The sequence below is a fragment of the Quercus robur genome, chromosome 2 (assembly GCF_932294415.1).
Source record: "Quercus robur chromosome 2, dhQueRobu3.1, whole genome shotgun sequence".
In the NCBI taxonomy this organism is placed as follows: domain Eukaryota; kingdom Viridiplantae; phylum Streptophyta; class Magnoliopsida; order Fagales; family Fagaceae; genus Quercus; species Quercus robur.
In genome coordinates this window covers 70850845-70995023 of record NC_065535.1, presented here as the reverse complement: position 1 = coordinate 70995023, position 144179 = coordinate 70850845, and the positions used below count along the sequence as shown (strand labels likewise).

General features: G+C 34.5%; 6 protein-coding genes across 9 annotated transcripts; 4 read left to right on the top strand and 2 right to left on the bottom strand.

The window, feature by feature from the left end:
* Positions 1-5504: 5504 nt before the first annotated feature.
* Positions 5505-10068, top strand: LOC126702654 (uncharacterized). Its single transcript, XM_050401430.1, has 4 exons — positions 5505-6087; positions 6356-6843; positions 8444-8994; positions 9963-10068. The coding sequence occupies exons 1-4, from the start codon at positions 5505-5507 to the stop codon at positions 10066-10068; spliced, it is 1728 nt and encodes a 575-aa protein (XP_050257387.1).
* A 41381-nt stretch (positions 10069-51449) lies between these two features.
* LOC126714831 (polyribonucleotide nucleotidyltransferase 2, mitochondrial) lies at positions 51450-64511 on the top strand. The gene is made up of 16 exons (XM_050415209.1): positions 51450-51863; positions 53035-53190; positions 53299-53469; positions 54625-54750; positions 54842-55003; positions 55196-55315; positions 55993-56130; positions 56620-56782; positions 58077-58202; positions 58936-59066; positions 59394-59613; positions 59705-59788; positions 60628-60707; positions 61299-61442; positions 62373-63125; positions 63861-64511. The coding sequence occupies exons 1-16, from the start codon at positions 51531-51533 to the stop codon at positions 63960-63962; spliced, it is 3009 nt and encodes a 1002-aa protein (XP_050271166.1). The 5' UTR covers positions 51450-51530; the 3' UTR covers positions 63963-64511.
* A 126-nt stretch (positions 64512-64637) lies between these two features.
* LOC126714832 (cysteine-rich receptor-like protein kinase 46) lies at positions 64638-72427 on the top strand. Its single transcript, XM_050415211.1, has 8 exons — positions 64638-65936; positions 69410-69731; positions 70223-70348; positions 70501-70637; positions 70717-70927; positions 71318-71552; positions 71678-71828; positions 72041-72427. Exons 1-8 carry the CDS (start codon positions 65523-65525, stop codon positions 72362-72364), a joined length of 1920 nt encoding a protein of 639 aa, XP_050271168.1. The 5' UTR covers positions 64638-65522; the 3' UTR covers positions 72365-72427.
* Positions 72428-88394: 15967 nt separating this feature from the next.
* LOC126714830 (cysteine-rich receptor-like protein kinase 42) lies at positions 88395-93194 on the top strand. The gene is made up of 6 exons (XM_050415208.1): positions 88395-89497; positions 90171-90284; positions 90409-90759; positions 91301-91535; positions 91991-92135; positions 92243-93194. Exons 1-6 carry the CDS (start codon positions 88711-88713, stop codon positions 92615-92617), a joined length of 2007 nt encoding a protein of 668 aa, XP_050271165.1. The 5' UTR covers positions 88395-88710; the 3' UTR covers positions 92618-93194.
* A 1522-nt stretch (positions 93195-94716) lies between these two features.
* LOC126702640 (cytochrome c oxidase subunit 5C-like) lies at positions 94717-95142 on the bottom strand. Its single transcript, XM_050401406.1, has 2 exons — positions 95095-95142; positions 94717-94899 (listed from the first exon to the last, which is right to left on the bottom strand). Exons 1-2 carry the CDS (start codon positions 95140-95142, stop codon positions 94717-94719), a joined length of 231 nt encoding a protein of 76 aa, XP_050257363.1.
* A 3872-nt stretch (positions 95143-99014) lies between these two features.
* LOC126714828 (DExH-box ATP-dependent RNA helicase DExH17) lies at positions 99015-109852 on the bottom strand. 4 transcript variants are annotated; one of them, XM_050415206.1, is made up of 27 exons: positions 109780-109852; positions 109097-109168; positions 108336-108519; positions 107865-108026; positions 107321-107558; positions 107161-107197; positions 107028-107074; positions 106487-106524; positions 106326-106347; positions 105971-106183; positions 105687-105843; positions 105548-105599; positions 103586-103657; positions 103373-103422; positions 103143-103260; positions 102996-103059; positions 102837-102920; positions 102586-102711; positions 102303-102499; positions 102019-102207; positions 101680-101931; positions 101527-101576; positions 101322-101342; positions 100789-100871; positions 100491-100689; positions 100362-100399; positions 99015-100271 (listed from the first exon to the last, which is right to left on the bottom strand). In XM_050415206.1, the coding sequence occupies exons 2-27, from the start codon at positions 109162-109164 to the stop codon at positions 99343-99345; spliced, it is 3690 nt and encodes a 1229-aa protein (XP_050271163.1). In that variant the 5' UTR covers positions 109165-109168; positions 109780-109852; the 3' UTR covers positions 99015-99342. The 4 variants fall into 4 exon arrangements, with proteins under 4 accessions (XP_050271163.1, XP_050271164.1, XP_050271161.1 ...); XM_050415207.1 differs by having other exon boundaries at positions 101322-101339; XM_050415204.1 differs by having other exon boundaries at positions 100491-100871.
* Positions 109853-144179: the final 34327 nt, after the last annotated feature.

Here is a 144179-nt window from a genome sequence, read left to right as displayed (position 1 = left end):
ATAGTAAAATAAAACTTTTTAATTATTATTTTAATAGTTCCGTCTGTTATCTAATCAATTTCCGGTAGTGGGCTAACGAAAAGGACCAAAATAGAATGCGTTAATTGATTTAGGGACTAAAAGTGATAAAATTAAAATGTAGGGATTAAAATGAAAAAAAAAAACCAAAATATAGGACTAAAAGTGCATTTACGCCTTCTAAAAATCCAATTTAGTGGGGTCGAGTTTGATTTGATGGGCAATCCATCCTGTGGACTAGGGGTGTCCATGCAACCTGAGAAACCCGCCCAGACCGACCCGCTCGCCGCCCGACCCAACGACTTTGGCGGTCAGCGGCAGGTCTCAATCCTCCAAACCCGATTTCAACGGGTCGAGTGGCAGGTTTTCTCCTCTAAAACCGCAGCCACCCGACCCGCCCGACCACCACTTCAGATGACAGCCTCCTTCATTTATATCCGGCGACGATTAGCCATCTTTCACTTAGACTGGCGACAATTTTGCTCAGATCTACTTAGATCCGACGATTTTGGCCCAGATCCGGTAATATTTTTCAAAACATCGCTCAAATCAGTGACGTTTAAGCTCAAAAATCACTCAGATCGATGACGTTTAAGCTCGAATCGGTGACATGTAAGCTCAGATCGATAACTTTGGCTTAGATCCGGTGATGCTTAAGCTCAGATCGGTGACATTTCGCTCTCCTCCAACTAGATCCGACGATGGTTCGTTCTCCTCCACTCGTTGCTGCCATTCGTCAGTTTCAACTGAACCGACCAATCGTTTTTTGGAAACCGATCCGACTCGACCCGTGGTGATCAGCGGTCGGTTGCGGGTCTGATTCTCTCCCACCTAACCTAAGCGGATCGAGTCCGGGTTGGACACAAACCCGACCCGGCCCGACCCATGGACACTCCTAATGTGGACATCATAGAGACTTCAGGTGAATTGACGAAGTCAAGCCAAAAAAAAAAAAAAAACAGCAGAAAAAAACTTGGTAAAGCAGCAGTTAAAAGTGTCGGTGGAGCATAAAAAATCGCACATTTGCCAACATGACCGAAATCATAGAGACTACAGGTGAATTGACGAAGTCAAGCAGAAAAAAAGACGGCAGAAAAAAACTTGGTAAGGTAGCAGTTAAAAGTGTCGGTGAAGCATAAAAAATCGCACATTTGCCAACATGACCGAAATCATGGAGACTACAGGTGAATTGACGAAGTCAAGCAGAAAAAAAGACAGCAGAAAAAAACTTGGTAAAGCAGCCGTTAAAAGTGTCGGTGAAGCAAAAAAAATCGCACATTTGCCAACATGACCGAAATACCCTTTTAAAGGTCTTCCCTCTTCCTTTCCTTTTACCAACATTTTCAACTCTGTTTTGTACTCTCTTTTTTTCCCAGATCTACAAAACATCCACTCAAATGCCCCAAATTTCAAACCCAAGCCAAATTGTCAAAGCTTTTTCACAGCCCAAATTGAACCCAGTCACCAAAACAACCTAGATACAACCAAATACAGAGGAAGGAAAAATAGAAATAAAGGCAGAGAGAGGAAGGGGAGGCCGACGGTTACTGGTGGTGGTGGTGGCGCAGGTGAGCGCCACTACCAGAAACGGTGGTGGAGCCCAAGGGTTCGGCCATGGCTGAGACGAGAGAGAGAATCCGAGATAGCAGAGAGAGGGAGTGAGACGGATCTGGTTGTGGAGGGTTACAAATCTGGTGGTGGTGGTGTTTTTGTTTCTTGGATTGAAGCATGAGAAAGACTGAGAGAGAAGGAGTGAGAGTGTGAGACAAGAAGAAGAGAGAGAAGAGAGCAGCTTCAGACGTAGTGGAGACTAGAGAGAGAAAATTGAGAAGAGTTAAAGGATGAAAAAGGGTATTTTTGTCTTATAAATAGCAAATTGAACTTTTCAAAAACGTTTTTCTTTCCTCAGTAAAAATAGCTCCACTCGTAATTTATTTGTTATTAATTTTTTTAGGGGAAAAAATTATTTTGGAGTCACGATTAATTTAACTTCTATATTTTAGTAGCAGTTAATTTATTCTCTGTTATTTTTAAGTTAGACTTAATTCAATCCCTATCATTAACTTATAACGGAAAATGCCTACGTGGCAAATGATTTGTCTTGTTAGTAACACATGGCTAATATAATAATATATATTTAAATATTTAAAAAACCAACTAAGCATTTTAATTTTTAAAAAAATCCATGTCAAAGAAAAAAAAACGAAAAGATTAATTGAAAGAAAAAAATATATTATTTTTTATAGCAATCCTCAATTTCTTTTGTATTCTTAAAAACTTTTCTTAGCTTCCAAACACTATTCCCAGCAACTCAACAATCTAAAACTAAACAATAATCACATAGAATCAATTTTCTTTCATATTCTTCTCTTTTTATCTATTTTCCTAGCAACTTCACACAACTATCAACACCCCAGATTTAAACATTTACAGCCACCATCAATATCCAAACCATTGAAGGTAGAAAAACTCAACCACCCAAGACCGAAACCCCTCGATCACCAGAAATTGGTTTTGCCATTTATAATCAAATAGTGCATTCAAAACCACAAGGCCTAGATCTGTTTGCCAATATCGAATCCTAATTACCCATCCCGAAGTGAGTGGAGGTAGATATGTTCTGGTGAGTTATCAGAATGGATGAGACCCACTTCTCCTCCTCGCGTCGTCCACGACAGCGTACTCCCACGTCCACAGTTCCTCTTGGGCATCTGATGTCGAATCCTCGCATGAAGCCACCGATGTCTCCTCTTGCTCCACCATGCTCAGCCATGGTTATTGGAAGAATAGATTTGGATTTTTGCTTCTATGTGTGAGAGAGAATGAGAGAGAGAGAGGTGAAGAAGAAAGTAAAACAAAGTGTTACAGGAATGCTTGGTTTCAGATTATTGTATTGTTGTATTGCTGGATATTGTGTTTTGTATCTAAGCTAAGAAAGTCCTAGGATGAAAAAGAAAAGAAAATAAATTAAAGATTAAAAAAATTATTTTCTTTATTTTTGTACTTTCCATTTTCCAGTTAATCTTTCAATTTTTTTTTAAATGGTTTTTTTTTTAAATTAAAATGCTTAGATGGCTTTTTAAATATTTAAATATATAATTATATATTATTATATTAGTCACATGTGCGTCTACAAGACAAACCATTTGCCATATAGGCATTTTTTGTTAGTAAGTTAACGATAGAGACCAAATTGACTTAAATTTAAAAATAACAGAGATCAAATTAACTGCTACTAAAATATATGGACCAAATTAATCGTAACCTCAAAATATAATGACCAAAATGATGTTTTTGCCATTTTCTTATCAATAAAAATTGGATTGATAATAGTACCCGTTAACAGTACTTATCAATAAAAATCGGATTTCTGTGGTCTGTGGGTAGTGTGGTACACAAAGGGGTGGGCGCCATTTACTAAGTTAGAAAGTAGATACACTTTACCAAATGGGTGGCTAGACATTAACAAGTGAGAGATCTCAGCAAAAAATCCAAAACAGTGAAAGAAAGAGAGATCCCAGCGCCACTGTCCACTGGTTTTTGGAGAAATTCGATCACCAGTCGTCGACTAGAGGCTGTAGAAGACGACAAGGACTGTGACTAGCATCTGACGAATTGTGGAGACAAACTTTTGAGTTATTACAATGTGGACACTACGGCTGTGTAAGAGAAAATTTATGGATTTCTTCTTTTTCTATTTGGAGGGATCTTATAAAAGGATTTTTTTTTTTTTTTTAGAAAGATTATTGGAGATAAGTTATTCTTATACTGCTACTTCTTTTTGGTTCTTTGTATCAAATGATTCTTCTTTTGGGGTTTTCTTAACAATGGCCACAATAAGTTTCTGTATGGCATACCCAGTCAAATACCACTCAAACGCTTGTTTTTAGTTTTTAAATAATATTACACATATTTTTATACATTTTTTCACTTACACTAATTTTCACACATGTTTTCAAACACACAATTTTAATTTTTTAATACATGTACCAAACACCTCATAAGAAACTCAAATACCAGTTTTCAATGTTTAAACACTGAAAACTATAGATCAAAAAAACAATGCTTTTGATAAGAGATTTTTTTTAAAGGGGTTGGAGTTACGTTTCTATTTTAGAGTGTTTAAATAATAAATTTAGAAAACTTATCTTATTAGTTTTTAGTTTTCAAATAAGGTTACACTTTTGTCAGTAAGTAAAAAACCCTAGACTGATTAGACTACATGTTATTATTTAAAAAAAAAAAAAAAAAAACACACACACACACACACATACTAAACACATAATTATGTTTGGTATGTGTACTTTAAATAAGTGTTTTTACAACACCTTTTAAACTATAGTTTTCACATCATTTTGAATAACAATACTCAAACACCTCTATCAAATAGGCAAGGTGCGGTAAATTACCAAGTCCCCCCCCCCCTTTTTTAACCTCCGACTTGAACCCTCAATCGTGAGAATCATCTATGGTTTTCAAACTCGGGTGGTTCGACCTCAATTCATACGGTTCACTGACTTATTTGTATAGGCTGGCTTTGGAGATTAAAAGAATCGATTTGATGAATGGTTCTCGGTTAACCAGGTTAGACCGTACAATCCGGTCCAAATTTTAAAACCATGGCCCATATTATAAGTGTGAACATGCCACGTTAAATCTCCTTATACAAGTTAAATGATTTGACCAAGACGTAAATCCATATAATATATTATTATTCGTACTGTATATTGATTTGCCGATTGCCATATATGCAAACCAAGGGTGGAGGGAGGGGGTGCCATATATATAGAGCATGGGCGGGGCGGGGCGGGGCGGGGCGGGGCGGGGCGGGGGACTGGGCAAGAGCCCCCGGAATTTTCAAAGATTTCTCTAAAAATGGACAAATAACTTTTCTCTTTTTTTCAATTCCCTTGATAGCTTTTCTTACACGTAAATGGACCTACATTCCAACTCTTATATCAAAATAATGGTAGAAATGAAAAAGAATGTTTTATATTCAATGTTTTACTCGATGGTGACCTTGACATTGATCTTACCAATTGCAATAGCTATTGTTGAAAGAAATTTTTCAGCAATGAACATAATTAATAATTGATTACACAATCGAATGGGAGATCAATGGATAAATAATTGTTTATTCATATATATTGATAAAGACATATTTAAGATTACTAAGAAATCATGTGACTGTTTCAAAACATGAAAAATTGTTAAGAGCAATTTAGTAAATTAAACTAGGTGTGAAAAATAAATTAAAATTTACATTTTATGCTAGATTGTGAATGAGAATTACATTAGCATATAATTGGTTATTTACTTTGTTATTAATATTGATTAATATTTTTTAGATTAATTTTTTTATTTTCAATTTTGTCTTTTAATCTTGTCCCCAACTCAAATTTCTGGCTCCGCCATTGATACAGACTCCAGTGTATATAGCTATCTTTGTGAAACAAAGCCACTGTTTAGATTCAAAGAAACTAGCAATGAATACTGCTAGACTGTTCGATGATGCAATTTCTGGGAATATTGACAGTTTCAATAGAGAAACTAGGGATGGGGCTTTAATAAGTCTTGAGCACGTGACACCGAGTGGCAATTGTATTCTTCACGTGGCAGCAAAATCTGGACAGGCTCAGATTATGAGAGGGGTCCTTGATTCGCTTTATCCACATTCACCTTTGTATGCGACAAATTTCAAAGGCAACACAGCACTTCATATTGCAACAAGCTTAGGGTATCTTGATATGTCGGAGCTTCTAATAACTCATGCAATAGACCAAGAAGCTGAAGTGAAACGGTTGCTACTAAAAGCGCAAAATGTGGAGCAGAGCACTGCACTGCATCTTGCTGTAAAACATGGTCATGATGACATTGTGGATTTGCTAATTAGGAATGAGCCAGGGTTGACTACAATTACAAATAAAGCTGGCGAATCCCCACTCTTCCTGGCAGTGGATCAAGGATTTTTTAAAATTGCCCGTCGTATCCTAGAAACCCGGGAATGCTCCGACAGGGGAAGAAACAACATGAACGTCTTGCATGCTGCAGTCATTCGCGCAGAAATTAGTGAGTATCTTCAAGACTTCAACTATGTCTTCTGGACGTTTTCTTTTCCTTTAGAGTATTCACATACATACACATATATATACATTTAACTTTAATAATCACTCATATTAGTACATGTAAACTAATGTAAAATAAGTGTAATTTGGATTTTAGAGATTTTGGATTTTTTTTTTTTAATTTTATAAATTTCGGGTGTATTATTTTACACTATGAGAGTACGCTTTGGGTATAGCTAATTCTTAACAACATGATTCTCTGTCTTTCGTAGATTTTGTGCACGATATATTGAACAGGTTTCGGAACGCAATTCTGAAAGCTGATGACTTGGGCCGCACTCCTCTTCATTATGCTGCATATTTTGATAGTTTGGAAGTTGTCAACCTATTTTTGGGGAATAATAATATTTCCCTTGCTTACAAGCTGGACAAACAGGGCATGTCTGCTCTTCACATTTCAGCCAAGAAAGGACATTGTGATGTGATGAGCGCAATCCTTCAAAAATTTCCATTTACTTGTGAATTTTTAGACAACAAAGGTAGGACAGCTCTTCATCATGCGGTGGAGAGTGGAAGTACAAATGCGGTTAAAATATTGCTCTCATCTTTAGCTTTTCAGGATCTCATAAATGAGCAAGAAAACGAAGAAGGAAACACGGCTATGCATCTTGCTGCCATCCAAAGGAGATACAATGTATTGAAATTGCTTGCAGGTAATACGGGAGTTGAAAAAAGGGCTACGAACAAGGAAGGGAAGACCGTTGCTGACATTCTTCAATTAAATTAGCCGCTTAGGTGGATTGAAAAAATGGTAAGCCTCGTAAAACTATGTTAAATTACTGATTTTTGCAAAAATTTAAATTATTAAGAAATGAAAAATTTAATCGTTTAGCCATATACTTCTAAATTATTAATTCTCTCAAAAGTTTAAGTTATTGGAAAATAATAAACTTAATCAATTAATTACATAATTTTAAGTTTGAACAAACTATATGTATAGTTACTATAAATGAAACTATTTCAGAAAGATTTGAATGGGTGCAATTGCCACTACTTGAATGTAAAAGTTAAGATGATAAATTATTTTTTAACCTCTTACCTTCTTATTTCTTAGAAAAAAAAAATTCCTTTTTACTTCTTTTTAATTTTTTTTTAATTTTAATTTTTATATTTCACAATAAGTACTAATTGCACAATGATATAAACCCCTTTGGGAAAATGTCACTCTTCTTAATTCCTTTGAAAATATTACAGAGGGGGGAGATATTCATATTCTAAAATTGATGTGAATACAATCCCACTTAAATTAACAAATAATTCTATTACTTACATTTAATGTGAAAGTGTGTTAAAACATACTTGTACTTTAAAAAAGTAATAAATAAATAAAAAGTTGTACATAAAGGTTAAAAAACAAAAATCTAGCTTATAAGCTTGTCCAGTTGAAAACAATTTATTTAATTTTTTACTGAAAATACTGATAAAAGATAAAAGTTAAATAAAATAAGTATGTGAATCATGTGGAACCCATAAATAATATGAAAAGTAAGCAAAAGTTAAATAAAATAAATACGTGACTCAGGTGGAACCCATAACTAGTAGGAAAAATAAGCAATATGTTGACTTATAAGTGCATCCCAAACGAGTGCTTTGTGTCTTTTTAATATTTACAAGATGAAAAAAAAAATTAACCATTTACCAATGGATTTGTTTAAAAAGAAGGCAATTTAATTAAGTAATATGGTTGAATATACAACATATTAGTTTGTATTGATAGCATGTGGAGTAAATGCAATATATATCATGGTGTGTGTGTATACACACACTGATATACTAAAGAGAGGCCATCATCACATATATTCGAAGCTTAGTCTTGTAGACAAATTCAATCATAATAAATATTCTTAAATAATGACCTAAATTATTAGGTTCTAAATTTAGAACAAAGTAAAAGGAAGGGGATATGATATTTTGTTGAAGAAAGATGCTAAAATATTAAAAAATTTACCATATAAAATTTATAATTTGATATGACAATATAAAAGTGAATTGAAAATGAATCATTTTTTTTTTTTTTTGGTGATTTATATATAGCACATCTGTTGGAAATGTTAAGGTTATAGGGTAGTGTTTGTTACACTCACCCTGTTATACATATATTTATTGAACTCATTGTATCAATTAAAAAAAATGTGTGTAATAAGTTTAATTGATATTTATAATATAGCATCTCCATATACATTGATTTGTCAAATGAACTCGTTATAGTAAAAAATTTTGGATTAAAATGTTCCAAATTAAATCTAGCAAATAAATATATCAAGCTGATAAGATAGGCGTGACCGCGTAATCACTTGCAGATTGAACACATCTTAAAGCGGTGGGATAGAAGCAAAGTTTTACTGAGTTTGGAGCAAGAGGTTGAGAGACAGACTACGGAAGAGCAGATTGCTGAGAATGAAGGACATGAACAATTTCAAGAGTCACAGAGGATAGAGCCTGCAAAGGACCGGGGAGGAACGGGTGCAGCCAATGATGTAGATTTTGAGGGATTTCACCAATACAATGGACTGGTAATGACACTCATTACGACTGTCACCTTCGCAGCAGCCTTCCAATTGCCTGGTGGATACAACGACAAGGGCGAGCCAATTTTACTAAATAACGCAAATTTTAAAAGATTTCTGATATTTGATTCGTTTGCTTTTGGTACCTCAGCTGCCTCATTGCTTCTTTACTTTGTTATGCCTCTAATTCAGAACATGACCATTGCTCAGTATATAGGACAGCTAGTAGCAATGATTCTCAGTTCGGTCTCCCTTTCATTGATGTTCATTGCCTTTGGGGAGGGCATAGCAGCAGTCTTGGATGAAAAATCAAGTTTCTATTATATTGTTAGCAGAACTATCAAGTTTGGCTGGACTTTCCCCTTACTCCTGTTGGCGATTATCTTTTTTTTTTTCACAATTCGCCTGACCTGCATTATGATCAAAATACGATCGTTCATATGGTGATCATCATTTCATCGTCTATCTATTTCATGTGGGGCTCGTAGTCTTAGCACCTGAACTCGTCCTGTCATTTCTTCCTCACCACCAAATGATTCCTTTCCGACAACTCTTCCGCAACCCATGTGCTCTGGCCGGCAGTTTGTTTTATAAGTTCTGTTTCTTTGTAATGCGATTTGGTGTATGGACCTTTACAGTCAGTCCTTTTTGTACACGAAAATAAAGGATAGATTGGAACCTATGTATTAGTTTTCATGGATGGAATTAATGAGATTGATTGTTCTTGGTTTGTGAACAACGTACTGATCCATGATCATTTTCCAAGATATATTGCCAAGTCTCTTTGTTCAATATATATAATTGAATTTTTCTTCCTAGTCAGGTGCTATTGCTTGGTTCTGCTCTATCAAAATTGGATGTGGAAGTGAAGGAAGCTTGAGGAAGGCAATTATAACTTATCGTCCTCCTTATGAATTCTTATTCCTTTGAAAAGGATGCTATATATGAAACACGGTCTTATATAATTAACAGGAGTTCAGTTTATTTGAAGCTGAAGGAGAAGTAACCAGATAAATCAATATAATCCTTAATAGGAAGGTCGATTCTATTTAATTAGGCACCCCCATAATATTGTTAATAACAACTTTACATTGCTGGAGCCTTAAAAATAGAGATTAAATTCAAACCTTATGTGGTGCAAAAACCGTTGTTTACATTCTCTAATAAATGATGGGACCTCAGATTTGTACAAATAAAGAATAGATAGCAATACACTGTATCACAACCCTATTAACTCATATTTTCAAAACAAAATAATCAACAGCAAAAAAAACTATTGTCTTGCTCATTTGATATTGGCTGCTGCTGTCAGATTTGCCTTCAAAGACGCAGACCCGAAAATGGGTTCGAAGAAGCATAGCACCGCAATGAAGCGAGTTGTGGAAGAGAAGAGACATGGTTCTAATTCCCTCTATTGAGAACTCCTCCATTGAATAGCTTCGTGCTCGAAGACAAGCTAGGTTTCTCATGGCCATAAACAGTGATGGTTGATAGATTCTCCTTCACAAGTGGTAAGTTAACAAAATTAACAAAAGTGCTTGGGAGAGAAGTTCCACCTATAGTAAGGGCATCCTTACATATATTAGCTAGCTTCTCAAAAGATATACTTAATTTTCATGTTGAGGAATTCATTCAATAGGCTCCTACAATTAGAAAGTAAAGGTTCCAAACTATCATTTGGAGTAAAGTTATTCATGAGCTAGCTCTCAAATCAATAACTTGAATTTTATATTTTTCAACAAACAAATGGTATATTATTAAAAATCCTAACTATTTTTGGCATGACACTGGAGAATCACATTGCTAATACTCAAGCAAGCATGAAAAGTATGTTTGTGTATTCATTCATTGTTCAATCGAATATGTAACTAATGGAAACCTTATGACTTCTAAAAATGAATGAGCTATCAAGAGCTTTGTTTACTCATGAATTACATAGTATCTCTATGAATGGAAAGGACCTCAATTCAATTCCCCTCTCTATTGTTGTAAGCAAGAAAAATTGAAAGGGGTCTAGGTTTGAGGAAGTTTAAATTAATGAACCAAACTTTGTTTCCCAAATGATTTTGTCACAATACTAAAATCCTAAATTTTTTTTTTTTTAATTTTTTGACTCATTAAAACAAAATAGTTTCCAAAAAACATATATCGTTTCCAGCCAATCCAAGAGTACTAATTCTTAGGTTCGGAGTAAAATTATTGCAAAGAGAGATTTGCTAGTTTGTCAAGCCACATGAAGAGTTGGAAATGGGGAATAAATCAACCAAACTGATTTCCTATCACAACTTTGTAATGACCCTCCTAATAAGTTAAAATAACTATAGGGGAGGTGGAAATGAATTCTGAACTTTATGGTAAGGATTCTGTCAAGGATATTAAATTTTTTATAGTATCAAAGGTGTGGGTTCCCGAGGACTGAGAATGAAATTGAAGGGTCGCAGCATTGACCCGAGGACCGAAGATGAAGTTGAAAGGTCGCAACATTGACATGGAACTGCTGCAAGCCATAGGACTGAGGAAGGAAATTGCCTAAGGAGGAGAAGAAATGAATCATGGTACTTTGTGGTATTCTAAATGGGAGCTAGGATCTGAAGAGAGTGGAGGTCAGTAGGTAGTAGGGAAGCTTCTAGCTTGATGTAGCTTGTTGCATCCGCATTAAATAGTAGACAACAGCTTTATCAGCCGCATTGATGATGAAATGACCTGAACAGTGTAAGTCACAGGTAAACAGATTCCTTCCACCATCTTCTTCAGATGTGAAAGGTAACAAGTGTTAGGAAAGAAGGGAGGTTAGGTAGAGATGGATGGTGGAGATGTGATGGATTGAGAAGTATATAACGAAAGGGAAGAGCATTGAAAGAGGGATCGAAGAAAAAGGAGAAGAGAAATGGAAGGAAGAAGATTGAGAGAAAAAAGTGAACAGTATTACTTTTCATACAAACTCAATCTCCTCGGGAGCATTTGTGTAGAGTCTGATACTCATTTGCTTCTAAGTACAAACTTGATTCTTCCTTGTAGCCGTCCTCGGGTAGAGCCCACTTTTGTTGTTCTTTCCCTCCTCTTACAAATTTTAGTGATTTGGGCCAAGTTTGAAAGGCACAACCCACTACTCTAAGTAGGCTTGGGCTGCAGAATTTTAGGTCCTTATAGAAGGTAAATAAAGCCTATGATCAAGTAGTACTATAGGCCTCATTCGATGTCAAGACAAGACTGGTGACCAAGGGATACCAATTATTAAGTGAGGAAAGGAATTGATGAATTAACAAAAATCATAAAATGGATAATTCATGGGGAATAAAATAAAAACTTAATAGATAAATACAATATCAGTTAGCAGATTACATTGTGACTCTTTGTGGCTGTTTTTAGTGACGCTACACATGAAGGATTTGGGCTCTGCTCTGTTCTAAATGTAGATATGATTAACTTGCAACCAACCTTTATGATGCTTACCAATGGATTAATTAAGATTAGAACTAAAAATATTTGGCCTTGAGGTAGTTAAGCAGAATCATAAACCATATATAATTAATCTATATTGAAATACTACAAAATAACTTATTCATGTGAAAAAATTCAAATAGATAAATACATTAGAGTGATTAAAAAAAAAAAAAAAAAGGTTATACTTTCATATTATACAATGCGAGTGGCTTTCTCTGAACTGTGACAGTTTAGAAGGTGGACATGTGGTTAAGCGGGGAAGAACAAGGAAGGTAGTCGAAACGTATTCGATGGGTGTCGAGTTCCCATAGCGCATGGCAGACATGGTGGTTGAAGGAAATCCGAAGCAATTGAATATGTCTGGACTACATACCAAGGGTGGCTTGATGCATTTGGGGCCTAAGAGGAAAGTTGATTATTTTGTTTTAGATACAAAGTTACTACTAATTAACATGAACGATGTAGAAATTAAAAAAAAAAAAAAAAAAAATTATAGACAGAAAAAATTTGACACAATTTTTCATACTTGTTGATGTGACAGATTAATAGTAGTAAAAAAAGAGTGGTGTTAGTGGTAAACTTAGATGAGAACTAGTAAAAGTTTGCTAACTAAACTCTTATTATTATTCTTTTTTTTTTTTAGAAGTGCAATATTCACAATATTTTTTACAACGAAGCCTAGGTTTTAAGTTGCGTTTTGTTTTCTATTTGAAAATATCACTATAATTATTTTTTTTCCACCAATAACAAGTTGTAACAACCTGCTACTTAGCATTAGTTGTAAAAGTATTGTGAAAAATATTGTGGACGTTACATTTTTTTTATATTTTTTATTTGATTTTCATCTGGTAAAAAAATTATTTTATTTTTTGATTATAAATAACCCTATTGGTTAAAATTTGAGGGCCTCTTTTTTTTTTTTTTTTTTACTTGGGGCCTTAGGCGACTGCATCTCTTACTTCACCATTCAGTTGGCCCTGTACATACCTTGACCTTACTAGTACCACCAGAGATGACGACCTTCTTGGCCTTCATGCATGTATGTAATCATTTATAGCGTGTGTTTGCATTGCCTTAAAAAGCTAGTTTTTTTTACTGTTTAATTTATTTTTGCTATTATATATAGGTCTCATTGTATTTTTTGGTACTATTTATGAGTCTCGTTATATTATTTTAAATATATTTTAACTTTATTTATAGTATCTTCAGTAAAAAAATTTCAATTTCCACTAAATAAATTTTCTCAAAAAATCCTACAGTGTCACGACTCACGCAAGTGTGATGTCAAATGGTCTTGGATATTAAGGCTGGGTTTGGGAAGCGCATTTTGCGTTTCCTAGATTTAGTGTTTTTTTTAGTGGGTCTCGTGTACTGTTCACAAGATCTGCAAGTACTTTTTTCAACAAATACAACTTTAAAACTAGGTCTCACAGTACTATTCATATATTTAAAAATTATTTTGCTCCAATATTTTTAGTTTTCAGTAATAAACGGTATCCAAACAGACCCTAAGGTTGGGTTTGGGAAGCGCGTTTTGCGTTTCCCAAACTTAGCTTTTTCTTTAGTGGATCCCGTGTACTATTCACTAAACCCGTAAGTACTTTGTTCTAACAAAAACAACTTTAAAACTGAATCCCACGGTACTATTTATAAATTTAAAAATTATTTTACTATAGTATTTTCAGTTCTTAGTAATAAACGGTATCTAAACATACTCTAAATGTAGTGAATATAATAAAAAATAGTTTTTAATACTATTTTTCACGAGAATTATAAAAAAAGTTTTTTTATTTTTAAAAAGCCAATTTTATTATTATTTTTTTTCGTAAAATCCCAACGTGAACTGTCGTGTCGTTTGATGTTTTCCGTAAAATCCCAACGCGAACTGTCGTGTTGTTTGATGAGAACCATTTTATGATGTTTCTGAGTCTGTCGGGTAGTAGGCCCGTGATTCTAAAAATCCAATTTAGTGGGGTTAAGTTTGATTTGATGGGCAATCCGACCTGTGGACATCAATGATGGGTCGGTTTGGCCGTGACGGGTCGGTTTCAGTCGGTGTGGTCGGTTTGGCCGGCTCTCCAGGTTGCTTGGACAGCCCTAGACATCATAGAGACTGCTGGTCAATGGATGTCAAAAGCGGCTGTGGTACACAAATATCAACAAAATTAAAAAATTAAATACAACAATTATCAATAAAAATCTGATTTCTGTGGTACACATAGGGGCAGGCGTTATCTTCTAAGCTAGAAAGTAGATACTACTTTAGCAAATAGATAGATAGACTTTAACAAATGAGAGATCTCAGCAAAAAAACCATAACATTGAGAGAAAGAGAGATTCCAGCACCACTGCCCACTGGTTTGGAGAAATTCGATCACCGGTACTGCAGGCTGCAGAAGACGACAACGACTGAAGCTGTGACTGGCGTCTGACAAATTGTGGAGGCAAACTTTGAGTTATTACAGCGTGGACATTACGACTGTGTAAGAGAAAATTTATGGTTTTTTGTCTTTTTCTATTTGGGGGGATCGTGTAAGAGGATTTTTTTAAAGAAAGTTTATTGGAGTAATGTTATTCTTAAACATTCACATCAATCATTTTAAAAAATTTAGTATTTATAATTTAAAAAACTAATTTTATAATATATAATACATTATTTTACCATTTTTTTCCATCAAAATTTTTATTTTTTTAATATTTCATTTAAATATTCTTCCTTTATTATTTTTTATTTTTCCTTCTCTCTCCTCTGTCTCTCTTTCTCTACCCAATTATTATCAATACTGCCAACCACCGCATCTACCCACCCATACTACAACCACCACATCCACCCACCATCACCGCTACCAACTACCAGTCAGATCCACCGCAACCACAAACAATAGTAAAAAAAAAAAAAAAAAAAAAAATCCACATCCACCGTCAGAGCAAAAAAAAAAAAATCAATAGCAATTGGACCAAATCACCACCAACCACAACAAGAAAAAAAAGGAAAAAAACCCACAAACCATGACCAAATCAGACCACAACCCACAGCCAAAAAAAACCCACAAACCAAATCGAACCACGACTCCTTCTATCCATGCTTCGACCCGTGCTCCATGGTTGACCACCTAGCTCCATCTAAACATCAATGCCACCAAACCCAGATTGGTTACCCTCTCCATAGTAATCCAACAAAGTCTCACCATCTCCATAGTAATCCAATAAAGAAATAACAAAAAGAAACAAAACCCAGATTGATTATGGGAGTCTTATGAAAGCTGAGTTGGAGCTTAACGAAACCCATTAACGGCCTGGAATGCCGCTTCATCATCTCGGCATGGATGTTCGCCTCCAACATCTTCAACAAATCGGAAGGCCGGAGATCAGAGTCAAATCACAAACCCATATTTGAAGAAATTTCTCACCGAAGTCTCAGGTTCTAGCTCAGTGAGAAGTAGAGAGAAAGAGAGAAAAGATAGAGAGAGTGAGAGTGAGAGTGAGAAAGGAGTCTAAGTCTTAGTTTGAGGAGAGAGAGAATTAAAAGTATTAAAAAATGATAGCATTGTGCTACAAAATTTTTAGCATATGAAATCTTTGATGGAGCAAGATTTTGGGTTATAAATGCTAAAAAAAAGCATCTTTTAGCATATACACTCCTTAATGGGAATGTTCTTATACTGCTATTTCTTTTTGGTTCCCTGTATCAAGTGATTCTTCTTTTGGGGTTTTCTTAACAATAGTGATAATAAAGCTTGTTTGGTAATGGACTTAAATAACAGTTTTCAGTGTTTAAATATTAAAAATTGTGTTCTAAAAAAGTAACTCGTTTGGTAAAAGATTTTTTTTTTAGAAGGGTAGGAGTTATGTTTTTCATTTTAGGGTGTTTAAACAATAAATTTAAAAAACTTCTCTTACTAGTTTTCAAATAATGTTTCCCAGTAAATAAGTAAAAGACTGTAGATCCCACTTATTAGACTACATGTCATCATTTAAAAAAAAAAAAAAAAAAAAAAAAAAAAAAAAAAAAAAACACATAACAAACATGTAATTATATTTGGTATGTGTACTTTAAATACGTATTTTCACAATAATTTTAAACTACAGTTTTCACATAATTTTGAACAACAATATTCAAACATATTTACCAAACAGGCAAGGTGCTGTAAATTACCAAGTTTTTTCATTTTTTATTTTTTATTTTTTAACCTTTGACTTGAACCCTGAACCATGAGAATCATCTATGGTTTTCAAACTCGGGTGGTTCATCCTCAGTTCATACAGTTCATTGACATATTTGTATAGGCCGATTTTGAAGGCTAAAAGAATCGATTTGATGAATGGTTCCCGGTTAATCAGGTCGGACCATACTGTCTTGTCCAAATTTTAAAACCATGGCCCATATTATAAGTGTGAACATGTCACGTTAAATCTCCTTATATAAGTTAAATGATTTGACCAAGACGTAAATTCATATAATATATTATTATTTGTACTATATATTGATTTGTCGAGTGCCATATACACAGACCAAGGGTGGAGGGAGGGGTGCCATACAGACCAAGGGCGGAGGGATGGGGGGTCGAGGGCGGGGACCGGGCAAGTGCCCCCAACTTCCAAATATTTCTCTAATGATACTACTATATTGTACAAAAATGTCTTGTTTGCCCCCTACGCAAAAGGACAAATAACTTTTCTTTCTTTCTTTCTTTTTTTTTTCTCCATTCCCACGACAGCTTCTCTTACACATAAATAGACCTACACTCCAACTCTTATATTAAAATAATGGTAGAAATGAAAAATGATATTTTATATCCAATGTTTTACTCATTAGTGACTTTGGCATTGATCTTACTAGTTGCAACAGCTATTGTTGAAAGAAATTTTTTAGCAATGAATATAATTTATAATTAATTACACAATCGAATGAGAGATCAATGGATAAATAATTGTTTATTCACATATATTTATAAAGATATATTTAAGATTATTGAGTGCAAAAAAATCATGCAACAGTTTCAAAATATGAAAAGTTGTTAAGGGCAATTTAGTAAATTAAGTTAGGTGTGAAAAATAAATTAAAGTTTACATTTTATGTTAGATTGTGTATGAGAATTACATTAGCATATAGTTGGTTATTTACTTTATTATTAATATTGATTAATATTTTTTAGATTAATTTTTTGCTTTCAATTTTGTCTTTTAATCTTGTCCTCAACTCAAATTCATGGCTCTGCCATTGATACAGACTGCAGTGTATAGCTATCTTTGTGAAACAAAGCCACTGTTTAGATTCAAAGAAACTAGCAATGAATACCGCTAGACTGTTCGATGATGCAATTTCTGGGAATATTGACAGTTTCAATAGAGAAATTAGGTATGGGGCTTTAATAAGTCTTGAGCACGTGACACGGAGTGGCAATTGTATTCTTCACGTGGCAGCAATATCTGGACAGGCTCAGATTATGGAAATGGTCCTCGATTCGCTTTATCCACATTCACCTTTGTATGCGATAAATTGCAAAGGCAACACAGCACTACATATTGCAGCAAGCTTAGGAAATTTTCGTATGACACAGCTTCTAATAGATCGTGCAATAGACCAAGAAGCTGAAGTGAAACGGTTGCTACTAAAAGCGCAAAATGTGGAGCAGAACACTGCACTGCATCTTGCTGTAAAACATGGTCATGATGACATTGTGGATTTGCTAATTAGGAAAGAGCCAGGGTTGACTTCAATTACAAATAAAGCTGGCGAATCCCCACTCTTCCAGGCAGTGGATCGAGGATTTTTTGAAATCGCCCTTCGTATCCTAGAAACCTCGGAATGCTCTGACGGGGGAAGAAACAACATGAACGTCTTGCATGCTGCAGTCATTCGCGTAGAAGATAGTGAGTATATATTTTCAACTATCTCCTGGATGTTTTCTTTTGCTATATATATTGGATGATATATACTCTTTTTTTTTTTTTTTGCCAAAATTTAATTTACGTTCTTTTTGTGTATCCACGTGAGCCCATATATAATACCATAAGTGATAAATTTTGGACTTGAAACCTCAAAAATCACTCACAAGTCACAAGTCACATAAGTCCATGTAAACTTTTGTAAAATAAGATGTCATGAATAGTGACGAAGTTAGGATTTCAACCCAGGAGGGAAGATTAAATGACTCCTCGATACTCATTATTATGATCATGTTTATTCAGAAGCTCAATTAACTACGTGTATGTATGTGTGTGTGTATATATATATATTTCATATCATTCAAATAAAGAAAAAAAATCAAATTATAGTAAATAACTAAAAAAAAAATCTAAATACATAATGTTGAAATTAAAATAAATTGAGAAAATAAATTAATATAGGAGTGTTAAGAATATAATAATATACCTATAAAGTTGTATTAATATTTCAGTGCTTTGAATTCTTTTAAAAAAATTTGTAGAATTAAGCATATATTTCTTTATTTGTTTAAGTAGTTAAAATTTAGATTTGTAGAAAGTGTATGAAATTGTGAAAAATTAGAAGAAAATATGAGTCATGTCAAGGACACAATAAAAATTCACAACAATTTCACAATATTCCTCAAATTAGCACATCACCTCATACATGTGGGTCATTAAAAAAATTTAAATCATATATTGTGGTTTACATCCTAAATGGAAAGAACTCAAAGTAGATTTTTTTTTTTTTTTTTTTTTTTTTAAAAGCTCTACACACAAAAAGAAGGTGATTTCAATTTTTTCATCATTGACATTTTTTATGTCTTAAAAATACCAGTCTATAATTTGTAGTTTGTACTATGTACTGTGACCCTATGAGAAGAAAAAAAAAAAAAAAAAAAAAAAAACTATAATAGTGAATTTAACTATTTAAGTGTCCTGCTAGGAAAAGACAAATCTAGTATGGTGATTGTTTTTTTTTCCTCCTAAAGTAACAGGCTTTCTGATATGTGCAGGGGGGAAACTTAGGCTTTCAAACATCAAACTCTAGTATTATACTATTATATACAAATTCTGGGGTAGGTCGCCGGGAGGGGGAGGGGGGTCGGGGGCGGATAGCTCCGCCCCTAGTCATGAACTACAATAGCCTTATTAATATACATAAATACTATTCATATGCAAATCTATTTTTTAATATCTCTTTACTCATATTGAGATCCATTGAAAATGTAATTAAAAATTGATAAAAAAAAATATTTTAATAAAATGTAGTTTAAAATAAATAATTAATTTGATGTAGGTTTGAAAATTGATTATATAAAATAAAAAAAGTAAATTCTTATATTAAAATAGATATTAATTTTTGTACAAGCTAATACGAATACTCTATAGTGTGTTGAGCATTTACATCAGTTCATGCAAAATTTTTATATATTTTAGCATAAGAACTTAGCTACTTTTTCTATTTTACATAATCACTTTTCAAAACACCCCACGTCAAATTATTTATTTTACAATACATTTCATTAAAATATCAATTTTCTTTGATAGGCTAAACACGTATTGACCTCTTGTGATGAATTAATTGATTAATTAGTCAAATTTATTAATTAATCAAATTAACATGCAATGTCCCTGGTAGCACAAACAAATCACCAATTAACTAAAGTATGCAGCGGAAAATAAATTGACATGGTGATTTGTTTACGAATGGAGAAAACCTATACGACAAAACCCCACCGGATGATTTTAAGGTCATCACTCCTGAGAATCCACTATTATCAAAACAAGCGGTTACAAGTAAAGGAATCTCAATACCTTATACCAACCTACAGTTGAACCCTTAACCCAATATCCAATTGGACTTGTTCTGTAGTAATAATCTCTCATTTTCAATGCACGACTCCCAATACGTGACTAATCAATTGCACAGATCCCAGCACGCAATTTGATCACCAACTTGAGAAGGATGTTGGCTGCAAAGTTTTTTAGTTCATCACACGATGAAAATCATGAAGTTGCTTGGTCACAAAACCTTACAGTGTACAAAACACAGCAGCTTCTTCAAGAGAAAGAAGAACTATGGCAAACTAGGTTTCCGGTTACACTCTTCTTCACACTTGTGGAATTGTGCTCTTATGCAACTTTTGTAACCTTTTACGGCCCTAGCTCAAAATAATTTTTATATATGTTTAGGGTTGTGATAAAAGAAAGTTCAAACATATACCCAAAGATTGGATTGAAATCAGTTCTGAAAAACTAAATTTCATAAACCTTAATAGATAGCCATCTATCGAGTTAGCTGTCGAGCCATGAGCTTCAGCAGCTTTTAAATCTCGATAGATGCTAGTTGTTGAACTAGCTGTCGAGTTTTAAAATCCTGCACTTTCTCACTTAATTCTTAGACAGACTTACATGGCTTCAACATTTGAACTTGAAATCTTGTTTCTTGAAGTATTAAACACATCATAGATCTACCAATTACAAGTAAAGTGCGTTTTATCAAAGGATTAGCCAATTACATAAAATGTTGACATATGTTCTTAACATTGAATCACATATGTCCTAACATTCTTGATTTTTTAATTGTTTTTTTCTTGTTGCAAAACAACCATTATTCATTATCTTCTTTCATCCTAGAGATATGTAAAAATAAAAAAATAAAAAAATAAAATGCAAAATGTATATTGCCAATGTAAATTTACACAGTTATTGTAACAACCATGTATTTTTACATAACTTTGTATGAATTGAAGTGAGTTAATTTTGGACTTTGTTAGCTAAAATGTGGTATTTTTTTTATTATATAAGTACTGATGTGAATGCTCCTAACTTGTGTCTTGGAGTAATATTCAAATTCCTAGTTTTGGATATAATATATGCCTTTCAACCATAAATGTCCTTTTATTTGTTATTTTTTTAGGAAAATTACACTTTGTCCTCCTAAACTATTACCTACATAATGTTTGCCCCATAAACTATAAGAATGTATACTTACCCCCTAAACTATTACTCGTATAACACTTTGCACCCCATTTTATAAATAATAGTTTAGAGAAGTAAGTATACATTCTCATAATTTATAGGGTAAATGTAAAATGGATATAGTTTAAGGGAATAAAGTATGCATTCTATAGTTTGGGAAAGCAAGTGTAAAAAATGGTATAGTTTAGGAGAGTAAGTATACATTCTCATAGTTTAGTGGCTAAGTGTAAAATGTGTATAGTTTAAGGGATAAAATGTAATTTCTCTTATTTTTTGTTGACTAAAAAAAAATTAATAGAAATTTGTCTATTCCATTGTAATTACTAATTACCCTCCCGCACCATATAAAAAAGGAAAAAACCACTGGCACACACCAAATTATGAAAATAGGAAGCCAACTCTGTCATTAACAAAATTGATATTTTATGATGGTATGAGAAAACTTGCAATATTTTCTTTTCCTATGTACACTTTAGTGTTAGTTACTTTAATTGTTTTGTTTTCGGGTATCATCAGCTATTCTTGGCTATTTCATACAGAAAGTCGGTTTGAAACCATTCGCAAAGATGAAAGATGGCAGAATATACAAACCTGCTTGAATATTTTTGGATCCCGACGACAGCAAACACGCAAACTCGACATTACCGGAGCAGGTAATCCATCTCCCTTAGGGATATATACTCGCTCTCTCTTTTTGTTCTATCATACTGTTTAGGGTTTTTCTATGTTTCTGTTTCTCCTATAATATAAACAGACTTCAGTCCTGACAAACGGGTCAGTTCAATTGGATTTAGATTTGATCTAGTAGGATTTCGAACTAGATCGAATTTGGGTTAGAAACTAATTAGATTAAAACGAGTTGCTATTCTTATGATCTTTACCTTATCTTTGTGTTAGAAACCCACTAGTTCCTGAAAGGAATGGATGGGGAACTACGGAAATGAATGAAAATTATATTTGAGTAGACTCGAGATTCTCATCCTCTAAAAACATGATATTGTCTATGAGCCTAGGCTTTGGGATGGGTATAGCTAATTCTTAACAACATGATTCTCTGTCCTCTGAAGATTTTGTGCGCAAGATGTTGGACAAATTTCCGAACGCAATTATGAAAGCTGATGACTTTGGCTGGACTCCTCTGCATTATGCTGCATATTTTGGCAATTTCGAAGTTGTCAAACTATTTTTGGAAAATAATAATATTTCCCTTGCTTACGAGCGGGACATTCAGGGCATGTCTGCTCTTCACATTTCAGCCATGGAAGGACATTGTGATGTGATGAGCGCAATCATTGAAAAATTTCCATATACTTGTGAATTGTTAGATAACAGAGGTAGGACAGCTCTTCATCTTGCGGCGGAGAGTGGAAGTACAAAAGCAGTGGAAATATTGCTCTCATCTTTAGCTTTTCGGGATCTCATAAATGAGCAAGAAAACGACGAAGGAAACACAGCTATGCATCTTGCTGCCATCAAAGGGAGATACAATGTATTGGAATTGCTTGCAGGTGATACGAGAGTTGAAAAAATGGCTACGAACAAGGAAGGGAAGACCGCTGCTGACGTTCTTCAATTAGAAAAGCCGTTTGGGTTGATTGAAACCATGGTAAGCCTCATAAAACTACGTTAAATTACCGATTTTTGCAAAAGTTTAAATTATTAAAAAACAGTAAATTTAATCATATACTTCTAAATTATTAATTCTCTTAAAAGTTTAATTTATTGAGAAATGATAAATTTAATCATTTAGTTACATACTTCTAAGTTCAAACAAGTTATATGTATAGTTACTATGAACGAAACTATTTCTAAAAGATTTGAATGGGTGCAATTGTCACTCCTTGAATGTAAAAGTTAAGATGATAAATTATTTTTTAACCTCCTACCTTCTTATTTCTTAATTAGAAAAAAAAAATTCTTTTTACTTCTTTTTAATTATTTTTTTATAATTTTAATTTTTATATTTCACAATAAGAAATAATTACATGGTGATCTAAACCCCTTTACGAAAATGTTACTCTTCTGAATTCCTTTGAATATATTACAGAGGGGGAAATATTCATATTTTAAAATTGATCTGAATACGATCCCACTTAAACTAACAAATAATTCTATTACTTATATTTGATGTGAAAGTGTGCTAAATCATACTTGTACTTTTAAAAAGTAAGAAGAATTAATTTTTAAAAAACTGTACATAAAAGTTAAAAAACAAAAACCTAACTTATAAGCTTATCTGGTGGGAAACAGTTTATCTAGTTTATTTGCCGAAAATACTAATAAAAGATAAAAGTTGAGTAAAAAAGTATGTGAATCACATGGAATCCACAAATAATATGAAAAATAAGCAAAAGTTAAATAAAATAAATATGTGACTCATGTAGGACCCACAACTAGTAGGGAAAATAAGTAATATGTTGACTTATAAGTGCATCCCAAATGAGTGCTTAGTTTTTTTTTTAATATTTACAAGATGAAAAAAAAATTAATCATTTACCAATGAATTTGTTAAAAAAAAGAAGGCAATTTAATTAAGTAAGAGAAATGATATGTCCACAACTTTTTACAACAAATCCTAAGTGGCAGGTTGTTACAGATTGTTATTGTTGAAGCAAAAAAGTAATCTTAATGATAGTTTTAAATTTGAACTAATAATAACTAACCACCTATGATTTGTTGTGAAAATGTTGTAAAAATATTGTGGACATAGCACTTCTTATTAAGTAACATAGTTGAATATATAACATATTAGTTTGTATTGATAGCATGTAGAGTAAATGCAGTATATATTAATGTGTGTGTATATAAATTCAATATACACGTATATTTGAAGCTTAGTCTTGTAGACAAATTCAATCATGATAAAAATTCTTAAATAATGAGAGGCTATCATATTACTAAAGAGAGGCTATCATCACGTATATTTGAAGCTTAGTCTTGTAGAGAAATTCACTCATAATAAATATTCTTAAATAATGACCAAAATTATTAGGTTCTAAATTTAGAACAAAGTAAAAGAAAGAGAATATGATATTTTGTTGAAGAAAGATACTAAAAAATTAAAAATTTTACCACATAAAATTTAAAATTTGATATGACAGTATATAAGTGATTTGAAAAATGAATCATTTTTTTTTTCTGTTTTTTTCTTTTTTAGTGATTCGTATATAACGCAATGGTTGGAAATGTTAAGGTTGTAGGGTAGTGTTTGTAACACTCACCCCGTTATACATATATTTATTGAACTCATAATTTATATTAAAAAAAATGTGTGTAATAATTTTAATTGAAATTTATAATATAGCATCTCCATATGCATTGATTTGTCAAATGAACTCGTTATAGTCAATAGCTAGAGAGAGAAGCTTCTTGGATATGGATTAAAATGTTCGAAGTTAAATCTAGCAAATAAATATATCTAGCTAGTAAGATAGGCGTGACCGCGAAGGAACCCGTGCATGTTCCAACTTCCAAGATATAAATTAATTTACTACTTTAGGTGTCTGTCAGTTACGTTTCCCTTTAATCGCTTGCAGTCAGAAGTAGCACTCATGTTAATGCCGCGGGATGGAAGCAAAGTTTTACGGAGTTTGGAGCAAGAGGTAATTGAGAAACAGACTACGGAAGAGCAGATTGCTAAGAATGAAGGACATGAACAATTTAAAGAGTCACAGAGGATAGAACATGCTGCAAGGGTCCAGGGAGGAAAGGGCGCACCCAATAATACCTTAGATTTTAAGGAATTGAGAGAATACAATGCACTGGTAATGACACTCATTACAACTGTCACCTTCGCAGCAGCCTTCCAAGTGCCTGGTGGATACGACGGCAATGGGAAGGCAAATTTACAAAAAAGCAGAGACTTCAGAATTTTTATTATATTTGATATGTTGTCATTTGCTTTCTCAGCTTCCTCATTGCTTATTTACTTTGGCGTGCCTATAATTCAGATGATCTTTGTTCAGAAATATATAGCAGTACAGGCAGCAGCAATGTGGCTCAGTATGATCTCCCTTATTTTCATGGTCTTTGCCTTTCTGGAGGGCATAAAAGCAGTCTTGGATGAAAAATCAAGTCTCTATCTTATTACTGGTTTCACTATGGTTTTTGGCTGGAGTTTCCCCATAACCCTGTTTGTGATTATCTGCTATAAATTGATTTCCCCGATCCGCAGTAGGAACAAAATACGACCGTTCATATCGTGCTAATAATTTCATCGTCTATCTATTTCAAGGGGGCTCACAGTCTTAGCACCTGAATTCGTCTTGTCATTTCTCCCTCACCACCAATGATTCCTTTCTGGCAACTCTTCCGCAACCCATGTGCTCTGGCCGGCAGTTTGTTTTATAAGTTCTGTTTCTTTGTAATGTGATTTGGTGTGTGGACCTTTACAGTCAGTCCTTTTTGGACACGAAAATAAAGGATAGATTGGAACCTATGTATTAGTTTTCATGGATCGAATTAATGAGATTGATTGTTCTTGGTTTGTGAACAACGTACTGATCATTTTCCAAGAGACTATATATATAATTGAATTTTTCTTCCTAGTCAGGTGCTATTGCTTGGTTCTGCTCTATCAAAATTGCCTGTGGAAGTGAAGGAAGCTTGAGGAAGACAATTATAACTTATCGTCCTCCTCTTTATGAATTCTTATTCCTTTGAAAAGGATGCTATATATGAAACACGGTCTTATCTAATTCACAGGAGTTCAGTTTATTTGAACTTGAAGGAGAAGTATATAACCAGATAAATCAATATAATCCTTAATAGGAAGGCCGATTCTACTTAATTAGGTACCCCATAATATTGTCAATAACAACAACCTAACATTACTGGAGAATAAATTCAAACCGTATGTGGTGCAAACACCCTTGTTTACATCCTCCAATAAATGAATGAAACCTCAGATTTGTACAAATATAAGAATAGATAGCAAAACACCGGATCACAACCCTATTAACTCATATTTTCAAAACAAAATAGTCAAAAAAAAAAAAAAAAAAAAAAAAAAAACCAATTGTCTTGCCCATTTAAAACTGGCTGCTGCTGTCAAATCCGCCATCGAAGCCTGACGACCCAAGAAGATGGGTTTGAAGAAGCATAGCACCGCAGTGAAGCGAGTAGCTTCATGATCGAAGACAAGCTAGCTAGGGTTTCTCACTGCCATAATGATGATGGTTGAGAAATGAGAATGAGGACCATAGGATCAATTAAGGTTATAAAGGCTAGATTCTCCTCTAGAAGTGGTTAGTTAACAAAAGTGCATGGGAGAGAAGTTGCACGTATGGCAAGGGAATTTTTCCATATATTAGCTAGCTTCTCAAAAGATATGTTCATATCAAGGAATTTATTCAATAGGCTCCTAATAATTAGAAAGTAAAGGTTCCAAACTATCATTTGGAGTAGAGTTATTCATGAGCTAGCTCAACTTCAAATAAAGCATTAACTTCAAATCAATAACTTGAATTTTATATTTTTCAACAAACAAGTATATTATTAAAAATCCTAGCTATTCTTGGCATGACATTGGAGAATCACATTGCTAATACTCAAGCAAGCATGAAAAGTATGTTTGTGTATTCATTCATTGTTTAGTTGAATATGTAACCAGTGGAAACCTTATGACTTCTAAAAATGAATGAGCTATCGAGAGTTTTGTTTACTCATGAATAACATTACCTAGTATCTCTATAAATGGAAAGGACCTCAATTCAATTCCCCTCTCTATTGTTGTAAGCAAGAAAAATTGAAGGGGCCGGGGTCTAGGGTTGAGGAAGTTTAAATTAATTAACCAAACTTTGTTTCCCAAATGATTTTGTCACAATGCTAAAATCCAAACTTTTTTATTTTTGACTCGTTAAAGCAAAATAGTTTCCAGAAAACATATATCGTTTCCAGCCAATCCAAGAGTACTAATTCTTAGGTTTGGAGTAAAATTATTATAGAGAGAGATTTGCTAGTTTGTCTACATGAAGAGTTAGAAATGGGGGAATAAATCAACCAAACTGACTTCCTATCACAACTTTGTAATGACCCTACTAATAAGTTAAACTAACTACAGGGGAGATGGAAATGAATTCTGAACTTTATGGTAAGGATTCTGTCAAGGATATTTAATTTTTTCCAGTCTCAAAGGTAAGTGAAGCCTATGATCAAGTAGTATAGCCGTATAGGCCTCATTCGATGTCAAGACAATACTGGTGACCAAGGGATATCAATTATTAAGTGAGGAAAGGAATTGATGAACTAACAAAAATCATAAAATGGATAATTCATTCATGGGGAAAAAAAATAAAAACTTAATAGATAATTAATTAATACAATATAAGAAATATATATTTGAGTAAGCAGATTACATCGTGACTCTTTGTGGCTGTTTTTAGTGAAGCTACGCATGAAGATTTGGGCCCTGCTCTGATTTAAATGCGGATATGATTAATCTGCAACCAACCTTTATGATGTTTACCAACGGATTAATTAAGATTAAAACTAAAAATATTTGGCCTTGAGGCAGTTAAGCAGAATCATATACTATATATAATTATTCTATATTGAAATACTACATAATAACTTATTCATATGAAAAAAGACAAACAGATAAATACAATAGAGTGTGTTGGATATATTACAACAATTTACTTTTTGTGTTGGATATATTACAACAATTTACATTTGTGATAAAGCAAAAGGAACAAAACACAGATTTAACAATAAGCAATAACACAAATAGAATTGATAGGCAAAAGCAATAAACAAATACTGAATATATATAAATAGAAATCTGCAAATAATTAAAGACTCATAGACCAAATGTGTGAAAGGATGAACAATTGAGATCAAGTCTTGTGTTTGACACAATCTCCTTAAACCAGATTTCGCCCCTCACACAATCACTGTGGTGCCTTGAGACTCGTGGACATCTGCCTCCCAAGATAAAATGATCTTCAGCACAAAAACGAAGCACACAAGGTCGTGCTCTGCGAACTACTCAATGCCTCTTTCTCTCTCTTTGACACAAAATGAATGCACAAAGTAATCTCACTAGGAGAGTTTTTTCTGAAAAGTCTTTTTCATGAATGAGGGACAATTAAATTATACGTAACTTAAAACTGAAACACTGTTTCAGAGATAACTGTTGTTTACAGACTTACTGACTCATAAATAAAATAATAAAATATTATTATTAATTGAACAAGTGGGCCTAGTCCATACATGCCTAAAGCCCAACCCAATGTCTAGCCCAAACTCATATTCTCTATCATTTCCAATGTGGGACTCAAGAATTTTCACCACTTATAATAACATCCTCTAGTGAACATAGAAAACATCAATTTCTTATTTACTCCATGCTATTTTTCCAACAGAGTGATTAAAAAAAAAAAAAAAGTAATACTTTCATATTATAGTATCATATGTGTCGTCTCAGATCTCAAGTAAATGGCTCCAAATGCAAGTGGCTTTCTCTGAACTGTGACTGGTTAGAGGATGGGCATGAGGTTGAGCGGTGAAGAACAAGGAAGGTAGTCGAGACGTATTCGATCGGGCGTCGGGTTCCCATAGGCCATAGCGCATGTCAGGCATAGTGGTTGAAGGAAACCCGAAGCAATTGAATAAGTCTGGACTACATGCCTTGACCTTACCACAAGAGACGTTGATCTCTTTGGCCTTTGGCAATGCCATTTCTCTCAAATCTCGAAAACAAGAAAGACAAACAAAAAACAAATGAAAAACTCTTACGGAAGAGTCTCTTGAGTAAAGCGAGCATTAGCTAAAGCTTCAACCTTCATGTATGTATATAATTATAGAGAGATAACACGATTTGCTCATCTTAGTTTGAAGCGTCACGACTCACGCAAGTGTGATGTCAAATGGAATCGATATTAAAGGGAGTGAATAGAATAAGAAATTAAATAGTCTTTAATACTATTTTCTCGAGGAATATTAAAAAGTATTAAAAAAAAAACAGTCAATTGTTTTTTTTGTTTTTTCATAAGCTGATATGTGTCCAAAAATCCCAACGTGAAATGAGAACCATTTTATGATGTTTTTGATTGTGCCATTAGGAGTTGGGTTGGGACTCCCCTCACCTAGACTTCAACCCATGATTCATGCTCATAGTGCTAGACTTTAGATCGGCTTGCTAGCTAGACCGCAAATGGATTAGTAGTTAATAGTTGACTTTTTGATTTTTTATTTTGATATGAGTAATGTTACAGCTACAAACTATTTTACAACATTTTTACAAAATGTTGATGTGGCTAACCTCTTATTGGTTTTCACCTAAGCCGACCATTAATATTACTTTTTTATTTACTAACAATCATTCACCACATTAACAGTTTGTAAAAAATTTTGTAAAATAGTTTGTATTTCTAGCATTATTCTTTTGATATTGTATATCCGCGTTTGAAGGGGCTATCATTATGGGAATTTAACTTTTAAATTAAAAATATTTCTTTTAATACCATTGGAATAAAATAAATATTAATAAAATCCTTAAATGAGTCTTTTTAATTGTTTCTTACGCTTGAAGTATACGAGGATGCATCTATACACTTTTTTAAATAAAATAAAAAAAATCTACCAATATATATATAATTTCAAAAATTTTAGGACCACATAAAAAATCAAAAAATTTTGTTACAATTGTCCACTTAGCATACTATAAGTGGGGTAGACAAAGTGGTTGGTTCATTTAAAAATGACAAATAGTTAATCACACTTTTGCCACATAGGATAATTGTAGCAAAAGCTATAACTTTTTATGTGGTATAAGGATTATTCACACAATTTCTAATTTGGGTAGATATGGAGTTACATGGCTATGATTGTTGCCTCGCCCATGAATTTTTAATTTATTTTTCTATAGTATAACATTTTTATAATAACTATCAAACAGGCTTTGTATATAAACAATTGATATTAAAATATTTAGGATTTAAGAGAACATAAGGTTAAGTTTTAATATATAATAAGATTGAAATGAGTTAAAGAACCTATTATAATAAGATGGTAAAATAATGCTAGTGATAGGCCTAGATGAAAACTAGTAAAAAGTTGGTCCCATTAACTGTTTCTAAAAATATTGCAAAATAGTTTATATCTATAGCATTACCTTAAGATGGTGAGATGTTCTAATGCTGAGCTTGTGTCCCTATTAAGTATTAATTTCTAAGTATTAAAATTTGTTAGTAACCAGTTATTAACCCGTGCTTTGGTTCTTTAATTATAGTTTGTAAATATTATAAGTAAAAAATGTTTTTTTAAAAGTCATATACTATTACATAAAAAAGTTGTTTTTTCCATTAGTATTTTGTGTAGGCCTTTTATTTATTTATTTATTTTGATTGGTAGGCCTCTTTTATTTTGGGGTTGGATTTAGTAGGGAATGAAATTGTACTGACCCTAAAACCGGATTGGGCTCAAACGCTCACGGCCTAAACAATAAATTTGTAGAGCGTGGATAGAAGAACTAGATTTATCCCAGAAGGAAAATGATTAATTTCAATGATTCAAGATGGTTCGACACAAATAAGATTATCCAATTTATCCTCGGAACAAACTAAGTTATTTGTTTCATATGGTTTTCTTTAAGACATAAGTTGTATAAAAGTTCCAATCCCCTTTCTCAGTGCATTCTTCCGGGTTATATATTGCAATCTTGGTATCATCCTTACCACACACGTGTAGATTAGATTTGGGGGACTCCTTCCTGTCTCATCCAACATCTCCTAGAACCATCAATCAATAGCTATAAGGCTGCTTGATCACTGTTCAGGCATCATTTCCACATTAATGTGGCCAGAGAGTTGGTTGAAAGGCATTTAATGTGGAGGTAGCAGCTTTTGAAGATATTTGTTTACCTTTCTTTCCTTATCCCCTGTCTAATTTCCAATCCTTAGTTGTGGTGTAATTCTGAAGTAAGTCTGTGACGGTATGACACTTAAATTTACCTCGGACACACGTTGCCGAGAAAATTTTTGTCCTCGGACGCTTATTGGACCCATCTCACATTGTCTCTATTCCTTTCTTAACTTTATTCCCCCCATAGCCTTATTTGGGCCTCCTCGGATGGTTTAACGTCCTCGAATAGGGCCATAGGCCCAGTTAATACTGTTTCTAACAATACTTCCTAATTAATTGGCCCTCACAATAGCCCCTCAAAATCTTGTTTTTTGACTCCTCGACAGAAAAGGATGATTTTGATGTCCTTATTCCACTTTATCTTTGGCTTTACTCCGTATTCCTGACCTCCTACATGTCTTTTGGTATGCTCTAGATACGCTCCTGACACTTCGGCATCCAGAGCGTGTCAGCATTAAATTTTGGCGACGCCTCTTTCCCCCACGTTTAACGGTAAGATGTAAATCACACGGTGGATGGTTTTTCTTGTTTTTTGAGCGGGAACTTTCTTGCTTGTAACTTCTGTGCCACTATAAATATTTTTTCAAATTAATTCTCTCTCTTACTTTCAGCAATCACACAATCCTAGAGCTCATACACTGAACCTCTCACTTTCTTTCGTTTTCCTGTGCGTCTACAAATACTAGACTCTTGTCCAAGGACCCTCTTTCAAACCTGTAAGTCTTCTTAAAATCTCTTTTTAACTTCCATCTTAAACTTGTTAATTTTTCTTCCAAACCCCTTAGGAAAATGGGTAAATTCAAAGATCTGGTTAAATCCAAGGAGGGTATGAGAAGTTTCCGGGCCAAGTATAGGATTCCACCAACTGTGGGTATAAGGTACGCTGCCCAGGGAGAATGGGTTGGTAATAGGAGAACAGGGGAGGTGGTCATTCCCATGATCGCCTTCATAGAAGGTGTGATGACCATTCCCATGGGCGCTATTACCAGAAGCTACCTTAGGTTTTTTAGGTTATCTCCCACACAATGTGCCCCAAACATGTTTAGGGTCCTGGGAAGTATAGAAGTCTTAAATGAGAGAATGAACTTGAACCTGACCCATCATGATGTAAACTGGGTGTACAATCTACATCATTTGAAGGGGCAGGGATATTACCTCAAATCAAGGTATCCTGCAGTAAAACTAATCCAGTACCTTCCCACTTCAAACAAAAATTTAAAGGAGGACTTCCTTATTTTCTACGGGGAATGGCACGATGACTTATCTTGCCCAACGGAGGAGGGAGAACCAGGTGGGAGTATGGCCGCGGACTCGTAAATTTTGGTTTACACCTTTCTTCGTTTTTTCTGTGTCTCAGTATCCTTGTTTCTCATAAAACTTTCCTTTAATTCAATGATTTTGCAGATAGGCGTTATACCAAACCCAACCTCAACTTAGTCAACAAAGCGAGCTTGGATAGGGTGTTGCGAGCCGAGATATATGTGAACGAAGCTGACGGTCAATTTCGAGCAGCTCATTTGATTCTCGAATACACCCCTCTTTCATTTGCCTTCCAAGCTCCTAAGTACGTAATCCGAGCTCGTGGCCCTCGGCTCCAATGTATCAGCGTTGCCTACCAAGGGTTCGTTGTTCCAGAGGGTATCCCGCTTCCTAGAGATACTCCTTCCACCCAGCCACTTTTTGTTGCCAGTCTTTCAGTAAGGGCATCCGCATCCCAACTCATCCTTAGAGAAGAAGAGGACAAAAGAGAGGAAGAAGAAGAAAGAAATCCGAACGAAGTGGTCGATTTGATAGACTTTTCGGATGAGTTCGAGGTTTTCAATCAGACCATACACTCCGAGGACGATCTCGACGAAATGGGTGTACAAAAGAAACCCTAAAGAAGTCTTATGGAGCTGATAGAGAACCAGCCCGGGAAAAATGCACCAAGGAGTTCTGCACAGTCTCAGATTCCTCCTCCTCCCACCAAGTCTCCTCCTCCCGCTCCTCACCAACCTTCTCACCAACCTCCTCAGCCGGTCAGAGCTGAAGCTGCCGATTTGAAAAGGCGAAGGGAGCAAAAAGGGAAGGATGTTGTAGACACTGGAAAATCTCGTCCAACCCGGGAAAAAGAAGCCCAACGAGCTGCGAAGCAGCAAAAGACCAGCCATACCTTACAGCGAGGCCAGGAGAGGTCGGACACTCAACCTCCTGAGCCACAAGCTTAACTGCCCGCACCTATGCACGGTGGGGAGCCCCTGAGGGATGACGCATCACTTAGGGACTTCAACGGTGGCATTGAGTGTCACGTAGCCTAGGCCATAAAGGAGGCTTTATTGCTTCCAAGGGACATGGCCGAACTGAAAAATGCAAGGAAGAATGATCTCATCCTTAACAATAAAAGATACTTGGGAATGGTATAGTGTCAACTCTCTTCCCTTTTTTTTTTTTTTTTTACTTGCAATTATTATTTACTAATGTATGCTTTTTACTAACTATTGTGTTGATTTTTTCATTTTAGGTTATCCAAAACACTTTTAGACTGGATAAGATGTTCAATAACTGTTATTAACAGTTGGAGGATGAAAGGAAAAAACGGGCGTCTGCCGTACAAACTTTGACCATATCGAAACACAACCTGGCCGAGGCGAGAAAAAAATTAATTATTGAGGAGCAAGCTCACCGCAGCGCTGATTCTGCCTTGGAAGGTGCACAAAGGCAAGCCAAGGATCAGAGGAAGCGCCTACGTGAAGCAAATGAAGAGTTGAAGGCTGCCAGGGAGCAAATGGCAGCCCCTAAAAAGCAGCTGGAGGAAGCCTAAAGATTAAAGGATCAAGCTGAAAAATCCAGGGAGGAGGCCGAGAAGGCAAAGGTTGAGGCCGAGCAGGCAACGAACGTGGCTGAACAGAAAGGTTATGACCTCGGGGTAGCTGAGACCGAGGAAACCCTTAGGGCAGAGGTCCCAGTGGTGTGCCGCATTTACTGCGCCCAAACTTGGGATGAGGCCCTTAACCGAGCTGGGGTTGAGGCTTCATCTGAGTTGAAGAAGGTAGAGAATGTGTTCTACCCTCCTACAATCCAAGTCTCAGCTCCTCCTTCCACTCAAGCCGAAGTGACTTCCATAACTACTGATCCAAATCCAGATGTATTGCTTCAGGATCCTCCTCCTCCTAGCCAATAAGAATCAGCCAAAGAGACTGGTGCTTCCCAAGAAGCATCCTTGGATAAAGCTGTAGCCGTTTCGAAGGCAGAGGTAGCTTCTCAAGGCTTTCAGCAAGATTTGACTTCTACAGTCATGCCAGCTGAGGGAGCTGCTAAGGACAAAAAGGGAACAACTACTTCTGAAGCAGATAAACCGGCCAACCAACCTTCCAAGCTTCAAATTAAGCTGAAAAAATAAGCTTTATTTTGTAAATTAGTTATAACCTTTGTACGGGACTTTGCTTCTCTTTGTTTGTTGTTGTTGTTGTTGTTTTTTTTTTTTTTAGACATATCTTAATGAAGTATGCATTCTTACTTTTTGAAATTTGTTTGAGTTGCTGTTTATCTCATTTTTGTGTTGTTCGTTTACTCATTTTAGTTTGAGTGGTTTCATCCTGATTGTCCTTTGTTTATACAAGAGAAAAAATATAACTTACACATATTAACAGTTGGCAGCCAAAATGGATGATAACCATTAAGATTATGATACCATATAGATACATTTCGGTAACGTATATATCCATTCTAATAAACTGAAACTTAAGGAAGCGTTCATAAGTTGGATAAAGTTAGGTCTAAAGTACTTCAATTATATATTAAATGATGGTCACAGGCCTATTGGGATTTATATCTTCAATAGGTAATTAAGAACCCTGTGATCCGAGGACGGTACTTGAGGGTTTATTATTTTTAAATGCACAAGTTTATGTGGCACTAGCATTTTAACAACAAGAGGCTGTATTATACCTCAATAGATGTCATAGGGTATTAATTTCCACTAAGTTTGTGGCCCGAGGAATCTGACATAACTTAGTTTCTGTTTAATACTTCAATAGATGTCATAGGGTAACAATTTCCACTAAGTTTGTGGTCCGAAGAACTTGACATAACTTAGTTTCTGTTTAATATTTCAATAGATGTCATAGGGTATTAATTTCCACTAAGTTTGTGGTCCGAGGAACCTACACAACTTAGTTTCTGTTTAATACTTCAATAGATATTATAGCGTATTAATTTCCACTAAGTTTATGGTTCGAGGAACTTGACATAACTTAGTTTCTGTTTAATACTTCAATAGATGTTATAGGGTATTAATTTCCACTAAGTTTGTGGTTCGAGGAATCTGACATAACTTAGTTTCTGTTTAATACTTCAATAAATGTCATAGGGTATTAATTTCCACTAAGTTTGTGGTCCGAGGAACCTGACATAACTTAGTTTCTGTTTAATACTTCAATAGATGTCATAAGGTATTAATTTCCACTAAATTTGTGATCCGAGGAACTTGACATAACTTAGTTTTTATTTAATATTTCAATAGATGTCATAGGATATTAATTTCCACTAAGTTTGTGGTCCAAGGAACCTGACATAACTTAGTTTCTGTTTAATACTTCAATAGATATGGAAACACATGATGTATGATTGGCATAAATTAAAAGAAACTCAAACTAAATTACTTTTATTAATAATAACTTAGTTTCTGTTTAATACTTCAATAGATGTTATAGGGTATTAATTTCCACTAAGTTTGTGGTTCGAGGAATCTGACACAACTTAGTTTCTGTTTAATACTTCAATAGATGTCATAGGGTCCACTAAGTTTGTGGTCCGAGGAACCTGACATAACTTAGTTTCTATTTAATACTTCAATAGATGTCATAAGGTATTAATTTCCACTAAGTTTGTGATCCGAGGAACTTGACATAACTTAGTTTTTATTTAATATTTCAATAGATGTCATAGGGTATTAATTTCCACTAAGTTTGTGGTCCAAGGAACCTGACATAACTTAGTTTCTGTTTAATACTTCAATAGATATGGAAACACATGATGTATGATTGGCATAAATTAAAAGAAACTCAAACTAGATTACTTTTATTAATAATAACTTAGTTTCTGTTTAATACTTCAATAGATGTTATAGGGTATTAATTTCCACTAAGTTTGTGGTTCGAGGAATCTGATATAACTTAGTTTCTGTTTAATACTTCAATAGATGTCATAGGATATTAATTTCCACTAAGTTTGTGGTCCGAGGAACCTGACATAACTTAGTTTCTGTTTAATACTTCAATAGATGTCATAAGGTATTAATTTCCACTAAGTTTGTGATCCGAGGAACTTGACATAACTTAGTTTTTATTTAATATTTCAATAGATGTCATAGGGTACTAATTTCCACTAAGTTTGTGGTCCAAGGAACCTGACATAACTTAGTTTCTGTTTAATACTTCAATAGATATGGAAACACATGATGTATGATTGGCATAAATTAAAAGAAACTCAAACTAGATTACTTTTATTAATAATAATACCTCTTGAGATTGTTTACATTCCAAGGATGGAGTATAGTTTTTTCATCTAGGTCTTCCAGATAATAGGCTCCTATTTCGGCTATTGAAGTAATCTGATAAAACCCTTCCCAATTAGGCCCCAATTTTCCCCAAGTTGGATTCTTGCTGGTTCCCAGAACTTTCCTCAGCACCAGATCTCCTACAATTAATGGTCTCAGCTTTACATTAGTATCATAGCCTTACTTGAGTTTATGCTGGTAGTAAGCCAATTGGACCATTGCATTCTTCCTTCGCTCTTCAATCAAGTCCAAACATTTTTCTAACAGCCCATCATTGCCGTCCAAGGTAAATTTACTCGTCCTTAACGTTGGAAAACCAGTTTCCAGAGGGATGACGGCCTCAGCTCCATATGCCATTGAGAAAGGGGTCTATCATGTTGACCGTCGAGGCGTTGTTCGATACGTCTAAAGGACATGTGGCAATTCCTCCACCCATTTTCCTTTCGCATCATCCAACCTCTTTTTAAGTCTATTGACTATAACTTTGTTGACGGTCTCAGCTTGCCCATTCCCTTGAGGGTAGGCTGGAGTGGAATATCTATTATTTATCCCTAAGTCTGAACAGTATTGCCTAAAGGCTTTACTATCAAATTGAAGGCCATTATCCGAGATAAGGGTGTGTGGAGTTCCGAACCGCGTTATGATATTCTTCCAGATAAACCTCTTAACATCTACGTCTCTGACGTTAGCTAAAGGTTCAGCCTCGACCTACTTAGTGAAATAATCTGTGCCGACCAACAAATACTTCTTGTTTCCTAATGCTTTAGGAAGAGGGCCTACGATGTCTAAACCCCATTGAGCAAAAGGCCACGGGCTGGAAAGGGGGTTAAGAATTCCTCTAGGCTGATGGATGTTAGGAGCGAATCTTTGACACGGGTCACACTTTCTAACATACTCCTGCGCTTCCTTCTGCATATTTGGCCACCAATATCCTTGAGTAATGGCCCTGTGAGATAAGGACCTTCCCTTTGTGTGACTTCCACAAATTCCTTCATGCAGTTCCTCTAGAAGTGACTCTGACATCTCGGGGTGTATACAAAGTAGATACGGCCCAGAAAAAGAGCGTTTGTACAATTTTTTGTCCTCGGATAACCAAAACCAAGGAGCTTTCCTCCGTATTTTTTCGGCTTCTATTTTCTCTTCAGGCAAGATGTCACTTTCGAGGAATTTCAGTATGGGGTCCATCCAGCTCGGTACTAGGTTGACTTGATGAACCTTAAACTTGTCCTTCCCTATTGGGTTGGGGTGCATAAATCCTCAACGATTATCACCCGAGGCAAATTCTGTGCTTAAGAGGTGGCAAGGGTTGCCAAAGAATCGGCATGGGTATTTTCACCTCGGGGAATATGTGACAAATCAAAAGATTCAAATCTCATTTGCACACGCCTAACTTGACTCAAATATTCCTGCATTCTTGCATCTCGGGCTTCCAGTTCCCCTTTCACTTGGCCGACTATCAACCTTGAATCTGAGAATACTTCCACTACCTTCCCGCCCATTTTTTGGACCATACTCATTCCCATCAACAAAGTTTTGTACTCTGCTTTGTTGTTCGTGGTTGAGAATCCCAACCTCAAGGACTTCTCAATGATGATGTTTTTAGGGGATACCAGAACTAGCCCCACTCTTGCTCCCTGTTGATTTGCTGCGCTGTCCACATATACTTTCCAGGATGAGATGCCTTGTGTGGAAATCAAGCTAACCGATTTTTCATCCATGTCATGTTGCTTCATCTCAGCTTCTTCTGGGAGCTCGGCGAACTCAGCTACTAAATCGGCGAGGACCTGGCCTTTCACGAAGGTGTGGGGCATATATTTGATGTCGAAAGCCCCTAGAATCGTGCCGCACTTAGCAATCCTCCCCGTATAATATGCGCTTCTAAGTATGGACTTGAGTGGTAGCTGAGTTATGACTACTACGGTGTGCGCCTGAAAGTAATGTGGGAGCTTGCGAGTTGCATGGACTACTGCCAAGATGGCCTTTTCCAGCGAAAAGTATCGCACCTCGGCCTCATAAAGTGACTTACTTACGTAATAAACTGGCCTTTAAATGCCATTGCCCTCTCGTATTAAGACAAAACTAACTGCATGAGAAGCAACCGCCAGGTAAGCAAACAGGACTTCGTCCACCTCAGGGCTGGACATGATAGGCGACCGAGATAAATACTCTTTCAGCTGTTGAAATGCTACAGCGCATTTCTCGATCCACTCAAATCCTTTCCATTTATGCAGTAAACGGAAAAAGGGTCTGCACCTATCAGCTGACCTAGAGATAAATCGGTTCAAAGCAACAGTCATTCCTATCAGTTTCTGCACCTCTTTTGGATTCCGAGGTGCTTGTAAATCATTAATGGCCTTAATCTGGTCTGGGTTCACCTCAATTCCCCTATGAGTCACCATGTACCCCAAGAACTTTCCAGAACCTACACCAAAGGAACACTTTGAGGCATTCAGACGTAGCCTATGCTTTCTCAGGATTCCAAAAATACTCGTAAGATCTTCCACATGCTCGGACACCACCTTACTCTTCACAACCATATCATCGATATAGACTTCAATGTTTCTACCCAGTTGTGGTTCGAACATTTTAGTCATCATCTGTTGATAGGTAGACCCCGCATTTTTCAAACCAAAAGACATCACTTTATAATGATAGTTTCCAATGGGGGTGACAAAAGCTGTCTTCTCTTGATCGTCCAATGCTAGCGGTATTTGTTGATATCCTTGAAAGGCGTCCAAAAAACTCATCTGAGGATGACCAACTGTTGCATCCACCAACCGGTCTATCTTCGGCATAGGAAAAGGATCCTTAGGACAAGCCTTATTGAGGTCCGTGAAGTCCACGCACACTCGCCATTTCCCAGTCTTCTTCTTTACTACCACCGTGTTGGCTAACCATTGACGATAAAATACCTCCTTGATAGCCCCGGCCTGCTTGAGCTTGGCCACCTCACTCCTAACGGCTTCGGCGTGCTCCTTTGATGGTCGCCGAGGTGGCTGTCTCTTTGGAACAATGGAAGGATTCACATTGAGTCGATGACAGATGAAGCTTAGATCTATACCCGGGGCTTCGTATGGACTCCAGGCGAACATATCGATATTTTCCCTGAGGAATTCTACCAACTACTCCTTCTCTCGCAGAGACAGTTTAGCCCAAACTTGGAAGAATTTCTCAGGATCATCAGCAACAATTACCCTCTCTAGATCTTCGTATTTTGCCTAATCGGCCAGTCCATTTAAGGGTAATGCTGGGGCTTTTAATTGTTATAAACCATTATCGGCGGTTGCTGAGGTCTCCGCCTCTAGCCGATGTTGGATTGCCGCTACCAGGCATTGTCGAGCTGCAGCCTAGCTTCCTACTATCTCCAAAACTTGGCCTCTGGATGGGTATTTTACCTTCTGGTGTAGGGTAGAGGAGACTGCCCCCAGGGTATGGAGCCAAGGTCGGCCCATAATAGCCGTGTATGGAGAGAAAACATCTACGACGATGAAGTCCACCTCCACCACATCCTTACCGGCCTGCACAGATAGCCTTATCTAACCTTTTAGGACTACCATTCTTCCCTCAAAACTCACCAGAGGTGAACTGTAAGTTGTCAAGTGCTCAGGCTTCAAACCTAGCCCTTTGTATAAGTCAGGGTACATTATATCAGCTGCGCTGCCCTAGTAAACCATTACCCTTCTCACATCGTACCTGCCGATTCTTAGTGTGACCACCAGAGCATCATCATGTGACTGTATAGTTCCTACTTTGTCTTCATCTGAAAAGCCCAAAACCAATGGGATGTCCATCCTGGCTCTTTTAGACTTTGAGCTACACTCCTTGGCTGGAAATCGAGATACTGACAGTACCCTGGAAGTACAAGAGCCAGTTCTCTCCTGGGCAGCAAAAATAACGTTTATTGCGCCAAGGGAGAGTCTTGAAGAAGCATCTCCCCGCATCTCCGAGCCCGCCTGACCTACCCGACCACTGAAGTGGTGCAAAAGTTGCTTCAACTTCCCTTCTCAGACTAGTTGTTCCAAATGGTCCAATAAATTCCTGCAATCATCAGTCGTGTGTCCATGATCTTAATGATAGTGGCAGTAAAGATTCTGGTTGCGTCTCATAGGCTCTCCTGCCATCTTGGTGGGCCATTTAAAAAATAGTTCATTCTTAATCTTCTCCAGCACCTATTGCACCGGCTCCCGAAACACGGCATTAATCGCCTGGGTGTTGGCAGAACCCGACTGCCCAATATAGTCTTTCCGAGGCCTGTTATTGTTGTACCGGTCCGACCTGAAATCCCTACTCTCCTGAGGGATTACCTTAGCCTTTCCTTTTCCCTACAGTTGGTCTTCTTCTACTCTTCTGTACTTATCAATCCGATCCATCAATTTTTGTACACTAGTGATAGGTTTACCAGTTAAAGATTTCCTCAAATCATGCTCGGCTGGAAGACTAGTCTTGAAAGTACTTATAGCCATATCGTCATGCTCTCCCTCTATCTCATTGAACATTTCCCAGTATCTATCCGAATATGTCTTAAGAGTCTCACCCTCTTGCATGGACATAGACAACAAGGATCCCAAAAGCCCGGGTAAGTTTCTTGAAGGAATCAATAGAATTAGCCCTTAAACCGTTAAACCATCTCATCGCCACCGGGCCCAAACTTGATAGAAAGACCTTACACATCAAAGCTTCATCTCTGGAGTAGATAGCCATCATTTGGCTGAAATGGCTAACGTGTTCTACCGGGTCTATCCGATCATTGTATAAGGTGAATGTAGGCTGATGAAATCGCCGAGGAAGATTCTCATCCTCTATATTCCTTGTGAAAGGTGATTTGGAAACTTGGCTTAATGCTTTCTTCATGGCGTTATTCCCCAAGCCTCTACGAGGCGGACTTTTGTACCTACGTTGATGGTGATACTCCTCTTCATAGGAAAAAGTCTCACTGGGCGGAGTTCTGGATCTTCGTCTATAACTAGCACCATTTGTTTCTTCGGAGGAAGGCTCAGAGCTGGGTGGGGAACATCTTCGTCGTGCGTGACGCAACTCTCTTTTCAATTCGCCAATTTCATGTTGCATGTCTCTGTCATTCTTTGCATGGGAGACATGAATCTTCCCTCGAGACTGGCTTTTGCTAGTATGAGTCATGCGTACACTTCCCTCATAGCCCTCTCTCCGTTCAAGGATCCGGTGCGGATTACCATGCTAGGAACCCCTTGATTCTGCTTGGTGTGGGCTTGCTTCTATCTGGTGCGGCCCCGTTGCTGCCTAGTGTGGACCTGTTTCTATCTGGTGCAGCCCCACTGTTGTCTGGTGTGGACCTGCTTCCTCCATCGTAAACGTTGTAACCGAATTTCCTTTGGCTTAGATCAAGCTCTCCCCACAGACGACGCCAATTGTAGGGACTGAAATTGTACTGACCCTAAAACCGGATTGGGCTCGAACGCTCACAGCCCAAACAATAAATTTGTAGAGCGTGGATAGAAGAACTAGATTTATCCCAGAAGGAAAATGATTAATTTCAACGATTCAAGATGGTTCGACACAAATAAGATTATCCAATTTGTCCTCGGAACAAACTAAGTTATTTCATATGGTTTTCTTCAAGACATAAGTTGTATAAAAGTTCCAATCCCCTTTCTCAGTGCATTCTTCCGAGTTATATATTGCAATCTTGGTTTCATCCTTACCACACACATGTAGGTTAGATTTAGGGGACTCCTTCTTGTCTCATCCAACATCTCCTAGAACTATCGACCAGTAGCTATAAGGCTGCTTGATCACTGTTCAGGCATCATTTCCACATTAATGCGGCCAGAGAGTTGGTTGAAAGGTATTTAATGCGGAGGTAGTAGCTTTTGAAGATATTTATTTACCTTTCTTTCCTTATCCCCTGTCCAATGTCCAATCCTTAGTTGTGGTGTAATTCTAAAGTAAGTCTGTGACAGTATGGCACTCAGATTTACCTCGGACACACGTTGCCGAGAAGATTTTTGTCCTCGGACGCTTATTGGACCCATCTCACATTGTCTATATTCCTCTCTTAACTTTATTCCCCCCATATCCTTATTTGGGCCTCCTCGGATGGTCTAATGTCCTCGGACAGGGCCATAGGCCCAGTTAATACCGCTTTTAACAATACTTCCTAATTAATTGGCCCCCACAGATTTGATTATATATTTTTTAATATATATAAAAGTTCTAAATATCAACATGTATCTTGCATCATGCATGAAATTATTTTAGTGCATTTGAGGACCATGTCATTAATGTGTGGTGATTCTTCCATTGAATAGTATAATGTCATGTGTGCAATTAATTGAGTTAGATTTCAGTCACAATCTAAATTCATCATCATCCCAATCAAATCAGGTACCATTTTCATCAATTTTGGCACTTTTCTTGCTATATTGGGTAGTGACCTTATTAGTCCTTCTTTTCCTCTTTCTAATTTTTAATTTCCGTGATTTCAAGCCATTAGGATCTATTCATCATGTCCATCATGCATGTAGGTAAGGTTTAAGTCCTAAATCTTTTCTTCTAGGATAAGAAATTTTACCAATTGAGTTAAATTAGAACACAAAATGTCTCTAACTTTGAAGTATAAAGAAATTGCTACGAAATTCAATGCAAAATCAATAGTCGATTATTTTTAGGATTTAAGAGACCATCAAGTTATGTTTTCATATATAATAAGGTATAAATGTGCCAAAGAGCCTGTTACAATGTCTTTTCTATTTATGTTTTGTTGTTAAAATTAAAAAACGAGTTTTACTTTTCTTGAGGGTAGGGGGCACTTTTTTTCAAAAAAAAAAAAAAAAAGGGTAGGGGGCACTTAAATGTCAACGTTTGTCAGTCGGGCTCTAATTGGATGCTTTGTGGAGTCTTGTCTCATGCTGTATTCATGCACTTCAATTTATGTTTAGAGGTAGTGTATTTTGATTTGAAATAGAAATTCTATTCTAGTTCAATTAATTTAAGTAGGACAAAATGGGCTTCTGCCCTTTTCCACAAAACTAATTAGCCTTTTGCCCTTCTTCCCAAACTAAATAGGAAAATGCCCCTCTTTTGAAACTCGACTTTTTCAAAATCGAGTTAAACCCTATAGTGACGTTTTTAAGGACCTATAGTGGCGTTTCGTAACTTGATATCCATAAAATCGAGTTATAGGCAATTTTATTGCCTATAACTCGATTTTGTGAATATCAAGTTATAAAACGTCACTATAAGTTCTTAAAACGTCACTATAGGTCCTTAAAAACATCACTATAGGGCTTTAGATTTTTTTTTTTTTTTAACTCGATTTTGAGAAAATCGAGTTTCAAAAGAGGGGCATTTCCCTATTTAGTTTGGAAAGAAGGGCAAAAGGCTAATTAGTTTTGTGGAAAAGGGCAAAAGCCCATTTTGTCCAATTTAAGTATATATGCGTGTAAAGCTTATTTATGAAGACTTGAATATCGATTCTTGCCTTTCACTTCACAAGAACTTGTACTTGTAAAATAACTTATGCCAATGATGCACAATGATAACGGTAGAACATTCTAATGTCAAGCCTTGTGTCCTTATTAAGTTCTTCTAGTAATGTCTATTTAAAGCGAGTCTAAATCTTCTGTCCCACTTTTCCTACTCCACTTTATACTCCATTAATAAAAACATGTCACGTGTTCACCTAATTAATTAACACGTGGCAAGTTTCTATTGGTGGACTATAGAGTGAAGCTGGAAAAGTAGGACAGAAGATTTGGATTCATTTAAAGTCCATATCTCTACTACACATATATGTATTTAAATCCATTCACACGCATGAGGAGGATAAACAATACAAACCTTCAAAATTCAAAATCATTGCCAAGAAAATTTACAACATTTCGAGTAAAATGCTAAAACTCATCTCATTGATGATTCAAAACCAAAAGTCCAGAACCTTTGTCGGAATATACATTGAAAAACAAAATAGAATAGAATAAAACAAAAGAGAACGGAAAAAGGCTATCAATTCCATGTCCTCTAGCGAGTATTTAGGTTGAATCATGAATGGCGAAATGGAAGTAGAGAAGGAAGTTAGCAAATCGGATACGTATCAGCTACCTTAACTTTCCTTCGGACAGGACTGAACGAAAGGATCTCCTTGGCCTTGGATTGTAAATGCCATTTCTCTCAAATCTAAAGAACACTCTGAAAAACACTTGGCCAAGTCAGTTAAGCTTTGAGCATAGATAATGTTTTATGCAATGCACCGATACTTGGTTATTTAATTTGAAAATAATTTGTATTTATTTAAGACTCATATAATTACCCATTTTGCTTGGTAGTTTCATTTAAGAATTTATACTCATATATAAGCTTAATCTTCTTAATTCATATTTTATCATTTTTCTTTATTCTAAAAGTAGTTTCTGACTATTAGTGAGTTTTCTTTATTAATCTATATATACATGAGATTGTAACTGAATAGTTATTAGACATTATCTTTGTTAATTAGTCCTTATCTTTAATGTGACACTTGAGTAAAAAATTTATGTGAAAAAATTTATTGTCAAATAGAGCGTCATATGGCAAAACTTCAATAGTTACCTTTTAGCTAATATTTGAACATTTTTATTATCTTTTGAATCAATGATAATGAATCAAAATATAATATATGTTCAAAATTTATCTATTAATATTATGCCTTACTTTGCTATTTTAAAATTGATTGGAATTGATAAAATATTGTAACTCAATAGGTACATTTTAGCGTTTCTAACAAAAATGTTCAAAGTCAAATCCCTCCTCTTATTATAACTATTGAACTATAAAAAAACAAAATCTCTCAAAAAACTCAAGCTAATTATGTAGTTTTCATGTTAGGAAGCTTCTTATTCTATAGTTTGCATAAATCAAGTCCTATGTGGAGGAAGTGAATAGCAAAGGCCGCGTGGTTGACCAACGTACGTAATGAAATGTTTTTTTAAAAAAAGGATAAACTTGTTGCATATAAATTATTTTATACAGTTTTTACATATATTTAAAAAACAACTAAAATTGTGATTTGAAGTCATGGTTTTCATTGTAAAACTATCTAAAACAATTTGCATATAATAAGCACTACTTAAAAAAAAAAATCAAGATCCCATTTTTCTATTATTGAATAGACGAGTGAATATATTCATTTTACTCATCAAGAATATTCCATTTTTTTCTTGAGAACTCCACGCCAGTTATGTTGTTTTCATGTAAGAACTAAGGGGTGGTTCATATGGAGGAGGTAAATTTGTTTTTTTAAAAACCTAGTCCAGATTCCCTTAGGTTCCATTTTGCTATTATTATATAGACGAGAGTCACGAGTCAACATGACAAAATAGCATTCAACTAATAGTTAGTCTATTTGCTAATGCTCAATTGGTTAATAAAATAAGTTCAGGAATCAGGACAAAGATATTTAAGATTTAAATCCCCTTCTCCCCTTAAAAAAGAATAGTTATATGTAATTCCCCGGGCAACGTTATTAGTTTCTAAGATCTTAAAAACTTCTAAGATTCTTAATTACCTAGTGTGCATGTGTCTGATAAAAGGACTATATATACACTCAAAAGAATATAATCACAATATAAAGTATTTGTTTTATTAAAAAAAAAAAAAAATCTTTTAGCATTAAAATAACACAAAATGGTGAAATTGAAGAAGAAGAAGATGATGATGAGGAAAGATAGAACGGAGGTAGCCGAGACGTATTCGATCTGCGTTGGGTTCCTCTTGACATTGGTCAAGGGGAACCCGAAGCTAATTGGATGCGTATAAGCTACCTTAACTTTGCTCAGAGACGGGACTGAAGGAAACGATCTCCTTGGCTTTGGATTGGCAATGCCATTTCTCTCAAATGTAAAAGACCTCTTTGAAAAACACTTGCAGACTCACTGAGTAAAAGAGCTTTAAGCTTGGAGTATATATAACTAGGAAAAGTTTGCGGTTGATCGGAACAGTTAGTTTGTGGCGTCAGGCATGATGTCAAATCAAAAGTCAAACGGAGAGAATTATGCTTTATGCCACAGCGAAATGAGCCAATGAGAAGGGCCTTTATGGCTGGCTCTTCTTTACTTGCCACATGGTAGCTCTTTTTGTTTGCTTGGCCATGAAAAACAAATTTTGGATTTTGGTATTTGTAGAACCGTGTGGTTCCAACACTTTTTAAGTTTGAAATATGTTTACAAAAATATTTGAAAAATGTCCAACTCAAAAAAAAAAAAAAAAAAATTGTTTGAAAAATGTTGAAATTATTATAAATCGATAAATCCACAATATTTTCAAAACAAATCTTAAGTGGTAAATTATTATTGGTTCTAATTTAAACTTACTATTGAAATCATTTTTTTTTATTTACTAATAACAGTCAATAATAACATGTCATTTAGATTTTGTTTGGGAGTTCATAAAGGAATAGAATGAAATGATTTTAAGCAAGGAAAATGAATAGAATATTTTTAAGTAAGGGAAATTAATGGAATGGAATGGAATTTAGTAATATTGTTTGGATGTTTTAAAATAAAGAAATTGAAAGAAATGAAAATGAATGGAATGTAAGTAGTTTTATTGGAAAGTAACATAAAGGGAAATTAATGAAATTATTTTATTACAATATCACTATTAGACTTCTATTTTAAAATAAAGGGTTGAATATATAGGGATATTTTGGAAATTTTAGTAAAAAATTCATTAAATTTAATTTCATTCCCTCTAATTCCTCCAAATTTTGGGAGAATGAAAATTTGAGATTTTAAGGGAATAAAGAGGAATGAGTGTTCCTTCCTACCCATTCCATTTCCTCCTACTTAAATTCCCAAACAAGGGAATGAACTTTCCATTCTCTTCATTAAAATTCCCAAACAAGAGAAGAGAAAAATATTCTAAAATTATTCTCTTCATTCATTTCCATTTCATTCTATTCCCTCCTCCCAAACAAGAGTTTAAGGTTTGTTGTGAAAGTTTTGTGAAAATATTGTGAACATAACATTTTTCTTCTAATTTTTATTATAAAAATTAAAAATCTTACAAATTGATTAGACAACAAATGTAATGAATGTGACTTCATCAACATAATAAATAAGTATCTAAATTATTTTTATTACAATTTGTGCATTGTGACACATTTGTTTGTAAAATTTATGTAGTAAAAATTTGTAATATCTATGATATCACTTTTTAAGTTTTAAACACAAACCGTGAGTTCTCAAATGCAAAAGTTCATTTTCGTCAAATAAAATACTTGGATTTGATTTTTGCTTATATCAAAAATCAAGTGGTATCTTGATAAGAACGTGATCTTGAAGATGTATGATAATAAGTTAATAACGGACTTTGAGTATAAACCAAGCGTGCTAAGAATAAGAGAGAGGATCAAATAAGTTGCCGACAAGGCTTAATAATATATGTCACATTAGTCATGACCCTCCCATAATAGAGCTGTAAGTGAGCTGAGTAGGATCAGATATAAAAAATTTCAGGATTGTTCACTTAATTTATTTCCTTGAATACAAATTAAGTTTGAGCTCACCATCAAATTATATTATATGTTTTTTTATTTTTTAATAAATAATAGAAGTTTTATTGAATATGAAAATGTACCGTATATTTACAATGATGAGCACAAAGTAGACAAAAAAATGTAGACAATCTAAAAGGATATTGGAACTCAAATTGGTCGTACAATGGTATAAAACCCATGCCTCAACCAATCAAATAAAATACAAAATTGATGAAGAGATCTTTCAATGTCCTCAAATGTATGATTATTCTAATCCTTCCACACTTACACCAGCAACATTAAGCAAAATGACACCAAATTCCATATATCTAAAAAATATTTTTTAAATCAATGCCATTTAAATAAAATAAATGATATACATATATAGTCTTTATCATCACCCATTGAATTTCAAACATCGTAAACACTTCTTTTTTTTTTGGTAAATTAAGATCATAACATAAAACTAAGCAGGAACAAGTCTATTACAAAAAGAAGCCTCCTTATCAGCAATAAGGAGGTCAGCCACCATAGGCGGTGGGCATAAAAAGACAACAAAATTAGAAATGGAGCTTCCCCCAAATCTTGCCAGCGTGTCCGCGCATTGATTAGCTTCGCGGAATATGTGCACAACCCTCTTGTTGGGAATAGCAGCTAACAGTCTCCTGCAATCAGAGAGTAAAGGCTCCATTAAAAGATTAGCCTTATTATTATTCATTAGCATGACAATGCTCAAGGCATCCATCTCAACAATTAGGTTGTCAAGCCCAAGCTCTTTGGCGATTTCAAGGCCGTCACGGAGAGCCCATAACTCAGCTAAGGAGCTGCTGGAGTTTCCGTGGGCCCTTGCATAACCTCTGACCCAATTTCCTTGATGATCACGAATTAAACCCCCTCCCCCTGCCTTACCCGGGTTTCCCAATGCAGACCCGTCTGAATTGAGCTTCCACCATCCCAAAGGAGGCTTTTCCCAAGCAACACGGATTACCCTCTTCATTCTGTTGCACCGAACCTTAGCCCCTATAGCGAAATACTCCGCACTTTCCTTAATACACTTCATATAGATCATATTATCTACAACACCTGACCTGAAGAGAAACATGTTGTGGGCTAACCACAAATGCCAAATTCCCATAGGAAAAATGATCTTCCACGGAATGCCCAACTGCTCAGAGACAAACCCAGTAACACAGTTCGCCTCCAGCCACTCCTCAAGAGAAAGATCAAACGTGTGTAAGAGGCCTTGTGGCACCTTAAGCTTTTGCCATAAGTCTTGAGCAACAAAACACCTTCTTAGTAAGTGGTCCACCGATTCATTTCCTTGGTGGCAAATTGCACATAAAGGGTCGAGGTTTAAACCTCTTGAACCTAGGACTTCTCCAGTGGGCAGGCTGTTATGAGAGCACAGCCACATGAAAAATTGGATTCGTGGGTGTGTATCAGCCTTCCAAAGCCACGACATGGAAGAAGAGCCCAGGTTCAAAGGATTTGAACCCCTTGCTAACAGGTATGCAGATTGGAGAGAAAAGAAACCATCTTTTGAAAAAGCCCAGGCGAGTGAGTCTTCGGAGTCATGGTTCAGAGCAAAAGGAATAGCCTTGATTAAACTTAGCACGTGAATCGGCAGCTCAAAAGAGATGTTGCAAACATCTCCATTGTAACCCGGGTTCACCCCTTGCTGCACAGTCAGGTGATCTTCATTTCGGGCAAGAGGTCCTTCAATGAAGTTTCTAAGCGGACCACAGGGTAGCCAGAAGTCTTTCCAAAAGTTGATTGATCTTCCATTATTAACAGACCACTTAAGGCCTCTAACATATACTGGGCCGCCAACCTTGCACGCAGCCCAAATTCTTGAGCATGGCAACTTCCTACCTTCCTCCGTTAGTCTTCTTGTGGACAAGTATTTGGCAGACAGCATCCAAGCCCAAAGGGCCTCATGCTCTGAAGCCAATCTCCAGCACAATTTGGCCAACAAGGCTTGGTTCCTGTGTCTTGTTTGAAATAACCCCAGCCCTCCCAACTCCTTAGGCTGTGTAACTGTATGCCAGTTAACCATGTGCATCTTTTTCTTCTCTTCAGTGGACCCCCACAAAAAATCCCTCATTTTTTTATCAATAGCATTACATACTTTGATAGGAAGAGCATGGCATTGCATATAGTAGTCCGCTATAGGGGCAGCCGCAGACTTAATGAGAACCAACCTCCCAGCTCTTGACAAAAGTTTCGACTTCCATCCTGCAAGTTTGGCCTGAATTTTTTCAGCCACAAAATTAAAAGCATTACCATTCCTTCCTTGCTGTAAGAGAGGGAAACCCAGGTATCTTCCCAAATCCGAGGTTTCACTAATCCCCATCTTGTTACACAGCCTCCGTCTACTTCTTCTAGTGACATTCGGGGAAAACAAAATGCGAGATTTAGCCTTATTGACTTTTTGCCCAGCAAGGTTGCAAAAGTTATCAAGCACTTCCATGACTGCCTCACAGTTCTTGGAATTTGCCTTTGCAAAAAGCAACAAATCATCAGCAAAGAAGATGTGCGAGAAGCTAGGGCCATTCCTAGAAGCCTTAATAGAATCCCACCTCTTCTGGTCAGTAAACACTTCACTTCACAAAGCATATGCAACCTTGCAATGGAGCAAAAGCCAATCCATCGTTTCTCCACTACACCAATGCATACCACACCATTAACTAAGCATAAACCTCTCTTGATTACGTTATCAACCGTAGTAATCATATCCTTACATGTTCAAACTTTGTTCATTTTCTTATTAAACAAGCTCAAGCTTGTTCATGAGCTACTTAATTAACTTATTCTTTTGCTATATATATATATAATAATAATAATAATAATAAAACCATGACAAATTTCTTTCTTTACCCATTCACATATTTATTCTAATTTAATATATAAATTATATTATTTGAATTAATTAGATAAAAATATTATTGTGAACTTATAAAAATTATATTCACCAAGGTTATCTTTTTTTTAAAACATATTTTTTACCATGAAATGGACAATTTATATTAATAATTATTAATAAGCTACAAATAATAATTTGATATTTTATGAATTTATTTTTAAACTTATACCATCCAATTTAAAGTTTATATTTGCTCAAAAAAAAGAAAGGTCTACATATGCTATTATTTTTGAATTGACTACGAGGTATTGCTTCATTTGTTTCGATTGAAAACTTTGCGTGAAGATAGTTTTTTACATTTTTCAATGTATGGTAATATCATAAAAATTGAGTCAAAAGAAAATTATTTTTAATCAATATTAAAAGTATAATTTATTTTTAAGGGTTGTTTTTTACTAAATTTTTTAAAAAACAACTCTATTTCATAGAAACTAAATAATACTATCAAATATAAAAAAATGAGATAATTTTATAAAACGTTAACATTGAAAATAACAAAAAGATAAAACTGTCGTTGGTTCATTTCCGAACCTATCCCAGACAGTGATTCATAATTCTCGTTTTATATTTTCTAGTGTCTACTCTTTAATTCTTAAACCCTTTTTTCTAAAAAGAAAAAAAAAAAAAACAAAACAAAACAAACAACAAAATTCTTAAACCCTAAACCCTTCCCTAACTCTCGCACTCTCTCACACACACAGACTCAAAAGCCATGGCGTCCATGGCGAGAAGAGCCCACCCGCTCCTCTCCAACATTCCACACTTCCTCACATGGCGGTCCCTCGGCTTCCGCACCATTTGCTGCGGTCGCCTCGGCTTCGCCACCCAGTCTCAGCCCGACCCGGACCCGGTCGTCGCAGGCACCAAGGTCCTCGAGACATTCAGGGAGGAATTCGAGATTGGCTCGCGACTCATCTCCTTCGAGACTGGCAAGATCGCTCGCTTCGCTAATGGCTCCGTCGTTATGGGCATGGACGAGACCAAAGTCCTGTCCACCGTCGCCTCTGCCAAAGGCGACGCCGTTCGCGATTTCTTGCCACTCACTGTACCATTTCTCTCTCCCTCTCTCTCTCTCTCTCATTGGTTTGGTTTTGTTGAATGCATATATTGGTTTACTTAGTTACTGTGAATTTTCACTATAGGAAAAAGGAAATGAATATTATGTGTAAATGTGATTCTGTTTTACTTGTTTTTTGGCAGTGGAAAATGATGTTTCTTTTGAAATTTTATTTCTTTTAACTAATTCTAATTTAGTTATACCCTTTTTTTATATTGTTTTTGTTTGCTGAGCTATTGGTTTGGTTTTGTTGAATGCACATCTGGGTGGATGATTTTTGAGTATTTCTTATTGGTCCTAGGAAAAGGGAAATGGATATTAGATGCAGAGAAATGTTATGCCCACAATATTTTCACAATAAATCCTAAGTGGCAAGTTGTTACTGGCTGCTCTTGGTGGTTAAAAAAGTAATTTAAGTAGTGGGTTCAAATTAGAACCAGTAACAACTTACCACCTATGATTTGTTGTGAAAGTGTTGTAAAAATGTTGTGGATGTAGAACTTCTCTTAGGTGTAAATGTAGTTTTATTTTATTTTTTAATTTGTGGGGGTAATGAAAGAAATAAAGTTCAAGTGTATGTGTATATTTATTTGGAATTATGGACATTCAGGTTTTTGTCTGAATTTTGTTGTTGTTGGTTTTTTTGAGTTAAGTGGCACTGGAAAATGAATGTTCTTTTGAAATTTTAGTTCAATTTACTTACTAGAAGGAACAAGAAAAGTATTTATTATAGAGTACAGAACAGGGACATGTGGTTTTGGAAGTGATTTTGTTGTGAATAAAAAAAAAGGTGCAGGGTTGAGGTTATGATTGACACATCTTTGACTATAACAATAAATATGAAGTCGGAGAAAAGTGAAACCAACCAAGACTGACTCAGTGATTCCAATATTATGTTTCTTCTATATTGGAAGAGAAATGTCCTACAGTTTTGCTGCTAGTCATGTGGTTTGGAAAGAGAAATCTAAAGCCCTTGATATGTTACATTTCATTTTGATGATAATGCCATATTTGTAAGATATCTATGTTGCTGTACCATCCCTAGATTGATGTTGTTTATACTTTATATTTTCATTTAATAAGATGATGCCCCTACAATCCTTGCGAGTGAATGTGTTTGATCGCTTTGTGTGTCTTACTGGATTTTGTTTTTTACAAGGTTGATTATCAAGAGAAGCAATTTGCCCAAGGTGTTATTCCAAATACGTTCATGAGGAGGGAGGGTGCTCCAAAAGAGCGCGAACTTTTATGTGGTCGTATTATCGATCGACCCATACGACCCCTATTTCCTGCTGGATTTTACCATGAGGTTCAGGTATGTTGTCACTATTCTGGTTGGTTAAAGAGCATTTTGCTAGAGTTCTCATTTGTAACTTTTTTTTTTACTCTTAATGTATATCCTTTAATATTGCCTGATTCATAGGTAATGGCAAGTGTGCTTTCCTCGGATGGAACACAAGATCCTGATGTAATGGCAGCTAATGCAACATCTGCTGCGCTTATGTTATCAGATATTCCCTGGGGGGGCCCCATTGGAGTGATACGCATAGGGAGGATTTCTGGGAAATTTATTGTTAACCCAACGATGGATGAGGTAAGGCTCAACCTCAGATCATAATTGTCATTGATGGATTCCTGTACATTCTGTTTTCTTGAAGTATCTCTTACATTATTGTCTTGAGGTTGTTTTAGGTCACAACATTAGGGTTTACTCAATTATATTTTCTTCTTCCAAGTTTGCTGATCCTTAGAGACTTACTTTGAAGGCAGTCTATTTGTACAGTTATAGCTGTATTGCATATGTGGTAAAATTTGAAATTTGAAATTTCATTATTTCCTTATTTCTTTCTTCATTTTATTTTTTGTTATTCTTGAATTTTTATTACCACATTGAAAGATAAATTTACAATTAGTCACTTCCCCCAAGACAAGAAATAAAGAAATCGTAAGTTATCTCGAGGGCCCTGGCTGCCAAAACCAACAAAATATAACTTAGTTCATGCTGGTAGGACATAATATTGACCTTTGCTCTGTTTCCTGAGTGTCATTTGCACCTATCTCAAACTCTTAGTCTATGCTATTCGCTTTGAAATGCAATTCCACTATTTTGTTTTTTCTTATTTCCTGGATAATCAATTCTTTGTTATAATCGATTGCAGGAACTCTTTGCCAAATTTAACCAGTCTTATATTATTATTTCATAAAGAATAATTTACATTGTTTGGTTCTATAAATGCAGAATAATATAATAAGTGCTCTTGCTGGTTGATAAAGTATCATATAACTAAAACATATAATATATTATATTACATTATTGACACCCCCTGAACTTTAGGGTAGTTTCACTTACACCCCCTAAACTTTTATTTTAGTCAATTTAGTACTTAAACTTTGGTACTATAGTAAATAGAACCCATTAACTCCTCCCCCCCCCCCCCCCCCCCCCCCCCCCCAACAACCAAAGGCCAATTTAACCTCTTTTAAATTGAAAATGAAGGGGTCTTACTCCAACAATGTCAAGCTTTAGGGGGGTCTATTTGTTACAATACCAAAGTTTTTGTACTCAAAAAAGAAGAAGTTAAGGATTCAATTTGCTACAGTACTAAATTTTATGTACTAAATTGTCTAAAATTAAAGTTTTATTGAAACTATGTGATTATTGGTATTATCAATATGGAAGTCTACGTTCTCTTTAGTTAAGTATGTATCCTTTCCCATCTTCTCATTTGCTTTTATTTGTTTCCTGCAGCTTAGCTTAAGTGATCTTAATTTAATATATGCCTGTACAAAGGACAAAACTTTAATGATTGACGTGCAAGCTCGTGAGATCTCAGAAAATGATCTAGAAGCTGGGTTAAGGCTGGCTCATCCTGAAGTGAGTCATGAAACTTGTCCACTATATATATATATATATATATATATACGTATATTAATTGCTACGTAGATGCTTGACTTTGATCATTCAGGCAGTGAAATATCTTGAACCTCAAATCAGACTGGCTGCTAAAGCTGGTAAGCATAAGAAAGAATATAAATTGTCTTTGATTTCGGATAGAACGTTGGAGAAAGTTGGTAATTTGGCCGAAGCACCCATAGAGTCTGTTTTTACTGATCCTTCATATGGCAAGGTACATACCATCTCTGTTTATGGTAAATTCTATGATTTTGGGGGATTTATTTTGCTGCCCTTTCTCTCAACACACACACACACACACACACAAGTCTGTGTGTGTTTGTATCTGGGTGTGTGGGAAGGTATGTTGATTTTGCCATTGATTTTTTTTTTCCTTCTTTAATTTCATGTTATGTTTTAAATCCAGTTTGAACGTGGAGAGGCTTTAGATAAGATTACACAGGATGTTAGGAGATCACTTGAAGAAGAATGTGATGAAGAAAGTTTGAAAGTTCTACCCAAGACAGTAGATACAGTGAGGAAAAAGGTATCCCATGCCACTATAAATTTCTATAGAGATAAACTTATATTGAGATCCAGTAGGTTAATATCTCTCACATGCTCTCTGAAATTGTTCTACATTTTTATCATATCAGTGCCTCATAATTACTGATTATGATATGCATAATGCATTTACCTTTCTTTTCTCTTTCTTGGAAAGTTCTAGAATAACTGCTTCAGCCAATTGAATGCTTATTCAAGAACACATTATTCTGTCTTCATTTATTTCAAAAGTTGATTATACAGCCGAGTATGTCTGTCATTTTGCAGTTGATATGTATCACTCCTTGAAAACCTTTGGAATTGTGAATTGGGTGATAGTATTAAACCATACAGTGCTCAATCTAAGACGATATAATAAAATTATATGGTATTTTGGTGTGGTCAAGAGACTTGTAGCTCAATTGACACCTTCTCGTGTTTTCAAAGGAGACGCCTAGGATTCAAATGCCCCCTTCCCATTGTAACTATCGAATTAAAACACACACACACACACATATAAATATATTGTGAAATGCACATGGAACAGGCAGTTGGATTCTTTACTGGAGCTATAGGCCTAAGGTTTCTATTCTTTTGTTATATATCTGTTCTACATTTATGTTTATCCCGCTGTTACATCTTTGGAGGTTAGGAATTATTTATATTGTATAAATATATCAGGTTGTACGCAAAAGGATTATAAATGAAGGATTTAGAGTTGATGGGAGGCAACTTGATGAAGTGAGGCCTGTATATTGTGAAGCTGGTAGTTTTCCTATACTGCATGGGTCATCAATTTTTAATCGTGGAGATACTCAGGTGAGTATAGATGCTTTGGTGGCTTAAGAGTTAGATACTTGCACTCTGATTGTTTTGGTGTAAAATTATTTCCTTGAGAAAATGTTTTTAGTGGAAAACATTTGCTCAGAAGATGACCTGTTTTCTTGAAAATGATCCTGAAAACTTTTTATGCTGTTTTGGCACACATGGAAAATCATTAATGTTACATAGAGGTATGGTGGTGGCGATGGTAGCGTCGTAGGTATGGTGGCAATGATGGCGGCAGAGTGGGCTATAGTGGTGGTTGTCACAGAGGATATAGAGGTGGTGGTGGCATGGCAATGATGGTAGTGGCCTGGAGAATTGGAGGGGTGAGGAAGGCACAAGAAAATGCTTTCTGGAAAATAAATTTTCTTCCAAAACAAATGGAGCATTGATTTTGGAAACAGCAAAAAGAAAAACTGAAAATTTTACTATGTTTGTGTGGTTAAGAGTTATAGGCCAAGTATAACATAGCATTACTTATAGGTTCTCTGTACTGTAACACTCGGAGCACCTGGAGATGCTCAACGCTTGGAGTCCCTTGTCGGTCCCCCAACAAAGCGCTTCATGCTTCACTACAGCTTTCCACCATTCTCAATAAATGAAGTTGGCAAACGTGTTGGCCTGAACAGGCGTGAAGTTGGGCATGGTAAAACAATTTACACTTCCTATTGTCGTGTGTTGTCAACACAATTTATATTAAGATTGAATAGATGTGATTGATTTGTTTTATTTACCTTATGGGCATGCATTTAGTTGTCGCTCAAGTTCTGTTCATGCTTCTTTAGTTGTTTCTATTTTAGTTTAGTTTAGTAACTTTAGTTTTTTTTTTTTTTTTTTTTTTTTTTTTTTTTTTTTTTTTGCTTAATTTGATCTTAAGTTAATTTGGATCACTACAATTTTGCTTATTCCTGGTTCCACTAATTTATAGTTTTATACATAATATTATGTATATATTTTTATTTTTAAATAATATGTATCTCTATTTTCAGAAGCCAGAGAGTAACATTACAGCATAAAATAGGGTAGAATTGCTTTAAGTATCTACCTGGTTGAATACAGTTTATATGAAGTTATGATTGTGAGATCACCACTGCACCGTTTCACGTTTGAGCACAAAAAGTAAGAACCAAACACCTAATGGGAAAAGAGTGAACCAAGAGCAGTAATTGGGTTCTCTTAGGAGTAGTCTTTGTACATCAAGGACTGAACCAGATTTTGGCCATACATTTGACTCAAATCCTGTCCAACCCGCTAGGTCAAGGATTTTAACTTTGGTTTGAATGGAATTGGCCTGCATGAAGCCAAGCTTGTGTGTGTGTGTTTAAATGAAGGGCACACAGAATGACACAAGCCAAATTCATCACTTCCTTGGATATTGGATTGGTGTTCTGTTCTTGAACTCATCTCGATCTTAAGAAAGAACTTGAAGCATTCAAGATATAGGGGATGATTGAAGATTGCTTGAAACTTCTTATATTTGCTAAAAACTAAAAGTCATTTTTCCACCAATTTATGGTTGCATTTGGAAGATCACATTATATCAAATTTCAGAAGTCTAGTGATGTAAAAAATTCAGACCCTTCTGATAATTATTTAAGCCTCTCTCTAATATTGCATTCCCCCTTGGTTTTTTGTTCGAAAGGGGAAAAAAAATCACAAAGCAACAATTGGAAGCAGGAATATCATCCCACCTAAAAGAAGTTTTCTGTTTCTCTTCTGTTCTTCTTCAATTTATGTGAGCTATTGTTACATACACCATTTGCTACTTAACATCAGACTATTTTATTACTTGGATTCCTTGGTTTTCTGACCCAATGATTTCAATGAAATGCACAATATTGTTCAACAACTTAAAAATGCTTGCATCTGGAAAGAAAATTGTAAATGAAGAAAATGTTAGAAAAAGTTTAGCATAAAGCAATTTCTGGCACTCCTTGTAGGAACTCTTGCTGAGAAAGCTCTGCTTGCTGTGTTACCTCCTGAAGATGATTTCCCCTATACGGTCCGTGTCAACTCAGAGGTCATGGCCTCAGATGGTTCAACATCAATGGCTACTGTCTGTGGAGGTATTCTTTTCCACCTGTCATAGTAGTAGTAACTCTTCCATGCCATTTTTTACTCTTAACTTTTGGTTATTTGCTTGCAATTGAGGAATTAATTCTTATTCTAATAGGCAAATTACGTGTGTAGAGTAATTATGTGTTGGAAGTAGTTTGTATCATGTTGTGTTTGTAGGTGGATCTTTATTTTGTTTTATTTTATCTTTGATTGGAAAGTTTCACATGCACCTAGTGGGTTTTGAACCCATGACCTCACCTTTCATTTTATTCTTACAAGGAGAGGACGTGCCATTTGACCTATAGTTTATTGGCTTCTGGCATGTAGCGTAATTATGTGTTGGAAGTAGTTTGTATCATGTTATGTTTTAGGTGGATCTTTATTTTGTTTAATTTTATCTTTGATTCGTAAGTTTTACATGCACCTAGTGGGTTTTGAATCCATGACCTCACCTTCCCTCTTATTCTTACAAAGGAGAGGATGTGCTATTTGAGCTATAGTTTATTGGATTCTGAGGTGATCTTTACTAATCCCTTCCTATAACCTTCAAAATCATCCATGACAGAATGTCGAGTTTGTGTTATGAATAAATATTTTGCATGATGCCAATGCCCATTAGGTCAAATGTCATTTCGTGGTGTTTCCAATAGAGATGTCTAGGGTTCAAATCCATCATTCCCCACTTAAAATGTGTATAAAAATAAATATATTGCATTATATATAAACCTTCTCATTTTGTAGGTAGTATGGCATTGATGGATGCTGGCATTCCATTACGCGAACATGTAGCTGGTGTTTCAGTGGGTCTTGTTAGTGAGGTTGACCCAACAACTGGAATGATTAAGGATTATCGTATATTGACTGATATTTTGGTAAGACTTCTACTTGGCTTCTTTGAGTCATATACTTATGCATGGTGGTTATCTGAGCTGAATTCTTTTTGATACTGTTGTTTTCTTAAGTTAAATGTTTTCAAAAGGAAATAGAGAACTTTACTTTCTCATCTTCCTAGATATTATAATAAATAATTTAATTTTCTTTGGGACTTTGAATTGGCCATTGGTCATGTAGTTTTTATTTTGGGCTTTTGAGTACCATTCCAATATGTTTTGAGTTTCAAGTTTCAACTATTCTGTATCTTAACAATTGGCTCGTTGCCAAGTTGTGTTAAGAGTTTGTTATATCTTGGATTTCCCTAGGGCCTGGAAGATCATCTAGGTGACATGGACTTCAAAATTGCTGGCACACGAAAAGGAGTTACAGCAATTCAGTTGGATATAAAACCTGCTGGAATTCCTTTAGATATCATTTGTGAGTGTTTAGAGCCTGCATATAAAGGTCGTCTTCAAATCCTTGACCATATGGAGCGGGAGATCAATGCACCACGTACTCAGAATGAAAGGAATTCTCCGCGTTTAGGTTGGATTTTCCCCTTTAATTGTGTTTAATTAGTTCACATTACTGTGGTGATAGTACTTTTTGAGCCTGAGAATTTATTGTGATGATGCAGCTACCTTGAAATTCAGCAATGATGCCCTACGCCGCTTGATTGGGCCTCTAGGAGCTTTAAAAAGAAAGATTGAAGAGGAAACAGGTACTTCAGAATACCTTATTCTTTTTCTTTTTTTCTTTTTTTTTTTGGGGGGGGGTGGGGGGGGGGGGGGGTGGGAGGCCAGAGGGGTTGTGTATTCTCTTATTGATTTCATGAAATAACATACACAGCTGGGGGCATAGTTTTTCTTTTTTAGGGTTTGTCTCAGCCTTCCTCATAATAGTGATATTGGTACTGTTCTTCAAAGTGAAAATGTCCATGACTTCAATACTTCTTTTTGAGCAAAGATCCATGCCATTTCTCGCTCTTCATGCCATTGAAATTGAACTTAATTTATCCATGTTTTCATGCTTTTTGCGTGGTTTGCAAGTTCTTGACACCAAAATTCTCTGCCTTCATAATTATATTTCCATAAACAGATTGTATCTTTGTATTAGTCCTTATAATATTTGTTCTTCCTTTCAGTTAACAAAATCTACTCTTCTTCATAAGCAACCTTGCACTTTTGCTGTTTTCTTATTATCGCTTATTTGATTAAATAAACTTTTGTACTGTAATTTTAATTTATGATAGCTGATTTTCTATTAGATGTATTTTATATATGAAATAAGAATGAACTAGTGTCTCATTAGCAGCTATGAAAGAAAATAGACACTTTTAAACATATTTGAAAGTTTTTTTTTAATATTTCTAATATATGGATATTTATTTAAGTCACTGTTGTATTTAAGATAGAAAAACCATCAGCTTTGTTTGATATACTTGCTCAGCTAAAGATTTGTTTTGATATTGCTATACTGAGATTATGAGAATCAATTCATGGTTGTGTTAACTTATGACCACCTATCAAATTATCATGTCATATGCCTGCCATTATCCAGGTGCACGAATGTCTGTAAGCGATGGAACACTTACCATAGTTGCTAAGAATCAAGCTGTAATGGAAAAAGTATTAGAAAAGGTAAATCTTACTTTTAATTGAAGTATTACATTTCGAATTTGGACTGAAAATGTGGGGTTTTTTTGGGTCAGTAGTGTGTGCGTGTTTTTAAGTAGGTTTTAAGTTTAATGGATAGCAGAATCTGTTCCAGTAATAATTGAAATTTTTCTTCAGAACTTTTAACAGTACTGCCTCAGGGAGAATAAAACAAAGGAAAATAAAATGAAGTTCAGAGAGAGAGAGAGTAGAAAATTAAAAAATTTCTTCATCAGCTTCCTTGTGATTGTTTGGCTGTTGTTTTTCTTTTTTAAATTGAAACAAAGTTTGATGACTACCTCATGCTTTTTAAACAGGAATACAACTCTTGTTTAAGTTGGTTCAGTTCTGGGTACTTTTTGAACCTGACTCTGACTATAGTCAGATAACCCTAATCTAGACTGGGCCAATCTTCAAAATAAAACAGAACCAACCGAAACTATTTTGGGTCAGTCTCCATGTGGAAATAATTGGCATAACATATACTTTTTCCATGTGGCTCACAGTTAGCCTGTAGTGATGACATACGTATTTCTGCTGTGTTTGGTGCCTCAATCATTTTATTCTGCTGCGCAGGTTGATTTTATTGTAGGCCGTGAAATTGAAATCGGAGGGATCTATAAAGGTGTTGTAAGTTCAATAAAAGAATATGGTGCATTTGTGGAGTTTAATGGTGGCCAGCAAGGCCTTCTACACATTTCTGAGCTGTCACATGAACCGGTATGTTAAATGGATGGATTAGTGTTTCTGAGCACTACATCCCCATTGTAGCTCCCTCTTTTTCTTTTCAAATGGTTTGTTTGCTCTGTTGAATTTTCTTTAACTGAGCGTTCTCTGTTATAAATCTAATGTATAATTGCTTGAACCTGTATTTATTCATTTCACTGTTGGCATAAATTAAGAGATTGTACCTTATGGTGGGGGTTGAAAAGGAATGGGAATTTTGATGTTCACTCTTTTTATGATGCCTTAAGGGGCCTCTGCAATAAGATTTTCCCATGGAAGAGTACTTGGTTCGTTAAGACCCCAAGGAGGGTTTCTTTTTTTGTATGGACGGGGAAGACCCTTACTTGTGACAATCTTATTTAGAGGATAATCGTGGAGGGAACATAATCGTCGTACTTTTGAGGATGAGGAAGTTTCAGGGATACAATTGATAGAGCCATTTGCTAGATTGTTGTTTGACTGGTCTCAGGTGTAGGGTTTATCTAATAGTAACTCATTTGAATTTTTTGAATCATTATCTTTCTGTACATGAAGTAGTCTTGTAAAATAAAGTTACTTTTTTATTAAAAAAAATATTTATAATGGGATTTACAAAATTTGAAAATAGGTAAATCATCAATTTATTACATGTATATTTTGAAATTGAATTTCATATCAATATAATTGATTGCTCCAATCTCTTGATTTAGTTTAAGTAATCAGTTCCTTGATTTCATCTTCAATTTGTGGAAAATGTCATACTTTCCAACACTTTCATTATACCGGGTTGTAAACAGTCATGGGAGCTCTTATTCCACTTAACAATTTTGCATATAAAGATTATTAGCATCAATACACACAAATAGCATCAGGAACTCTGTATTGTTGCATTTTCTAATGTTATTATTTGTTTCTTCAATAATTTTACCTCTTTCCTTTGATCAGGTCTCTCGGATATCAGATGTGGTTTCTGTTGGCCAGCAGCTTTCTTTGATGTGCATAGGACAGGACGTTCGTGGTAATATTAAATTATCCCTTAAAGCTACTTCACCTCGACCAGGAGCCGACACAAATAATGTGGTGGACGGATCTGTTCCACCTGTGAAAGAAGAACCTAATATATGGGCATCAGTTGGGGATGTCTCTAATGAACAAGAGAATGAGAATTCCCCATTAGAGGAGTTGTCAGGGAGCAAATCCGAAATGAGTGGGGTAAACCCCTCTACTTCCTCAATATCACCAATTCTGATTAGAAGTGCTGCAGAGTGCGATGAAGAGGAAAAATCTGCTGCTTTGAGTCAGAATCCCATGAGTGCCACTAGTAATGTTGGTGCTTCAAAATCAAATTGCAAGTCGAAAAAATCGTCTCCTGAGGATCATGCAAATGAGTCACCATTTTCTAATTCTGGTCTTTTTCCAACTAAGAATGTTAAGAAGTCAAAACGTGTCTTGCAAAAGGAAGGAGAGATAGATTTCAATTCTATCCTCAAAAGTCTAGATGCCGATGGGAACAAGCACAATTCATCCCACACACATACTATGAATGGCTCAACCGACCAGGAGGATGAAGTTGAGGCTCCTATAACTGCAAAAAAACTGAAGATTGGAACGAAAGTTACTGCCAAGGTTTATCAAATTCGTGCACGTGGGTTGGTCCTTGATTTGGGTGGAGGACTTCGTGGCATGTATCGGTTTGAGGTACGTGTTGTCTTGTTTTACTTTTGTAGTAGCTTGATCCTTTTTTTTTTTTCCTCCAGTTTTACCCTCAAATGTACCTCCCTTCTTCCCACTCCATTTGGAATCAAGAAAGCCCTTTGTTAAGCCTTTTGGCTTGGTTTCATAAATCTTATATAGCCAAGCCCTATATAGGCCATAATTTTGCTAAGTTATATGCCACCATGTCTTGTCTCACCAGCTGATAGCCCTTCTGCACCACCTCTCCCCCTGAGTAGTGCTGATTAGCTGGTTACATAATTTGACCAATCTTTCTTCTTTTCATCAATTTGTGCTACTGCCGACTTTTCATGGATATGCCATATTTCAATTTTATTGTTTCGTTTGCCTTGATAGTCGTTAATCTCAACATCCCATTTCACTGATGGTAGGCTGGTCGTTGCTTCCTCTTTCCCTCTATAGGTTTTATTTATTTATTTTGGGCATATAAAAACCATACAAGTTGGAATGAAAACAGTTATATTTTCTTTCCCAAACTCCTACCCCATCCAAAGGATGATTTAAGAAGCATGTCTGGAGCAGCTATGGGGCAACTAGCAAAGAAACTGGTTTGTTGTTGAGCTTTGAAATGACAAAAAATATAAATGCCTATTGACCAAGAGAGAATGCAATTTTTTAAAAACAATTGGGTCATTGAAAATTTCTTTCTTCTTTGAAACTGGTGTGTTTATTTAAAAATGCCTTGTTTTTGCCATGCAGACTGATGGAAAGGACTTTGAGGTAGGTGACGAGTTAAGAGTTGAGTGTTCAAGCTTTTCTAGCAAGGGGATTCCAGTAGTATCTTTGGTGGATGATCAATAGTATTATGTCAGTGATTCTTTTATAAATGAGAACAGCAAGATAAATGATTTGAAGACGTTCCTGTTCTGCTTGGGATATGCTAAATTTTGGCAAATATTTTTGCTGGAGAGTGCAGACAGATGAATTTTGCATATGTTCTTATATTCTGATGGGAAAGGAGAGAGGACTTAGCAAGATTTTATGGCCTGCCTAATCAGTAAGAATATCAGGAATGCAGGCGCTTGGTTCAAGTTCAATTCTATAGGAAAGCTTCCCAATTTCTGCGACCAGATAACAGAGTTGTGTTTTAGAAATACAAAACACATGATTAGGCAACTTGACCTAAAGTCCTGATTAGGTAGGTAGGTAGGTATCTTTTCTATGCATCTTATTGTAAATTTTGGTTTCTGTTTGTTAGTGATACATTATAGCTACCTTTAACTCTATCAAAAGGGATGACAAAGTGCATATATCTATAGAGAAAACAGAGGAATATTACAAATGATGATGGTTTTGACCTTTCAAACAATTTTGTTCTTTCTATGGTAAGTTCATGTTGTTTGTTCTTCAGATTATATCATTTGAATTTGGGGTGAAATAACTAGTGATATGAAGAAAAAAGAGCTGGGATTAACATTCTAGATTTTGTTTCATTACCATACATGTATTCGTGGTTCAGAATTTTTCATGCATTTATGGATTGAATTGTTCTGCTGAAATTCTTTAAGCAAAACATATCATGTTCTAAGGATGGTTCTCTAGGTCCATTAAACTCCAGGAAACCGATTCATTGTCCAAACATGATTTATGGAGGCTTCCATTTCCATGTTCTCTAGCAAAATCACCGCATTACAGCTGATTCAGAATGGCCATTATGCTGACTTTTTCTACAATCACAATCAACATTGCCTTGAGTTCAGATAGCTTGAAAGAACTAAAGATGTCAATTTGCATGAAGAAGCTACAGAACAATTTGACAACCATTCTAGGGATAATTATCACGTGTCTTGGCGTTGGATAGGCCAGTACAACATACAATTAATGAGCGATTCTGAAGTTAGGGATACACTTTCTTTGCAGTTTCCACCTTTATCCATTTTTATATATCATACAAGATTGTTCTTAGTTACAAATTTAAAACCCATTTTTGAAGGTAATGTTTTGTGAATTAAAATATGTGTACTATCGAAAAACTTAAGTTATTATTTTATGAAAAAAAAAAAAAAAAATAGAGCTCCATTGGAAGCATCCAAACCATGGGCCTTCTACTTTGAATTAATCCTGATTTTGAAATGTTCAAAAAGGCCATAATGGGCGTCATTTCGTTTTCTTGGTGACAAAGGTAAAAATTTTCACGCTTAGTTGGTTATATATTTGTTAGTTTGTTTTTTTTTTTTTTTTTTTTTTTTTTGCCAATCCCTTCTCTAAGAAAACCACACAAATTTAACACCACCGGTATAACCATGCTAACTATAGTAAAAAAGAAACCAAAATACCAAAAAAACAAAAAATCATAACCACAAAATTAACAATAATCAAAACTCAGAACCCCATATCTTACCACTCTCTTTTCTCTCATGCATGGCTGCCAATTTTTTGTGTTTGATCTTCTTCATCATCCACTTTTCAATTCAGGTAGCTCATGCAGACCCACGTTTGGACGTGGTAGCGCGCTCATGCAGCCATACGAAAGCACACAACGCATCAATGTACGTGGATACATATTGGAAGATAATGGCGAGCATGGAAGAAGATATAAAGCGCAATAAGTTTTCGTTTGAAGAAGTGGGTGAGGGACCTAACCGACTCCATGTGTTTGCGCAGTGCATGGCTGATCTTTCCGGTGATGAATGTGAAGAATGCTTCAACCATGTGAAGACCCTTTTCGCTAGTTGCTTTCCTTCCATAGGTGGTCGGGTTTATGCTGATGGGTGCTTTATCAGGGTAGAGAATTATAGTTTCTATGAAGAAACTGTTGGACCTGATGCTTTGAAGGTAATTTATATATATATTTTTTTGGTTAATGTTAAATTGCACTCATACATCTTGTTATTAAGAAGGAAAATGTGTCATTTGAGATCAGGCTAATAACCAGGGGAATATGAAATTCATTAAAAAGAAACTATTGTTAAGAATTCGTTTCCAGTAAAATGAGTAAAGTATGAATTAGGAATTTGTTATGATCGTTTTTTTTTTTTTTTTTTGGTTAGTTTGTAGGGAATTGTTGTTTTGAGAGTTTTATAATTTAGGTGATAGATAAAATAAATGTTATGTCCACAATATTTTCACAAGTAGTAAGTTGTTATTGGTTATAATTTAATCATGCCACTGAAATTACTTTTTCACCCACCAATAATAACTCATAACATTAACAACCTGACACATATGATTTGTTGTGAAAATAGCATTTCTCGATAATAAAGGCTATATGTTGGGGTTTGCATGGATTAAGTTGAGAAGTTTTTTCAATCCAACCTACTATGATCGGGTTGAAAAAACCCAACCCAACCCAACACATCACAGGAGTTCAACCCAACCCAACCCAACTAGGTTGGACCCAAGGGTTGGATAGTTTTTTATTTATTATTATAATAATATTAATTGATCGTCAGACCAACACCAACACAAATAAAAACAAATTTGCAACCTAATAAACCCTAATTCAAATAACCTAATATACCTGTGTATAACATCAAACTAACGCAAACTATTTTATTAATGTTTCAAATTAAGTTCAAACTAACACAAATAAAAACTAGATTTATAACAGTTCAAACTATTGGTAGTACATCAAACAACACAAATAATCAAACCAAATATTTCTATTAGATACCCCTGCCATTTGAAAATTCTAAGTAATAGCACCATCATACACAAATTATTAAACCAAATGACATTGCATTTAGTTAGTAAGATATCAAATAGTTCTATCTGTACTCAGTTGAGATACAAAATAAACATAAATTAGTTTTATTATCCTACGAATAGTAGGATATTATATAATTATCCCAACTTAGTTGATAAATAAAAAAGTAAATAACAATATTATATAATAAAATTTTAAAAATATATATATTTTAAATATAAGTGGGTTGGGTTGGATTAGGCGGATTTGTGAATCTACTGATCCAAACCTAAACCGATCCATTGTAATTTTTTCTTTTGATAATCCAACCTAATCTATCAACCCTTAAAAACCAACGCAACCTAACCGGTTGGGTTAGATCAAGTCAATTTTGGCAGATTAGCAAGTTGACTGCACAGCTTTAGCTACATGACAAAAATCTTGTAACTCATTAGTGTTATTTGGTCTCCCCTACGACAAAAACCAGAATTCGAATTCCCCTCCTCCACTTGTAACAATTATAAAAAACAAAAATACAAACTAGATTCTTCCTATTACAAATGGATAAAAAAAATCACCACATTATATTAGGGAAATAACGCACCACCAGCACAATCCCAATACTTGATATGCTGCATTAGTGTGGGTAACACTTAGGTACATTTCCTTAGGTACTATATATTAGATTCCTCAATTAATTTTGAAAACATGGTTGCATACTTGCATTAACCAATGAAACACAAACATAATAATTTTTTTCCCAATGATAATTACATTCAATATAATTATGTATTTGTAATTAATTTTTTTGGGCAATTTATTTGTACTTAATTAGAACTAAATATAATTCATATAAAGAATTGCATCAAAGTTTTACCCCATTTGTATTAGTATTAGGATTGTAACTGAATTAAGTCGCTTATGAACACTTTGGGCTCAACTTTTGAAAAATTCTAATAAACAAATTAAGCCCAAGCCCAAGCCCAAATTATCATTTGACTATTAATTGAGTCATGTTCAAACATAATTTTTTGAGAACAAACTTGGTTCAAGTGGCAACCTATTAATAATGACTTTTTTTGTGGTGTCTTATGTCTTTGTCTTGAAATTTATCTCTTCCTCTCTTACTATCAACCTTTAAAAAAATAAAAAAATAAAACCTAAGTATGAGGGTTTTTTTTTTCCCTAAGAGAATATGAGGTGTTTTTTTTTTTTTTAATAGATAAAGAGAATATGAACTTGATTTGAGTATATATAATACAATATTATACATTTTTTATGTATTCACATATAAAAATATATTTTGATAGGGTTGAGAGTTTGAGATTAGATTATGCAAGATTACAAATAAGTTCATAAGATATCAAATTATTATTGGTACTTTCTTATAATTTTTATGGTGAAAATTAATTATATATAATTTTTAACAATAAGAGGCCAATAAATCTAATTGTTATAGCTTAAAAAATTAATTTTATATTAAATTACAAATTACACTCTCAAAATATGTCTAAAATTTAATTCAATCATGAAACTTTTGATTTTTTCATTTAAATTTTATAATTTCTTTTCTTTTCTTTTTCAATGTAGTCATTGTGCCTGCCACTGTTAAGGGAATTACCTTTAAGTGTCCCAAAACAAGTTTTGATCAAAATAGTGAAATAAAACTAGATAATTGGATATAATGGGAAACTTAAGTAGAGCTAAGACTTAAGTTTTAACCTCCCATTTATATCTTCCAATGCAACAATATCATCTCACATTATTTATTTTTCAAAAGAATAAAATAAATAAAGATTACCACGAGAGAATACAGTAGACATTACTTGAGACTTGGGTAATCTGCTATATATTTATAGGTACAAAGCGGCAACTCCAGTCACTTCTTCTTCTTTTTTATTTTTTAATTTATTTTTTAAGAATAGTGAATAGGGTTTTAATGAAATTGTGATCACGTCTATTAGTTTCTATTCTTTCATCTTAAAAAATATGATAAGACATTGTAAATTGGGGGTGTTAAACAGTATCCCTATAGAATTTAAACTCATTAGAAACTCCTTATATCTAATTAATTCAAATAATATAATTTTAACTATATTATAGTTGTTAACTATTAACATAAATTTGTGAAAGGTTAAATATATATATATCTTAGTGTTGATGTGTATTATATATGAGAAAGAATAAATTGTGTGAACAAGCTCAAACTTGTTCAACAAGGATATGAATAAGTTTGAACTTGTAAATAGCTAATGAGTTTGAACTTTGAACTTGGTTTGTGTTCAAAATAAAATTAAAGTAACCAATTTTGAATATTTAATACTCGACTTGACTTGTTTACTGCCCAAATTAGCACCTTCAATATAAAAAAAACCCGTAGCATGCTTGTTAAAAGGATGTTAAGAATATGGGCTGTGTATAATCAGACACTTTGAGCCTTAAGATACAAATACATTTTCAAGATGCAGTATTAATTGACATGAATCTCCATGATAACGCTCGTGTGCTTGTCTGCGTGGTTTTATATAGCTTTATTTTGTCTTTTACAACAATCATGAACCCAATCCTCGCTGATTTTCCTTCATCTAATATGCTACTCTTTTTGGGGATTGATTGGACATAGAGATGCAGTAATAGTTTTGACAGAAGTCAAATATTCAAGGACACGGCAAAGGATTTAGTCTATAAGATAGCAAAACAAGCACCAGATAGTCGAGGATTTGCAGTAGAGCGTCAGAAATTGCCTGCGGGTTCATCAGTCTATGCTATGGCTAATTGCTGGAAAACTATGGACCATAATATGTGTTCTTCCTGCCTGGTAAATGCAGCCATGGTTTCCTTATCTTGCCTACCATCAACAGATAGCCGTGTGATGAATGCGGGCTGCTTTATTCGTTACTCTGATTATGACTTCACCAATGGCCCTGATTCTGATGCAGCTGTAGGTCAGTTCTTAATCATTTAATCTTGGTAATATTAGTTGTGGTTACCGCAACTGTGTCAAGGAATGCTCTGTCCTATGGGGGACAAGACCAGTGCAACAATATCCTTCCTATGTAATTTGAGCAAGACGCATATCAACACATGTTTTTATATTCACTTAGTGTCTATATAAATCTCATGTTCTATAGGTTTATTCATTGCTCCTGGTACCTGAATAAATTTTATAGTGTACAGCCTATGTTATTATCCCAAACCATGTCATATTGGCATATGTTATTAAGATTTTTTTTTTTTTTTTTGGATGGGGAAGTATACATCTCACTGCTACATTTCACCTGTGCAAACGCCCTTCCAAGCACTTTTATGTTGTAAACATTATATGATAGTGCCTCCTTTATTTGCCTTTTCTTCTCGATTTTGAGGGTTTCTTTTTTCTCATATTTAATTTTGGACCTTATCTAATTTCATAATTTACTTGTTGAATCTCTTGTAGATACCATATTTTCATATGTCTCATATGCTCTCGGTGCCATTGCTTCCTGTGCTTTGGTGATTGTAATTGGATTCTGTGCTGGTAGAACTGTATACAGACGAAAGAATCACAAAAGAAGAGTAAAAGGTAATGTTAAATGAAATTGCATATTACTGATTCCTTCGCTTTTGTTTCATTCTTCCTCACAATAACACTACTTTAATAGTTTATCTATATATGCTCACATTCTAGTAAATAATTTCCTCTCATCATCACAAAATATGTTTTTGTATCCGAAGGAAAGGAACCGTTCTTATCAGATTCAAACAGAAGCTTGCAGATCTTGCAGTTTCAGTTCTCAACCTTAGAAAAAGCAACTGACAGCTTTGATCAAGCCCACAAGCTTGGTCATGGAGGAAATGGTGAAGTGTTTAAGGTATGTGTATTAAGTGCCTTCTATGTCTAAATTTCCTAATTCCATTTCTCTAATTTATTATATATGCATATTTGAATAGGGAACCTTAGCTGATGGTAGAGAAATCGCGATTAAACGATTATACATAAGAGGAAGAGCTAATACAAACGAGGTTTACAATGAAATGGATATCATTAGCAGAGCCCAACATAAGAACTTGGTTCGTTTCCTGGGTTGCTGCTTCACCAATACAGACAGCTTCCTTGTCTATGAATTCCTTGCAAACAGAAGCCTTGACAGTATCCTATTTGGTAATAACTTCAAACTCAATCTCATCTCTTTGGGTAGGATCGGACAAATGATAATTGTGATGGCAATTGGCAATTAGATAGTATGTAATAAATCTAATCTAATGTAAATTATCCTAGTCATCTATTTGGCGAGTGTTGTGTTAGTTAGAATTATGGTTATGTGATTAAATTCATTATTTCCTAATAGCTTAAGTTTTTGGGACAATCGGTAATTTAATAGTGTTTATGTGTTCACGTAAGAGATCTAGTTATAAGTATAATCTTGTGGATAATGGAATCAATTTATATAACATGTTTAACTAACTACTGTTGGTTTCTTAGTAATTATGAATTCATGTTCCTTCTAGTGTAAAATATCTTGATGAATCTTTTGCTACCCATGGAAGATAGACCCAGAGAAGAAGACGGAACTAGATTGGAATAGAAGGCTTGGAATAATCATTGGAACAGCCGAAGGTTTGGAGTACCTCCACAAAGGCTGTCAATTTCGGATAATTCATAGAGACATCAAAGCAAGCAACATTCTATTAGACTTGAAACATAAACCAAAAATTGCTGATTTTGGCCTAGCAAGGTTTTATTCATGTGACAAAAGCCTCATCAGCACTGCCATTGTCGGCACATTGTAAGTATGCTTATTTAATAGTATTCTTCTTATTCTTCATAACTTCTAGTCGGGTATTTAGAACTTGAATTCTGTTGAATCCTTCACTATACTAACAAAAACTCTCTCTTTTTAATGCTTGAAAGAGGTTACATGGCTCCTGAATACCTTGCTCAAGGAAGACTAACTGAAAAAGTAGATGTCTATAGCTTTGGGGTTCTGGTGCTTGAAATAGTCAGCGGTGTGAAGAATAGTGAATTTCATCCTACAGAAACATTTGAGACTCTTGTTATTAATGTAAATTTTCTCATAACCTTGCTTAATACTTGTGTGTATGTGCATTTGAGCAGCTTCTGTCTTTGTATATGCAACACATTTAGTCTAGGGACACAATTTTTTTCACAACTTGACATCTTAGCAAATTGTGAGAAGGATCTTGAAAAAAGTTGTCCCTAACATTGCTCTTGTATTCATTGCCATTGTTAGTTTCATTTTTTGTTTGAATGTAGGCTTGGAAGCACTTCCAATCAAATACAGTATTTGAGATTATAGATGAAAGCATAATGATGGAAGACGTTGGAGAAATCACAAGAGTTGTTCAGGTGGGTCTTTTGTGTACTCAAGAATCACCATCTTTACGTCCTAGCATGACAACAGTAATTCAAATGCTTAAAGAAAAGGATTTCCATTTGCCAGTGCCATCCAAGCCTCCTTTCGCGGATGAATGTGCAAGATTATCTTCATCATTTGACTCTTCATGTCATCATAGACAAACTTCTTGTTTATCTGATTTATGTACATTCCACAGTTTTAAAAAATGTGACCCTGAATAATTCCTCTTTGATTTTCATTAGGCTTTCCTTCTCTCCCTTTCCCTCTTTTTTTTTGGGATCATTTCTCATGTTATTTATGTTTGCAATGCTTGACAAAGACAAGATGCAGCATATTTAACAATGTTTTAGTTCTTTTATTCTCTTTCTTTTCATTTTTTTTTTCCAAATCAAATTTTTGTAATCCTAATTCTCAAAAAAAAAATTAAAAAATAAATAAATAAAAAATTCTTGTAATCTAGTGTTGAGAGTAATATTAGTCCAAGGTCATGTGTGGGATTAGGCCCATTGTACAATTAACTTGCCAGAGTATATAAATCATTTCAATTTCCATTATGTTAACAGTCATGTAGGGGAAACATCATGATAGTTAGGAAAGTTAAAAGTATAGCACACAAGAACTGAGAGAGAGAGAGAGAGAGAGAGAGAGAGGACTAAAATAGAATCATGAAGATATGTGTGCAAGAAATATTGCAGAACATATCATTGTGTCTTTTGAGTTTTGACATAAATTGGTTATATCTAAATTGAAACGATTAGCATGACTCCATTAGGGTGTAATATGTCTACTACTTTGACCATTCTTGCTTGATATTATAGATCTTAAGTAGGAGACTATGATTGGAAATGAAATTGAAGCTAAAAATCTTAAGAGTGTGCTCTTTACAGTAAGCTCATGTTTACCTTAACATGATGGCCGATGTTTTTGAATTTTGCACAAAATCCACCTAAAATTTTTGGTACAATCTAATCTAAAGCTGCATTTCATTGTGAACTGGCTTATGACTTTTGAGTGCAAATTTTTAGGTGCAGAGATTGCTTGAGAATCCTTAAGGTGACAGCCAATTAGGCTTAAGCGTATGATATGACAGGTACCCATGTAACAGCAGGTGACCAATTTCCATTATTGAAAGGGGGGGGGGGGGGGGGGGGGGTGTTGATAAAGTATTTTTGAATAATGTTATATGTAATTTTTTAAAATACGTATGAGTGAAAAAATATATAAAAATATGTGTAATATTGTTTAAAATGTAAAAATTTGTGTTTGAGTTTGCCTACTAAACAGGCCTGAATCTGGCCAGCCAAAAGATATATTAATAAAAATTGCATAAAATAGAAAAAAAAAACCAAAAAAAAAAAAACACAAAAAAACAAAAAACAAAAGGAAATTTTCCATGGTTGAAGGTCTCATCACGTGTTTAGCACCGTATTTTGAACAAAGTGGACAAGTTTCCACTTTATTAGGATAGATGATTAAGAAAAAAATGTCAAAAGTCGAGAATGAACCTGACCTTCTTTTCTTTTTTCAAGAAGAAGCCTTACCTTAAATTAGGTAGAAGACTTTTCATTACATAGACACTACTTATCAGGTCACAACATAAAAAATTAAGAGAGAGAGAATATATGGGGGTAGTTGAGTTGATAAGTACATTAAAAAAAAAAAAAAGTTGAGTTGATAGGTGTAAGAATAGGCTTGGGCATATGAAAGTTGAAAAAAAAAAAAAAAATCAAACCTTGCTTCTTCTTATTTCGCTTTTTTTCTCATACTTTTTACATTTTATGTCATGATCAAAGTGAATGTAATCATACATATAAGTCCCTCTCCTACCAAGTCCTCATTCTCAATTAATTAATTAACAGAAATATTTAAAACCAATGCAGAAATTTACTGAAATCAAACCTATTCTAAGGTTAAAAAAGTGAACAAAAAGCCAAGATTCCTATTTGAGATGAGCTTCTTAATAACAGTAACGGTTGGCTAGCCCGTAAAAATGGGGAGACAATTTTTTCTTTCTTTAATTATGTAATTTGAAGAAAGGAGTCAATTCCAAAATTGTATAATTAAGATTTGATTGTAGCTGTTGTTGTTGTTGTAGTTGAGGTTTTCAAACATTCATAGAATTATTTGAACAATATTGGGTTATGTTCACATAATCTTGGAATGAAGAAGTTCCTCTCCCAAGCTGCATTTGTTGCGAAGTACTCATGTAATGGTAAACCTTCAAATTCAAATTGGTTCGACACTTGCATTTGATCTAATATGGCTTTAGTTTATTATGTAGAACAGAAAAAAGCCAAGACAATTTTTTCATTCAATATAGAATGTGCAGTTTGCCATGAGTTTTTATCTTTTGAGTATGTACTTCTAGTGTGGTTGTTGGATATTTTTATAAAAAATATCATATTTATTTTTAATACTCATTTATGTGAATTGAGAAAATCAATTATCCCTCTTTTCAAAAAAAAAAAAAAAATCAATTATACCTTAATGTCAAATACGTTGATTGCTAAATTTTTGAAATTCAAATATAATTCAAAATTTGAATAGCTATTGTTAATGATTTTAGTTAGGAAAATTTCTGAAAATTAATGTGATTTTTAATACCATATATTGACAGCTTTTAATATACTTTCCTTTATAAACTTTTGCTTTAAAACATTTCTTTTAATACATTTAATGGTAACGTTATAGATGGAAAGTATCAGAAAATTATATAACTATATATTTATATAATTTACCGTTGATAGTTTATAGCATTACAGGTTGCTTTCCATTCTTGGTTGTAATTATTGTGTATAGTCAAAGTTTCAAAGGAAAATATTAATTGATATCTAAAGGCCAACCACGTTAGGGCTGTTATTTTGTTTTCAATAGCATTATGACAGTAAGACAACTTGATTTGGCTATTAACTTGTTTCAATGTATTTACATTGGCAAAGATTTTTGATGACCGGTTTATTTTATATATATATAGAAACCTATTGATTATATATTGATTTCAATAACTTTATGACCATTTTAGTGTTATCAAACATTTTGATTCTTTGGCTAAGGACAAGTTACATGTCCAGCTCTATATATATGGAAAGAAATAAAAGTTTCATATAACATTAATTTTTTTTGAATTACAAAGCTGCAAACTTTCAAAAACAACTTTTATTGTCCTAAACAATTGTCATCTATTGTTTCGTACTACTCACAAAAATATTTTATCTTTTACTAAATTTTATGGGAAAAGAAAGTACTATAGAGAGCTTATATTCTACAAGCAGTGTAGGCTTGCAAGGATAATCAGCAAAGGTGGCTGGGCTGTTATATCCTACGGACAACGTGCAAAAATATTTTGTCTAACTACATCGGATATACTGTAGACGGCACGATTTGTCTTAAGACAATGACTTAGTCCATACCTCATCTCCGCCACCTCTATTGGTAAAATCATATTGTGTAATTTCCAAGGAAAAGTCAGGTAATATCTCTCCTTTATTTCCAACAGTGGTTGCCAATTTGTTTTAGTAGAAATCAATTTTTAATAAGTTTGGTCCCTTGTTAATGTTTGTAGGTTGCTTAAAGTGAAATTAGAGGGGTGCAAAACCCAATTTAAAGTGAAATTTGACTTCAAGGATTAGGGTTTGGGGTTTGGAAATGTCTCTATCAAGAGCACTTATTGAGAAAATGCACAAATTTAACAATGAAAGATGTCCTAAAAGTGACCTCGGTTTTCTAATTGACTAAGTCCAATCCCCAAGCCTAATTTTTCTTTAATTTCATTGATTCAAAATGAACTGATTTAAGCTAAATTATTTTGAAGTGATTTATTCCTAAACAGACTAAATTCAAGTGCTTTGATTCAAAGTACACCTAATTGAACTAAAATGGATTGCAGTGAACTATCTTGAAATGAAATTAATTGGAGTAAATATGATCAAAGCAATTACAACAGATTAAAGCCTAAGTCATCATTCTAACATCGAATTGATTCTAAACAAGCAAAAATTTAGATCAAACACATACAAACACTTAAATAATTCATCAAACTTGACTAATACTTAATTAAACAAGATCATAACCTCAAAGGAAGCAACTTACAAGCATAAAGCCTTTTTAAATTCTAAGAACTACTAAATCTCTGAAGAAATTAAGTACATATGCTCTCATATTGATCTCTGATATGTTCTTAGTTGTTCGTTGTTTCTTCTCTTTATGCCGATACCTCTACCTATAAGCGAAAAATGTAACTATTTTAAGTCCATAACTACCCACTAATCAGGAGAGTAGATGGTTACTTCCAGCAATAACTACCCATAGTTTTAATTACTTCCCGTAACCGCTTTTGAAATTTCTTGTCTCAACATCTCTTGTTCTCATCGGAAGTTTGGAACAGAGGTATTTAAACAAGTTTTGCCGGGATTGTCACATTAACATTGTACACCATACGGAATAGTCAGATACTCGAAAATGTCTATATACTCTCTTTTGTAAAAAAATATATATATATATACTATCATATTTTGATTTTTAACTATTAAAATTACTAGTAAGTTATCCGTGTGATGCACGGATAATGTTGTAATGTTTTATGTAAAATGGTTTTGGAGAAGATTGTATAAATATTATAGCATAATTGTTATAGAACTTTATTAGTAATGAGTTCATCATAAAAAAACAACAATTATAAATTGCACACACATCATTTATTCAATTGAAGTAATAAAGAAAAAAAAAAAAAAAAAAAAACTTTGGAGGAATATTATAGAATTAAAGTTGATATAAATAGTGTTTTTCTCTTTCTCCTTAATTCTAAAATAAAATACACACCCTAAACACCCACAGTTAATCACATCATTTACAAAACCCACAAATTCACAACATCCGACCTTAACATCAAAATCATAATTTCTGTTGTCACTCAATACAAAATGTAAGTCCCCCTTCTTTGGCTGTAGCCAACTCATACAGGGTTAGGATTAAATGAAACAACAATGATAGAGCTAGGTAAGTGTCGTTGAAAGATTAAAGGTAAATGACATCGTTTTTGGTCTGTGTGTATTTAACATGGGATGACATGAAGGGTTATGAGTAGGTATATATAAATGGTTAGAAATGTAAGAAGTGAAAATAGTGAATTAAAATGCAAAAAGGTTTGTGTGTATGTGTGAGAGATGAAATGTCTTGAAACATTAAACCAAAGGAAACAAAGAATATTTATTTTTTAATAAGAAAAGTCTTGAAACATTGAACCAAATTAATAAAACAAAAGGTCAATATTTAATTTATTATTATCTCAAATGTGGCATTTAAGAATATTTCAATTCTCTTTATATAGAATGCACCACTTGGCAAAACCTCATGTTTTCCCACATGAGATCACATACCCATGTGTTGCACGTAATAATTTTTTTAGGATGATCTCATAAAGTATTTTATTAATACTATAATTTTAGTTAATAACCATTGGTTTTTCATTAGTTTTTAAGTGTGTGTGTGTTTCTATATATATATATATATATATATATATAATGTGAATCTTTACACATACCTTTAAGTAAACTCTATATATTCCACTTCTTTGGATGTGTAAAACTATAGACTACTACTCCATAATGACAATGACTAATTAATTTTATTATTTTTTTAATGATCTCATTTGTAACGCTTCTTATCATTATCATATAAATCTAACTGATGATTTGCATAATAAAGACATTAAATTAAAGGTAGTATCATTCATCAGATTTTCAAAAGTAATAGTATATGAAAATTTTATATATATATATATATATATATACATATTATAAATAAGGTTATATGAAATGTCAAAAAAGGGATTTTAAAATTTTCTAACTTTATTTCTGTAATGACTCAATTTGTAACGACCCCAATTGGTTTATTGGGTTCAAACGTTTAAGGCCTAAATAATAAAATTTGTAGAGCGTGGGCTGAAAGGCTAGACCTTAGTCACCGGACAGTGGTTAGTCATGGTGCTCATAGTGGACACTCAGAGGTGAACCAAGTTTACCCATGGACCTTGTCCATTGAGCTTAATGTTCTTGTTATTCCTTTTTCTTTTTGGGTACCATCCCTCCGGCCTCTTTTTTTTAGCACATGAATCCTTACATTATATAGCCCTTCTCAGTTGATCCTGACCTTCCATCTGTCGATCAGGCAGATAACTACTCGAGTGCCTGTCCCATCAGCCGCCCCCCCCCCCCCACTTTCTGTTAGTTGCAATAACCGAAGCCACACTATTCAGGGGTCTTTTCCCATCAATGTGGCTAGGACGTTTGTTGGTGCATTCAATGCGGATGTGACGTCTTTTCCTTGAACCACTCCCACACCGTACCCCCGTGCGAGTCCTATTCTACTCGCCTTTCCTTCTGGGAGCGCTTTGGAGGCTGCCTTTGATGACGAGTCGTTCTTCTCTTTTAGGCCTTGGGATGCCGAGGACAGGGTCATTCTCGGCTGCATCTCTAGGCTATTTGGTCTTTCAATACTTGTCCTCGGCAACTATTCTCTTCGGCGCGGGCCTTAGGCCCTAATGGAAAGTGGGTCAGGATCACAAATTCTCTGGCCCCATAATAGCCCCTCAAAATCCTGCTGCTCGGATCCTCGGACGGAGAGGAGGGTTTTGATGACATCAGGCCTCTGTCAAAGCTTGTCAATCCTTGTCATCTATCAGTTCCAGAGACTCTTCGTCTGCCCGAGACACGTTCTTGGAGTCTTGGAAGGTGAAACGTGTCTTCATTAAATGCGGGCGGCTCTATGCTTTCCACATTTAACGGCGCGATGGTGATCTAACAGTGGAGATTTCCTTACCTTTATAGGCGGGAAAATTCGTGCAGTTACTTTCGATGGGAGGTATAAATAATTTTTGGAACTGATTTGTCTCTTCACTTTTGCACTTAAGAGTTCTAGCGCACATATCCTGGGTTCAGTCAAACTTTCATCCAAATTCAAGTCTACCTCCAACACAAAAATCCTGTTCGAGGAACCTTTCCTCTTTTCTGTAAGTTCTCTGCCTTCACTAACTCGTGCTTTTTCTTTTATGGGTTTATTTTTCTCTTGTTCCTCTCCTTCTCCCGTCACCCCCTAAGTTTGTTTAGTAGTTCCTAGAGATGGTTAAATTGAAAAAGTTGGTTGAGACCGAAGAGGCGATGGAAAAGTTCATCGCAGACTATAGGATTCCCCCAACGTAAGTTTAAGGCACTGCAAGGAGGGGAAATGGCATCTTAAGAGAAGGACGGGCGAGGTGGTAATTCCCCTTCTCGCCTTCGTGGAGGGTGGTATGAGAATCCCCATGGGGCCAGTAATGAGGAGTTACCTTAGACATTTCCAATTAGCTCCCACCCAATGCGCTGTCAATATGTTTAGGATTCTGGGTTGTATGGATGCCTTAAACGAAAAAATGAGGCTAAGACTAACCCATCATAACGTAAATTGGTGCTACAATCTCCAAAATTTGAGAGGCAAATCCTACTACATGAAGATGAGAGACGATAGGGTTCGGCTAATCCAGTGCCTCCCCGAGTCCAACAAAGGGTTGAATAAGGATTATCTTATTGTATTTAGGGAATGGCACGATAGCCTTCCTTGCCCAATGGTGGAGAGAGAACCAAGTGGGGTGTAGAGAGTAGGAGGGTGTCAATCCTTTGCGCCGTCTTAATTTGGTGTGGTTCGGTTACTAACCATGTACATGCCTTTCTTTGCAGATCCACACGCCTTTCACCGACACTTTCATCTGATCAACCGGGTGGATTTGGAGACTGTTCTTCAAGCGGCGGTTTTTGTAAATGACGAGGATGGTCAAGTCAGAGCCGCTCACAAAATCTTAGGGTACGATCCCATCCAGAAGTCATTTGCCGACTCAAAGCACGTGATTAGCGCTAACAATTCTCGGCTTCCGAAAATCACCGTAGTCGAGCACGGGTTCTTGATCTCTGAAGGATCTCCTGTCCGAGGAGGGATTTGGGGCATTTGACCAAGCTGACCCCTCCAAAGATCCTTCTGGTGATCTGGGTGACCCTGACTTGTCCGAAGCGGAGCTGTTGTCAGCGGGAACATCCTCTCGAGCTGAGATGGGTCTTAAGAGAAAGCTCCCGACCAGCTTATTCAACCTCATTGAGGGTTAGCCAGGGAAAGGTGCACAAGGAAAGCCGCAATCCAGCGTCCCAACTCCCCCACCCCAGCCCCAGCCTGTCCGGACTAGGTCTTCCTCTTCCAAGTCACTGCCACAATCTCCTCGCCAAAAACTTCCGCTCCTCCTCAATCAGTTCTGCCTCCTCAACCTGAGCCCACTGACCCAAAGAGAAAGAGGAGTCCCAAGGGTAAGGAACCAATGGATGGGGGGAAATCTTAATCCTCTTAAGAAGGGGATGAAGCCCCACGAGCTCGAAAGCAGTTAAAGATTGGGCATCAAGGATAGGGGAAAAGGATTGATGCCCAATCCGCGCCGAGTGCTTGGCTTCCCGTCCCAATGCTCGGCTTCCCGCCCCAATGCTCTACAAGGAGCCATTGTTGGAAGACGCATCCATAAGGAACCTTGGAGACGGCGAAGGTGGTTATGTGGCCAACACGCTAGAGAGGGCCTTACTGCTTCCCACTGATATGAGAGAGTTGAAGAATATGAGGATGCATGAGGTTGCCCTTAGCGTGAAGAGGTACCTGGGTATGATAAGGCTCCTAAAACCTATAACTCTGTCGATTCTTGCTCCTAGACTCTCGTTCATAACATGTTTGTTTTAATTGGCAAGCTATCGAAACTACCTATAGGATGAAGGAAAAAGTTAAGGAGTAGAGTAAGACCGCAGAGCTTGAGCGCAATAAACACATAGATGCTACGCGAACCCTCAAAAATACCAAGTTTGACCTCGCGAAGGCCAGGGAGGACTTAAACGAGGCAACCAGAGCCAAGGATAATGCTGAGGCAGGCTTGACTAGTGCCCAAAAACAGGCCAAGGAACAGACGAGGCGCCTACTTGCTGCCGAGGAGCAATTGGAGATTGCCAAGTAGCAGATCAGTGATTTAAAGAAGAAACTAATCGAAGCCGACAATGCTAAGGGCGTGGCGGAATTTGCCAGGGATGAAGCCATGAGGGCCAAGACGGAGGCTGAGTTTGCCAGGACTGAGGTCGAAACCGCTAAGGACAAAGACGAGGAGGAGGGCTACGAGGCGGGGGTGGTTGAAACCCAGGCCCTCCTTAAAACTCAAATCCCTAGAATATGCAGGCTATACTGCTCCTAGGTTTGGGACGAGGCCCTCAAACGAGCTAGGGTAGAGGCTTCGTCCGACTTATGGAAGGTGGAAAGCGTATTTTATCCTTCAGCCATCCGTGAGACCGCCTCCTCCAGTTCGAGGCTATGAGCATTCCACAGGAGGCTGAGGCTGCTCAATCAGAAGCTGCTCAGCACATTGTTGTTCCTGGCGAGTCGACTGAGGGAGGAGAGCCTCACGAGGCGACAGAAGCATCTGGAGATCTGAATCCTGAGATGCCTCAGGAGGCTGCCAAGTCTACAGTCATCGCTCAGATCTCTAGTGCTGAGGAGCCGGCCATCTTTGTTCAGCCCCTTCAGTCCATTCCCCTTGCTGATGTCCCAAAGGGCACCAAGGCTGATCCTGATCAGCCTTCCTAGGAAGGAGATGTCTCCCAGGGCCCCGAGGCTAATCCTGCTCGGCCTTCCCAGGGTGTGGCCAAAACGAAATTAAAGAAGTAGAAGCCCTAACCAACTTTTGCATTTGTTTCTAGTTTAACTATTAATTAGTTTCCCTTTTGTTTTGAGGACTTTAGAGTTTGCTTGTGATTAAACTCTTTGACCACATGTATGAAATTCTTTTCTTCCTTTTTCCTTTAAATTACATGTTCGTTATCCTTGCCGATATTTACTATTGTTGTAAATCTCATGGTTTTCGAACTAGTTATCTTAACATGTATGAATAGTTGTGCATATGATATACTTGAGTTCATATTCCAGAGTTCTAACTTACCTGTGCCTATGGGGCGTTGAATTTGTATCTAAACATACTTCTGAGGGACTAAAGGCATCATCCGAGGTGCCATGTGTGTTGTTGGGCCGTGTCTGGTACTTAGATTTTCTTGGAGTATCTAGTCTCCCCATAGGTTTGAGTCTAAGGACCATGCAAGACCTTGGTTTTGTCCAAAACTTATAGTTTTTCTTTAAAGTAGTTGGTTTCCCCATAGGTTTGAATCCGAGGACCATGCAAGACCTTGGTTCTGTCCAAAACTTATAGTTTTTCTTTAAAGTAGTTGGTTTCCCAATAGGTTTGAGTCCGAGGACCATGCAATACCTTGGTTCTGTCCAAAACTTATAATTTTTCTTTAAAGTAGTTGGTTTCCCCATAGGTTTGAGTTTGAGGACCATGCAATACCTTGGTTCTGTCCAAAACTTAGATTTTCTTTAAGTAGTTGGTTTCTCCATAAGTTTGAGTCTAAGGACCATGCAATACCTTGATTCTGTCCAAAACTTAGATTTTCTTTAAATAGTTGGTTTCTCCATAGGTTTGAGTCTGAGGACCATGTAATACCTTGGTTCTGTCCAAAACTTCGATTTTCTTTAAATAGTTGGTTTCCCCATAGGTTTGAATCCGATGACCATGCAATACCTTAGTTCTGTCCAAAACTTAGATTTTCTTTAAGTAGTTGGTTTCCCCATAGGTTTGAGTCCGAGAACCATGCAATACCTTGGTTCTATCCAAAACTTATAGTTTTTCTTTAAGTTTCAAGGTCTAGCCCCTCGGCCAAGATGTGGGGCGTTGACTTGGTGTTGGAAGCCCCTAGAACTGCCCGTGCCACTGGTGCTTCGAAGCGTAGCCCCTAGTGGAACTTTATATTAAGGCAACAATAGCGTGCTGCTGGAAATGACGGAGGGGCTTTATCAGTCCCTTGTTTGACAGGAGCTCGATCCTACCCCCGCCTGTGCCAATGCACAAGCCTTCCCCACAGACGGCGCCAACTGTAAGGACTCAATTTGTAACGACCCCAATTGGTTTATTGGGTTTGAACGTTTAAGGCCCAAACAATAAAATTTGTAGAGCGTGGGCTGAAAGGCTAGGCTTTGGTGACAGGACAGTGGTTAGTCATGGTGCTCATAATGGACGCTCAGAGATGAACCAAGTTTACCCATGGACCTTGTCCATTGAGCTTAATGTTCTTGTTATTCCTTTTTCTTTTTGGGTACCATTCCTCTTTGTAAGGACTCAATTTGTAACGACCCCAATTAGTTTATTGGGTTCGAACGTTTAAGGCCCAAACAATAAAATTTGTAGAGCGTGGGCTGAAAGGCTAGATCTTGGTCACCGGATAGTGATTAGTCATGGTGCTCATAGTGAACGCTCAGAGGTGAACCAAGTTTACCCGTGAACCTTATCCATTGAGCTTAATGTTCTTATTATTCCTTTTTCTTTTTGGGTACCATTCCTCCGACCTCTTTTTTTTGGCGCATGAATCCTTATATTATATAGCCCTTTTCAGTTGATCATGATCTTCCATCTGTCGATCAGGCAAATAACTACTCGAGTGCCTGTCCCATCAGCCGCCTCCCCCCACTTTCTGTTAGTTGCAATAACCGAAGCCACACTATTCAGGGGTCTTTTCCCATCAATGTGGTTAGGACATTTGTTGGCGCATTCAATGCGGAGGTGGCGTCTTTTCCTTGAACCACTCCCATACTATACCCCCGTGCGAGTCCCATTCTACTCGCCTTTCCTTCTGGGAGCGCTTTAGAGGCTGCCTTTGATGACATGTCGTTCTTCCCTTTTAGGCCTTGGGATGCCGAGGACAGGGTCATCCTCGTCTGCATCTCTAGGCTATTTGGTCTTTCAATACTTGTCCTCGGCAACTACTCTCCTCGGCGCGGGCCTTGGGCCCTAATGGAAAGTGGGTCGGGACCACAAATTCTCTGGCCCCACAATTTCTTATGTAATTTCTACTATTATCAGAGAACATCTCTTTTTTAGTTATGATTAGAAGTATGGTTTCCATAGTTAGAATTTGATTAGTTTTAAGTTTAAATTTAGTACTATGATTGTATTTAATTGTTGATTATTGATTTAATTTTTAAGTGAATTTAACGGTTTATTTGACTACACTGTAAAGTTCTTAATGTTCTCCGTATAGTCATCTCTATTTTTTTTTTTTTTACTTCTCCTTACAACCTCTTTGTTTTCCAATTAATAATTACTAATTGACGTTTGAATTTTTTTCTTTACCTACTCTTTATTACTTTGTATTTTTTTTTACCATCTCCCCCCCCCCCCCACCCCCCACCCCCAATTGGCAACCTATCATTTTTCAAAATTTGATGATGATTCTATGACATTAAATTTAGTGTTTCTAAATTGACATTTGTTTTGTATTCCATTTTTCCTTTGATGCATTGGGTGTGAGAATGAGTGTTTCCTTAGCATTACTCCACTTTATGAGGACAATTTTATTGATTGAATTTAAGCAAAATATTATATGTTTAATTTTTAAGAATAAAGAAGGAGAGGAAATATAAATAATTTAATGATATAGATGGGGGATGTGGCTAAATTTAAATGTTGAATAAAATAATATGAGAAGAAAAAAGAAGTAAAAATAAAATATATAGCAATAAACGCTAACTTATCCAAATCATTTTGTGTAATATAATAATATTATATTCTTATATACTATCTTTAATTCTTTATAATGCAATAGGATAACATTTAACAATCAAAATGAACAAAAAAAAAAAAAAAACCTTAAAACCCAAAACTAAATCACATAAACCCAAAATAGAGTTCTAAAGAACACAACTTTATCGAGCTAAAGTAGAGATGCAAGAAAAATAAATAAATAAATCCACCAAAAAAATGAGGGAGAAAGAGAGGGAAATAGCCCTTTTTTGTGAGGGAAAATTATGCAAAGAATGAAAGAGTGAATGAAAAATTTATACTAAGAGGATGATAATAAAAAGAAACAAAATAAAGGAAGATAAAGGGAAACAAAAATAGTGATATTAAGGTAGAAGGTTTGGGGAGATAAAAAAGTAAAGGGAATGAGAAATGTTGGAAAAGTGTAAACATAAAAAAATAAAAAAAATAAAAAAAATGAGTACAATTTGATGATGACAATTTTTTATTATTTGAATTTAAGTAAAATATTACATTTTTTATTTTTTTAAACAAAAAGGGAGAGAAAATATAAATAATTTAATGATAAGGAGGATGTGGTTGAATTTCAATATTGAATAAAATAATATGAGAAGAAAAAAAAAGTAAAATTAAAAGATATAACAATAAACACTAAATTATCCAAATCATGCTATGTAATAGAATAATATTATATTTTTATCTAATATCTTTAATTCTTTATAGTGTAATCGGATAACATTTAACAATCAAAGAGAACAAAAAATAATAATAATAACTTAAAACACAAAACTAAATCGTATCAACATAAATTAGAGTTCTAAAAAAAGCAAAAATTTATCAACCTAAAGCAGAGATGCAAGAAAAATAAAAATCCACCAAAAAATTGAGAGAGAGAGAGAGAGAGAGAAATAACATTTTTGTGAGGAAAAATTATACAAAGAATGGAAGAGAATATGACAAATTTATAATAAGAGGAAGTGAATAAGAAGAGACAAATAAAGGAAGACGAATAGAAAAATAAATAGTGATATTAAAGTAGAAGTTAGTAGGAAGATGAAAATATAAGAGAAGGAAAAAGGTTTGAGAAAGTGTATGTGTATATATATTTTTTTAAAGTGAATGTTAGAAAAAATTATAGGAAAATTAGAAAAAAAAAAAAAAAAGATAATAACGAAGACGCTAATGTGACTTAATTAAAGCGTAATAACAATAAATATTATACTTCTACTTTTAGATATATATAAATATAAATTAATATTAATTTTTATATAATCTATATCATTATTCATTGACTAAAAACTTATTAGTCTGGGACAAATCTATCATCACTTTATTTTTCTTTATTTCACCCAAGTTCTCCTCTAATTTTTCCTCCCACTTTTGGAAGAAGGACAAATTTTGTTAGGTTCAATTGGAAAATGCTCCCCCTCACTCCTTTCTATTCTCCTATTTTCTCTTGCACGAAATGGTCAAAACTTTATCTAACTAATCTTTTTTCTCTTTATTTATTTATTTATTTTTTATCTTTCCAAAATCATTCTACCAAGTGCCAACTAGACACAATTTAAAACCTGTTTGATAATCTTATTTGAATAACAGTTTTTATTATTTAAATAATACAATACTTATTTCTACAACATTTTTTTTCAGATAAATATTTTCACAATACTTAAATTACATTGATAAAAATCTTTTATAAAAAAGGTCCCTTAGACTTTAGACCTTTCAGCACTCGCTTTGAATGGCAAATATTTCTTTCAAGAATGATGGTAATGATTCCATTATAGAAAGTGGGATCCAAAAATCAAGGGTAATTAAAAAGCCGTAAAGGAAAAGAGTCATAGATGCCATCAACTTTGCGCTGTACGAATTTGCAAACCCGTTGTTTGTCAAACGTGGCTGCTGGGTACCTTGAGATTTGTAGCTTTGTTTTTTGCACACTTTTTTAAGTCCAAATAAAAAAGTACACATGGCCCAGATATAGACAGAGACATAAATAAATAAATAAATAAATATTATGATAATGTAGGTAGATGATGTGAAAGAAGAGGTCCCGACAATAGAGTTTGTTGTCATATTTAAATGTATTTAGAAAAGAAAAAATTGAATTGGGGTTTTAATTTGTGCAGCAGGTGGACGGTGTAATAGTGTATCTATCTTTACCTACACAGCTACAACTGCAGCTACACCAACCGACCCTCTTTTTTTCTTTTTTATTTTTTCTTCGATGCGGAAATATTCCATTAAAAACTGAAATTGAGTTACAAAAACGCAGAAGCACCAACACACAAGTTTTAGCAACAGTCCAGATGGAAAAGGTGTTGGACCATCGGAGGAGCACAACCCTTCCAAACTTAGTTTGTTCCATTACATCTAGCATAATGAGCAAAAATTCAATCATTAATTTTAGTTGTACAATCAACAATCTACCCAAAATCACACGTTAAGAAGTTGCACAATTGTCGTGCGCTGGAATTGGCCTCTCAATTAAAGTTTGAAACTAACATTTACATCTTAATTAATTTTGAGAATTAATTTTTCTTCTATTAAATTTTTGAAATATATATGAAGTGACATTTGAAGGTTTGCTCACATACATTATTGCAATCTTTTTTAGCTTAAAAAAGTATTTTTCTTTCTTGTAGGCTCAGGTCCAGCCGCAACAAGTAAAATAATATTATGATCACGTTACTCACACCCTGATAGAAGATGCCAACTGAAATCACCCCTACTCATTTTTTATTCATTAAAAAAAAGTATTCCTCTTTTTTATCGTTTGTTTGTTCAATTTAATAAAAAAGAAAGGATTAGTAAAAAAAAAAAAATTTGATTAGATTTTATACGCTAAGCATTACATTATTATCATATACTTATGAAATAATAGCTACATCTCTTTACATACTTGTCAGTTATCTTGATCCGGGAAATTCCTAATTATATTTGTATTATACTCAAAGAATTAATTAAAATTGAAACTCTTACAATTACTTATATATAGTTTAAATTGATTTACAATATGCCAATATAAAATAGAGCACACATTCACACAACAAACTCATAGCGTCTAATCCATACAATTCATATCACACCATTAATAAGATAGATACTTTTTTTTTTTTGAAGTTTAATAAGATAGATACTATTTGGAGAGCTCTGAGCTACCAAGATGCGAAGGTGGGAAAGCAAGTTTTCCTATCTAAAGAACCGAAAATTATTGTATGCTCCAAAAGTGTATTCTAATCTCATGCGAATGTTACAAGATGTTATGTCAAGTGCTGACATGGGTTTAAATCCCTAAGTCTCCCACTTAATTAGTGTTAGCGTAGGAACTGGGAATGCCACCAAATTGACTTGTCTATATTTGCTTTTTAACTTTTAACACAAGTAAAGTTGACACTGCAAACAAAAAAAAAAAAAAAACAGTACATAGATAGAGGACAGGTATTCTTTTTTTTTTTTTAAGACAGAGGACAGGTATTCTTCAATAAGTTTTTTTTAATAAGTTAAATGATTACTTTACCCTTTTTTTTAAGATCGTGTGGAAAATACATAACTATCTTACCCAAAAAAAAAAGAGAAAAAGATTACAAAACTCAATCCACATGGTTTCTCAAAAAAGTCGCGTTTTGTGGTTTTCTACTGTCAAATTTTCTTTTAACAAAAGCAACTTTACATTAATTTGTGTATTCCTTTTGTGAGCTACATTTTCACACTTTGAAAGTAGAAACCTTTCCAGAAAATAAGGAAAACAATCAAAAGTACAGGCAACAAGGAAAACAAATCTAACACAACCAAACAGCAAGAACAACAAGAAGAAAAGAAGACAAACCCAACATAATGATAAACTACCTTTCCATTTTCACCTTCTTAATAATTGCTCTCCCATTTCTTTAGCTTATAGTAGCTTTGCAATCTGTACTCTGCAGAACTTGTTGCATGATCTTCATGACACCAACCATGAATTCCATACATTCTTTAAGCCCAAGCTACAAAAATCCAACTTGGGTCTTCTTCTTTTTCAGCTTCATCTCTTTCTCACTCTCTGATCCAAGGATATCACAGTCAGGCCTATTCTGTGGCACTGTCAAGTCTCCACTACCCCCCAACTTCATCCCCACCTTTGTGAAAGAAATGGAGAGCCTATCTCAGCTTGTCAACACCACCCGCTGGGGCACAAGCTTTGTCAACTCCACCCCTCCCATGTATGGCTTAGCTCAATGCTTCCAAGACCTTTCTCACACAGACTGTCTTCTTTGCTATGCTGCAACCCGTACAAAGCTCCCTCGATGCCTTCCTTCCATCTCAGCTCGCATTTACCTTGATGGGTGCTTTTTGCGCTATGATAACTACAGCTTTTACCAAGAAGCTACTAACCCTTTGATTGACACTGTGAACTGTAGCTCCAAATATGGCGTGGAGGTTGATGAAGTTTCCAAGGTTGAGTTTGTAAAGAATGTTGGGGTTTTGATTGAAAATGTGACAAAAGCTGCTGTGGGAAACAAAGGGTTTGCAGTGGCTGAAGTGAAAGGTGTGTATGCCTTGGCGCAGTGTTGGAAGACTGTTGGGAGTGATGGGTGCAGAGAGTGCTTGGAGAAGGCAGGGAAGGCAGTGATCAGTAAGTGCTTGCCAAGGAGGGAAGGGAGAGGATTGAATACAGGGTGTTATTTGAGGTATTCCACTGAGAAGTTTTACTATGATAATGGAGAAGCACAAAATGGTCATGGTAATTAAGTTTCTTGCTTCTTTTTTCTTTTCTTTTTTTTCTTTTTTTTGAAATTCATGATTTTGGTGGACTTTGTGGGGTAAGTTGGAATGAAATTGAATCAAAGGTTCATTTTTTATTTCGGGTGGTGGCATTTTTAATTTCATAACCTTTCTATTTGATTTGTGGGAATGGAAAAGAATGAGAAGACAATGTTTAGAATCTGATTATTCTTGGTTTTTTTTGGTTGTGTATATATGCAATTTAATTGAACTGGCATGAATAGCTAAGATATGATCATTTGAGTGGAGATTTTAGTTTTGTTGGGTCTTATAATGAATACAAAGAAAAGGGGACAAAATTCAAAGAATTTGTTTTCTATTATTTTCCATCAATTTTTCTCAGCTTGCAAACAGAAACTAAAGGCTTTTTTTTTTTTTTTGTCTATTGAGTATTCGTACTTTATTTTTCTCTCTTTTGTTCCTTTATGGCAGTTGCATATTGGAGTAAAAGTCACTATGTTTAATGGTGGGTTTGTCTTTGAGTATCTCTCTTTTCATTTTATGTATTTTAAACCCCATTCCATATGTCAATTTCCATAATGTGTGGTGCTATTTGATGTTCTCTGACCATGTTGATAATGTTGTTTTTTAATTGCTGTCTTTTATGTGTTTTATACTTTTATATTGTCCAGGTTTTTCTCAAACAGGAGTCATCGTAGCCATAGTTTTATCAGCAGTTGCCTTCTTAATGCTCTTTCTGTTTGCTGCATATGCTGGCTATGCAAGGTTATTAAGGATCAAAGAAGGTACAATTCTGAGAAATTGTCATGATCAAGACAAGAATTATAGTAGTTTCTCATGCATTACAATAGCTTTTATGATCTATCATCCAGTAATGTTCTAATTCATTAATCTTGTCTTGCACTTCAGAGCGCAATAACATAGGCCAAATTTCAACTAGTATTGATAGGGCTAGTTTGAACTTCAAATATGAGACTCTTGAGAAGGCAACAGACTACTTTAATCCTTCAAGAAAAATAGGCCAAGGAGGAGCTGGTTCTGTATACAAGGGGACTCTTCCAAATGGGAAAATTGTTGCTGTTAAGAGATTGATTTTCAATACCAGGCAGTGGGTAGATGATTTTTTCAATGAAGTAAATTTAATCAGTGGAATTCAACACAAGAATCTTGTGAAGCTTTTGGGTTGTAGTATTGAAGGCCCTGAGAGCCTCTTGGTTTATGAGTATGTACCAAACAGGAGCCTCGATCAGTTCATTTTTGGTAATCCTATTTTCTTTATACCTCTTTGGTTTGCTGTAAGAAGTAGAGTTTTAGCTCAAAAACTTTATTAGTAAAGCTTTTGCGACATAGGTCTTCAACTGAAAAGTTGTTTAGCATTTTGAACGTTTAGCAAATTACAGTGAATAGTGCTTTAAAGTTCTGAATTTATAAAATATAGTGAACTGCAGAGTTTTTTCCGTAAAAGTTTCAATTTTCAGCTTTTCCCCTCTTAAATCTCTTTTTGGTGTGTTATCATTTTTTGCTTAAAGAGCTTTGTAACTCTAATAGCTATGTAAGGCTCTGCTTAATGCAGAGCCACAGTATCTCTTTATTCATGCAAATGATGATCCACATTTGAAACAAATTATTGAATTGGTTTAGGACATGAATATGCTTGTTACATTGCTGAATTGTAGATAAGTCATTCCTGAATGAGCAACATATATCTTTGCAATTGAAAACATACAAGCTGAGAAATGCAGGGAAAAGAAAAGGTAAAACTACCATTTCAAAATGGTGATGATCTCTATATCCTTTGCAGACAAGAACAAAGTTCAGATTCTAAATTGGAGGCAGCGATTTGATATCATTATTGGGACAGCTGAGGGGCTTGCATATCTTCATGGAGGTGCCAAAGTAAGAATAATTCACAGGGATATAAAAAGCAGCAATGTTCTTCTGGATGAGAATCTCACCCCAAAGATTGCCGACTTTGGCCTTGTTCGATGTTTTGCTGCTGATCAAAGTCATCTTAGTACTGGAATTGCTGGTACACTGTAAGTAAATTTTGTAAAAGTTCTATTTAGCCTGCTGTTTTCACTTCATATAGGATCATGTTTTTATACTGACATATACCATTACTTCAAGCATTACATGATTTAGTAATGTAAAACTGAAAATCTATTATACTAGGATAAATTCATTGTCTTCATGTTTATTTTAATTGTATGCCTCTATGAAATCTGATAAAGTAAGAATTATGAGAAAATAAGTCTTTTTTTAATGTGTAAAATATGGTGGCCTGCACTGTCCAGTTCCATTATATTTTTCATTGCAGTTGATGTCAACCTGCTAGATTTCCATCATTTTAACCCATTATAACTGTTATTTGGAATCCCAATTTTGAATTGGAAGTAAAATTTTAGCAGATCAAAGCTCTCCCACCTTATATAGTTCCTAAAGTGTCTCAATTCTTTCCCTTTCTCATTAAAAGTGCATGTCTTTTTAACAGAGGTTACATGGCTCCTGAGTATCTTGTTCGAGGACAACTTACAGAGAAAGCAGATGTTTTTAGTTTTGGAGTTCTGGTACTTGAGATTGTATGTGGTAGGAGGAATAATTCTTTCATTGAGGACTCAAGTTCCCTTCTACAAACAGTAAGACTCAGAATCCATGTATATTTCAAATAGTGCTATAGGATACAAGACCCATACTAGCTTATAGGCTCTTTTTGCTGAAGTGTTATGTTTCATTTTGACCTCAGGTATGGAAACTCTACAAAACAAATAAATTGGTTGAAGCTGTTGACCCTTGCCTGAGAGATAAATTTCCTGGAAAAGAGGCATCAGATGTGCTTCAAATTGGGCTTTTGTGCACACAAGCTTCAGTTGCTTTAAGACCATCCATGGAGGAAGTAGTTCAGATGTTAACTAGTAAAGATTGTGAGATTCCTATATCAAACCAACCTCCTTTTCTGAGTACCAATGCGCTTGGGTCAGACAGCTCCCTTAAGACCTATAGCATGGACAGCTTAGTGTTAAACGCAGCAAGAAAGCTGGAAGCATCCTGTACTTCCACAGAGTCCTCTAGTAGGGACAGTTCAGATGTGATTTCAAGATTAGAGTTCTTTCAGAAGTAGATTCAGAGTAAAATTCTAATAATCCCAAGACTGATTAATATTCAATCCTCAAATTGACATTTGTAGGTTAGGAGGAAATTATACAACGAAGCACACATCTGCGCAATCAATAATTATCTTATGGGTCTGATATATGCATTTTTATCATGTGGATCCTACACGACTGTAGGAGAGAGATGCATATATCAGATGTTTGAGCTACATACCCCAAAGCAACAAAATTAAAGGCACTTCAAAGTTGGACAGAAGTAGCAGATTCAAAAGTTAGGAGATGGTAAAGGTATAAAGTATGGCCAGCTCAGAACTTCATTAGCAGATTTACACCAAGTCATGTTCAGATTCATTCTTTCTTTTTTTTTTTTTTTAATATTTATAAATATTTTTGTATGCAATGAGGAAGTCCTGGACATTTGATAACATGTTTTTGTGTTCTGGCCTTCTTCCAGCACATGAATACTTCCATAAATATCAAAAGTTGATCAAGTAGGGTGGTAGTTTCTTGTAACCCACTTCCTTGTGTCGGCTTGTTTTTGTAACTTAACCAAAACGGCAGAATCTTCAACTTTCTCTTTTCTTCTATTGGTTAAATCTTCTTATAATTTTGATGAAATGGCTAAGTAGTCATCATCAAAATTATAATTCTATTGTCAAAGCTAATGCGGTTGATGATCATGTTAAGGCCCTTTCACAATTAATTTGTGTAGCATACAGGAGGTAGTTCTCAATAAATGTCTGATGTAAACCATTCAGGGATATGTCAATAGCAATGCCAATGGCTTTGGATAATTATAGTTTTTGAACTGCCACATGGGTCATACATGTCGACAAGCTGCTTAATAAGTTTCTGCCAAGTATATTATCCTTGTCTATTGTAGTTGGGACCATTACCTACAGTGTTCGTAAAGAAAACGAAAGAAAGAACAGTAAGAACATGGAAAATCAAAAGAAAACATTAACTCCAAGTTCACATCAATGAGATGGTTACCTAATTTTTACCCCACGATATGCTAAACCTCAACTACATAGGCGTAGCTTGTGAGATGCTAAATGAACAGTAAGAGAACCATCTGTCCAAATGATTCCAAACATTTTAGTCTAGCAAACCTTCTTAGTATTCTATGAAACACAAAGCTAAGTGTAAAAATAAAATAAAAAAAGGAATGCTAGGATTTGTAATGGAGAAATTATGTCTGCCATTTTTAAGGTCTGGACATTAAACATAGGCTTACTTGGTGTAAGAACGTGATATCTATTAAAAATAGAATTCTTTGGTCTTTGGAGGCTCCTGCTTTTGTTTTTGAGCTAGGTTATTGGTTTGTTTGCCTTTTTTTTTTTTTTTTTTTGGGTGAGAAGGATCTATTTTAAGTTTGTTGTTAGTGGCGAGTGTTTTGTGTTAGCTACTGCTATGTTTATGTACCAACGATTGGTTTTTGCAAACTTATGTGATTTGTGGAAAAATGTATTATAATTATTTTATAAGAATATAATGTAAAATTGGTTGATTAAATTGATATGTTATTTAGAAGTATTTTATATTTTTATAAGTTTTATTTAATTAAGCATTTAATGTATTTACATTCAACAACACACACAGAGAGATATATATAATCCAAATTATGTAGATATAGATTATGACTGATGAATGATTGACTAAGTTATAACTGCCTGAAGGACTTTTTTTTTTTTTTTAAGGCCGATTGGAAGATAACTCATGGGCCTCATCCTTTTCTCCTCCTCACAATTGGGCAGTACAAATCTGCAAAAATCACACGGACTGAGGCACCTATTCCCTACATTTAGTGGGGCTATACCTAGACAAAATAACAACACTTTGGGCCTCTGGGAAATCCACCCATTTCAATGATTTGATGCTATTGTCACATCTCATAACGCCCTTAATTTATCCAAAACTCAAAGGGACCCCTCATCACATTACATTATTAGGAAAACTGATTACGTATTACATATTACAGAACAAACTGAACTGCTAAATGAAACTGCAAGTTCTCACTCCAAAAAAAAAAAAAAAAAAAAAAAAAAAGGAAATCAAAATAAGAAGATAAGTGGAATCAGATAAAAACAAGAAGGTATGTTACAGCCTACTCATCTTCCACCACGACACTAATTTCACCTTTCTTAAGCATATCATAGAATTCCTTGGTCCTCCTCTGGAGTTTCCAATGATGCATTTTCCAAAGGAAACCAGCCACGAGGCTAAGACCTATCCCATAGCAAATCTCCTTAATCAAACTTGGACCCCGATATGCAGAGTGCAGACTGTGCTATGTTATGAGAAGCCATGTCTACCCTGCAAAATCCACACGATGAACATGGACTAGATGTTAAAATGTTAGAACAATTATTAAGTGATTTTGGGATATAAAGTGATAGTTTATCATGATGTTAGAACAAACCGAAATAAATTTGAACTTTATCTATGCTATCTATACTTTCTATCTACTTATTACGCTACTCACCCCACTCATTGAAGAGAGTCTAAGCTCACACATGGACAAAGAATCCATGCCTACACAATCTATGCCTACATGTTGAATTGAAATGTTAAAATAATGGTTAATTGTTCAAATTCAAGCTTTTGGGACCACTTTATTGTGAGGAAAAAATATAAAAATATCTCAAAACATCAAATTTATTTGGCTAACAAACAATTCTATTAGTTTCCTAATTTGCCAATTCGCATCTTTGATCAATTCACAGCTTCACATACATGTAAACAAAAACTTGCTAGAAACGCAACACAATTTTGTTGAATTTCTTACTATTAATCAGATTTATTATAATTACACCTAAATTAATATATCTTTAAATAACTACAGAAGTATAGATACTTAAATGCGCCTATTCATTTCTTCCTCTCTTTTTTTCAGTTATAAGTTATGACCTTTTTTTTGGTAAAAAGGAAATTGCATTAACGAAAGCTAAGGGGGAAGGGGAGGTTCAGTGATGGTCTTGTTATAATACAATCCAGCCTTTTCTGAGCTTAAAAGCTCCAAAAAAAATCCACAGGCGGTTCATGATACAAAATAAAAGTCCTATCTTGGGCAGTCCCTATCCTAGCCAGAAGATCAGCACACGAGTTGACTTCGTGAAAGCAATGCCCAATCCGGACTTGGGCTATCTAGGAAATCAACTGCCTGCAGTCATCAAGAAGAGGCATTGCAAAAAGGTTAGCATCAGATGGGTTGGTGAAAAGATGAACAAAGGTTTTAGCATCTAATGGGTTTGTGCAAGCACTGCCAAATGAAAGTCTTGATCCAAGGCAAGGTGTCAAGTTAGAATGTCCTGAGGCACCGCATCTAGGAAAGTTCAAATTTGCCATATGATACACCCAACAAGCCTTATATTAAAACTCAATGGGTATAGAAAACAATCATCCCATCCATCATTTATCATGTCATGCCTTAACCAGTGCCGGCTGAACAGTGGAGCAAGAAATGCAGTCGCCTAAGGCCCCAAGTAAAAAAAAGGCCCCCAAATTTTAACCAATAAGGTTATTTATAATCAATAAATAAAATAATATTTTTTTACCAGATGAAAAACAAATAAAAAATAGAGAAAAATGCAACGTCCACAATATTTTTTATAACACTTTTACAATTATGCTAAATAATAGGTTGTTACAACCTGTTATTGATGGCAAAAAAATAATTATAGTGATATTTTCAAAGAGAAAAAAAAAATCTAAGATTTGTTGTAAAAAAATATTGTGAATGTTGTACTTCTAAAAAAAATAAGAGTTTAATTAGCAAACTTTTACTAGTTCTCATCTAAGTCCACCATTAACACCATTTTTTTACTTACTATTATCAATCTACCATATCAACAAGTATGAAAAATTTTGTCAAATTTTTTCTGTTTATAAAATTTCTAAAAAAAGAAAAATTTCTATGTAGTTTTTGTTAATTAGTAGTAATTTTGCATATAAAACAAGATAATCGATTTTCGCCGTAGGCCCCCAAATATATTAAGCCGCCCCTGGCCTTAACATTAAAAATTGTGGTGAACTTAACTGATTTTTTCCATTCTCTGGTTTAGGTTGTGAGGAAACGCATAATTTCAATTTTTAATGTGTTAAAATAGAAGAACTAAAAGTTGATACATGAAAAGAAAATGTAAAAGTTAAGTTTTAATTTTTACAAAACCTAGCTTTTAAATCTTCTTTTCCCTTAATTTTTTAGTTTTTTATATTTTGAGAGGAAAGAGACATAAAAGGGTAACAAAAATACAAATTTATCTCTATTTTTAACAGATGTGAGTAATGGGAAACAAACAGAGCTAACTTCAAGTGGATAAAGTGTCAATTTTTAAACCATATGTAGGTAAAGTGTTTTTTGAGCAAACCACAGGTGGGCAAAGTGTAATTTCCCCTTATATATAACAAAAGGAAAGGATTACAACTTACAATAGAAAAATTCAAATAAAACCCTAATTTTCCTCTTCAATCTCTCTCTTTCTCTGAAACCGTAAGTTGTGCTCTGTATATAAAACCATTGAAGGTATTCTCTGTATCTCTCTCTTGCTTCTAGTTCATAATTGTTTGAATAAGATATGATAATTTTATTTCTCATTTGAAATTTTGGTAATTTGTGGTGTAGATTCAAAGGTTGATTTTGATTTGAATTTGGGATCTTCTCTCTCTCTCTCTCTCTCTCTCTCTCTCTCTCTCTCTCTCTCTCTCTCTCTCTCTCTCTCTCTCTCTCTCTCTCTCTCTCTCTCTCTCTCTCTCTCTCTCCATACATGCATGAACGCACGCGCGCGCACACACACACACATGTGTGTGTGTGTGGGCGCGCGCAAGTTATGTGATTGAGCATGATAATTTTGACCAAAGAAAGAAAATTTAGAAAATAACCTATTGGCAAATGACCAAATTGGGGCAAATTATTGTCATACTATGTAAAGAAGTAAAGGATGTTCCGGTCATTCAAACCATATAATTTCTTCTTTAATCTCTCTCTCCTTCTCTGAAATTTATAATTTCTACTTTGTACTTAAAGCCATGGAAGATATTCTCTCTCTATTTCTATCTTGCTTACAATTTTTATATAAATAATTCTATTTGATCAAAATGTGATAATTTCCTACTTTGGAATTGAGGTTGAATTGGATTTGGATTTGAGATATTTTATTATATATATTAATGTGTATGTTATGTGATTGAGCATGAAAATTCTGAACAAAAGAAGATGATTAGAGAAAAGAGCAAGCTTTGTTTATTTTTAGCATAGTATTGCACCAAACAAACCAACTATATTGGGACTAGCAATGATGAAAATTATATCTATAGCATAAGAAAAAATAAAAGTAAATTTTATTATATAACTTATTTTATATCTAATTTAAAAAACAGAAATAAATCTAACGCTCAAATGAAGAAAAAAATTATTATATATCTATCTAAAAAAACAAAAAATTGACATACCAGCATACATTAATACCATTTTTTCCCATTTTTTAGCCAAACTAAAATGGCCTCCAATACTGTGTTAACTATTTTGTATTATACTATTAAGTAAGAAGATCACTTAGTATTCTAACCTGCTTCTCAAGTACACTTAATAATTTCTTGCATTTTGACATTTACAACTTATATTTTCAAGGAGATAAAAAATTCAATATATATATTATACTTCTCTACATAATAATATTATTATTATTTTAAATAATTAATATTGTTATAATATTTCCTACTTATAATGTTTACAAAATTTATAAATAAGTAATAAAAAAAATCGTGCGGAGCACGGTCAACAACTAGTAGCCCAAATGTCTCAAGCCTAAGTAGACTGTAGACCAGTAGAGGACGTGATTAATTCGGACAAAAGTAGAACTGTGGTGGACCGCGGGCCCTAGTTTTTGCTTGTCGCTGGACTAGGATGGGCCTAGTGGGCTTTACACTTATTATAAAATTTTGGGTTTCGGTCCCGGTTTAGGTTTCAAAAAAATGGAATGGATATGTAAATTTTTTTTTTTTTGGCAAAAACACCATTTACATCAAGTTACAATCAATTTGATTTTTACATTTTAGTAACAATCAATTTAATCTATGTTATTTTCAACTTACAATCAATTTGATTTCTACTGTTAACTCATTAATGGAAAATGTTTATATGTCAAAATTTTAATGGGCCTACACAAAACAAAAAAAAAAAAAAAAAAAAAAAAAAAAAAAAAAAAAAAACAGCCACATCAACATTTAAAATTTGTTTTTTTTTTTTTTGGTAACCAAACATTTTCACCACTTAATCCAGATCCACCAGGCTACCACATCCTAATATTAAAAAAAAAAACTTGGAGGTTGGAACCTTCCCTATATGGTCACTTAATCATTTTTTTGTTTATGATAAATCTAATCTAGAGTTTGAACACGTCAAGATGAATTTCAAAAGAAATGGAACATTCACAAGCAGTCTGAAACTCTGTTACAGAAGGGTTTTTTTTTTTTTTTTAATCTCTGTTCGCTGCTCTGTCTGTCATGGTATGCATTTATTCACAAGGTTGCCAGATGAATTGACATTGATTATAACTCCTGTTTGACCCTAGGTATCTGCATCAGGTAGAGTGATGCAGCTTTTAGAGTACAGGGGCCAACCTGCACCGTCAGATTCAATTCTAATTTCATGTACATTGCTACATTAGTTATGAAATATCATTTTAAGGTTTAGAAGCTTATGCAATCCTTTAATGCTCTGGCAAGAGAGGAATCAGAGAAATGAAAAGACACTCTTAAACCCAAGAAATGAATCTGCTTCCTTGGTTTCGCTAGTTGTTTCCATTGAGCAGCACTGTCTTTTGAATTCATTTGGAGAACACTGCTGCCTTTTAGATTCTCTTGGAGAGCATTGCTGTTTGCTGCTACTTTTCATGGAGCTCACTGGTTCTGCTAACTGCTCCCTATTCTTTAACATGGAAATATCAAATGATAGCATCTTAGTAGATGATGAATCAGCATTGGTGCTTGAAACTCTTGGAGGAAGATTCAGTAACCCATAGGAGCTTCCAAAATATATGTTGTGTTTGACCTCTGTGCTTTCCGAATCTGAAGTTCTTAGGACTTTATCTGGATTCATCTCTTTCAATATTTCAGAGGAAGCACTACTAGAGTCAGCCTGACTGTCAGAGAAATGTTCCTTTGTCCAGAGTAAAGACTCAAAATCCTTGGTCATTGATTTATTGATAACAGGGAAATTCTTAGATTTTCTCCGTATATGATCAAATATTGATTCCTCAATTGAAGTTTTCAATGTGCTTTCCGCAGATTCTGGAGGAGGCCCGCCTTCGATCATGGTATCTAAGCTTCTGGCAGTAATGTGGTGATTTGGAGTCATACATTTGTAAGTATCAAGTCCATAGTCTTCTGCCTCTATGGTTTCTGAAGAAGGATTGACCACACTCTGTCGTGGAATCTTGTTTCTGTCTGTCTCTTCCAGAACTTCTACTTCACTTTGGAGTTCAAGCTGCTTCTCACGAGTTCGCTTTCTTGTGAAAATCAAGGTCTCTGATAATGGAGAAGAGGCACTACTTGATGCAGCTAAGATAGGAAAGTTTTTGGATTTTTCACGTATGTGATCAAACACTGTTTTTTCAGTGATGATTTTGCAATCATCTTCTTTATCTTCAACATCAGGCTCACCTGCATTGATTTAGGGGTAGAAGTGGTAAGTGAAAGGGACTAAAAATACCAAACCTTAAAAAATGTCTTGGATTATTTTTTGAGCTATACCTTCCCCCATCTCTTCATCTAGGAGGTTGAAAGTGGGCCTAGAACAGAACAACCAAACCAATTGATCTATCAAAACAAATTTTGAGGTCCCACTAAGGAGATTCAAAAATCAGATGACAAGATACTCACAATGAATCATTTTTCCTTTCAGAGTTGACCGATCTGTTATGCTCTTTGGCTGGAGCTCGAGATGTAGGTTCATCATCATCTATGATGTATACTTCCTTGGGCAGAGGAAAAGAGGAAGGCTGCTTATTTCTCTTTTTATAATTCATGCTTAAATTGTTTTCTTTCATCAATAAAAGTTTTTGGCGGAGATCAATACCAACTACATGAATGATGATACAAAATGAACTCTTAGTCTGGAATCCAATGCCAGTATAAACAAACGCAAAAGAAGTTAGACATATAATGGCTGAGGCCATACTGTACTCTTCAAAAATAAGATCAGCCTTAATAGTCAGCTTTCCTTGATGAGGATTTGACAGGAGAATTGCTGCACTATAGGGGCTGCAATGAAAACCAACTACCTCAGACAAAGAATATGGCACAGACAAACATGGGTAGTTGATTTAACTTCCAACAGAAATGGGGATGGTAGTTCTGACATAGAGCCAGAAGCCAAGCTGATTTTTCTATAGCTTTTTCTTTCTTCATGTTTACCAACATCAACAAGATTTAGTGTCCACATTATAATTTTAAATAATTATAGTTTCAATTAGCATTACAATAATTTACTAGTTTAGAAGATTCAAAATCCTTGAATTTTTTGTTATTTAAAAAATCTAAGTTCATGTTGAATATTGCTTTTCTAAGTCTCCATATCTCAAATCCTGGATCCCTGTAAATATGTACTATGATTTCAATAGTTTCATGCATTGTTGATACAGTATAGGAATGCTTCAAAATGTTTCTGAGTCATCAAACAAAGAAGGGAACCAAGGGTTTATGTCTTCATACCTGGAGAACTCTTCCAGTCTGCTGCAACAATAAAGAGGGAGTTAAACACTATATAGATGACTGAGGATTGTATACAGTTCTAAGCATAATATCAAGAGATCACAACTGAAAGCAACCAAATCTGTACAGGCAAAACCCCTCAATACTATGCTTGCGGTACTATCCTGATATCCCATTGTTGAATGTAAAGAAAAAAATATATCACCTTATTTTCTCATGGAAGATAATCAAGTTCTCCTCTTCTGAACCAACAATCTGCAGAAATGAATTCATCATTAGCACATTTGTGTTGCAATACAATTAATACTTTGTGAATAAGTTTGGCACAAATTGCTGTATAAGATTCCAGATACCATACCATATCAGCATAATGTCTTTTTGTTGGTTGCACTGATTGTGTTAGCCTAGTCAATGTTACTACCAGCATGGACTTTCCTTGCCTCTGGCACTCAATTTCCTCAACCTTCATGTCGACTTTTGGAGGTAGTGAATGTAAGGAATCCTTAATATGGTTCCCGAATGGATATTTTCGACCAGTGACTATCTCTATCCTCCTTGGATCAGCTTCAGCTAAAGTCTCAAATGAGTTAATTCCCATTGAATGCAGTGCCTACAAATAGCATTAGGACGATTTTTAACTAAACGAAGACTTTGAAATCATGTCATAGGATACAATAAAGAAGTCAATAAAGAAAACCTTGGCGGTCACCATTCCAATGCCAGGTAATTGTTTCAGCAAGTATGGACTATCATCCCAGAGTTTTTGATACAAGGATTTCGCCAAGAGTGTTGAATTCAAGGCTCCTTTATAATTCTTCTTGTAAATGAAATACTCTTTCATGCACTTCACAATTCTACTCCCATTTGAGCATATAGAATTCATGTCCTATGGCACAGACTCCAAAATTATAATTTCATATATAAATCCTAGGTGTATCTAAACACAACATAGTGGTATTGAAAATATGAGTAAATGAAAACCTGGCTCAGGGATAAATCATGAACTGAAGGATCACCAGTCAAGCAATCATTTGCCAAAATAAATATTTTTTCTTCTCTAGTTTGGATACGCTTTTTCCGTTTCCCCTTATCATCAAGGAGGTGAAAGCGAAGTCGGCCATCTTTGTCAATGTTTATGTCATTTAGAAGTTTCTTCTCATTGCGTCTGAGCTGTATCCCTTCATATTCCAGTAAATAACTATATCACTCCATGAAGTAAATTTTCAAGTACCAGAGGATACATAATCATTACATATATACATACAAGCAATTTCCTCAGCACGGCATATGATATGAAGTGCATCTTCTATAGTGCAGTTTACAGGGGTCTGCATAATGTGTTTCATTGTGTCAAATTTCAAATAGTACTTTGTCATCAACTTTCCAGGATCTGAAGACAGAGAGAATAAGGAAAGGTTATGAGCTGCAGTTTGCAGGGGTCTGCATTTTGATAGTACTTCATACTGTTTGTCATTCATAAAAACTGCAAAATACTGTTTTTGTTGATAATGATACCTAGTGACTTCAAGAGGAAACCATCTTCATCAGTCCAGATCATTTGATGTTGGGATAACTCATTAACTTTCTGGACACAAATCTCTGACATAAAAAAAACATTGATAATCAATGGAGAGAGGGGAAAATGATAGTTATACTAGTGAATGATAACAGTACCTTGCATATGCCTCTCTATACGGTCAATTGAAGTCCCTTTTTTAACTGCATAATTCTCAGGGTTCTGCTTATGCATTAAAAGTGTCAACAAAGTAACTAGATGGAAAAATATATGATATCCTGAAAGGGATTTGTACAAGTACATGCCTTTTTCATTCTGACATACAAATATGAGCACTTCATCCATTCAATTGCTTTTGTAATATCAGAGACGGTCAGTTGAACTATCTCTGCAGTTAAGTGCTCTGTCACACATGGAAGCAATCTGAAGTGAAAAGACAACAAGAGTCACCTGATTAGAAGATGTGAAGTTTTTCAGAATATTCACTAAAGCCCAGGAGACCAAATCAATTATAAAATTTAATTGATAAGCATACTGCGATTCCACCACTTCACATCCATTCAATAGATTCTCATACAAATGTACCTGATATCATGTAAAATCATAAAAGACTAGTTCAGAATGGACAGAAACTTTGATATCAAACAGAACTGATTCAGTTACTAAAAAGAAATTTATAAACTAATAATTATAAAGCAATCTACTCACAGACATGTCAGGAAAAGGGAAGGAGAAAGATTTATCTTACTGTTTCTTTTCTTGTCATGATTATAACCATTCCTGTATCATCAAATGGTGGCCGGCCTGCCCTCCCGCACATCTGCAAGCCAAGAAAACTGACTAACTATTAATGGCATATTACAATTAGCAATAACAAAGTACATGGAGTGTAAATTTAGTAAAAACAAAGATGTGGGGGTTGTAAAACTTGATGGTCAACAGATACCAAAGATTGAGTGCCTTTGATATCTAAAATCAATAATTCATAAGGATGGATAGATCAAAGCGGATGTGAATCATAGAATAAGAGCAGGGAATGAAGTGGAGAAAGTGCATTAGAAGTATCGTCTAATTGTAGAATACCTATTAACTCTCCATTTGTTTTGACATTATAATTTTCTGGAAAAATGATTCCTTTTTTTCAAAAAGCATTTTCTATAAAACTATCTCATTTTCTTGTGTTTGATAGCAACCTTGCAAATAAGCTAGAAAACATGATTCTTTACTCATTTGTTTCACATGATGTGAGATAGAATTGTTTTAAGCAAAATTTTAATGGAAAACAACCTCTAAAAATTAAGTCTTGAGTTTTCCGTTGACCAAATACAGTTTTCTATCTACTCTTTTTTTTTTTTTAAGCTACCAAATATATGGAAATGCAAAAAACTATCTTCACATAAGGTTTTCCATCAAAACAAATGGAAAATAAATAAAAAGAAAAAAATTTATAAGACTACAATAAGACCAATTAAGCTCTATGGTACTAAATGTTGGGCTATTAAGAAGTAACATGTTTAGAAAACCATCTTCACATAAAGTTTTCTATCAAAATAAACGGAGTATAAATTTAAAGAAAAAAATATATAAGACTACAATATGACTGGTTAAGCTCTATGGTACTAAATGTTGAGCTATTAAGAAGTAACATGTTTATGAAATAAGCATGGATAAAATGAGAATATTAAAATGAATAAATGGAAACAGAGAAAAGTATAGAATGAAAAAATTCTTTTAAAAATAAAAGTAGCTCCTATTAATGAAAAGATGAGCGAGGGTTGCTTGATATGGTTTGGTTGTGTGCAAAAGAGAGCGACTAATGCACCGATAAGAATTAATGGATTTATTCAAGTTGAGTGAATGAAAAGACATTGAGGAAGACACAAACTAACATTAGTGGAAGTATTGAAAAAAGACATTGTTGATGTTGTAGTGAAAAAGGACATATTAATAAGGAGGTAACAGAGAGGGTGATTTTGCATTGGATAGAATGAGGGAGAAGAATACATGTGGTTGACCCCAATTAGTTTGCTAAGGATCCATAATAGACCCCACAGTTTTGGAATACTGTTGGCAATAACACCAATGAATGCAGAAAAGCATGTGGTCAGTATGAAAGTTGTATTTAATTTTCTTATTTTCTCCCTTTTTTTGGGCTAAATACAGTTAATATGAAGATGAAGGCAATATTTATGCCTGTACACAGCATGTGTCTGCTTATTGAGGATATTGCACCCTTTCTTATGTTATAATTGACAAGAATCCCTATTTGTAGAAACATCTCTTCCGAATAACATAGTACAACAAGTCTGACCATATATTGACCCTATAGTTTGCACTTGAAAATTAAAAATTTTCTGGTCATATTGACCAAATAACTTGGATTCACCATTAACATCGTGATTAGTCCATTGGCATAACAGGTTCAGGCTTTATTGTGCATTTTTTTGCAATGCAGTTACCAAATTATTTATTAAGTTCCTCTTAATGCAGCAGCTCCTAAAGCTATATCCATTTAGATGCCTTCTCTTGGTTTCAATTCCTTTCAAATATGACATTAATATATAAACAAGCAATAAAACTACTTAAAAGTGTACAATAATATAGCAGTTATGGTATTTCAATCTCAATTATTATATTTGGACATTTTCTCCAAAAGAGACTGATTTAATGCAATCATTTACTGAGAGGTGTTTAATGACCGGTGCCAAACCTGTAATATTGTGGATCGGTCATATTCCATGTAGAGACCTTTTTCCTTGTTGCTGGACAAATACAAGTTTTGACAAATTAAACAAGGAGGCATCTGGAATTTACTGCAAAGCTTACTTTGATTAAATAGTTCAACATACAAGTGCTGCGTTGATTTTATCACTACTGTGTGTGCTGGTAGGTTGATCCCATGGGCAAGAGTATTTGTAGTGCACAGAATTTGAATATCGCCCTTAAGAAAAAGACCTTCAATGAGATTGCGATCCTTCAAGCAAAGCCCACCATTGTGATAACCAACTGCAAAAATGAAATTTATTGAATCACAATGCACTAAAGATCAACTTGGTGAACAACTCAACATCTTGATCATAAGAATAATTCAAAGTTCAAAAGTATTCTATGGGAGAATAAGTTTGCTCTATACCACCAAAAATGATATAAGATTGCATTTGTTTATCACTGCATGATAGTGATGCTTCCCTTAGCCTTTCCTTCTGTTCATTGCTTTTAATGAATGGATTTGAATATCCAAAGGTCATTGCTATCTGAGAGAGGCATTGTGCTGCTTCTTGTGCTCCCTTTCTAGTTGAACAAAAAACCAGAGCAGATTTTCCCCTTGAAAATTGCATAAGAATATCTGCAAATCAGTTTTAAGCATCTTTAAAATTCATGATTCCTTTTTATGCGAGTTTTAAAATCAGATGACCATACAGGGAAAATTTAAAAATAATAATAATCTATCAGAAAACTAGTGTAAATGTGTAATAGTCTCTGCTTACCAAAAATATAGTTTTGAAGGCGCTGGATAATTGAACAAATAAACACTATCAGAAATATGAGAAGTGGTTCATTAAATTATGACTTTGAAATTTCATCTGTCCTAGTCAATAAATATTTTAGAACAGAGAAAAGAAAAACCTTCATTCAACAAAACACTCACCTTCTCAAATAGAAAGTCATTTTTGGCTGGGGTGTAGCCTGCAAGAAAGATGTGAAAACATATCAAAAACAACAAAAACTTTATTTCGGAGACAAATTTATGCTCCCGCACCTTTTTTTTTTTATATAGGTAAAATAATTTTATTGAAACAAGACTACCTTGTGAAAATAGTCATGAAGTAGCCTAAAGAATTACAAAATAAGAACTATCTAAATAGGAATTGAATCTATGAAGGAATGAATAGAGTTACTATCTGTGCGACCTGACACAAAGGACCACTTATAAAACTACTGAAGGATGCTTGCAAGTTGATGTGCACTCCACATCTTCAAAGGTCCACTGATTTCTTTCCCTCCATATAGTCCACATCAAACAATATAATGGTCATATGCGTTATACTATGCTAAGTGATCTTAGGCAAACGTTTGTTGTGCCCCCAAATTGTATATTTCATTCAATAGTAAATTACAAGAATGGTATAGTAATAAACTAGATGAAAAAACTTATTTTGCAATATAAAGTTCAAGTTATAAATGCATACCAAAAACTTTAGTAGTCAACTTGACAGGCCTCATTTCTTCCCCAAACCTGTGAAAGCACAGAAAAGGTAAATTAGATAAACTGGATAGCGACGTTGAATTTATAAATTTTAGTTATCACTAATAGCAACTTACCTTTTAATTCCTTGGACAGGAACCAAAAGCCATTCAGCTGCAGTAGATTAATGCAGTGTTTAAATTGGTTAGCCACTTGTAAGTGTTTGAAGACAATAACATAACATGTAAACATTTTGAGTCTTTAACAGATATCAATATCATTGGCTGAAGATTTTACCAAGGTCCTCAACATTTGGAATCGTGGCAGACACAGCAAGGAAGCGGACATGAGCAAGAGGACTCGATCTCAGCTCTGGGTTGCGAGAAAGCATTTTTATTCTGCTAACTATTGCCTCCAAAGTGGCTCCACGTGGATCGTTCAATAGGTGAACTTCATCAATAAGTAGAAGTGCTATATCACTGAAAAAGCTCAAGCCACCATCTTTTATGCGATAACGAGTCACAGCATCAAATTTCTATTTAACAAGAAAAAGAATCCCATTTAGTCATGCTCCTAAGATATCACCTTGAAACAAACCTAAACGAAGGAGGATTGATAAAATGCAGTCCATATTATCAGAAACTTGAAATATATAAATCTACACAATTTTCTTTTATAGAGATACACAACTACATACAAATGTTGACTCAAGACACTGATGTCTCAGGGCGGTGATAGTGCCAAATTATTTTTTGGTAATTATTGTGCATAATTCATATGTAAGCATTATGTATGGATTAAACGTCTTGTGTGAGCATGTAAGATTGACATGCATACTCACCTCAGGAGTAGTTAGAACGATATCAGCATCTTGAATATTCTTTATGTTGTAAGATTCATTATCACCAGTCAACTCCAGGCAATTTATCCCCCATGATCCAAACTTCTCATTCCAATCACGGAGCTTCTCTTGGACTAAGGCCTTAGATGGGGCTATATAGATCTTCATAGAACATGAAACAAGGCAGATGAAATTTAACATAAACATCAAGCTTAATATAATGCACTATATCAAAGAGCAGAGTTTGTCTTTTTAATTGCAGTCATCTAATTATAAGTTGGGTATCGGTGCCCATATCATAGTGAAACATACCAGGAACTGGAAACATATTATCAAAGCAAAAGTAAAAAGAATTTTAGTAAAGGTATCTACGATCATATTAGAAGTCCAAATCGATGAAATGCACTTTTTTGCATATTCTAAAGTACTAACAAAAACGTCTACCATGGCGTCTTGCTATAGGAGACTTACTGTTTTGAGGGTTCCCTTTATATGGATGAACCTCCCATCTTCAGAGATGAACTTTGAGAGAAGCCTCAAAATGCAAAGCTCAAAGAGCACCGTTTTACCACTTCCTGTTGGTGCTGAAATAACCATGTTTGCATCGGAATGGAAGCAAACAGGAAAGCATTCACTTTGCAGCGAATTGAAGTACCTTCATGCGTAAGAAAAAAACTAACATAACTACAACATACCTTCTTGCGTAAGAAAAAAACTAACATAACTTCAACATACCTCAAAACATTAAGTGCAGGAAGCAGGAAGATAATAGCATTATTGTTAAAGATATATCTGTAGTATTGGGTTTAAGTGGTTTATAAACCCTACTAAAGTTCATTGTAATCGACACAGTGCTAATATCAAAGATGTAGCTGTCAAGGGCTTTATCCCCTGGACATAGGCTGAACTACCCAATTCCTGTCTTCCTTTTCTCTTTCTTTGCTTCCACTCTCACTAAAATTTTCTCAACAATATTTTATATTTCATTTTAATTTCAACAATTTTGAAGACTATAAAAGCAACCATTTTCAGATCACACACACTCACAGAGAGATCATTATGTCCACAATGCTGAATATACGCGATTACACAACATTTACAAATGAAAAAAAAAAGGAAATTTGGCTTGGTGGCTTAACACAAGGATCAAAGAAGTTGATAACATACAAGCTGAAAGAATAGCCTACCTTCAAAATTTTACATATCAAACTTTAGAAAAACTCAAAATTTACCTGAATTTAAAAGCTGAACGAAAATGTGCAGGCAAATCTAAAACGGACTTCAGTGTGTATGAATCCATGATCCTACATGAATAACAACATATAAATTATCAATCAATATATAAAAAGAAATACGACAATTCAATTGGAAAAAACGGCAGGCAGTTTTTAACATGTATAATACGACATGTCGCATTCCATATTGTGAAACAAAAATGACATGGCGTTCGAGCTTTGATCAGAAAATTTTACAATCACAGTCAGAAACAGAAATCTTCTCCTGACATCAAAATATCTTCACAATTTGATCAAATGAGTAGCAAAGTTTTTCAAAATTCACCCTTTTTTTTGTGTGAAAATTTTCGTAAATCAGTAAATCCACTTAAACACTCAAAATCTGTAATAATTTGGTCAAATCTGACCAAAATTGTTTCAGAAACCTCTTTCTCCATGGAAATTTGAAACTCTATCCGAAGTGAATTCTTGAATTCTCAAAATCTACGATCCAAAGCAAAAAAAATCGCAGCAATAGTAAGCCAATCCGAGATCAATAAAAATTAGCTCAGCTTCACCGATATTGTAAGGAAAATTTGAACTAAGATTGCTGATTATTTAAATTCAGAAACAATCTGATATAATTAATTTCGCATCACTGTGTGTGTGTGTGAGAGAGAGAGAGAGAGAGAGAGAGAGACCTGAGAGAGCGAGGAGTGAAAGCTGGCTCAAAATAGAGAGTATTGGAGAGAAAATGGTACAGATAGAAAATGAAATGGAGTGGTATATATATAGGAAAAGGGAGGTTTTTTTTTTTTTTTGGGCGGGAAAAGAGATGCGGAATTACCGATTTACGCGATGCACTGTGTGAAACGGATAGTTGTGGTGGGGCCGAGTAGAAGAAAGTGGAATCTTCTTCGGTATCCTTCAACTTGCTTGGACTTGGGTGTCAAATGAATGAGTTTGGGATGGACATAATTGGATTAAATATATAAAATTTATTTACTCATTAAAACTCATTTAACTAATTGCTTCTAATCCAAATTCAACTCAACCCAATTATTCTGGATAAACCCCAATCCATCCAATTACCCAATTATCAAAATTATCAAAATGCCATTAAAATGAAAACTCCAACACTTTTTTGGATTTCCTTTTCCACTCTCTCTAGTCTCCATTCTTGGGATTAAAAAATTCCACATAAGCACATCAACATCCGCAATTATATTAAAAATCCAAATAAATTTTTTTTTTCTTTTCTATTTTCTCTCACTTTCTTGGCAACCAAATAGTGCAACAAATACAAAGAAATGTCATTTCAAGCTCAAAACTTTCCTGGAATTTCAAAAGCAACCGTCCTTGAAACAAATAGAAATTCTTTTGAACCAAAAAAAGAGAAAAATGAATGCATCCTTATCAATTACTCCATTCTTAAATTACCCAAATATAAAATAAATAAATAAAATTCAAACCCAGTAATGGTGTTTGAGATATAATGTGAAAACTATCAAGTCAAAAAGTACGTGTTCGAGCAGTGCTCCGATGGAGATGACGGCAAGCCGAGTCTGGACTTGGCGATGAGCCTTCACGTTTTGGCAGCAATCTACTCAAGTTTAGGGCGGTTTAAGGAGGCGATTCCGGTTCTAGAACGGGCCATTCAAGTTCCGAATCCTTCTAGAGGTGCCGATCACGCGCTCGTGGCGTTTTTCGGTCACATGCAACTCGACGACATGTTTTTGATGCTTAGACAGGTGGATCGCTCAATCACTTGCTATGAAGAAGGGCATAAGATCCAGATCGAAGCCTTAGGCAACACCGATCCACACGTCGGTGAAACTTGCAGGTTTGAATTTTCGTGCTTTTGATTTGCTAAATGTAGATCGGATTACTATAGAGAAATGTGTTTGTTGTGCCTCATTGTTCTCTATGAGAGCTAGAGAGAGAAAGAGAAAGAGCAAGCGAGAGGAGAGAGAGAAGTGTTTGGAGGCCGAGAAAATGAAGGAAAATGAAAACACTGAAATGTTTGAGGGTTTTTTTTTTTTTTTTAAATGGAAAGGGCTGGGTTGAATTTGGATATATTGTTTTTGGGTTAAATGAGTCTCAATGAGTTTTTAGTTAAAACCCAATAATCACTGGATCTAATTGGGTTTATGCCCATTTAACCCAACTAATAATTGGTTGGGTTTGGGTTCAATTAGAGTAGGTGAATTTGCGTGGACAAATGGGTTTGAACTTACTTTGCCACCCCTATTTATAAGTAACATATTTCGTCAAAAAGATAAAAAGATAAATAGCTAGATAATTACACCAACCGTCTAAAGGTAAGTACGATAAAATTAAAAAAAAAAAAAAAAAAACGTAAAATTGCAATTTGGCAAAAATGTAAAATTGACTCTCTAACTTTCACTTTTTTCTTTTCATTTCAGTCCTCTAACTTTCAGTTTTATCAATTCAGTCCTCTAACTTTCAATTTTTATCAATGCAAGGCTCCGTTACAACTCAGTTAGTGCTGCTGTTAGAACTCCTAAAACGACGCTATTTTGCATTTTTTTTTAATTTGGAATTAAAAGAAAATAAGAAAAATCTGTTAAAAAAAAATTAAGGGGAACAACGTCGTCGTTGTTCTTCCCCTGTATCAAAACAAAGACAATGAAGCCACCCACATGTACTCCAACTGGTTTTCACCATGAAAACCTATAATCTCATAAACTTTCTACAGAGTATAATCATATATACTAAAACATCACCCTACAAATTCTTGAAATTCTAGCATACTCCATGAAAGTTATTGGAAGACTATCATGATATCAAAAACCAAAACTCAGTTGGAAAAAAACACAACAATCCAAAACACAAATCTAGAGAGATGTATATATAGTCTCCTACTTGGTCTCTCTCTCTCGGTCCAACTCAATTTCTCTCTCAAACAAACTCATTCTCTCTATCAAATTGTTTCCCTTATTTCTGTAAGTTAGGGATTTGGGTTGGAGTGATTTCTTTGTTTTGATACAGGGGAAGGGGAACGATGACATCATTCCCCTTAATGGTTTTTTTTTTTTTTTTTTTTTTTTTTTTTTTTTTTTTTTTTTTTTCAGATTTTTCTTATTTTCTTTTTATTCCAAATTTTTAAAATAAAAATAAAAACATGCAAAATGGTGTTGTTTCAAGAGTTCTACCAACAGCCACTAACTGAGTTGTAACGGAGCCCTACATTGACAAAAATTGAAAGTTAGATGACTGAATCGACAAAACTGAAAGTTAGAGAGCTAAAATGAAAAAATGTGAAAGTTAGAGGGTCAATTTTGCATTTTTGCTTTGTAATTTTTATAATCTCGCCAATTTTTGAAAAGGGAATAGTCTTAGTAACTGTTGAAGTCTTGAAGACACTAAGAGCCTCTTGTAGAAGTTATTAAAAATTGCAATTTAAATAAAAATAAAGTTTGGCAACAAACTTAATTGTAGCTTAAGGCCACAACTAAGTTTAGGAACAACTTATTTAGCTGAAACAAAATTTTTTACTAAAAGTGTAGGGAAAAAAAAGTTAAAAGTTAACTGAATAGTAAAGTAAGACTCATAAATAATACTAAAAAGTGCAATAAGACCCATAAATAGTACCAAAAAGAAGCTAAAAAATCAAATAAGCTGAAACAAATAAGCAAATCCCAAACACTATTAATATTTTTTTATTTGATTTGAATTTTGAAAAATCCAATATTAGATTACATTTTCTTTTTATATCTATTATGTTTGCAAAATTTCCAGAATATCAATGATCAATAGCAATATCATCAATTAAATGTTTAAATTTCAAATTTTTGTAATCTAAAATTATGTATAAAAAATAAGTTTATAGATCGAATAGTGAATAAAATCTGACTGACATGACATTTTACAAGTGTGTTAAAAACATAAAGAGCATACAATCTTTCAGTTTGATTTTCAATTTTCAATTTTCAAAATATATACAATTTTTATATAGGGCGGGAAGTAACTATGGCTTGGACCTAACCAATGACCTATACTTTTTGCATCCAAACCTAACTGCAGGTAATCAGGTTCCTAGCATAATTGTGCCCCCAATGTTTGAGAAAAGAAAAACCTAGCACTTCAGATTTAAAAAATTGGGGCTTTTCTCATGCTCAACAATGTAACTCCTCAATAAGCCTCAAGCAATCTTCCAGTGCCTCGTTTGATTCCTCAATTTCCTGGCAATTAAAAAGAACATAAGAATTGGAACAAAATACTAACCAACCTAAGCATATGCATATAGTGCAGCTATGTACAATTACAACATAAAGGCCAACTCCAAATCCAATAATGAAAAATGGGAGGGAGGGAGGTTGAGCGCATGAAAGTGTGAATGAACGCAAATGTACTTGCCTCAGCACATCAAGCAAGCTTGCACACTGATATGCTAATGATAGGTGGGGTCGCACTATGCACAAAGCAAGAAGTGTACGAGACTGCCTCACAAATAAAGGAATTTAATTCTCAAATCACCACACACGGACGTATGCATAATCTTCCAATACCTCAAAATCAACACAATCACAAATTCACAATCCATACCAATAACATTATCATGCTTCAAGGGTCACAAAACTAACCTCTCATCAGTTAACCATATATTGTTTCAGGAATAGGACAGCAGAACAAAGTGGGAATCAGTTCAAGATACTAATTAATGTGATTGGAATGGATACTAGATAGTTAACCTCCCATCCAAGGTTTGGTGTACGTCAAGACAAACTTCAATAAGAACTCCTTTAAAAAAAAAAAAATGAAAAGACAGAAATTAATAAAACCCCCACCAAAAAAGCAAGCCAAGATTGGAACATTTGAATAATAATATGACCAACATATTTTCTCTACCCACCACTTATAAACAACCACAATCCAGATTTTCCAGCAAATTATTTGTTTCAATAAATAGTATTCTTGCTCTTTTCCCCCTATGTTATCAGAAGTATGCCCACTACAAGCACACACATATAGACATTTCAAATACATCAACATCAACAAAAGATTGCTCACTAGTTGTAATATTACCTTGCTTAAAGTGTGTAGAGAGTCAAGGTCACAAAGCCGATGCACATTTTAAAAAGCAAGGGACAACTAAAGGATAAAACCATAAGAGAAGCAAGTCGCACAAAAGAGGTTATTAAGCATAAGCATACAATCAACAAGGAGAGCGTGAATCATACCATGCCAGAGAAGGATTCCAAAATCCAACATACAAAAGGAGCACGAAATAAAGCATATGAATAATTAAGAGGAGATGAATGTTAAGTAGGCTTACAATTTACAGGAGATAGGCACTGATGCAGTCAAAGACAATTTTGTATTTGGATGGCTTTGAATTGTATACAGAGAGATGAATATTGAGGATTTTGAAGCGAATGAATTTGCAATGATTTGCTATAGTGTCATCCACATTTGCGTCATCATGGCCGTCGAGATCATATGTAACCCACCTTTCCCACAAGTCAAGATAAATACTCCGTCGATTAACTATTGAAACTTGAAAAGTGGCAACAAAGATACGCAACTCCTCAAACTCAGCCATAACAATAGCCATAACAACACAGATAATCCCATCCCCTAGATGAAAAAAATTAGGATGGCAATAGGAAAATTCAAGAGGGATGTCAACAGGTATAGGAACAGATTGACAATGACCATAAGCATAATGCAGGAAGTAGGCACGCAAGTAGTTGTTGAGTTGATCATGGCAAATGATGAACTTATGTTCACGGGCACTTAATTTTATCATTAGACCCATGCCTGCAAATGGAAATGGATTCATACCAAAGTATAAATAGTGAATCCATTTTTTGGTGGGTATGTTGAAGTGTATCCCACACCAAAAGGACCATAAACAGAGATCTTAGAGTCCATCACTACATAATCGAAGCAAGCACGAGCATCGTCGTGCTGTAGGGCAAAACAGCGAGTTTGATTACGGTTGAAAAATAGAGGGGGAGGGAGAGGTGACCACCGTTGGGTGGATGGGTCATATACCTCAAAAGTAGGGCTAGGCAACTCCTCAAAGGGCTCAAGGGGAATGCTAGTGAGGGCATAGAGCCTGCCCTCAATTTCCACCAATAGGGGGTCAGATTTGCCAGTGCTTAGATGTTTCAGAGAAAAATTGTTTTCCTATTGTTGTTGTTCTTCATCTTCTTCTTCTTCTCGTTTATGTTCTGGAATTCAGGCTTGGGATCCAGAGCTGGGTTAGTTTCCAAGGTGAAAATCCAAGTGCTATATTCAGAATTCATGTCAGGAAAGATTAATAAGCCACCAGTGAGAATAATTTTGGAGCTCATAACACAGCAATTCATAGCGTCGGGGAGACCATTACCCCCAAGAGTTGCGAATTTATTCCATTTCAATTCTGAATATGAATTGCATCCTTCTTGTTCCTTGGAACTGGAACTTGGACTGGCACTAGAACTAGAATTAGAACTGGAGATGGTTGGGTCTGAAATTAGGGTTAATGTTGAAGTAGGTAAGCTGCAAAGGGTGACACTATCACTATCGCTGGAGCTGCCGCAACCTTTGGATTTTGATTTAGATATGTATTCAAATGGTAGAAGTTGGCTCAATTTGATAGAATAGATTATGTATGAAGGGTAGCCTTTGCAAACAGAGACACACGCATATAGAGACTTGCTACCATCTACTTCCTCTGATGGCAGTCCAAGTCCGAACAAATCCACCGCCATAGCCATGGCCAAACCCTAACAATTCATACAAAAAATACAAGAAGTCCGATTACACTTGTACATAAGAAATTAAACCCTAATAAGATACACACAAAAATTTTCTATAAATCCGATTAGAAAGATGCTCAATTAGATGAAATTTAACACAAAACCATACATATATATATATATATATATATATATATGATGTTTTTCTCAACACCGTTGCATTTCGTAACACATACCCTAAGCAACCCTATACCTCTCATGCCCGACACACCTTCCCTTGGCTTAAACTGGGCCTTACAGTTCGGTTCTGGGAATTCACTTTATGTCTAGGGTGGCACCAACGACGGTAAGAAGGGAACACAACAAAAGAGTATAAAAGTTTCGGGTAGACACAGACAAAAAGACAAAGAACACAACAACACTATCACCGGCCAGAAAAGAGATGACTCTGATACTACAAAGGGACACAGCGCTGAAGGCAGAAGCACAATATAATATATTGAAAGTAAAATAAACAAAGTAGAACCAGCCAAGCAGTATATATCAAAACAATTTAAAGTATAGAACCGTCCAAGAAGATGTTTAAAACAATAGTAAGGCCGTAGAACCGGCCAAGCAGTATATATCAAAAAAATTTAAAGTATAGAACCGTCCAAGAAGGCAGTAGCAACAAATATATTAAACACAAAGTTGAAAATACTTGTTATTGAAAATAGAATAGCTTGGCTGGTTCTACCACCTTACTATTGTTTTAAATTCTTTGATTATATTTGCAATACCGCCTTCTTGGCTAGTTCTACTTTGCTTATTTTACTTTCAATATATTATACAGTGCTTCCGCCTTCAACGCTATGTCCCTTCCCCCTTTGTGGTATCAGAGCCATTCTTTTTTGGCCGGTGATAGTGTTGTTGTGTTATTTGTCTTTCCGTCTGTGTCTACCCAAAACTTTGATACTCCTTTGTTGTGTTCCCTTTTTACCGTCATTGGTGCCACCCTAGATGTAAAGTGAATTCCCAGAACCGAACTGTAAGGCCCATTTGAGCCAAGAGAGGGCGTGTGGGGCATGAGAGGTATAGGGGTTCTTAGGGTATGTGTTATGAAATGCAACGGTGTTGAGAAAAACATGATAATTAAGTGTAAAACCTAGGATAGTATGGATAGATTGTGGAGATCCAACTCCTCTGTCAGCTCCAAGACTGGTTGTCCTCCTGATATTGTAAATGAAGAAGAACACACTGTTGAAGAACATGAGCTCCCTAATTTCCAGAAATGAAATATTCCTAAAGTTGATACTAAAACTATTTACAAAACTAGTTGGGCTGAAACTACTTTTCATCCCACTTACAAAGTCAAAACTATTGAACAAACATTTTCTATTTCTAAAACTCATGAAAAATGTTGTTTGTTTTCTAAAAGAAATATTAATGAGTTTATTGTTAAAAAATTCAGTTATTTGCATATTGGTATGGTTCAAGGTGCTGTTAAACCACATACTAGAAAAGGAATAAATGTTCTCTTCTCATGTGTTTAAGAGATGCTAGATTTAAGAACTTTAAAGATAGTATTCTTGGTATGATTACTGCTTCTTTGTATGATGGTCCTGTATATTTAAACTGTTATCCTAACATTACTCTTGCTTTGGATGATCCTAATATTGTTAAAGCTTTAACATTGAATATTGCTTCATCTGGTTATCACATGGAAGAAGGTAGTAAGCCTTTTGCTTTGATTTATCGTATTTATTAAAGACTTTTGGGTACTCAATTGAATCCTAGTGCTAAGATTAATAGAGAACCCTCAGGTAAAACCATGTTAATCCAATGTTCAACACCTGATGCTAAAGTTCAAGTTCCAAAAATGATTCAATGGCAAGATGTTAAACTTCCCACTAAATGGTTGTTGGAACAAGAATCCCCTCTTGCTAAACCTGTTTTTGATGAACTAGATCTCACACATATTCAACAATATTTTGATGCTATTGTTAAAATAAGTTTTCAAAACAACCAACCTTTGAGGATCAACAAAGGAAGACATTCCTTTGCTGGATCTGAAAGTATTTCAAAAAGAGATCAAGATCTCAATGAATTTTTGCAAAAGAATTTTGAAAAACTTGATTTGAGACTAAAAGGAGTTGACACTAACTCCCAAGTTAGCACTGTTTTCTATTCCACTAAACCTGAAACTTTTTCTCCATATGGCAGAACTGCTAATGAAGAAGAAGAGGACACTAGATCTGTTTGTCTATCTATTTCTGATTTTCCCCCTGTTGAGACCCTTGATTACCCAAATCAATTAAGAGTTTTAAATGTTTTGAATGAAAGCTTTGAAATGGATATGGTTTCATTATATAATGAATTTATTTCTGCAAAAAACAGAGATAAAAGGAAATATTACCAAAGTACTTTTGCTCAGGGTGCGTTTGTTTTGGGGGAAAATGATTTCAGGAAATCATTTTCCCCCAAACCCGCGTGTTTGGCAGCAACGGAAAATGAAATATTCCGGAAAATCATTTCCTGTTGACCAAAATTTACTCCTTTGACCCGGAAATGATTTTACACTCTCATTTTCACTTCAAATCATTTCTGGGTCACGCAAAAGAGAGAGAGAGCGAGAGAAAGAACGCAAAAGAGAGAGAGAGAGCGAGAGAAAGAACGAGAGCTTAGCCAAACGCCGATCCAGCCAACAAGCGAGAGAAAGAAAGAAAGCACTCCCTCCGATCCAGCCACTGACACCGATCTACCTCACGCCGGTCACGCCGAGCTCAGCCAGACGATCACCGAGCCAAACACCGCAGACCCACAGTGAGTGAGAGCTCAAACTCACACCGATCCAGACCAACGCACCCGATCCAGCTCAGCTAGTCGATCACCGGTCCAGCCAGTCCGATCACCGAGCCAAACACAGACTCATGGTGAGTTTTTCGGAACCGGTTGATTGTCCACACACTCACCTCACCTCACCTCCAACCCACACACGTCCAATCCACACACTCACCTCACCTTCGATCCACTCACCTCACCAGTCCAACCCATCCTCCCGACCCACCTCCCGATCCGATCTCTGCATTATATATTTTTATATATATATTTATTTATTTATATAAATATTTATATATTTATTTATATAAATATTTATATAATTATTTACTTTTTTTTATTTATTAATTTTTTTAATTATCCATTTTTTTATTAAACTGTGTATTTATGGGTTATGCATATAAAATTTTGGTGCTTGACTGGTTGCAGGTTATTCAGGATTGGTTTTTGGTTTGATTTTTTTTAAGAATTTTGGAGCTTGATTGGTTATGCATGATTGGTTTTTGCTGTGATTTTTTTAAGAATTTGGCTAATTGGGTTATGTGTAGAACTTTTGCTATGATTTTTTTTTTTTTTAATTTGGCTAGTTGGGTTATGTGTAGAAATTTTGGAGCTTGACCCATGCTTGGTGTTATTATGTTCTTGCTGTAGAATATGTGTGTGTTTAAACCTTAATTGAAGGTGCTTTGGGTATATAGGTGATTGTAAATAGAATGCAATGTGATGGTATTGTGATATATCAATGTGCAGTTATCAATGTGGTGGTATTGTGATAGTGTAAATATTGATTGTAAATAGAATGCAATGTGATGGTATTGTGATATATCAATGTGCAGTTATCAATGTGATGGTATTGTGATAGTGTAAATAGAATGCAATGTGATTTGGTACTCGTTATCAATGTGGTTTGGATGTTTTCTGTTTGTGGCTGTTTTTATTTACTATGTAATCAATAGCATGCTTGTTCACATACCTCTTAGACCACAGTGTTTGTGATTTTGTTAGATGAAGAAAAAAACCAAAGCCGCAATTCTTGCCTTAGTTGCATCTGTCCTCCTTGTGAGGGTTGCATTGTTAAGGAAATTGCGACGTAGACGTAGACAACTGCCTAGGGCGCCTTATGTTAACCATGTCGCCGAGAGAGAGGAATACATAAATAGTGTTCTGCATGGAACTGAGAGACATTGTGTGAATCAACTTAGGATGAAGCCTATAGCTTTCCACCACTTATGTCACATCCTCACTGAGAGGGAGCACGTACGCCCGACTATTCACATGTCTGTTACGGAGCAAGTGTTCATTTTCTTACACATTATTGGTCATAATGTGAGGTTTCGTGTAATGGGTAGTCGAATCTATAGATCAACTGAGACTGTTCATAGATACTTCAAGGTCGTCCTTAGGGGGGGTCCTGAAATTATATAGAGCTCTAATAAGACTGCGTAGCGAAGATACACCCCCAGAGATAAGGAATAGCAGAAGGTTTTACCCATATTTTAAGGTAAATATTGCGACTTGTGTATTTTTGTAAATTGTGAAGATTTATGTAATTTTAAACCATTATGTCTGTCGAAAATTAGGATTGTGTTGGAGTAATAGATGGTACACATGTTTGTGCATCTGTGCCACCTGAAATACAAGGAAGATTTCGTGGTCGCAAAGATGAAACCATGCAAAATGTGTTAGCTGCCATTAGTTTTGACTTAAAGTTCACTTATGTATTGGTTGGATGGGAAGGTAGTGCACATGATTCACGTGTGTTAAATGATGCATTTGCTAGGCCAGGGGGATTTTCAATTCCTGATGGTATTATATGATTACTTCACCTTTTTGGTTTATTAGTTTAATAAATATTGTGCGTTTTCCTAAGCATAGTAGTGATTTGGTTTTATTTTTTAATATATGTAGGTAAATATTATCTTGGTGATGCTGGGTATGGTAATAAAAATGGAATATTGTCACCTTATCGGAGTGTACGATATCACTTGAAAGAGTTTAGTGATCGTCCTCTTGAGAATGCGCAAGAATTGTTCAACCTCCGACACTCTTCATTGAGAACTACTATTGAGCAAGGGTTTGGAGTGTTGAAGAAACGTTTTCGAGTGTTGGATGCAGAACCATTTTGGTCTTTCCCAACCCAAGTGAAAGTAGTGTTAGTGTGTGGTTCATAATCACATTATGGGGGTTGAACCAAATGACCATATTATGGAAGATGCAATGAACCAAGTAGAATCTAGTGACCACCAACAAGAAACACAATCACGTCGGGAGTCCGTCTAAGATAGTAGATCATGGAATGCTAAGAGAGATGAGATATGCCAAGCCATGTGGTCTGATTATACCAAGAGTGGAGAGTAGTACTTTATTTAGATTTCTATGATTGTAATGTGTTTTTTCTTTTTGTTTTTTGTAAAGACAATGTATTTAATATAGACTTTTGGTGGTGTAATGAAAAAGTATTTTCAGCATTACATTGTTATTTGATGGTATTACATTGTCATTTCCAGTGTTAGCATGTTTCATTCTGTTGTGCACATTTATAAGCGTGGTTGTATGTGTGTTTGATTTGTTGTTCATGTTCCGAGCGTAATTACTAAATGCTACTCTCATTTTTAAATGCTACTCTCACTATACTATTTTCATATGTAGTAATGTCAAAGGGCAAAGAGAAAGTTAGCAGCAGCAAGCAATTTAGGTGGCTGCCACCCATGCATGAAATGATGCTTAGGATACTTATAGAGGAGGCTGCAAAGGGCAATAAGCCCTCTAGTACTTTCAAGGCCGACTCCTTTGCTCTTGTAGCGAATGAGATAACAGCCTAATTCGGGGTTGAGTGCCACCCGTCCTATGTTGACAACCGGATGCGAACTCTAAGGACCATGTGGTCCACTATTCAAACTCTTAGAAAGAAGAGTGGATTTGGTTGGGACGATAATCTAAAAATAATAACTTGCGACGCTAAAACATACCAAGAAGAAGTTATGGTATGGCTTCCAACTATATTTTCTTAATATAGATGATAACATATGTTTTTGCCTTTTATATGAAATTTGTAGTGTCATTCTTTTTAGGATTCCATTGCTTTTATAAGGTTTTTCAAATATAACTTTCATGTACGGATCTATTGTAAAATCTGGGCTTAGCTATGTATTATATCTATACATACCTATGTGTTTTCATCTATCTATATGTGTATATGTGTCTGAGCTACAATTTTCTTTGGTTCTCTGTTTGGTTGCTAATAAAATGTTGGAAAAGTAAAGAAAAGATTGATACTTTCTTTTTAAGGTTATTTTTGTAATGGGTTTTTTTTAATTGGGCTCTCTTAGCAGTGAAGTGTGCATAATAGTAAAACAATGTATTGACTTGTTCAATCCTTATTTGAGAGTTTTCTTGCATTACTTGTTTGATTACTGAGAAAATGTAGGAAAAAGTATGGAGTCTTTGCTTTAATTGTTATTTCATAGCCTTTTATATTGAATTTATGAGTGAAATTATTATTGCATTGTTATATACGTTCCTTTCTCCCTTATAGGGGCATCGAAAGCATGCAGAATGTCTAAACAAAAAAATTGACTTTTATGATGAATTAGCGATTGTTGTGGGGAAGGACACAACCACGGGTGGCTTTTCTAAGTCCTATGTGGATATTGAAAATGAGCCAGACAATGGGGATAGTGCAGAGTTTGTTACAGACAATGTGGAGGAAGGTGTGGTTGAGAAAGGGAAGAATGCAGTTGAGTCATCCACCACTGGGTCAGGAATTTCCAAGTCCCACAAAAGAGGGCGTGCACCTTCTAATGCTGATGATAGTGTGCTGACTGATCTGTCTGATCAATTGAAGGAAATAGTTGTGGCTTTGAAAGAAATCAATCGGGGCCCGGTGGATTACACAGCTCTGTACAATGAGGTAATGGCTATGATGGCGGATGGATATAGTGAAGATATGCTCGCAACTGCCTTCGACCATCTTTGTGAAAATGAGAAGACAGCTCGTGGATTTTTAGCCAAGAATGCTAGGTTGAGGAAGTTGTGGTTAGATGGTTTTTTGTTCGCAGAAATTTGATTTGTTTATTTCATGTTGACTGTGATGGTAGATTTAGGAATTAACTTTTGTTGCAGTACTATTATTGACCTACCATTGTATTATATATGTAGTCTTCTGTATTATTGGGATGATACAATTGCCCAAATTATGTATTTGTACTGTTCAGATACCACGAATAGGTATCATTTTTGTACACCATGGAGGTGTAATGATTTCAGGTGAACGATTGATGTGGCTGTTTTTATATAAATATTATGGGTATATTCAAATGATTATTTTTGATGTTGAAGTGGATGATTATTTCTGTACTGTTACAAATATGTCTAGGCAATGCAGGTTCTTGAATTTGAATGATTATTTTTTATGTTGAAGTGGATGATTAGTTTTGTACTGTTACAGGTTTGTCTAGATAATGCAGGTGCTTGAATTTATAACACATTTCATATTTTCCATAAAATGATCCACAAACCAAACACCGGAATTGATTTTCCGTAAAAAACAAATTTCATTTTTCGTAAAATGTTTGACCGAACCAAACATGGGAATTGATTTTCCGTAAAGCATTTTCCGTAAAATGTTTGGACGAACCAAACACCGGAATTGATTTTCCGTAAAACGATTTCCGAGACAGCCAAACAGCCTGAATACATTTTCCTTTTCTAGAAATTAGCATTTCTGGAAAATATCTATTTTCTGGAAAACATTTTACAGGAACCAAACACACCCTCAGTCTAAAAAAGACCGTTTTAAAAGGAAATGGAAAGAAAAGATGAATCGATTGAAAAAAACATATTTTGTTCTTTGATTTCCTTGAAAACTATTATGTTCCAAAAGATGAAGTTTCAAAAAATCATTTGAATGTGATAAAGAAATCAAATTTTGTTAATGAAGATAAAACCCTAGCCATCCGCCTCTTGAGACAGTTTTGATAACTTGTCAAAAGACTGATGTTAAGGCCTCCCCTTTCGAAATTGCTGATGATCAAACTCCTATTATTAGTATTATTGAACAAAAAAATTTTACTAATGAATCTTTACATATTATTGGTCAACAGCTTGACCGTATTGAAGAAAAAATCGTTGAAAAAACTCCTGTTTCAAAAACTGAGAACCCTTTGATTGATTTACCCAGTCAAGATAAAAAATTGAAGTCTAAAACCTCCCAAGCTAAAACTCTTGACATTATTGAGAAAATGCTTTATGATTTAAAAGTTAAAACTGAGAGTACTTCTACAAGTGCTGCTCAAACTATTTCAAGAAATGAAAAAGAAATTGTTTCTAATGAAAATACAGATTCTGATTCGTTATCTTTTGTTTCTGCTAAAAAGGTTTTTGAAGATGATTTACCAGAAATTAAAAGATTTGTTGGAAATTCCAAACCCATGTCTTTTACAAAAAATTGGTATTCAAAGCCTACTCCTCCTGATATGCGTTTGGAAGAAAGATCTTTTCAAACCCAGTTTTCTATTTCTGCTGATAAAATTTATGAATTGAATATTGATGGTTTGTCTGAATAGGAAATCATTAATAAAATGGGTCATATGTCAATTGTAGGAATTGCTTATATTAATAACCATAATCTTGACCAGCCTGAAATTGTTGACCTCCTTGCAACTGGTTTTTCTGGCACTCTTCGTGGATGGTGGGATTCATATCTCACAGAAGATTCCAGAGAATCTATTAAACATGCTATTAAAAAGAATGATGAAGGTTTGCCCATTTTTAATGAAAGTATTGGCAAAGGTTTTCCTGATGGTGTTAATACCTTGGTCTATACTATCCTCAAACATTTTGTTGGAACTCCATCTAATATTTCATCCCGCATTTCTGATTATCTGAATAATTTGAGATGTCCTACTATGTCTGATCACAGATGGTACCAAGATGTTTTCATTTCCAGAGTAATGCTTCAGAAAGATTGTTACAAGCCTTATTGGAAAGAAAAGTTTATTGATGGTCTGCCTCCTATCTTTGCTCATAAGGTAAAACAAGAGTTAATTGCTAAAAATGATTCTATTGATTATGATAATTTAACTTATGGTGATATTTTAAGCACTATTAAAAAACTTGGTATTAAAATTTGTAATGATGAAAAACTTTTAAAATACCAATTTAAAAAAAAAAAAGAAAAAAAAGCTAAATATGAAATGGGTAATTTTTGTGAACAGTATGGGTTGCCCCTGATTGCTCCTTCTAGGCAAAAATGGAAGAAACATGATAAAATTCACAAAAGTTATAGCCATAAAAAATACAAAACCAATTTTGTTAAACCTAATGATTTTTATGCTAAAGGGAAAAATATTTCTAAAAAATATGATAAACAAAGACCAAGTAAAGGTAAATGTTTTAACTGTGGTAAACCTGGACACTACAATAAAGATTGCAAACAAAAACCTGGTAAGTTAAAAAACAAGTTTAACATGTTAAATATTGATTATAAAGATCAAGAAGAATTATTCAGAATCCTTGAATCAAACAACTCGTCTAATTCTTTGGAAGATGATTTTTCTTCTTCATCTGATTCTTGCTATCAATCAGTTGATGATTCCTCTGATTCACCTAATGTTAAAATTGATTGTAGAGATTCCTGTTGTAATTTTATTAAATCTATTAATGTTCTGACTAAAAGTGAAGAAAATGAAAGTTTATTGATTAAATTGATAAGTCAAATTGAAAAACCTGAATTACAAAAAGAATATTTGGATAAGCTTAAGAAAAACTTAATAAAAAATGAAACTAGTAAAAAACTAAAATCAACGATAAACTTTGAAAAAACTTTGGAAAGATTTAATAAAAAGAAATCCAAAGATTTAACTGTTAATGATTTGCAACATGAAATCACTATTGTTAAACAAGAGATAATTGAATTAAAAAATGAATTTCAAAACATTAAAGTGATAACAATAATCTTAAACAAGAATTGTTATTGTTAAAAATTGATAAAATTCTTGATAAATTTGATAATGAACAAAATGAACAAGATGAGCACAAAGATGGAGATGAATCCAGTCAACAGGCTCTTCTTTCTGATAAAGGTATTGTTGATAATTCTCAACTTAATTTTGTTAATAAAGTACTTCCTCCAAAATGGTTTACAAAAGTTAAAATTGTTGTTTCTCATGATTATCATTTTATTGTTATTGCTATAATTGATTTTGGTGCGGATATGAATTGTATCCAAGAGGAATTAATTCCTTCAAAATATTTTGAAAAATCAACTGAAAGATTGGTTTCTGCTAATGGTACTCAAATGAAGATTAAATATGAATTGAATAGTGCTAATGTTTGCCATGGTAATGTCTGTTTCAAGATTCCTTCTATTCTTGTTAAAAACAAGATTGATAAAGTGATTCTTGGTTTGCCATTTATAAATGCTTTGTATCCTTTTATTGTTGAACATGATGGATTTACTACTGATCCTTTTGGACAAAAAGTAAAATTCAAATTTGCTTCAAAGTTTGAAATTGATACTAATGCTGCTTTAAATCTAATTCGTGCTAAAACCAAACACCTTAACTTCCTTCAACAAGAAGTTAGATACAAGAAAATTGCTGAACAAATTTCTGATAAATTGTTGCAATCAAAAATTGATAATTTTTAGAAAATTCTGATTGATGATGCTTGCTTCAATGTTCCTAATGATTTTTGGCATAAGAATAGACACATTGTTAACCTGTCTTCTACTGAAGACTTTCTTACTAATGCGCTTATTCAAAAACCGAGGATGCATTTCACGGATGTTTTTAAAGGTAATATTCATAATGCCAAAATATTAACTACTACTGATTGTCCTAACATTCTCAATGTTACTTTGCAGAAATCGGAGCATGGTGCATTGATAAGTACCACTGGTAAGTGGCATAATCATACTTATACCACTAGTAAGCGGATTAATATGACTTCCTCGGCAAAGAGGAGGAACAAGGGAAAAGCTCCTGCATATGGCTATTCTCAAGACAAAAGGCTCCCAGCAAGACAACCTTTTGTAATGCATGAATGTGCATCTTCTGGAGTAAAACCCAACGGATCAACATCCCTTTAGGAATTTGTCTCGGCAGAGGTGACATATTCCAGTGGTGACATGGTTATTGCTTTACAGGAAGTTTTATCTAGAACTTTGCAGTTTCATAATAGAGTTTATAGTGAGCTACCAGATTCCATTAAATTTATTCTTAATAACCTCCATGCCACTTTTTCCCTATATCGCCACACCCTTTTTCAGAAAACCCTCCAAGCACTTGAAATCTACTTTCTTAACTTAACTGCACAAAATGAGGCTTATACTAGCCACTATGCTAACCTTGTTTCCGAAAATGAGGCTTTTAGAAGCCATCTTATTAACCACCCAAATATTACAAATGATACTTACACAAATGATCCCTATACTAGTCAACTCTTTGGCAAAGAGGAAATCCATTCAATGAATAAAAAGGCTATAATGGGCACTGGTTATGCTAGATTGAGTCTTAAGACCCAATCTCTGTTAAGAAGTTCTATTGCCAACTTGCCAACAGATATACAATCTTGTATTCTAGAAAGCAAGGCTATGTTTAGGTCTTTTGACCTATGGTACAAATATTTCAAGAAACTTGTTACAACTACTATACCTAATCCAGATGATTTAGATGAATTTGACAACATCTTTATCCAGTTGGACTGGGAAGAACACTTTGGGAGTAGTCTCAGAGTGTATGAAAAGAAACATCCATTTCTTGGTCTCCTGATCAATTATGATGATGGTTCATATGATGCTGCTGATTCAGATGATGATGATAGGGATCCTAACTGGCTTTCCCAAATGTTTGAATATGGCTTTGTCAGGTTCATAAAATTAATGAGTCTTGACCAAGCTAGCCAGCTTCCACAAATTATTCAGACTGCTATTAGATGGTTTGAAAGCCCTTTTGTTTCCATCAGATGCTGGAGCACTTTGCCAAAATGGGAAAGAGAAAACTGGATGAATGTCCAACCCTCAAAGCATCTCATTCTCATTAATGGTCATACTCACCAAGGACAATGGTTTGAAGGAAATTCTCACTTGTCCTTCAAAGATCCTTATGCTCTTGCAGAATGTTGAAGAAATTATTTCAATAATCAAATTCTTGATGTTGCTCAGAATCTATAGAAAGATTATCATTTCATAGGTAGCATAGATAGAATTTCTGTTTTTGGTCCCAGACCCTATGCTAATGCCATTGCTCACTTGTGGATAGCAGATCATTGTAATCCAAGAAGTCTTCTCAATCCAAGGAAAACTCCGGAGTTTAAGCCACTTCTATATTGTGGATTCTGTTATCAATATGCCATCTACCATGAGCATGAATGCAATAATGATCCTCCATGGGACCCTTATGATGGTTATCCATCTGATGCTCCTTCCACTGATTAATGAATGGCCTCCTTAGGTTATTGCTATTGCTATCACTAATTGGCCCCATAAGTCATTGATAATGGTAAATTGTTACTACTAAAGCACTACTATTTTAATGAATTCCCATCTACCAGATAAAGTTTATTCCCCATGTTACCCTTGCAGTTAGAAACTGTTTGGTCATGATGAAGAATATACTCATGATTCAACAGATGACTGATTGAAAGATTGATTCCCCTATTTGTCTGGCCCGCACAATGGCCAAAATGTTACAATGTTTAGCCTGCTGAAGATTCCACTATTATCTATATATATAATAGCAGAAGCTGAGAGAAAGTGGATTCCTACAATTAAGGAGGTGGTGACAAATAGGAAAAATGCCTATCTAAAATTCAGATAGGCTTCACTTTAAAAAGCGATACATTATATTTTTTAGGAATGCTACACACCATTTAAAGGCTCTCATTATAAATAATAATAAAAATTTAATCGGTTAAAATTTAAGGTTACACAGAAATAGAATTAGAGAGGCGATGAAAGAGAAGGAGGTGACAAGCACACGGGGAAAGAAGCAGAGAGAGAGGGGCGATGAAATAGAGAGAGGATGAGGCAGAATGGTGAACTCTGCATCGATTCTGCCAATTTTACGGTAAAATCCAACCAAAATCCCGATCATTACAACGTTTGAAAGCCTGATTTACACAAAAAACCCAAAACGACCCACTCCCGATAAACTTTTTCTTCTTCTTTGCCTCTTTCTCCACATTGAAGCCATTTTCTCTGCCTCTCTCAATTCTTAAAACCCTAAACCATAGCCCATCGCTGCTCTCTCACTCCTTCAGCATCCCACCGCCGTCATATACCGTTTAGAACAACTATAAAAAACAATAAAAAACAGTTGATCTGCCATTTTTTCTACTGTTTGGAGGAGAATTTTTTTATAAAAAAAAAGTCTCATGCAGGGGAAGATAGAGAGAGGCTGGAACCACTACCAGTGAGTTTTTATCTTCGATTTAAGTTTTTTTTTTTTTAATTATGATTAGGGTTTGATATTTTGTTTGGATTGGTTTCTATTTTGGTATTCAAATTAAGTTTTTCTCTTCGCTTTTCAATTTGAGATTTTGATCAGGCTTTGATATTTGTTTGGGTCTTTAGGTTATATTTGGTTCTCATTATGTTATTTGAGTTATAAGTGATTCTGTTTTGATTATTTGGGAAATTTGAGAAATTTGGTGGATTGATTTTAATTTAGGTATTTGGGTTACATTAGGTTTTGATTTTGATTTTTTGAAATTTGGGGTTATATATGATTTAGGTTTGGAGAGGCAAAGACAGAGAAATAAGAGAGAACGTGAGTTCGTTATTCAAAAAGAGCATTGGTAACCAAAGAAATCAAACATCTTCCTATCAGAACGCCAAAAACCTTTATCGGTAATTTTTTTTTAATATTGCTTTAAATGTTTGAGTTAATTTAGTCTTAGGTTTGGGTATTTAATTGAATTGATTTTGATTCAAGATCTATCTTCCTTTTTTACTTTTTTTTTCCCTCTAAACCACACTCTTAAATACAATTTAGAGGACAGAAAAACAGACATCTCCGAGAGCGTGAGGGAGATTGAAGAAGTTTGATTTTTTTTAATTTGATTTTGATTGTCAATTTTTCATATACTTACTGCTACAATTATAGGAAAAAAATAATTGTGTTAAGTTCTTAAAATTTTCTATAAAATATGACTAATTGTTAACAATTTTCTATTCAATTTTTATCTATTTTAAATTAATCTATGACAGATTTTGTTTGATGTTTCTGAAATGATTTCAAATTGCAGAGTGAATATTTGTGGATTTGTTTAATTAGTTTAAATAGATGGGTTAGATTTAGTTTTGATTAAGGGGTTTTGGTTAGAAATTTTGTTTAGATTAGCTGGCTTGGCATAAATTGGTTTTAGGTATCTAGAATCGATTTTGCATATTTGGGTCGCTTTGATTTTGAATTTGTCTCTGTTGTTTCTGAATGGTCCCTTTTTAAAATCCATTGAAAATATGCGGAGAAACATCGTACAAATTATATGATTGATTGCACCAGTTTCATTACTCCATTGTAGTTGTTAGGAAATATTGTCCTGGACATTTGGTGCCCTATTTCTTAAATGCTTCTCACTTGGATATGAAAGAATCATCCTTCAATTGTGTTCTTTGTGAACATCTTTATCAAAAACATGTATCATTTGTGTATGGTATGTTAGTGTTCTCAATTAGTCCATGAAAGAAATACCATATTGCCAAGTAGTTTTTTTGTTGCATTATGTTTTGATTTTTTTAAAAGTTGTTTTAAAAGATTATCAGAGTTATCCTAAAATTGTTTAAGTGAAACTACTTTTCGATATTGTATTCTTTTTCTATCTTTTACAATTCAAAACCTAATTATGTGATGAATATTTTGGATTTTGTGCACATGTCAAGTCTTAATGATTTTGATAATTGTTATATATTGTCTTAGTTCATACTCTGTTAAGAGCATACCCAACTGCTTATAAAAAAAAAAAAATGCATTGTCTCACCAAAAGGCCATTTGATTTATTTTACATTACTAGTCTTACAAGAGTCCTTACATCACATTCTTTATTTTACAAGACACCATATTAAAATAATATTTTTTTTAACACCTAACACAGGTCATGCGTGTTTGAGTGACAAAAAAAGAATAAAAAAGGATTGTGTATTTGAGACGAGAGATTGAGTAAGAGAGAATGCATAGGCTATACAGTATCATCTAAAAATACATGATACTATAAGAATGTTTAAAATTTGCTACAGGAATGCGAGACCAGTTATGTAAGGCTCCTTTTTTCTTTTTCTTTTTTTATGAAAATCCTTACATACTTTTCATCCAGTTTTAAAGGACCAGATGAGCATAGAAGTAATACAATGCTTGAATGGATTATCTAAAAGATCTCAGGTTTAGTAAGAGATCTCAGATTTAGTAGTTTGAAGAAGAGTACTAATTTTGAGAAAATGTTAGCGTAAAAGAGAAAAATAATGAAGTGTTTGGCTCAACTGTTATGGCTGTGATTTACTTCTTACCAATTATTATGTTACTGTTTGAACCTAACAGAATTTGTATTGCTTTTTTTTTATTTCTTTGGATTCGTTGGTCAAAATATTTTGGTACCATTTGATTTTGTAATTATGATATTGAAATATGCTCTCATGATCTATATGTTTGATTGATTTTCTTCTTAAAAAGTATCTACCAGTGGGTTATAGAATAAGTTAATGGAGTTTCATGATTTCATCCATTAGTATTTTAAGGAAGTTATTTACAGAATATTGTGTATATAAATGCAAGAGCTCTTAACTCTCCCTTACCATTCATCTAATAATGAATAGGCCATTATGATTTTATTGTGTCTTTAAGCTTTTGGAATTTTGTGTACATAAACTTATTTTATTAGTGGAATAAGTACATTGATGCTTCTATGCCAGGATTGAGATTTCCTTGATCTATTGATACATGGGTGAAGAGGGATGTTTGATTGTAAAAGGGGAGAGTTTTTGTTTTGTTTTTGATATGATTTTTAGTGTAGTTTTTGATCTGGGTTCAGTTCAGAAACTAAGGCCCCACTTGGTTGATGCCAAAAAATAAAATACGTGGATAAAACATATAAATTAATATATGTAAATATAAATGAAGTTCAGAGGCCAAAAATGCTATTTTGAGATAACAGGGGACTTTTTATTGCTTTTCAGAACTATACTATAATCTCTGACATGTAACTTTCTGAATTTTGAACTAAATTTTTTGGGGTGTGTATGGTTGTTGTGCAATGGGTAATTTTTGCATAGGGATCTCCAGTACAACAAAGGACTTACCAATGCTTTGGTCATTCAGTTGACTCCTTGCTGCCAATCTGTACTTGCTATCATGCTAGCAAAAACACGGGTTTCAACCGGTTTTACATATTATTGGATTTGAACCAATGACTCTCGCCGTATGAAAGCGAAACGTTGAGTCAAGTAAGTCAAGCTAAGTCAAATCAAAGAAAATAGACTCCTATAAGAGAGTCGTGCAACCAAAGTTCCATCCTACCTGTTCTGTTGTTTTTGAAGAGTGATTGAAATTGTAGAACTTTGAAAGTGAAAGTGTAATTTTTTTATACAAGGTTGATTATCTCTTAGATTTTAGTTAATATTCCACTCTATCTGCATAATTACCAAGGTTGGCTACTTTAAACTTTTATTTTAATGGAAGATAATTGCAAAAAATATATTTTGCTGTTGTAACTCTATGGTTGCTGGTGGGTGAAATTTCTTTAATAAAAAAATGAATGTGATTGCTATTAAGTTGACAAAAATTGTATGTAATTCATTTAGTAAATCATGTTTGGTTGGAGGACACCTCTTATTCTTTGAGTTTCACATTGTAGAATACATTCAAAGATTGTGTGTGCAGCAGCCAATGTGGCATGACCACAAAGCTGAAGCTGCAAAGGGTATCAAAGATTTGCAGTGTTAATTACTCTTTAATCCACATTTCGCCGCCATAAGATTCACATGCAAATAAATCATTGTAAGATATTGAATTCTCAAAAAAAATTAAATTAAATTAAATACATGAAGTTATGATTAAGCCTTAAATAAAATCTAACTGATAAGGAACATAAATGTCATGCCAATTGAAACCAAATGAACCCCAAAGCACTATTGACGGTAATTTGACAAAAACATAAAACAATAAAGCTGAATATTGTAGTAGCTCTATTACTAAAGTTTTACAGTTTTTCTAACTCTTACAATATGTCAAACGCGCAAATAATGCTGTCAAAATATATTAAAAATTCAATTTTTTATTAAGAATTATATTACTTGGCAAGCCAAATTTTTATCTACCATGATAACCATTTGGATTAGCTTTTAGCTTTCAACTTTAAGTTTTTTAACTTATTTGCTTATGTACATTCTCATAAAATCCCAAGATCTTTTAGATACAAATATATTACTGCCTTTTTATATATAAAAATTCAAGTTTTTATTAAGAATTATATTACTTGGCAAGCCAAATTTTTGTCTACCATGATAACCATTTGGATTAGCTTTTAGCTTTCAACTTTAAGTTTTTTAACTTATTTGCTTATGTACATTCTCTTAAAATCCCAAGATTTTTTAGATACAAATATATTACTGCCTTTTTATATATAAAAATTCAAGTTTTTATTAAGAATTATATTACTTGGCAAGCCATATTTTTATCTACCATATGATATGTATTTCTTAAATTCTATAAAAGAAAATTGGAGTTGATTTTAAATAGAGTGATATTGTATTTTATAGATAGCATGACGTACAAGTATGACAAATGAGAGGCTGTACAACATGCCCTTGACGAATTTTGAATTTTAATGTATTCTTATATTAAGTTGATTGTTTTCTAATTCATAAAATGATCCCACGCACTGCGCAGGTTAAACACTAGTATGACACTAATGGCCCACACCAATGATGTTGTTTTTGAAGATTCCTCATGTTTCTTTCAGCATAAAATGCCAAAGGATGAAGCCTGAACTAAGAATTCCACTATGCTCTTTCTCATAATGATTTAAGTCAAAAAAGTGAAAATTACTATTGACTTTTTACTGTTCACCGATTAATGTTCATGGATTACTGTTCACTGTTCACTATTCACTTTTACTATAAATGGTATTGTTCACTCCGAAAAATTTTGCCTATTTAAGGGGGGTTGTCCCTTATGTTAAGGACAAAACTCCTATTACTTTCCCTACAAATCTTGTAACTAGAACTAGTTCAAGCGTTGTAACTATTAAACTGTTGAGATCTTGTAACTACCACTACTGCTGTAAGTGTTTTGTTCTATTTTCAATAACAAGTGTTTTCAGCTTTGTGTTTAATATATTTGTTGCTACCGCCTTCTTGGCTGGTTCTACTTTGTTTATTTTACTTTCAATATATTATATTGTGCTTCCGCCTTCAACACTATGACCTTCCCCCTTTGTGGTATCAGAGCCATTCTTTTCTGGCTGGTGATAGTGTTGTTGTGTTCTTTGTCTTTCTGTCCGTGTCTACCCGAAACTTTGATACTCATTTGTTGTGTTCCCTTCTTACCGTCATTGGCGCCACCCTAGTCGTAAAGTGAATTCCAAGAATCGAACTATAAGGCCCGTTTGAGCCAAGAAAGGGCGTGTAGGGCATGAGAGGTATAAGGTTGCTTAGGGTATGTGTTACGAAATGTAACGGTGTTAAGAAAAACATGATAATTGAGTGTTGAACCTAGGATAGTATGGATAGATTGTGGAGATCCAACTCCTCTGTCAGCTCTAGGACTGGTTGTCCTCCTGATATTGTAAATGAAGAAGACCACACTATTGAAGAACATGAGCTCCCTGATTTCTAGAAATGGAATATTCCTAAAGTTGATACTAAAACTTTTTACAAAACTAGTTGGGCTGAAACTACTTTTCATCCCACTTACAAAGTCAAAACTATTGAACAAACATTTTCTATTTCTAAAACTCATGAAAAATGTTGTTTGTTTTCTAAAACAAATATTAATGTGTTTATTGTTAAAAATTCAGTTATTTGCATATTGGTATGGTTCAAGTTGCTATTAAACCACTTAGTAGAAAAGGAATAAGTGCTTCTGTTCTCATGTGTTTAAGAGATGCTAGATTTAAGAACTTTAAAGATAGTATTCTTTGTATGATTACTGCTTCTTTGTATGATAGTCTTGCATATTTCAACGGTTATCCTAACATTACTCTTGCTTTGGATGATCCTAATATCGTTAAAACTTTAACTCTGAATATTGCTTCATCTGGTACTTATCACATGGAAGAAGGTAGTAAGCCTTTTGCTTTGATTTATTGTATTTATTATAGACATTTGGGTACTCAATTGAATCTTAGTGCTAAGATTAATAGAGAACCCTTTGATGAAACCATGTTAATCCAATGTTCAACCCCTAATGCTAAAGTTCAAGTTCCAAAAATGATTCAATGGCAAGATGTTAAGCTTCCTACTGAATGGTTGTTGGAACAAGAATCCCCTCTTGCTAAACCTATTTTTGATGAACTAGATCTCACATATATTCAACAATATTTTGATGGTACTGTTAAAATAAGTTTTCAAAACAACCAACCTTTAAGGATCAACGAAGGAAGACATTCCTTTGCTAGATCTGAAAGTATTTCAAAAAGAGATCAAGATCTCAATGAATTTTTGCAAAAGAATTTTGAAAAACCTGATTTGAGACTAAAAGGAGTTGCCACTAACTCCCAAGTTAGCATTGTTTTCTATTCCACTAAACCTGAAACTTCTTCTCCATATGGCAGAACTGCTAATGAAGAAGAAGAGGACACTAGATCTGTTTGTCCATCTATTTATGATTTTCCCCCTGTTGAGACCCCTGATTACCCAAATCAATTAAGAGTTTTAAATGTTTTGAATGAAAGCTTTGAAATGGATATGGTTTCATTATATAATGAATTTATTTCTGCAAAAAACAGAGATAAAAGGAAATATTACCAAAAGTACTTTTGCTTAGTCTGAAAAAGACTGTGTTAAAAGAAAATGGAAAGAAAAGATGAATTAATTGAAAAAACATATTTTGTTCTTTGATTTCCTTGAAAACTATTATGTTCCAAAAGATGATGTTTCAAAAAATCATTTGAATGTGATAAAGAAATCAAATTTTGTTAAAGAAGATAAAACCATTGTTAGCTCTAGCCATCCGCCTCTTGAGACAGTTTTGATAACCTGTCAAAAGACTGATGTTAAGGCCTCCCCTTTCAAAATTGCTAATGATCAAACTCCTATTATTAGTATTATTGAACAAAACAATTTTACTAATGAATCTTTACATATTATTGGTTAACAGCTTGACCGTATTGAAGAAAAAATCATTGAAAAAACTCCTGTTTCAAAAACTGAGAAACCTTTGATTGATTTACCCAATCAAGATTAAAATTTGAAGTTTAAAACCTCCCAAGCTAAAACTCTTGACATTGTTGAGAAAATACTTTCTGATTTAAAAGTTAAAGTTGAGAGTACTTCTACAAGTGCTGCTCGAACTATTTCAAGAAATGAAAAAGAAATTGTTTCTGATGAAAATACATATTCTGATTCATTATCTTCTGTTTCTGCTAAAAAGGTTTTTGAAGATGATTTACCAGAAATTAAAAGATTTGTTGGAAATTCCAAACCCATGTCTTTTACAAAAAAATTGGTATTCAAAGCCTACTCCTCCTGATATGCAGTTTGAAGAAAGATCTTTTCAAACCCAGTTTTCTATTTTTGCTGATAAAATTTATGAATGGAATATTGATAGTTTGTCTAAACAAGAAATCATTAATAAAATGGGTCATATGTCTATGGTCGGAATTGCTTATATTAATAAACATAATCTTGACCACCCTGAAATTGTTGACCTCCTTGCTACTGGTTTTTCTGTCACTCTTCGTGGATGGTGGGATTCATATCTCACAGAAGATTCCAAAGAATCTATTAAACATGCTGTTAAAAAGAATGATGAAGGTTTGCCCATTTTTTATGAAAATATTGGCAAAGGTATTCCTGATGGTCTACTTCCTATCTTTGCTCATAAAGTAAAACAAGAGTTAATTGCTAAAAATGATTCTATTGATTATGATAATTTAACTTATGGTGATATTTTAAGCACTATTAAAAAACTTGGTATTAATATGTGTAATGATGAAAAACTGTTAAAATACCAATTAAAAAATAAAAGAAAAGCTAAATATGAAATGGGTAATTTTTGTGAACAATATGGTTTGCCCCCTATTGCTCCTTTTAGTCAAAAAGGGAAAAAACATGATAAAAGTCACAAAAAATTATAGCTATAAAAAATATAGAACCAATTTTGTTAAACCCAATGATTTCTATGCTAAAAGAAAAAATGTTACTAAAAAATATGATAAAAAAGATCAGGTAAAGGTAAATGTTTTAACTATGGTAAACCTGGACACTACAGTAAAGATTGCAAACAAAAACTTGGTAAGTTAAAAAACAAGTTTAACATGTTAAATATCGATGATAAAGATCAAGAAGAATTATTCAAAATCCTTGAATCAAACAATTCGTCTGATTCTTTGGAAGATGATTTTTCTTCCTCATCTGATTCTTGCTATCAATCTGCTGATGATTCTTCTGATTCACCCAATGTTAAAATTGGTTGTAGAGATTCCTGTTGTAATGTTATTAAATCTGTTAATTTTCTGACTAAAAGTGAAGAAAATGAAATTTTATTGATTAAATTGATAAGTCAAATTGAAAACCCTAAATTACAAAAAGAATATTTGGATAAACTTAAGAAAAACTTAATAAAAGATGATACTAGTAAAAAACTAAAATCAACGATAAACTTTGAAGAAACTTTGGAAAGATTTAACTGTTAATGATTTGCAACATGAAATCACTATTGTTAAACAAGAGATAATTGAATTAAAAAATGAATTTAAAAACATTAAAAGTGATAACAATAATCTTAAACAAGAATTTTTATTGTTAAAAATTGATAAAAATCTTGATAAATCTGATAATGAACAAAATGAACAAGATGAGCACAAAGATGGAGATGAATCCAATCAACAGGCTCTTCTTTTTTATAAAGGTATTGTTGATAATTCTCAACTTAATCTCGTTAATAAAGTGCTTCCTCCAAAATGGTTTACAAAAGTTAAAATTTTTGTTTCTCATGATTATCATTTCATTGTTATTGCTATGATTAATTCTGGTGCAGATATGAACTGTATCCAAGAGGGATTAATTCCTTCAAAATATTTTGAAAAATCAACTGAAAGATTGGTTTTTGCTAATGGTACTCAAATGAAGATTAAATATGAATTGAATAATGCTCATGTTTGCCGTGGTAATGTCTGTTTCAAGATTCCTTTTGTTCTTGTTAAAAACATGACTGATAAAGTGATTCTTGGTTTGCCATTTATAAATGCTTTGTATCCTTTTCTTGTTGAACATGATGGAATTACTACTGATCCTTTTGGACAGAAAGTAAAATTCAAATTTGCTTCAAAGTTTGAAATTGATACTGATGATGCTTTAAATTTGATTCATGCTAAAACCAAACATCCTAACTTTCTTTAGCAAGAAGTTAGATACAAGAAAATTGCTGAACAACTTTCTGATAAATTGTTACAATCAAAAATTGATAATTTTCAGAAAATTCTAATTGATGATGTTTGCTCTGATGTTCCTAATGCTTTTTGGCATAGAAGAAAACATATTGTTGACTTGCCTTCTGTTAAAGTTTTTGATAAAAAGAACATTCCTACTAAAGCTTGCCCTGTTCAAATGAATGCTGAAACTGTTGAGTTTTGTAAAAAAGAAATCAATGATTTACTTCAGAAAAAACTCATAAGGAATAGCAAGTCCCCTTGGTCTTGTGCTGCTTTCTATGTTCAAAAAAATGCTAAGATTGAGAGAGGAACCCCTCATTTAGTCATCAATTATTAGCCCATGAATAAAGTCTTAGAATGGATCAGGTATCCCATACCCAACAAAAATGATTTAGTTCATAGATTGAGTAAGAACCTTACATTAGTGAGAAGGATAGGTACAAAACTGCTTTTACCACTCCTTTTGGTTATTATGAGTGGAATGTGATGCCTTTTGGTCTTAAGAATGCTCCTAGTGAATTTCAAAATATTATGAATGATATTTTCAATTCTTTCAGCCATTTCACCATTGTTTATATTGATGATATTCTTGTTTATTCTAGCTTTATTGATGAACACTGGAAACATTTGTATTTGTTTCTAGATACTATCAAAAGAAATGGTCTTGTTGTCTCTGCTAAGAAAATCAAACTATTTCAAACAAAAATTCGCTTCCTTGGCCATGACATCTCAGAAGGACAAATTCATCCTATAGATAGAGCCATTCAATTTGCTGATAAGTTTCCTGATGTTAACACCGATAAAACTCAACTCCAAAGATTTCTTGGGTCCTTGAACTATGTTGCTGATTTCTACAAGGATATGAGGAAACAATGTAAACCCCTTTTTGATCGATTACAAAGTAATCCTCCTCCTTGGTCTGATGTCCATACTTCCCTTGTTAAACAAATCAAGTCGCATGTTAAGACATTGCCTTGTCTTGGTATTCCTACTGTTGATGCTTTCAAAATTGTTGAAACTGATGCCTTTGACATTGGTTATGGTGGTATTCTGAAACAATGAGTTTCCCCAGAGTCATTTGAACAAATTGTCCGTTTCTATTTTGGAATTTGGAATTGTGCATAGTTAAACTATAGTACTATTAAATAGGAAATTCTATCTATAGTATTAAACCAAAAGTTTTTGTTAAGAATTGATTGCAAAAGTGCTAAATATGTTATTGAAAAAGATGTTGAAAATATTGCTTCAAAACATATTTTTGATAGATGGCAAGCTATTTTAAGTGTTTTTGATTTTGATATTGAATATATTAAAGGATCTCAAAATGTTATCCCTGATTTCCTTACCTGTGAATTTCTATAGTGTCACCATGGCAAGTAGGAGATCCAAAGACAAAAGCCCAGCCACTAATAAACCACTTGTTAAAAAAGAACATGTTTCTTCCCTAGAAATTGTTAACCGATTCACCCCCTTAGGTACATTCCTTAAGCCCAACTATTCCTCTGTCTTAGCTTCTTCCTATGATCCTTATGCTTTAACCAGTGTTTCCCAACCTATTAAGACTGTTTATCCCAAAGCTTCCAATGCTTCACAATATGTTAAAAAACAATCTGGTCAAAACCTGTTTTCTATTGAGTCAAATAGGGCTTCTATTACTGACCCTTTTAGGCTTGCTACTAGCTATTTTCCCCCACAATTTCATTGGATTCCTGAGCACTGTCAGATGAATGTGCAATACTATTCTAACATTCTGCATCATGAGAATTCCATCGCTATTAAAGCCATAAAAGACAAAGCTAACAGTGCTAAGATTATTTATCACAGTGTTTTCTTGAATCATATTATTTCTGAAGAAATGTGGAGTCCCAACCTTGCCTCCACAAGAATGATGCCAACTTCCCCTGTTCCATATTCATATCATGATTATCTCACTGCCTGGTTCAGATTCATGCTTCATCAAAATGAAAATATGTCTCATTCATGGTTTGTTAATTTTGATAAGGATTTCAATTCTGATTTCCCCCTCTGGTTCCTCCGCTGGTGGACCCAATTTAGCTCAACTGTTGAAATATTCCCAAAACCATTATTGAATTCTTTCACTTATTTCAAAAATGTGTTCAAAGTTGATTCCTATGGTGTTAAATTCCCTCCTTTACTCCATTTCATTAAAAAATACAAGGTTCCTTGGATCCTGAAATGGCAATATGATAAGGAAGGCGATGTTCTCACTCACCGCTAGTATGTTAAGTGGTGGGATAAGTTTCCTCTCACACAATCAATTATTAACAATGTCACCAGAGAATTCTCATCCCCAAGTGCTTCTCTAGCATTAAGAATCACTACCCCAGTGCAAAAAGCTGAACTAGCTTATGCACCTACTTCCACATCTATTAAAATTGTTAAACCTTCTGCTAAGCCTAAAAAGAAGAGTTCTCATTTGGATGAAATTCGCAAGGACCCTGATGCTCTATATGCTTTGATCAAGATGATATCAAAAGAAAAAGAAGCTGCTGACTCAGACGATGAACGGTCCTCTGAAGCTTCTATTACAAAAGACCTTTACTACCCCCTACAATCAGGAATGGTTTGGTCATGATGAAGAAGTTGCTGATGATTTAGCAAAGGATTGAAAGATTGATTCCCTTATTTGTCTAGCCTGCACAACAGCCAAAATGCTATAATGTTTACCCCTGGTGAAGATTCCACTATTATAAGACATTAATGGCCCATGCCAATGATACTGTTTCTGAAGATTCCTTATGTTTCTTTCGGCATAAAACGCCAAAGGATAAAGCCTAAACTAAGAATTCCACTTTGCTCTTTCTCATAATGATTTGTGTCAAAAAAGTGAAAATTACTATTCACTTTTTACTGTTCACCGATTACTGTTCATGGTTCACTGTTCACTGTTCACTGTTCACTATTCACTTTTATTGTTCATAGTACTGTTCACTCCGAAAAATTTTGCCTATTTAAGGGGGGTTGTCTCTTATGTAAAGATAGAACATCTTCTTTCAGAAACCTTCTCTAGAGCCTTTCTTTGAGAGAGAGTTCCTTGTTTCCACCTTAGGATTTCCTATTACTTTCCCTACAAATCTTGTAACCAGAACCAGTTCAAGCCTTGTAACTGTTAAACTGTTGAGATCTTGTAACTACTACTACTGTTGTAAGTGTTTTGTTCTATTTTCAATAACAAGTATTTTCAACTTTGAGTTTAATATATATTTTTTGTTACCGCCTTCTTGGACGATTCTATACTTTGAATTGTTTTGATATATACTATTTGGCTGGTTCTACCACCTTACTATTGTTTTAAATTATTTTGATTATATCTGCAATACCGCCTTCTTGGCTGGTTCTACTTATATATATATATCAATCCGAACTCAAATCAACATCTCACACAAAATAAATCTTTCTTTTTTAAAAAAATCAGGGCAGATAGGAAGCGAAATTAAAATAAAATAAAGTACTAGGCAGTATTAATTCTTCTTTGATTTAAAAAAAATTAATAATATTAGATTTATTTCAATCGATGTGTCGTAGCTTGCAAGGAATCACTGCCATTGAAAGTAGAGGTGACCACAGGTCGGTTCAGGTTGGGTTTGTGCCCAACTCACGACTGACCCAATCAAGTCGGGTTAAAAATTTTCAGACCTGCCGTCAACCGCTTAGAGACTCGGGTTAGATCGGACGGTTCTTCGTCGAAAGGTGGTCGGGGTCAGATCTGGCTGAAACTCACCAGATCTGATTGAAATCCGACAAATTTGGCTCACAACTGGCCTTTTATGGTAAGATCTCGCTGGATCCAGGCGGATCTCGACAAGATCACGCCGGATCTCAACGAGATCTCGCCGGATCTGGCAAGAATCGACTGAGAAAATGTATATGCGATGGAGGTCAGCGGCCTTTTTGGTGGTAGAATCGGTCGGGTCAGTTGAAATCGAGTTTAAATGCAAGGGCCCGCCAACCGACCCGCCGAAATCGGGCTAGGTACCTCAAAAACCGTCGCTGACCCGCCACTGGAGTCAAATCAAGCGATTTCTGAATCAGGTTACCGAGTTGTCTTAGACAGGCCTAATTGAAAGAACAGAACACATGCAGAATATATATATATATATATATATATATTTTAATTATTTTAAATGAAACGTGCAGAGTAGAGTTTGTAACGGATAGAGGTTTTTTTTTTTTTTTTAGGCAAGGTTTTCGGACCTCCCTCTTTGAATATCTCTCTAAATACTTAGGGCCCGTTTGGTAATATTGTTTAAGTGTTATGAAAATACGTGTGGGTGAAAAAGTGTTGTGAAAATACACATGTGATGTTTAAATAACAAAAACTGTTATTCAAACAACATTACCAAACACCTTTGAATATTTATTTGACTCAGTATGTACAATCCTCCGTCCAACATACTAAGTTATTACAAGGAAGAATCCTTGAGATGACCTAAAAAGGTTTCGAAAAGTTAGTAATAATCTTTTTAATTTTCAAAAATATTCCTAATTTAATTAACTTACCATTATTCCTAAAATATAAAATGAAATTAAGACCTTAAATCTACCCAACATTCATTAAAAAAAAAAAAAACTAAAACTAAAACTACCCGATTCCAAAAAAAAAGAAAAAAACATTATCACATTCCCACATTCTATATATATATAAAAAAAATAAAATAAAATAAAATAAAACTTCCAAAAAAAACTACCCACATCACATAAGGAAAGGAAAAGAAAAAGAACCTTCCTAGGAAAAAACTTCTCCTTTAATTTGTTCCTCTCTTCCCCTTTTCTCAAGGTTGTGGAATGCATAAGGAAAAACTCTAATAACATTAGATCCCATAAACTCCAAACCCACAATATTTGTTTAGTTTCTTTTTCATTCTTACATACTATTTCTAACCGACACTATCTTATTCCACACTCATTGTTTCATACGTTGAATTCTTCTTAATGGTCAAACTTTTTTTTTATTATAAAAAATGGTAAGTTTTTTAACAAAAATTATATACTATTTTCTTAATTGAATTGTATATCGTTACTTTCTCAACTACATATATTGTGAATGGGTAATTTTTCAACCTTCTATAATGTGTGAACTATATATGAAAGGTGTTATAGAAAATTTGGTTATGAATGAGAGAGACAAAGTAAGACCCTTACCTCAAATACAAGAATTCCTTGAACTTTGATTTGACCATTCCCTTAGTCAATCTAATCAAAACAAAACCAAAAGGTTAGTAAGCTTAAAACTCGAAGGTCAAAACCAAAATAGATCCCAACCAAGTAAACTTTAACTTGAGAATGTTTTAAAATAAAAACTCTCTTTAATTCATTGTTTTCTAATGAATTCGGTGTTTTTTGGGGAAAACAATCTTAGGGCCTTTTATAGTGATTAGAGAGGGGTGTAAGGCAGCTCCCAGCCGATGTGAGATTAGCTCTACATGCATTTTACATCAAAAAATTTCCTTACAAGCATTCTGAAAGCCTACATGTGTGCACATGTTCCGCATGCTCAAAGTGTGCATGCATACTTAGGGTTCCTACAAGTTTTTCTTTCACCAAAACATTCTTCATGTTAAAGACTTATAAGATTGGGCCTTACATTAGCCCTAGGCCTTCGAGTGATATCGTCATTGAGGAACGAGGGCTCAAGTTGTAAAGGGTACAAAATGAAGTGTTTACAAGTGTGACACTTAATTAAATTTGAGTCGTCATCGGGTCTTAAATGTCTTTCATTTAATAACTTAACATCAATTATTAAATATACTCGTGATCTTTAAATGTGTTCTTGTCTTTGTTGAGGTACAAATTTTTGGGCCCTAATTTCATTAGCCCACTCACCAAAAAATACCCATACAAGCCCATAAATTATTTTGGGCCCACATAAATATTTCCCACATATTACCCAAATATTCTCCATATTATTACCCAACTTGGGCTCCCACAAATATTCCCCATATAAGCCCCATAAATTATCTTGGGCCCTC

Excerpts from the sequence above, each read along its gene's own strand:
- LOC126714832 (XM_050415211.1), top strand. The coding sequence starts at position 65,523 with ATGGCTGCCAATTTTTTGTGTTTGATCTTCTTCATCATCCACTTTTCA. Across the intron at positions 65,937-69,409 it reads TTGGACCTGATGCTTTGAAG|AGATGCAGTAATAGTTTTGA; the intron begins GTAATTTATATA and ends GATTGGACATAG. Across the intron at positions 71,553-71,677 it reads ACTGCCATTGTCGGCACATT|AGGTTACATGGCTCCTGAAT; the intron begins GTAAGTATGCTT and ends AATGCTTGAAAG.
- LOC126702640 (XM_050401406.1), bottom strand. The coding sequence starts at position 95,142 with ATGGATTCTTTGTCCATGTGTGAGCTTAGACTCTCTTCAATGAGTGGG. Across the intron at positions 94,900-95,094 it reads GACTCTCTTCAATGAGTGGG|CACAGTCTGCACTCTGCATA; the intron begins GTGAGTAGCGTA and ends CTCATAACATAG.
- LOC126702654 (XM_050401430.1), top strand. The coding sequence starts at position 5,505 with ATGAATACTGCTAGACTGTTCGATGATGCAATTTCTGGGAATATTGAC. Across the intron at positions 6,844-8,443 it reads CGAACAAGGAAGGGAAGACC|ATTGAACACATCTTAAAGCG; the intron begins GTTGCTGACATT and ends AATCACTTGCAG. Across the intron at positions 8,995-9,962 it reads ATTGTTAGCAGAACTATCAA|ATTTGCCTTCAAAGACGCAG; the intron begins GTTTGGCTGGAC and ends TGCTGCTGTCAG.
- LOC126714828 (XM_050415204.1), bottom strand. The coding sequence starts at position 109,164 with ATGGATTCATACACACTGAAGTCCGTTTTAGATTTGCCTGCACATTTT. Across the intron at positions 107,198-107,320 it reads TCCAAATGTTGAGGACCTTG|CTGAATGGCTTTTGGTTCCT; the intron begins GTAAAATCTTCA and ends AATCTACTGCAG. Across the intron at positions 103,423-103,585 it reads TCATGACAAGAAAAGAAACA|GTACATTTGTATGAGAATCT; the intron begins GTAAGATAAATC and ends ACATGATATCAG.
- LOC126714830 (XM_050415208.1), top strand. The coding sequence starts at position 88,711 with ATGATCTTCATGACACCAACCATGAATTCCATACATTCTTTAAGCCCA. Across the intron at positions 89,498-90,170 it reads AGAAGCACAAAATGGTCATG|GTTTTTCTCAAACAGGAGTC; the intron begins GTAATTAAGTTT and ends TATATTGTCCAG. Across the intron at positions 91,536-91,990 it reads ACTGGAATTGCTGGTACACT|AGGTTACATGGCTCCTGAGT; the intron begins GTAAGTAAATTT and ends TCTTTTTAACAG.
- LOC126714831 (XM_050415209.1), top strand. The coding sequence starts at position 51,531 with ATGGCGTCCATGGCGAGAAGAGCCCACCCGCTCCTCTCCAACATTCCA. Across the intron at positions 56,131-56,619 it reads TTAATCGTGGAGATACTCAG|GTTCTCTGTACTGTAACACT; the intron begins GTGAGTATAGAT and ends CATTACTTATAG. Across the intron at positions 56,783-58,076 it reads CAGGCGTGAAGTTGGGCATG|GAACTCTTGCTGAGAAAGCT; the intron begins GTAAAACAATTT and ends CACTCCTTGTAG.